This window comes from Lampris incognitus, chromosome 13 (assembly GCF_029633865.1).
Source record: "Lampris incognitus isolate fLamInc1 chromosome 13, fLamInc1.hap2, whole genome shotgun sequence".
NCBI classification, from domain to species: Eukaryota; Metazoa; Chordata; class Actinopteri; order Lampriformes; family Lampridae; genus Lampris; species Lampris incognitus.
The window spans coordinates 42,656,574-42,786,346 of record NC_079223.1 but is presented as its reverse complement, the minus strand read 5'-3'; the positions used below and the strand labels follow the sequence as shown (position 1 = coordinate 42,786,346).

The following is a 129,773-nucleotide window of genomic DNA, read 5'->3' as shown; positions in this document are numbered from 1 at the left end:
CGCCCGTGTCGTACAGGAACCGCCGTCCAGAAATGGAGTCTTTGATGAAAAGCAGCCTGCCAGTTCGGCCGACCCCGGCGTTTCCCGCCGCGCTTGGCCTTCGGTCCAAACTTTGCGTGGTAAAAATACTGGCCGTGGTCCTGCCGCCGTTGAGGGGCTGCTGCCGTTGGGTCTCCAGGCAGTGCTGTTGAGCAGCCAGGGGAAAAAATGATCAGCCTCCTCGGCCAGAGCACGACACAGTCAGTGATGGCGGTGTCGTCTAAAGCAGGCCGTACCTGAGAAGGCAGCTGTCGCAGAAACGGCGGGATGAAGAGGAAGTCGGGCTTGTGCTCTCCCAGGAGATCCAGCATCCTGTCCATAAGTTCCGACGGCAGTTCCTGTGGTTGCGTTGTCCCCCGAATTCGCTACATTGGTGTCAGAAGTGGGATGGAGCGACCGTAAGGCCATGGGAAGCGTATGCTCCCTGAGGCGTGAAGGAGCTGATATGCTTAAGCGCGGGGACGCGCTTCCCGAAGGAGTGGGGTAGTGTAACGTGCATGGATAAGAAGACACGCTGGTCGCTGGCTGGCGGGTCTGAGCCTTTAGTCGAGCGGTTAGCGATGTCTCCTGCGGTGCGGGCGATACGGGTTCGCTTTCCGGCCGCGGCAGTTCCTGTGGTTGCGTTGTCCCCCGAATTCGCTAGAGTATTTTGTGGCGTCCGCGGTGATTTCCCGCAATGCGGCTTCCCGCGCTTCCGTCTGGGCGAACCAAGCCGAGGCCGACGATTCCCAGAACTCCGGCAACTTGAGAGAAACCGCGCCAGTCGTCACGTTCCCGAGGAGTTGTCTCAGGAAACCTCCAGCAGACAAACGCCGTGGTCACCAACGTAGGAACTGCAGGAAAGTAGAGACTGTGGAGTTAGAAAACAACGAGACAGGAGACGTGAGAGTAGACGTAGTCGAGGTAGTTTACTAGCTCCAACTTAGCATGTCATACATCTGACAACGACAATGAACTGACTGTGAACCGGAAGCGGAAGTGCATTATCTGACCCCTCGCCTCTTCCCTTAAAGGTACACCGTCCTCTTAGGTGAATGTCTCTCGATATATAGATGTGGGTCACCACAAGACGGACAATTTCTCTCATTGACTACACGAACACGCGTGTCTTTTCATTTCTTTCTACCAAACCCACCGCCCGAGCAACATGAGCAACATGGCGCAGCTGCAACCAATCTCGTCCTCGCGCCGCCCTCTCAAACCGGAAACCCGTTCTTAGAGGGCCCGTGTCCACCAATTACAGTGAACTGTGCCTATGTAGTCCGCTACACGCTCTGATAGAAAATCGGAATCTTAATGCTTTCTTTCATTAGAGCTTATAATAATAATGTTTTTAATAATAATAACTCCGGAACTTCCATAGAAGGTCTACTGTGACACTTTTGTACTTTTTATTTTTCTTATTTTTATGGATTCATAAAGACCCATTGTGCGTTGCCCTTTACGCGGACTCGCTCGGTCCGACGGGTGGAGAAAAGCGTTCACAAGCTGCACTAGCCACTTTCCTCCAGCAGAGTGCGCTGTCTCCTATCGGAGCACCGGCAGCCCTGCCGTACAGCGTCAGAAAGCGTGGCTGATGGAAGGGGAATTCCGCCCTTATCTAATAGACTCGGTGAACGAAGAGAGAAAGGCTCTTACTAATTGTGTTGACAAGTCACGTTGACTACAGCGAGTCACTTGCCCAGGGTGTGTGTCTGAGGAAAAGTCAATCAACACACCGTCAGCAGAGCTACCTGCAACGTGCCGGCTGTGTGGAAAAGCTGACATTGAGTATTACTGATATGGCGATGAAATCACATTGGGTACTCAAAGAGGGAACGGTTTTTCTCATGAAGGGAACTTGGATTGTTTCATTTTTGCAGCAAAGGGAATCGTTCACATGACACCAACAAGCTTCTGTGGCCCTTTTCAGAGAGCCCACTCACAGGAGCTGAAAACACAGATATGGTCATGTGTACATTCTCTCTCTCTCTCTCTCTCTCTCTCTCTCTCTCTCTCTCTCTCTCTCTCTCTCTCTCTCTCTCTCTCTCTCTCTATCCCACCTCCTCTATATCCTGCTGAAGTATGACAACATTTGCTGCTCAAGGATGTGAGCCGGTCACTCTTTATGTGACTAGTTCACTTTTAAGTGGCAACCTTTTTTTCTCTGCTTCTTTTCCATCCAAACTAGGGCACATACTTGAATGATGTCTGAGTGATTTTGTGGTCACTTTCTTATGGCTCTAAAATGTGACACATGACACATGACACATACTAGGAACTAAACAAAAGCAAAACAAACTAATAATAATAATAATAATAATAATAATAATGCTTTATTCTGCGGCAGCATCAAGGGAAAACTTTGACCTCCCCATGAGTTGGATGTTGACTTTGTGGAAAGCTTGAGCCATAACAGTATAATAAGGTGTATGTCTTTGCAGTGCCAGCGTGGAGCCCTCCTGAGTATTGTCAGTCTTCATCCATCACTCCTTCACTGTGGCATTCGCTGGCATTTGTGACATGTCAAAGTTTAAGTTCAACTGTGACCACGGTATGTGGTAATTGTGTTCAGGCTGTTTTTTTCTCCTTCTCAAAGGTTTCCAGAGCTCTGTCTGTCACAGTTGAGGTGAATGTTGCTCTGTTGATGTCAGTGTACGGGGCGGTGAGTGGGTAGTCTTTAATGCTTGCTTTAGAGGTGGTGAACCACCCACCTGCAACTTGAGGGTTGCTCCGTTTGTGAGCAGCAAAGTGAGTGAATGACAAGGTATCATGGTGTGGTTTTGGAGGGAGCCCTGTGATGACAGTGTTGCACGCGTGGGCGAGTGCTCATAGCCGTCAAGTCGGTCCCCGGTGTGAGCTCCTTCAATATGCTGTCGTGATGTCAAACGGTGGGCGGATGACACCGGCGCCTCTGTGCAAGACGCGACGGCCTCGAGATCCAGAATGATTGGCTGGGGTCCAGAGTGTTCATCAGTGATGTCACTGTGTGCGGGGGAGTACAGTGCGTCTGGGAAGACGGTGGCCCTGATATTTGGGTTCTGCGTTTAGCCCTCTGACCTTCTGAACTGCGCTGCCTTGCTAGCCACACTTATCTCACTTTCTCACGCTTACGCGTGTTGGACTCGTAGCTTTGACGACAGATCATAGGATAAAAAAATGATATAGAGAGCAACGTGTCAGACTACTGAGAAGTCCATCTTGAAAGGCGGGCCCAAATATGGGCGGCACGGTGGCCCAGTGGCTAGCACTGTTGCCTCACAGCAAGAAGGTCCTTGGTTTGAACCTTGGGGGGGTCATCCCAAGTCGTCCTCTGTGTGGAGTTTTCATGTTCTCCCCCGTGTTTGCTGTGGGTTTGCCCTGGGTGCTCCGGTTACCCCCTACCATCAAAAAGAAACATGCATGTTAGGGTTAATACTCCTGTCTGTGCCCCTGAGCAAGGCAATGAACTGGAGTTGGTCCCCGGGTGCAGCATGAAGGCGGCAGCTCACATCTCCGAGCTACACAGATCACAGCTAGGATGGGTTAATTTACAGTAACTGAATTTCCCCAAGGGGATTAAGAAAGGAAACTTAATCTCCTCTGGGTTCGTTGATACCGTTAACAGTAGCATTAGGACGATGGGAACGGTGTAAAATAATCCCATGAGGCCCACAAGACGAGGCCGAGGGAGTCCTCTGGGAACTGGTGACCGTCAGCGTTGCTTCCAAATTAGGCCGGCTGTGTCAGCGAGGGGTCAGATTTGGTCAAAATCATCAGGAGATTGTGTGACGAAGTTTGAACGGACCACACTATTCCCCCTGCTCATCTCATTAAAATATCTGGATATCTTCCTTCCTGTGTGGGGTTCTGAGAAAGAAGAAACTGGTGTGCTGAGACCAGCTACGCTGTAGACGTGAGACTGGACAACATAGTTTTACTTTTCCGCCTCCATGAGAGAAACTCCAGTGTTCCTGGATGGTTCAGTCAGAAACTCCAGTGTTCCTGACTGGGTCTGGTTCAGTCATGTAGTTTTTCTGGGCAGCACGCTGGGTAGGCCTGAAAGTGATGCTTGTGCTTTTTAAAGACATGGTACTTCCTCTTGTTTTGTGTGTGTGTGCTGTATGTGTTCTTTGTGTGTATGTACGTGTGTGGTGTCTGTACGCATGTATGTGTGTGTGCGCGCGCGCGCGTATATGTTGTTGCGAATTTGGGGGGGCAGTCCGAGAACCGCCACAGCCGGGGCGCGAACCCGTGTCTCCCGCTCCGCAACCGACAACGTAAACCAGTCGATTAAAGGGTCCGACCCGTTAGCCAAGGGCTAAGCGAGCCTATTCATCCGTGATCGTTACCTCCCCCCTCCTTCCTTCGGGATTCGGCCACAGCCAGGACGCGAACCTGGGGCTCCCGCACCGCGAGCGACTACGTTAACCAGTCCCCTTAGTCGACTGGTTCTGGTTAACGTTGTCGCATGCGGGAGACACGGGTTCGCGTCCCGGCTGTGGCGGTTCTCGGACTGGCCCCCCCAAATTCGCTACTGTGTGTGTGTGTGTGTGTGTGTGTGTGTGTGTGTGTGTGTGTGTGTGTGTGTGTGTGTGTGTGTGTGTGTGTGTGTGCGCGCGCGCGCGCGCGCGCGCGCGTTTATATTTAGCGTGTTTGTTTGTAGGTGTTGTGAGTGTTTAGGCGTCATGGTTATACATGCCAGCTCGCTGGAAACGGGGAAGTGATACGTGACCGCGTCACCTTGGCAACACAGTAGCTGGCGCTCACGCAGCTCTCTCGCCGGACCCGCTCACGTCGAACAGCTTAACACATTGAGGACACGTGGGCGGAATTAGGCGAGGTGCGCGCGCGGCGTCAGAGCACTTCTCTCCCTCTTATGTAAGCGGCGGCAGAGACGAGCGCGCCCCGCCGCAGGCCCGCCGGTGGCGGCGTGAGGCTCCGCGGGATTTTCCCCGCTCTGAAATATGAGTTACGTCTCGCATGAGGTAACCGGCCCTGTTACGTGCAACGTGACAATAGCTGTAATTAAAATGCGCTCCAGGAAGTTTTGCAAATGGCAGGAACAAGTGAAGTGCGCCCAAAGAATGGAAGTAATAACTGTGTAATAACTGTAATAACTGCCGAGCCAGACCCTCCATGTGGGATTTGGAGAGCCAAATCCCACATGGAGGGTCTGGCTCGGCTCAGACGCGCGCCAGGTCGCACGTCCCCTGGGGAGAGGATGAGTGGATGGGATTCTGATGTTATTCTGGCATAACGGCGCCCACGAAATATCAAGGTATATCTTTACTTGGACATCAGTGATTGTCCGCAGTGGGTCTGTCTTGAAGACACCAACCTGTGCGCCACCCGTGCCAAGCGTGCCACCGTTACGCCCGAGGGCATCCAGCCGGCTCGCTGCACCCGTGGGGAACGTGCTTGAACACCGTCCTCCTCTGCCTCCTTCTCACCTCTTCTTCTCCTTCCTTCACCAGCCCACCTTTTCCCTTCTTTCCACGTGTCGGTAGTATGTAGAGAACAAATATTATATTGGGAATAAAGGGTATAGTTGTGGCCCCGGCCTGTCCAGGGTGTCTCCCCGCCTGCCGCCCAATGGCTGCTGGGAGAGGCTCCAGCAGCCCCGCGACCCTGACAGCAGGATAAGCGGCTTGGATAATGGATGGATGGATAGCTGGATGGATGGATAGCTGGATGGATGGATGGATGGATGGATGGATGGATGATCGTCTATTCAGATGAAAACTAACAGAAGCTAATGTGGATATGCAAGTCCAAGTCTCTTTGTGGTTGTGTTGTGTTGTGTTGTGTTGTGTTTTGTTTGCACGTTTAACTTTTTTTTTTAAACACACAAAGAAACGGAACACAAGACATAAAACGAAAAATCCCCACCAGCAGCACGGAGGTAAAGAGCGAGATGGAATAAACGAGTCGCTTAGGTGGAATAATCACTTTTACAACGTATGTCAGAAAGCTGTGCGTACCTGTCCGGCTGTCTGTTTGGCTTTGGGAGCAGCAGGTGTGCGCGCGTGCACGTGCACGTGCGCGCGCGCTTTGTGTTTCAACACAATATCAAGACGCCGTCATAGACCCAGCCTTATTTAATTAAGCAATATAATTTACTACCTGGTTATTTCCTTCCTGGATCAGTGATTCAGGTAGCATGTTAAATGGTTTATGAGGCTCAAAGCCAGGGCGTGTGTGTGTGTGTGTGTGTGCGTGCGTGCGCGTGCGTGTGCGCGTGCATGTGCAGGCTAGAGGTGGAGACAGAGCAGCAGAGGGTGGGGCATTACTGGAAGTAGGAAGTGGTTAAACAGGCCTAGCCTGCCTCTTTGGGACGCAGTTAGGAAATATTGAAAAGCACACCGATGCACATTAGTGCAGGCACCAACGAGACCATATGCTCATATAAGTTACACTGCATTACTGAAACACACACACACACACACACACACAAGCACGCACACAAGCACGCACACGAGCGTTACTCCTGACGTCCTCTGCCAATCAAAGTGTGAGGCAGGGCAGGAAATTAACTAAATTAACTGTTAACTACCATTCGTCTCCATCTGTCTGGCACAGTAAACAATCTGATGAGTAACAACCAAAACACATCAGCAGCACGTGGCTGCTGATCACTTGGCTTGGCTCTGTGCAAGACGTACTTACAAGCACTGCAGGGTTTTGAACGAGCTCCAAGTCAGAGCCCGGGGTCATCTGACTTCAATTCGTTCAATTCAGCTTGTCGATTAAACCCAAAGTGAACATTAACTGGTGTGAATGAACCCCAGGTGGAAGAAGCTGCCTCTAAACGAGCTGCACTGGTGAACCAAAAAAAATAAAATAATCAAAAACCCAGGAGTGTGCTGTTGTCCGGATCCTGCACGCTGAGGTTAAATCACAGTTTACGGTTCATTTCGATAAGACAGGAAGGAAGTGTGTATTTCACTGCAGTCCCTTGACAGAGAGGAAAACAAACATGTAGCCCGTATTCCTTGGTATTGACACCACGGCGCGTACTTCTTGTAAACACTGAAACAGAAAAAGCACTTCTTGGTCTCCGAATGCAGAATTTATCAAGAATAAAGATTAGAATCAATTTCTGTTCCATAAGATTATAGAAATACGAATGAGCTGAACGTAAGTGACGGCTTTGGACTGAACACTGGCTCGTCACCAGTTACTTTACCAGTTACTTTACCGGTTACTTTATCAGTTACTTCCAGACAGCAAAACTGCTGTGGTCCGGACCCGTCCCACACCGACACTTTCATCCGTCCCACACCGACACTTTCATCCAGACCCGTCCCACACTGACACTTTCATCCAGACCCGTCCCACACTGACACTTTCATCCAGACCCGTCCCACACCGACACTTTCATCCGTCCCACACCGACACTTTCATCCATCCCACACCAACACTTTCATCCAGACCCGTCCCACACCAACACTTTCATCCAGACCCGTCCCACACTGACACTTTCATCCAGACCCGTCCCACACCAACACTTTCATCCAGACCCGTCCCACACTGACACTTTCATCCAGACCCGTCCCACACCGACACTTTCATCCGTCCCACACCTACACTTTCATCAAGTGCCATCATTCCACGTGGAATGATGGCACTTGGGCGGTCCGCTCCAGTTTGCCAGATCTGGGCCAGAACCAAGCCAGAGCAATGCCACATGTGCCACATATTTACCAAAGGTGGCCCATATTTGTGTTGTGATATTTGGGCCATATTCACCATTTACCACACGGGGCACTTCAGGGTCACATCCAGATCACATGTTGCCGAGAGCACCACATCTTTGCCAGAAAAGGCCCACATTTGATTTGGCATATCTGGGCCACATTTGCTATTATACATGTGGGCCACTTCAGGCTCACATCCGTTTTGTCAGGACCAGAAGAAGGCCATCAGCGCTGCATCATTGCCTGAAGTGGCCCACATCCGGACGCCATCTGGGCAAGTTACTTCAACTGTTACCAGTTCTGGGTGACCTTACACACTCTTTACACCCTCGTGAGGGGCAAGCCCAAAAACAATATTGTCACAGGGACCGCTGAGGTAAAGATTAAAAGCGATGTTGGCATGTGAAACGTTGCTCTGGAGGTCCACTGAAGGTGGCCAATGGGAAACCGAGATTGGGATGCTTAGTGAATGTGTGTCTCTTAATAAGTTGGACTACCACAGCCGCTGTCACAAGCCCCGGCCGGCTTGGTTCAGAGAGGACACCAAATCCTTAGTGTTACGTCACTTCTGAAAGTGAAACCAGATATGTTTTGACAAAGAGGGAAAGCAGTCTTCAGATAAGAACGTAGACGTAGAAGGAGGTAAACACTTTCCAGCGAAATCTGCCAAGTACAGCATCGTTATCATGACACCGACGGTGGCACTTTCGCTACTCACATCACAATACATTTTCCTTGACCGATAGTTATCAGCGTCTACACTTAAAGAAATCATGATAGCAGCGAAATAGCTCATTTGCATGTCGCCGCGTCATTTGCACCACATTTTACACAGTCAGAATGACAAGCAATGAGAGCAGCAGCAGCAGGACAAGCCGTGAGTCCAATACCATCAAAATAAAAAGTAACCCAAAACTTAGAGACAGGGTCCCAATGCCCTGCTACACGTGACCGCAGACTCTCCGTGTCAAAGGCCCTTTCTGCAAGCCAGGGCAGTGAGTAGAGTGGATGCGATTGGGTGGAGTTAGGGGACGGGCTGAAGACGGTGCTGGTGTGATGGAAGCTGGAAGAATTGTAAAACAGACCAGCAGCTTGGTCATCTGTTTTCACACCGTCATCAGGGGTTTGAAAGGGGGGAAGGGGGGGGGGAGGATTTGGAGAGGTGGAAGACGAGTTGTATTGTCCGCTGACTGATTCGGGAGGCTTGATCGGAGGGGGGTCGCGGTAGTCCTCGATGCAGTCAGCCTCGGTGTCTTTTTCAAGGTGGAAATATTCCCACCAACCAAGCCTCTCATACACCGGTATGCAGAATGTGGTTTGTGAGTCATAACACCCCTTTCACAACGAAACCACGGGCCGGGAATAACCCGCGTTCGCTGTCAGGGGGTCAACACGAGTCGTCCGAACTGGGCCCGCGGTCCCGGCCACCGTCAGGGGCTTAGCGTGAGTCGGACACCGGCTGACTTTGGGTATGGAAAGAAACCGGGTTTACTCTACGCGAAGTTCCATCGACGGTCGAACCCCATTGGTTAAGATGGGAGACGCACTAGTATGACGTCAGCGTCGCTCAATGAAGAAATTCAGACGAGCTGCACGTGTTTGCGTAGAGCTGCATGTGTTTGTGTGCGCAGTACTATGACGTCAGCGCCGAGCTGCGTGTATTTGTGTACGCAGTGGTATGACGTCAGCGTTGCTTAATGAAGAACTTCAATTTCCCTGTTAATAGAGCTGTGCGTCAAGGTTGTCCAATCCCCCCCCCCACTTGTTTTTAATCTCTGATTGCTACACAGCTCTTCTCATTTAAGGTTTTAAATAGTCCCAACGAGACTCGAATAGCACAACTAGCCGATGATACGGTGTCATTTCTAAAAGACAAAACACCAAACTGAACCAACTGCACAACTAACGACAGAATTTTCAGAAGCTTGAGGATTACGTCTTAACCTAGGAAAATGTGGAATCTTAAGCCTATATAATACAGGTAATAGGAGCGTATGCAATATTCCTGTGGGGAAACTGTCAGATACTTGGGAACTGATGTTACTAAAGATATGACAACTAAGACAACAACTTAACTTCTTTCCTAGACTTAAAAAAACAAAACAAAACACAAAGTAGTGTAACGTGCATGGATAAGAAGACACGCTGGCCGCTGGCTCGTGGGTCTGACCCTTTAGTCTAGCGGTTAGCGATGCCTCCTGCGGTGCGGGCGATACGGGTTCGCGTCCCGGCCGCGGCAGTTGCTGTGGTTGTGTCGTCCCCCGAATTCGCTACAGTATTATGAATACGTGGCTTCAACGTGACCTGCTTATTTTTGGCAGAATCCTTTTACGCAAGGCGGGAGGCCTCTCAAGGCTTGTATATCCTGCTCTGTCATTATTTGTCCAAGAGTCAACATCTAAAGAAATTAACAAAATACCCACCAACTTTACATGGAAAAATAAACAACACCGCCCAAAGAAAGCAAGTCTTTCAGGATCCAGAAAGGAAGGGGGTTTCAAATTACTGAATTTTGTTGATTTAAATAACTCGTTTAAGATCAAATGGATTAAGGTGTGTCTTAAAGCCTCAAACTCTGTTTGGTATTTTATTCCATACAATATTTTTAGAAAACCGGGTGGCCTTCATTTCATACTCAACTGTAACTTCTGTATTACCCAATCGCCTCTAAAATTATCTAAATTTTACCAGCAGGCTTTCCTAGCTTGGAAATTATGTTATTACTCCCATAATCCCCCCCCCCCACATAAAACTATTATATGGAATAATGGAGACATTACGGTTAGGGGAAAAAAACTATATTTAAGCAGGATTGGGTTTGACAAAGGTATCATTTATATAAATGCTCTCTTTGACACTAAGGGCGTATTGTTAAGCTATGAACGTTTCCTTCCTATCAAACCCTTCCCTGTTATGAGCAAAGGGCTTAGCTGTGTAATAAAAGCTATCCCTGATGGCCTATCCCTTCTAATGACGACTCATCTTCAATTTCAAGAAGCACTGAGAGTAGCACCCCTCTTGACGATGAACACTGTTGATATTAGGAACTCTAAATGTGACAACAAACATATACGTAAGACATTTTATGAAAGAAGGACCATATCTCCTAGAGGGAAAGCGTTTTGGGACAACATTTTTATAGACATCGACTGGCAGAAGACCTGGTTATTGCCGTATAAGTTCTGTACCAGAGCCAGCCCAAGGCATAAGCGAACTAAGCAGTCGCTTAGGCGCGGGGGCCCCCCAAGAGCGCTTGAAATGTCAGACACGACAGGTTGATAAATATACATACATATATATATATATATATATATATATATATATATGTGTGTGTGTGTGTGTGTGTGTATATATATATATATATATATATTTATGTGTGTGTATATATATATGTGCATATATATGTGTGTGTGTATATATATATATGTATGTGTGTGTGTGTGTGTGTGTGTGTGTGATATATCATATCAGTAGTAATCACCAAAAAACAAAAACGAAACATTTTGATATCATGTTGTTAACAGACAGACAAATTAACGCTACTGGTTTAATCATTTCCGCTACCTATGTCAGAGCTGGGGTCAGGTTCATGCACATTACTGACATATTGTTAGAAGTTCCTCTGTTCATTGTATGTCATTATTTAAGTTTCTATTTAATTCATTTAATATTGTCTGTTTTTGCATTTTATGTAAGAAAATAATTTATTTCTTTGTTGCTGTTCTGCACTTTTGCACAGTTCAAAAGCAGTTGAAATAGTCAACTTGTTCAGTGAATGCATTGTCTGCTGGTTTATTTTAAGACTTCCCAGCACAGTAATAAGTCATGACAATGGTATTGTCGGTGGTGGGAGGTGGGTTTAGCGTGGGGGTGGGGTGGGCGGGGCCCAAATCAAATTCTGCTTAGGGCCCCATAAAGCCTTGGGCCGGCTCTGTGTATTACTAACAAGATAAAAGAAGTGCACATCAAAATTTTACACAATATATATCCAACGAATTTGTGTTTCTCTAAATTCTTAGATATTGATAACAAATGTAGCTTTTGTAATAATGAACCAGAATCTTTAACGCATTTATTTTACCACTCGATTACTTTTTGGGCCCGAATGGAAAATTATACAATGTGTAAAATTAATGATAATATCAACATTGAATGTAAAAATGTCATTATGTATTTCAAACATGGAAAACAAGACACTGAATTTATCTCGAATTTGTTAATTTTGGATGGTAAATTTCACATACACAAATGGCAGCTTACAAAGGGTTTCCCCGAATTTTACTGGTTTCTTATGCGAATTTAAAGAATATATTAAAACTGACTTTCAGTGACATTAAAGGAAAAAGTAACAAAACCATTAAGTTGTACAAGGATATTCTCAAAGAGGAATGACGTCACTTGTTTCTTTTGTTAGTTTTTTCTCCTTTCTTTCATTCTGTTTGTTTGTGTGGGTTGTTTTCTTACTTTCATAATCCCTGGTAGATTTGTTTTGTATTCGTAGTTTATTCAGGATCCTTTCTTGCTGTACCATTTTGTGGAGTGCATATATATATACTATATATAATTATAAAAAGTTATTCTATCCATCTGGACAATGGAGAAAAAAACCCCCCAAATATTTGCAGGATCTACATGAACAGTGAATAACTGCACTTTCCATTTTTGTGGCCATCGTCATACTGTTCATGCATTCGTTCATTCCCATAATCTCCCTGATCCAGTTAGCTCAGTGTGGTCAGGGGCAGGACATCGTCCAAGTACATGTGGTGTAACTAAACCACTGATACAAAGATTGAGCAATCATATATTCAGACAAGAGGGTATTTATTTTACTTATCTTGTAAAAGCCCCCCCCCCCAGCTAATCTCTATTTTTACTTTGAATTTAGATCATAAAGAGTTATATGAAATACATGAAGGTGGGATAGTTTTGGGGTTTTTTTGCAAATGAAAACCTAAAATTTAGCTAGGGCGTGTTTCTGCCCCACCACAACCCAGACTATACAAATGTGACCCTTGTAAAAGGACCTTTAAAGGGACTTCTCTGAAAGGTTGTCAGCCCCGTGTGTCAGTTCTTGAATTAATGGGGAGTGGGTAAAGAAAGCAGTCTGTGAGATGCTGCTTTATTTTAACATTATCCACAGTGTGGGACCTGCCATGACTGAAACACCATGACGTTTATAACCAAAACAAACAAAAACTTACCATAAAACAAGGCTGCCCTCTCATTTTTAAGTTGGGCTGAGTCGTAAAATAAGTCAAGTTCTTAATCCAATGTAATTGCATTTTTTAGTTAGATCTTAGACAATAAAACAAAAGTAAGAGTATATATATATATATATATATATATATATATATATATATATATATTAGAAATAGAGGTTTTGAAAGTCTTTTAGCCAAACCCTATATCCTCTTACTCAACAGAAGTTGTGCAACTGAAGTGACAGCACTTGTGGTCAATGTTTTTTTTTCTTCCTTTCGTTCCTTTATTTTGCAACAACCACCTCCAGGAGCTAATGTATTCTTTCCAAAAAACCATGACCCTAAATCCCAGATATAACAGCTTTCTAAAAGTTTCAGCCATGTCAGAAAGCTTCCTTTTTGCCCGGTTCATGATCTTACAAGGCAAGTATGGTATGGATTAGAACGACTTGCATTTTCCTCAAATCTCAGTCCTTCCAGCCATTTTAAAAAGTAATGAAATTAATTGAAAAAAAAAAAAGGAAGTAAGGGAACATGAAGTGTCCCCAAAAAACCCTCATTAGTCTCGGTTTGACACCAACATCTATGCCCACTCGTTCCCATTTGGACTGGTTCTGACTTCAAACTACAACTGCTTTGGTGCAAGGCATTCATTCAATCAAACATTCAACTTTTCAAACTCCGTGCAAGCCTACATTTCAAGTGTACGATGTCCTGAACAGGAGAAATGTGAATAAATGAAAAACCTTAGGGCCAAACTCGGTTCATCTGAGGCCACACTCGGCGTACAGCTCGAACTGAAAGTGCAGCGTCATCGCTGGTGTTGGACTGATTGTTGTTGAGACATGCTTTCGGTCAGGTAAGCATTCTTCACAGTCGCTTCATCAACGCTTTTTCAGTATGAGAGGCAGAGAAATTACCACATTATCACAGACAGGCTTATGTACATCTAGATATTACTGCTTTCTACACTCATTGTACTACTGTACTATTTGTACTTGTATTATTTGTAAAGTGGCCGTTGCAGCTAGAAAAGCGCTATATAAACTGCAACTTGATTGACTGATTGATTGACTGTAGTTGGCAATCGAGGAAACTACACTTAAACGGCTAGTCTACTTATCCAAAGTGTTTACCAGTTAACATTAAAGGATTAGCCATCATATTGATGAATTAGGCCTACAGTAAACCCAAGCCAACAGTTAACTGCCAGCTCTACACAAGTCTGTTAAATGAGTCCCTTTAGAGCTCTGAATTCATTTTGAGGTTTTGTGCACTTTTAACTACAACAATAACACAATATTAGCAGTATTTATTTGTACCATGCTTTGTAACAGGTGACATCAAAGTCATCATCGTATAAGTTTATGGGAAAACAGGGCTGATTTTCATCAGACGCTTATGGTTGGAGTTCCTAAAAGGACCTTTGGGATTAGTTTATACTTGAGGTATTTCCTGGCAGGCAAAATCCTGTTTATTGTTAAATGAAAGTACTGTCATGTTGCATTTTAGACTCCAGGTTTTGTATACTGTCATGCTGGAAGACATGCACTACTGATCTGATCATCAAAAGAGAAGAAATACCGAGCAAAGACATTCATTTTTATTAAGAATGGCTTCAAGTAAAAATACAAAGTACCAAAGAATCACTGTCATCTTCCCGAAGCGCAGTCATCAACAGAAACTGTTTAGTTCATAGCTGTAGGAAAATATTCATAATTAATTAATAATTAATATTCCGCTCCTCATTTGTTGAGCACTTTTATCAACACCATAGAGTTTCTGAAAAAAAAAGAAAAAGAAACACTATATATATATATATATATATACGTGTGTGTGTGTGTGTGTGTTTGTGTGTTTGTGTGTGTGTGTGGCACAGTGGTTAGTGCAGTCGCCTCACAGCAAGAAGGTCTTGGGTGTGAGCCCTGGGGTAGTCGTCCTGTGTGGAGTTTACATGTTCTCCCCGTGTCTGCGTGGGTGCTCTGGAAACTGGGGGCTCCGGTTTGTAGGTCAGGTGAATCGGCCTTACTAAACTGTCCCTCGGTGTGAATGTGTGTGTGTGTGTGTGTGTGTGTGTGTGTGTGTGCGGGCCCTGTGATGGTCTGGCGGCCTGTCCAGGGTGTCTCCCCGCCCGCTGCCCAATGGCTGCTGGGAAAGGCTCCAGCATCCCCACGCGCTTTTAGAAATCATACATGGCATGCGGATAAGGGATGGAGGCTAGGTTAAGCTAGGCTAGAATCGAGTACTTAATGACATTCTCCAGTAACCGGGAGGTCACGGTTTTATTTCTTGCAGCAGCCCGTATGTGTCCAGCTAACAGCTTTCTGTCCTTGTCAGAAAGCCCTGGCGCAAGACACCGAAGCTGTAGCGGTTTCCCTCAGCGTGAATTCAAAGGGGGAAACAAAGTAAATTAAGCATTTGTTGATATCAGCTATCTGGTGAGCTCCGCAGCACTCTGAGGACTCTGGATAGCGCGTGTGATTGCTGGTATGACATAGTCATTACTGAGGAAACACACCGCAGTGCTGCCACTGATGGTGCTTCCCCCCGCTTCCTCAACGGAAACTTCAATACCTTGCCATTCTTGAGAGCATCGCACGATCACTCTCAACTACGGCTAACATGTTATGTACAGAGCACACACGGCAGCAGACGCCTCGACGTTTTACCACACCTGCTATCACAGTGTCACAGCTACACTATGTGTTACACAGTTACACTACGTGTAAAATATAGCGGTAAAAAAAGGTAGCCCATTTTAAAAAAAAAAATTGCTTGTTATGCTAATAGGCTGGCAGCCCATGTTAAGCAAATTATTTACCATCGGTATCCACACACACCCTCCCCTTAGAAAATTGACGCTTAAAAAAAAAAAAAAAAAAAGCAAACAAGTCTTTGGTTATTGTATGCAGGGTGAACCTGATCTGACCTGAGAGAGCCCAAACAAGTAGTACATTCAAACACATGAGTGAAAAAGAGCCAACTCTGGCTTGGAAAACACCTTCTGATAAGATCCAAGCGCTGCTTCACACATGGTCCGTTCGTTCCAGAGCCCTAGAAAGAGAGAGTTACGTCAACTCCGTAGACGTCAATGGGCCAATTATCTAACAGCAATGGCGGATCGTGGGAGCCCCGGATAGTTCCAAACAGTGCGCATAGAATATGTGTCACGTTGGAATATATCTATATCTATATATAAATGTAAAAATCTGAAAACATTGGTTGGTAGTTACCAGAAATCGCGGCTAAGCAGTTCATTTAAATGCCCCGCCAAGCTTCGTTTGGAACTCGCGTTCTGACCCCTCATTGACGTGACTCTCTCTTTCTAGGGCTCTGGTCCGTTCATGAGTCCCACTATTTCATAGCATCTCTTGGTACCAAAAAAAACCAGAACCCCCCCCCCCCCCAAAAAAAACTGGCCAGGGGTCTCACAGCCGTTGCAGACGCACAAAACGGAGCCTGAAAGAGGTGTACACCACTTCCCACGCAAGATTTGTAATCTATAAAAACAAACTCGACGGGAGAACGGGAGAATGTGCGCACCTGTACAGTTGGTCAGCTGGTGAATTGAAGCCAGATTGTGTAATGATGCCTCTCACACATTTAAGCCCGATTTTTTTTTTTTTTTGGCACACACCATTTTTCAGCTTTTGTGCGCACGTACACGTTTAGTAAGGATCCTACACACCGTTTTATAAATGAGACCCCGGGTCACTGCTTGAGGTTACTGAACCCGCTTCCCCTGACCCAATCAGCCAGAGTTGGAAAATCGCATTCATGGGGCATGCCATTGTTAGGGAAGGGGTTCTGCACATTTTTATTGCCGTTATGACCAGTAGCAAGCCCCATGGAGTCCATGTTGGTGTTACGCTTCATGGGCCGGGGCAGCAAGTTGGTGTAAGTGCCACCTTGGCTTTCCATTGGGGACTGCATGAGTGGATCGTGACTCATTACTCCTACAGAGATTAAGGGCTCCGGCTTCATCTGAGAGCCCATCTGGGACCCTCCACCCACCAGGTTCTTGAGAAAATCATCTCCTTCAATTCCCTCTAAGAGGGGGAAAGAGCCAAGACCCAAGGTGCCTTCTCTTGCTCCAGGTCCAACCTCGTTCAAGGTGCACTGGGCTGGATTGACAGAACTGAAACCGGGCCACATATTTTGAGTCGGTTGGTTCTGGCCACTTTGGTTTCTCTGGACCTGGTGCTCAGAAGGTGGTTCATCCCTGTGGTGGTGGTGGTGATGAAAGAAGGGTTGGGACTCGGGTCGAGCCTGGCTCATCATGGAGCCCTGGGTCTCCTGATCCAAGAACTGTAAGTCTGTCATAGAGAGCTGGGGTAGGGTGTTACCACCACTGGTGTTACAGCTGCTAGACTCCACCCCATGAAGGTACCCAGACCCAGGGTTTGGCTGCTGTTGCCTACTGCTGCCAGAGTGCCCTAAATTACCAATGGCACTGGAGGGGTTCGTCTTGATGGAAGCCATGGAGGGTGTTGAGTTAGGGTTTGCCCAAGAATGGTTGACTGGCAAATTAACTTGTGAGGACATCATGGAGCGCTGCGGGTTTGGCTGGTACGTGGAGTTGAAGACAGCAGGTTGTTGGTGCACTGTAGACGAGGGGTGTTGTTTCATATACATGTTGCTGGGTTCTGGAGAAACACATAATTATCTGAAATGAGTGACAGCGTGACAGTACACTACTGATGCTAGTTTCTGAGCAACTGGTGCATTACAGAAATGTTACCAACACTGCAAAACCTCCGTCAAGGATATCTAAGCCCGATGTAGAATTTCATCTCAGATTTTTTTGGATTTTCCCCCCTTTTTCTCCCAAATTGTATCCAGCCAATTACCCCACTCTTCCGAGCTGCTCCACCCCCTCTGCCCCCCTGCCGATCCAGGAAGGGCTGCAGACCACCACATGCCTCCTCCGATACATGTGGAGTCACCAGCCGCTTCTTTTCACCTGACAGTGAAGAGTTTTGCCAGGGGGACGTAGCGTGTGGGAGGATCACGCTACCCCCCCCCCAGTCCCCCCTTCACCCCCTTAAACAGGCGCCCCGACCGACCAGAGGAGGCGCTAGTGCAGCGACCAGGACACATACCCACATCCGGCTTCCCACCCGCAGACACGGCCAATTGTGTCTGTAGGGACGCCCGACCAAGCCGGAGGTAACACGGGGATTCGAACCGGTGATCCCTGTGTTGGTAGGCAACGGAATAGACTGCTGTAGATGAAGGCTGTTGTTTCAGATACACGCCACTGGGCTCTGGCAAAACACTACTTTAAATGTGTGGTAGCACAGTGCAGTACTTAAGCTAGTATTTGAGCGACGACTACGTTACGAAAATGTCATCAACACAGCGAAACTTCTGTCAAGTTCCAAGCCCAATTCTACATTTCACCTCCTATTTTAAACTGGGTTTTCTTATTGGGACAACATTTGTATTTGCATTACTATATAAAGATTGTATATAATGACTGTAACAATTCAACTGTGCAATGACTGTTTTTGCGAGGAGAAAAGCATGACTGCAGTGTCTACCGTGTTTCATGTGGTGGGGCATCATGGTATTCTGCAGCATCGCCTTTGGCCTGTTGGTCACCAGACTGGCAAACGGACCAGCTAAAAAACAGCAAAGCCAACAAACCGTTTACTTAGTGAGTGCTCGCACATGCAATCCGTATACACAAATGCAAAGGCGCACACACACACACACAAATACATGCAGAATGTATTTTACTGTGAATTTTACTGGACAAGGCCGATATCTTCATCAAATGCTCCCTTCTCCGCTTTTTCTCATTGTAGCCGTAAGGATCTATAAGAACAAAATAAAAAAAACTCATGTAAACACATCATGTATACAATATAGAATCAGAGTGTGGTAGTCTGTTCAGGTATAAGTGTGGGACAGGGTCACTGATAAGATATGATTATAAGAGATAATGATATATTTATTACTGAGTTTACATTAGCGTTGGTCTTTTCGCATCACTTATCAACTCAGGACAGACACACCGTCTCCTGCACATAAGCATTTTTTTTATTTTCTTCCCAATTGTGTCCGGCCAATTACTCCACTCTTCCGAGCCGTCCACCCCCTCTGCCGATCCGAGGAGGGCTGCAGACTACCACACGCCTCCTCCGATACACGTAGAGTCGCCAGCCGCTTCTTTTCACCTGACAGTGAGGAGTTTCACCAGGGGGACGTAGCGCATGGGAGGATCACACTACCCCCCCCCCCCAAACAGGCGCCACGATCAACCAGAGGAGGCGCTAGTGCAGCGACCAGGACATATACCCACATCCGGCTTCCCACCCGCAGACACGGCCAATTATGTCTGTAGGGACCCCTGACCAAGCCAGAGGTAACGCAGGGATTCGAACCACATAAGCACTTTGACAGACAGGCCACAGCCTGTTTATAGGCCCTGTAGTGCAGAGCCTATATAAAGCAGTTTAGAGCTCATTGCTTTGCTCACAGGCACTTTGGCAGTGCGGGCAGAAACTGTGGCTTTAATAGCAGCCCACCTGCTGCCCACCTTTAGTTTAGCAGACAACTAACCAAACCTTCTTTCTGTACCGGGGATGAGCGGCGACAACATTTGCCCGAGCGCACTGGCTCCTCACCTTTGTCGTTGGGCAGGTAACGGAAGTCCATTGCTTCGCTCACTTCCTGGTCAGTGGGGCGGCGCAGCTGCATGCGCACGACAACAGAAGAGGTTATGGAGCCGTTGCAGTAGGGCGGCGTCTTGAAGACGATGGCCACCTGCCGATGGACGTCAGCCTGGGAGAAGGAGCCCTTGGCCTCCCAACCGTCGGACGAGAAGAAACGCACCTCTATGTCATCTGGGGAAGTGAGGGGTGAAGGAGTGACAGGAACAGATAAATAAACGAACAGGTGAGATGGATGCTAGTGATGAAAGAGAAAATCTATCGATGGATGGACGCACAGACGGATGCAAGAATAGATGGGCAATAGAACAAGGGGGGAAAAAAAACACATCTTCCGCTGAGCTCCATTGGCATTGTTTAGTGTATACTTCCTCCTAATCCTTTTCCAACATGCAGCACATAATCTGATGCATACGGAGATCTGTCTGCTGGGTCTGATGGGTGGATTTGTTCATCACTCAGATTATCGGCAATGGCTTGTCTGTATGTAATATCCTGCATTTACATGTTGGAAATAAATCCTCATTCATTGTCTAAAATGTGCCTCCAATATTATCATTTATCCTCTTTAGTGGTATTGCATTAGGATAAAATTTGGAAGTCTTTGATATCTTCATACACATTTTTGTGGTATAAATTAATGATAACAAGAATCTATTGCTTACAATCTCTCACGAAATGAGCTCTGAAATATGTGAAAACCGGTTCCGGTTTGCTGTTATACCTCACATTACCAGACGGTTGAACGTGAGGAGCCCCGGTTGGAATTGTGAATATGGTAGCTTTGCATAGGTGAGAAGACGCTGCCCGAGATCACTGACCAGCAGCGTGTCGGCACATGTACCTTTCTGTACTTTGTCACACAGCAGGAAGATCTCGTCCCCGCCCTTGACGCTACCACAGTTTCTGTTAACCCGACAGATCCTCAGCTCGGCTGTGTTAGGGGCTCCTGATCATTGAGAAATACATGTCGAACAAACAGACACACACGCACGCACACACACACAAACATACACATATTGGGTGAGGCAACACAGGAAAGTCATATCATGTATACATGGTTGTCCTTATTCATTTTTTTGTGTATCGTCACACTTCCTTGGAACTGAACTGCCGTGAGGATGAGGACGGCTCCTCCATGACGGGATGTTTCACACTTTAACCTGTGGAGACGAGGCTGTGGTTTCTCCATTCCTGATGCCATAGCTCCACCATCTTTCCTAATCTTATCTACAAATGAATAGATTTGTTTTTTTTATTGCAGTTGTCTATCTGGTTGTATCGTCGCCTTCATCGCTTTTCCTACATGTTTTGTGCGGGGGGGGGGTAAAGTTCATCTGATATATCAGATGAAACTTCTGACAAAATAAAGGCGTCAGTCTCTCTTTATGTGATAAGGGCCAAAGGGGATGTCTTTTCTACATTGTTAGTATTTCATAATGACAACCAATTCATAAACAAATCCATAAATCTCGGCCGACTCGGTATTAATGGCTGCCTTGAAGCGAAAGGGAACAATTACAGTTTTCAACAGACCAGGTTGAAACAAAAGTCACATGCTTGCTGTCAGAAGAGGAAGTGCCCTATGGTAACAGTGTGTTTGAGGGTTCGTCTGTGCAAAGAACTTCCCCTTTATCACTTTGTGTGAGGAACACTGAACTACTTCAGCAGGCACAACAGTTGAAACACTAACGAGTACACACTGGCTGTTGAGTGGGTGTGAAACACACCCACCCACCCACACACACACAAATCACACATGGTTGCACGCACACCCACACACTCCCACACCAACACTTATTCTTGTTCAGATCAGTGTGGAGAAACACATCTGCAGGCATGTACATTTATTGTGCTTAAAGCTGAACCGAAATCAGTAATCAGATTTTACTTTTCATATCTGGAAACCTTGAACACGGCATAATAAAAATATTCAGCAACTTTTTTTTTCATTTGTAAATTACTAATATTGTGTTTTCTTTATACCTTTACCCATAACTGTTCTCAATTGTCTCAAGAACAGTGGGGGCGTGGTTTATTCCCCATTAATATTCATGAGGTGGCTTTTGAGTGACAAATACAAGCAAGAACCACTTGTCAAGAAAACGTCTCTCACTGTACATCAAGAAGCCCACAACCTCCACCTCTCCGCCTACAAAGACGCCCTCACCGCCGCCAAGTCGGCCTATTTTGCCACCATTATTAATGATTCCAAAAGTAACCCCCGCACCCTCTTCTCCACTGTGAACAACCTCCTCAAGCCCCGTGCCGATGCCCTCTCCAACTCTACTCCTGAACAGTGCAAGTCATTTCTCTAATTTTTTGCAGACAAAATCACTGCTATCAACAAATCACTGTCCCCTGCATCTGACTTGGCAGCACCTACTCCGGCCCCTCTTCTCCCCATTCCTCTCGACCTTCCTACCCCTCCCCGATTGCCGCCTCTCCTGGTTTGTTCCAGTTGCCCCTACCACTATCTCTGAACTCATCAGCTCATCAAAATCCACAACCTGCTCCCTTGATCCCTTCCCCACCCCCCTACTGAAGAAATGCCTCCATGCCCTATGCCCCTACCTCATCAACCTTTTCAATTCCTCACTGTCCCATGGAATTGTCCCCTCTGCCTACAAAACTGCCAATTCTAAGGAAACCTGGTCTTGATCCATCTTGCCTCAACCACTACTGGCCAATCTCCAACCTTCTCTTCCTCTCAAAAACCCTGGAACGCATTGTTGCCACACAACTCCAAACCTACCTACACTCCCAACAACGTACTCGGACCCCTTCAGAACGGTTTTCACCCACTCCACAGCACTGAAAATGCACTCCTTAAAGTACTCAATAACCTCCTTACCTCTGCTGATACTGGAGCCCTTAACATCCTCATCCTCCTCGACCTGAGTGCAGCCTTCGATACTGTGAGCCACAACATCCTGCTCAACAGATTGAAAGATGTCGGCACTGAAGGCACCGTACTCTGCTGGCTCCAGTCCTACCTCTCCAACAGGTCACACTTCATCTCACTTCACAACCATTCCTCTGTTCCATCCACAGTCACACAAGGTGTTCCCCAAGGTTCTAGACTCGGCCCACTCCTTTTCATCATCTACATCCTCTCTCTTGGTCAGATTCTCTGCCATTTCAACCTGGACTTCCACTGTTATGCTGATGATACCCAGATATACCTCAGCACCAAATCTCCTCACAATCCACCCCTCTCTCACATCGACTCCTGTCTGTCTGCAATTAAAGCCTGGATGCAGCAAAACCTTCTCAAACTCAACAGTGACAAAACTGAACTCCATCTCCCACTGGAACAATTACAAAATCCTGGTTCTTACTTATAAAGCCCTTCACAAACTGGCTCCCCCATACCTCACCGACCTCCTCTCCCCCTACCAACCCCCTCGGTCCCTCAGATCCACCTCAGCTTCCCTTCTCTCTACCCCCAGGTCCAACCTCCACGGCTTTGGTGACCGAGGCTTCTCCAGGGCAGCTCCCAGGCTCTGGAACTCACTCCCCCAAATCACTAGAGACTCAGAATCCCTCCCAGTCTTCCAATCCCATCTCAAGACACACCTCTTCTCCACTGCCTTCTCATGCCCCCCTGTCCTCTCATGCACTCCTAATCTGAGGCAGACTAAGGACCGAGCACTCGATGACCTGGTCCCTCCCTCAACTCCCTTCCCAAGCACATCAGACACTGCTGCGATCTGCACACATTCAAGTCATTAATCAGGACCGACCTCTTCAGACTTCATCTGTGATTTATGATGTTTGTTTTTCTTTCCCTTTTGCATCTGTCCAAGTCGGAGAGTACTGCTGGCATTGTGTGTGGCTGTCGCTTCTCCCTTTCGTAGCCCCCCTTCCCATCCACCCCTGTATGTCTGCGTTATGTTTTTATGTTTATCTGTTGTCTTGTTTCACCTCGTTTATTGTAAAGTGACTTTGAGTGTTAGAAAAGCTTAATTTATTATTATTATTATTATCAAGAATGGGTGGAATTTCTTAGGGCGATGATTTGATCCAATTGGCTGTATGTAAATGAGTGTGTGATGACGTCATGAGTGTCAGAAAAAAAGATCGGCTGAGAGAAGCCGAACCGGGGAGCTCTTAAAAACAAAAATAGAAAAACAAAATTCTATCTTTTACATACTTTTCAGTAGAGATTCAAGTAAGTGATGTTAAAAAAACGGGTCTCAGTTGCAGTCCGACTTTAAGTCTCCGGATCTCCATCTAGACCCAATTAAAATGACTCAGTTAAATTTGTGGAGGAGTTATAAAAACACCCACAACTCGAGCTTGTGATGAATACACTACCACTAGCGACCATCTCGAAAGCACTGGCCTTTTTCTACAGTGTACGGCGCCGCGCCACTCACTGTTGTCGTAGATGGGATTGGTGACGAGGGGCTGGAGGGCGTGGCTGTAGTGGCCATTCTCATCCTGAAGAAACACCTGGATACACAGACGCACCACGTTCAAGTCGTACTCCTCCGTCTGCAACAGCTGCTCCCGGGGAACTACGGTCACACACACACATACACACACAACTGTTTAATATCACATAACAAAAAAAAATATTTTCCACAAGAAAGGATTCTACTGGCTGCAGACCCATTTATGTTTTTTTCCCTCTTTAACAACTTTTATTGATTTTCACAATACATTTTCATGCACATACACATGAATATATATGGAACTAAATAACCATAAGTGCATTATACCTAATCCATATACATAGATAAGTACACAGACTGCACATATACCTTGCCATACATATTATCCATAATACACACATACACATAAAAAAAAGAAAATAAACAGACAAACAACAAAAAAAAAAAAGGGGGGGGGTTCTCTGCCACCTCAATCTAACTCTAATCTTCCTTACTGAGTGGGATTTGTAAGCTCTTGTAATACTCGAAGAAGGGGGCGCAAATCTTCATAAACTCTTGTGTAGAGCCTTGACGAGTGCGTCTGAGTTTTCTCTCGTTTCAAAAAGTGCGTCATGTCTTTAATCCAGCTGGAAAAATGAGGTGGTGCTTGTTGCTTCCATGAGACGTCTAGCGAGCAAGGAGGTAAATGCTATGACTACACGTGCTTTATCTTTAAGGGTACATATGGGGTCAGGAGGAACGGCTTGTTGAAACATCTTGCTACAGGCCATTTATGATTTTAACGTATCAAAAGTCAACAACGAATGACTATCTGAGACCAAACATCGCTGGTCATGACAGGGTCTCTTCATGGTGCCGTGTCCTGCACCCGACTCTGGAAGAGCAATGCTGTGCACGGGGCATCTACATCCAGTGGCGCCGTCAGTGGGTATAATGTTATGAGGATTCTAAGGGCGCCACAACTGTGCTCAATTTTTTTTTTAATAAATTTATTTCTAGTTTTCCCCTTATCCCACCCTATTACCCAATGGCATATGGCCAGATCTTGTCGAAGACCGCTCTGATTCGCGATCCACGGGAAGGAGGGATCCACAGGAAAGAGCCCACAGGTTCAGTCTGGGCTACGGCGGCATCACATTCCTTTTTGTTAAGAGCATTTTATATGTACATTTGTCAAACTAAGAAGACGGGTCCCTTATTGGGGAAGCTGTTGATGAGGGGAGTGTTGGGCAAGCTGGTAGCATGGCATGAAGGTAAAGGAAGGGGTTTGATGTTAAGAGAAGCCAGGAAAATAATAAAATAATTATTTGACTAAATAAATACATAAAGGGCGCTCAGTCATATTCTTTATAGGGGCGCCAAATCCCTGGCGGCACCCCTGTCCACACCTCATGAAATCTGAACATATAGCGAGCCGAGACATACATACGGCAAGAGATTCACTCAATGGAGCATCTGGGGAAAAAAAACAAAACCGTTGCAACGTTTTGCGTGACATAGTGGCATTGTGGAGTAGTTTTGCAGGGAAGGGTGAGGACATGGAATAGGGACAGACGGTCAGAGAGGAAGACATCCTGACAGACAGACATATTTTTTTTTTTTACTTCTATATACTCTATTGATCCCCATTCTAGCTGTGTAGGTAGGAGCAGAGGGCAGCCGGCGTGCAGCGCCCGGGGACCAGCGCCAGCTCGCCTCGCCTCGCCACGCCTCGCTCAGGGGCACAGACAGGAAGGAGTATTAACCCTAACATGCATGTCTTTTTTGATGGTGAGGGAAACCGCAGCACCTGGAGAAACCCACCGCAGACACGGGGAGAACACGCCAACTCCACACAAGAGGACGACCCCCCTGGGGTTCGAACCCGGGACCTTCTTGCTGTGAGGCGACAGCGCTAACCACTGCGCCACCGTGCCGCGGATGGACAGACAGATAGGAATCCTTACTAACAGATGCAAACAGACCGGTAGTTAGATGTGAGAACTGTGAGGACATGGGACAGACACGAACGTGGCACGAGACAAACAGGACGGACAGACTGACAGGCGGTGCAGCAGGGAGAACCTGTGCCGCAAGGTCACAGAGGTTTTTTTTCGTGTCAAATCTGTAGGCGGTTCCCAAACCCCAGCTTTGGATCAGTTCGGTACGTCACAAATGTGCTTCTTTCGAGTGCTCGGCCTACATGCTTTCGTCCACGCAGACACAGACACAGACACACACACACACACACACACGAACCCCCCGGGGTAACACACCCAGGCAGACGGCTCGCAAAAAAAAAAAGGAGCTGTTGTGAGAGACGCCCTCACATGGTTCCAAACCTGCCCCGGTTCTCAGTCTTCCTCTGCTGCTCTGCATCGACGCCATCCCGCCCACGCATGTGGCTTTGTCGCCACAGTGATGCTCAGTGATGTCACTCCAGGTGGAAAGAGGTGGGCGTGTGTACGTGTGTACGACGCAGGGGAGAAGTGAGACGAAGGATGTGAGGGGCAGGGGTGGCGAGGAGGGCGAGAAGACGCAGACGGCGGCTGGGTACGTCAGGGGTACCCGCCACTCGCCATTTGAATCAGCGGCCGGGACCGAGTTTTGTTCGGATTCGCCAGCGATCGGTTTCTTAAACTGCCACCGTATCGACGGGCAAATATCCAATAGATAAACGGCATCGCGGGCAGGGGGGAAAACACACACACACACACACACACACACACACACACACACACACACACACACACACACACACACACAACATGCTGCCATCTAAAAATCAATAAACACACGACGTAAAATGGATTCACTGACCATTCCCTGATTTTCACCCCCAATTGTACTTGGCCAATCACCCCACTCTTCTGAGCCGTCCCGGTCGCTGCTCCACCCCCCTCTGTCGATCCGCGGAGGGCTGCAGACTACCACGCGCCTCCTCCAATACATGTGGAGTCGCCGGCCACCTCTTTTCACCTGACAGTGAGGAGTTTCGCCAGGGGGACGTGGCGCGTGGGAGGATCACGCTATTCCCCCCCCCCCAACCCCGGCCAGGACACACACCCACATCCGGCTTCCCACCCGCAGGCACGGCCAATTGTGTCTGTAGGGATGCCCGACCAAGCCGGAGGTAACACAGAATAGACCGCCCCGCTGCCCGGATGCCCTGCCCCATGTTTTTTTATAGTCAAAATCTAAAAGACACCACGCATAGTGTGGGGCACCAACTTTAAGCCTGCAGGGCGTCGATATCGTGTCTGTGAAGGGGCCTCGTAACGGTGACCTCGTAACGCCGCGGCGGGGCGCTGGAAAACAGAGCCATACGAGGCCATTTATGCAACACGCTACATGAACGCATCGGTGTGCGCTGGTCTGTGTGAGTGCCTGAGCTGTGCAAGTGTGTGTGTGTGTGTGTGTGTTTCTGCAATATCCTTCGAAAATGACTGACAGCTGCCGGAGAGCTGGGCGTGGGTGCCAGAAGGTCAGAAAAGTGGGTTGTGGATAACAGCGTAGGTGGAGGTGTTTGGAACAGAGGTGCGCGTGTGTGCGTGTGTGCGTGTGTGTGTGCGTGTGCATGTGTGCGTTGGTAAGAAACAGCAGCAAGCTGCCAGTTAACTGGGTTAGATGGTCACTGACTGAGCGGCGGTGGGTGGGAGGGGTGTGTGTGTGTGTGTGTGTGAGACTGGTGTGAAAGGCACCAGAGTGGGTGAGAGAGAGAGAGAGAGAGAGAGAGAGAGAGAGAGAGAGAGAGAGAGAGAGAGAGAGAGAGAGAGAGCGGGGGAGTCAGGTGTCGAGTTTTACCACAAAGCACGTCTCCATGCTAGCGTGTGACTCACGGCCTCACTGAGAGTCGTTATACAGCCTGCTCAGGCCTTCAGGAGCGACCCCAGCGGAGGACAACTGTTATTTCATGCCCGCAGCCCCGGCTGCTGCGGACTGGCTCTGTGGCTCGTGTCTTAGGCTGTTCTGGCAGCGCCAGTGAATGAAGCAAAAGTTAGATTTACAGCAAAAAACAAAAAACAAAAAAAAACCCCTGCTGAAATAGCAACTACACAATTCAACATGACTTAAGCGGCCACGCTGGACCGGATCCTCCGACACCGCTGCCCACCAGAACCCACCCGGGAAATTAACCAAGGGGTATAATCGCCTTACTATCGACGACATATTCAATAGAATATAATCATCCAGCCAATACCACAGACAACACGTGCTGAAGCCTGCAAAAGTAACACAACCGAGGCTTCTGCTGACAGTTCTTGGGACATGGTGACCCTGTGACCTCATAAGATAAAACGCAGTGGAAAAGAACAAAACGTAGCCATTACCTTGAATAGAAGCGGACCAAGTTCAAGCGGAAGTGTGTGTGTGTGTGTTTGTGTGTGTGTGTGTGTGCGTGTAAGAGAGAACAAGTGGGCAGAGTACACAAAAAGGTGGAGGTTGTTATCGCCCCGAACACAGGAAGCAGCTGAGTCTCACAGCAGAAGTGAGCTGAAGAGATGGAAGAGTTTTTTTACTTTAATTTATGCTTCGGCGAGGCGGTCTTGATCACGCCGATCCCAAACGATTAACCAGGTGGTGAGAAAAACCCAAAAAAGAACAAACAAATGTGCGTTCAGAGCTTCACCTCCGACCTCTGTCCTGCCCGACACCCCACCTCTTCTCCTCGCCAAGCACATCTCTATGGAGTGTGATCGCCCCACGGCCGCAGGCGTCTTATCCGTCTGTGGCCGGACTGCTCAGCAACTGGCCGGGGCACTGGCGACCCAGGACTTTAAGGTTTTGTACGACGGAGACCAGTATGCAGTAGCCATAAGGCGATTTGTGCGATGTAACCTCAGAAAAGACCGCAACACTTGCACCGTTGTGACTTCTCCCCGCCCCCCCTTGTCTCCCCAATTGCACTTGGCCAATTACCCAGTTTCTGCACCGTCTCGGTCGCTGCTCCACCCCCTCTGCCGATCCGGGGCGGGCTGCAGACTACCACATGCCTCATCCCATACATGTGGAGTCACCAGCTGCTTCTTTTCACCTGACAGTGAGGAGTTTCACCAGGGGGACGTAGCATGTGAGGGGATCACGCTATCCCCCTCCCCCCGGTCCCCCCCCTCCCCAAACAGGCGCCCCGGCTGACCAGAGGAAGTGCTAGTGCAGCGACCAGGACACAAACCCACATACGGCTTCCCGCCCATAGACACGGCCAACTGTGTCTGTAGGGACGCCCGACCAAGCCGGAGGTAACACGGGGATTCGAACCAGTGATCCCCCGTGTTGGTAGGCAACGGAATAGACCGCCACGCCACCTGGACGCCCTCGCTGTGACTTGTCTTACTCGATGAAGACCTTCTCAGACTTAAGATGAAGTCTAAAGCGCTCTGCGGGATGATGAGATACGATGCAGCTTCACTGGCTACGTGAACAACGCCCGGCTAAGGGGTCGCGTACGCGGTGAAGACACCTAGGTACATTGAAAACGCACAATCGATACCGGATTTGGTCTGCGGGATGATAAAAAGCAGTACCCCAAACCACCCGCATCGCTCACGAGCTACTGTACCCGACAACTTCATGAACCAAACTGAGATTTAGATAAACCAAAACGTGCAGTGTCATGGATCAGAGACATGGGACTGGATTGTTCACCCACGAACAGGGACGAGGGGCTGGGTTTGGACCGTCACGAGCCAGGTTAGTTTTACCGTACAGACGATGTGTCATTGCAGAAGTAATTGTATAGTAATCCTGTAAATGAAGTGAATACCAGAGCAGAGAACCAGGGATGTTTTGTGTCTCTGCTTGGATTTCTTGACTCCACACCAGGGGAAGGTTTTCTGGTGTGCCGGCACATTGCAGCATTGCATGACCCCCCAACATATATCCAAGGCTCAGCGTTTTTCGGTTTTCATTTTTCAGAGTCAGCCAGAATGCCGAATGTCGCCACAAGAGGCACTGTTACATAACCTCACATGAACAGGAACAACTTTTGGATCCGTGGAAACGTAAAATCCAGGTGAAAATCAGTTTAAAAATCTGGGCGTTTTTCGGTGAAAATCGGTAAAAACTGAAAACGCTGAGCCTTGTATATATCTTATACAAATTAACACAATCGTGCCAGTGTGCTTCGTCCGTTTCTCTTCCGTTTACCCGGAGGAAAAGTGTCTTGCTCATGATATTGTTTTGCTCATGTCAGGGAAGCCTTTGTTTTAAGATCACCGAATTCTGAATTGTGTCTTCTAAACCCTCCTTCAGCAGAAAAGTGGAGTATAAAAAAACAAAAACAAACAAAAAAACCACAAAAAAAAAAACCCCAGACTGAATTACTGAATTACCTGGGTATTAAAAAAAGGGGTTGTTTCAGCGGATCAGGAGAAGTATGAGGAACTTGTGATATGGTGCTGCCTTCATCGGCTGTTATCTTGTGAACTGAGTTTTCAGATAAACACAAACCACAGGAGTGACGCTAAATCTAGAGCGCCTCGAGCGCTTACGTTTTGATCTCGGTGAGGAAAAAAAAAAAATACAAAAAAATGTAGAAGTCTCTTTATACTCGCGAGCACTTTTCTGAGAATTATGAATTGGTGTTGAACAGGAGGCAGCGGTGTCTGGGAGAAGTAGGCAGAATGGAGACATGGTCTTATATAATATATCAGGGGTCTCAAACTCCAACCTGAAGAGTGCCCTCAGTCGAGAGAGCAGATCTCCACCAGGGGTATCTACTCTTCTCCGGTGCTCGGACTTAGGAGACGAACCAGCTGAGAAGCTACAACTCAAGTAGGGTATAAAACAGGTTTTTCAACGGTTCTGAATCACCCCGACCATGAGAGGTCTTTCATCATACAGTCATAACTCTGCACAAAATTATTAGGGGGTGTCTGGGTAGCGTAGCGGTCTATTCCCTTGCCTACCAACACAGGGATCGCTGGTTCGAATCCCCATGTTACCCCCGGCTTGGTCGTCGCCCCTACAGACACAATTGCCCGTGTCTGCGGGTGGGAAGCCGGATGTGGGTATGTGTCCTGGTCGCTGCACTAACGCCTCCTCTGGTCAGTTGGGGCACCTGTTCAGGGGGGAGGGGGAACTGGGGGGAATAGCGTGATCCTCCCACGCGCTACGTCCCCCTCGCGAAACTCCTCACTGTCAGGTGAATAGAAGTGGCTGGCGACTCCACATGTATCGGAGGAGGCATGTGGTAGTCTGCAGCCCTCCCCGGGTCGGCAGAGGGGGTGGAGCAGCGACCGGGACGGCTCGGAAGAGTGGGGAAATTGGCCGGATACAACTGGGGAGAAAAAGGGACAAAAAAAAAATCCAAAAAAAATAAAAAAATAAAAAATTATTAGGTTGACAGGCACCCATTTATAAAACCTTTGCACAGTGCCCAAGTCGACTGAATGGAAATACAAAGTTTTTAATAAGCAGTGCTCAAGCTAAAAAAAAAATAAAAAAAATCTACCCGCCTGTCAGTCTGTGGATGTGCAGCCTCCTTGGTGGACCCTCACATGAATGCGACCAAGTCTAATATGAACTCGCACTTTCCAAAAAGAAAAGGTTTGCTATGCGACCATTTTGGTTTAACCCTAAGAATTTGCAACACTTCCTGTTTTGACTGCAACCTAGAGGAAGTTGTTCCTTTATAACTTTTGCATTTTTTTGGATTATCAAAATTCTTACAACAACTTTTGATCACGTCGCTGCCCGATCCGAGTCAACCGTAGATGTGAGTCGCGCGTGCACACGGTTGACTTGGATCCGGCAGTGACGGAGAGCAGCATCGGTCGAGCGAGCTAGAGAGTGACTTAGGAGAGAGAGAGTGGCGATAGAGAGAACAAACGTTTTTTTGAAAGCTTTGAATCACTGCAACCACGAGAGTTTCTTCATCATATAGTCACAACCGTGTGAAAAAAAAGTTTAAGGCTGATAAATCCAATAGTTTGCAAGATTAGCCATGGACATACACACACACACACACACACACACACACACACATGACCAAACAGATAATCCCCTCAAGGCCTGGTGGAGATAATTACCCGGGGGCCACTGACCTTCTTATCTTTTGTAAGGGGGACCACTTAATGGGGTGAGAAAGAAAGAAAAAAAATGTCTCGTACTTTTATTGCTTGCTGCCAGAAACCCGGCTTTGCTTCTGCTCAGACAGCCGAGCCACGTTTGACTGGAGGGAGTTGGCCGTGGAAACCCTCAGGATTGCCTGAAGATGGGTGTCAGTCAGTCTGGAGCTGTATTTTGACTTATTCAAGTTTACGGTGAGAGAAAAGCTTTTCACATAGATATGTGCCCCCAAAAAGGTACATGACACGCTTGAACATTTTGGACAGCTCTGGGAAGGGTGGGGCAGTTCATTAAAAAAATATGCCAGTCGTGTCTGTTTTTCCCTGGGTTTCTCTTGAATTTGGCTTTGAGCTCAGTATTGCAACGCAGGTCAATAAGCTCCATTTGCAGCACACTTGGGGCGCTGTCCACAGCAAAGGAAACGGGGTCTGCAAACATGTGGAAGGTTGCACCGTGTGTCTTAAAGTCAGCGAACCGCTGGTCAAATTCCCTCTGTAGCTTCTCAATAGCAGCAACACGTTTGACCACTAAATGCAAAGCCCTGCTCCATAAATAGACTTGAATGCTGCGAAATGGCTGAGATTTCTATCTGTGAGCTGGGTTTTCCATAATTCATAACAGTAACAAGTTGCCCTGGGCCCTGAAGCGTCAGATTAAGACCATTCAACTTCTGCATGATGTCAGATATGAATGCTTGGTCCATAACTCATTTAGGATCATCAAGTTCAGGAACCTAACGTCTGCCTTCCTGCAACTCAAAGAACCGCTTTACGACGCTACCCTTACTGAGCCAGCGCACCTCCGTGAAGTGCAGGACATCGCCATCAGCTGCTTCAATTTCCTCCACAAAGGCACGGAGATGCCGGTGCTGTAAACCCCTGGATCTGATGTATGTTAATGCATTTTACTATGACAGACATTGAATTGTCAAATTTCAAGCACTTGCTGCAAAGTGCTTGCTGGTGAATAATGCGGTGCAGAACGATCGCAGAACCAACACTTTCCTCTTGCAACTTCCTTTGAACTCGTGCTACCAGCCCAGTCTTTCTTCCTGTCACTGGTGGGGCACCATCTGTGGTTACGCCGACCAATTTATTCCACGGCACACCAGCACGCTCAGTGACGTCGTACAGTTGCCAAAACACATCATTGCCTGTATTACCGCCATGCATTGGACTCAAGTTAAGTAACCCCTCTGTCATTTCAAAATTATCGTTAATGCCTTAGACAAATATAGCTAGCTTAGCACTGTCCTTTATGCTCTTGCTCTCATCCAACGCCACAGAGTATGCATTAAATTCTTCAGCTTTCGCATGCAGCTGATATAATGCGTGTCATTCCAGAACTCATCAATTCTCTCTGCTACAGTGTTAGCGTAACACTGGTATTGCCGAATAAAATCTTTTTTTTTTTCTGGACAGACAATACTGGCTACCTATACCATGCATTCTTTGAGAAACTGTCCTTCTGCTATACACTGACTCACAGCGTAACTGGCCTCAACTGCGGCATCGGACTCCTTTTTCCCCCTTTTGGAAGTGATTGTGTTACATCGACATACAGGCCTTTCTGCAGCTGTACGACTCGCCTCTCCCTCTCATCTCCCCGCTACTTTCCATGCTGATGTGCGTGTTCAGCTGAGTAATGGTGCTTAAGGTTGTATTCCTTAAGAAATGCAATTTTTTCCGTGCAGATGAGCAGGTGGCATTTGCAGTAAACGCTACAAAGAAATAATCCAGGGTCCACCGCTCTCGAAACTGTCTGTGCTCAAGGTGAACTTTTCTTTTAAGATTTGGAAAGCGACATTTTAGTTACCAGAACAAGTGTAGTAAGGTAGCTAACGGCTTTAATTAGGTTAGCTTGTTTTTTTTTTAAATTTTTGAATGCACTGAGTGCACTTTCACAGCTGCCCCGGCATAGGCCCGGAGTGCAGCCTATTGCAGTGTAGTGTAGTAATTTGTTTTTAATATTTTCTGTAGACAATTACTTGACTGCTTCCAAGACAAGATGCAGGGAATTTTTTTTAAACTGACAAATCAAAAATAAACTTGGGCATGCATTGCACTATATGTTGAAATCACATGAGGGCCATATGTATGACAGGACGCGGAAGCGGAGCAGGCTAAGCTAATGGCTAGCCCATGCAGACCGGCAGCTCCGACAGTCATCCTGGCTGGCGTTCGTTCCCTTCGACAGTGATTTTTTTGTTGCTTAGTTTAGATATATGTGTTCAGTTTGGTTATGTGTGTTCTTGTAGTTTTTTGGATATGTGTTTTTGTCATTGTGTTGCACTGCTGCGGGCTGGGGGAAATTACATTTCGTTTAATTTCATGTGCGCAAGTGCACGAAATGAAATGACAAATTAAGCGTTTCTGATTCTGATGCAGTTCAGAGGGCCGCATTTGGCCATGGGCCGGGAGTTTGAGAGCCCTGGCATATATTCAGTTCTCTCTTCCTCCGGGTATGTCTACTGTTTTTACAGACTTATAAAAGCGCCATTACCTATTTGCACCATGATCTTTGAGCGTGGGGAAGCCCCTTGCCCCACCCCCCCACCCCACCCTTAAACGCATCCTGCATTCCTAGCTCTCACGTGGCATCCTGCACCGGGCTGAGTTGAGCAACCGTGACAAAGAATGGGGAAGTAGCATAACGCTTGTTTGTACACGAGAACTGCTGTCTGTCTCACTGCTCAAAGAGGACCGTGAACTGAAAGCAGCGTTGAGGAAACAGCTTTACTGTCGACAGTTTGGTGGCAAGCAGGTTTTCCAGTCTTGTTTTGATGAAAAATAAACATGATACTTTGGGGTTTTTTTAACACTTTTTTTTTTTGGAGGGGGGGGATAGGTGCTGCCAACTTCACCTGAGCAACATCGACTCGCTATTTGCTAGCTAAGAGGTTCTTTGAAATGGACTTAAAGCTGCTCAGCAGTAAAAGGTCTGCAGAATTTCAGATAAGTTACTCAGACACAGTCAGTTAAGGAGAAGTGTGAATTGAGTTGGAATATTACCCGTGATTTTCTCCAATTCAATTTCTGCGGTGTAAAACCCTCCGCAGCTCATTACTTTATCCTGGGTGGTAAACCCATTCAAAACGTGACGCAAGTCGAATAAACCACTGACAGCTATTTCTGCACACTACTTAACCAAATCCTGAACTGAATTTCTTTTGAAAGAGACAAAAAACAAGATCTGGAGAAACGACAGAGATAAAGAAATCTAAAAAAAGAAAAGAAGAAGCGGGGGTGCACTCACCATTAAAGGGGTTGATGCCTCTGGTTATCCTCTGCAGGATGGCATCTTTCACCTCCCTTCTCCTCACACACTGGATGCCCAGATTCTGGAAACTGTGTGAATAAGAAAACATGGCGGTGAGAAACCGAGGAGTCTGTCACAACACGATAAAGTTACATGGTCTCTCTTAAGTCACCAGAGACCAGAACTGAGTAGAAACAGAATTAAAAAAAAAATCTCAGTATTTGCTTTAGCTCCTGCTGTAAATCGTGCACCTTTGAAATTTGTTGCACGAGACAAAACGAGAACCAGAGAGTCGACACAACACACATTCAAGTCGTTAAAAGTCCGTTTGGCACATTTATTTTCGGATTACTAACAGCTGACCGTACAATATCGGGGTTGTTCTGATGCAGTGAATGCCACTTATCTGCTACTCCAAGCAGATTAAAACACAACGCGGCATAAAAATTTGCTAATTCCGTGCGACCCACACTGCATGCACCGTCTTTGTCTTTAGATGTTAAAACACCTTTTATTTAATCTACTACACTACGAATGACAAACAAATCACTGATGTTGAAAAGAAAGTGACTCATTCAAACTTGTACACGTGCACAGACATGAATGGGTGTATACATCCATACAAGGCTACACACACAGACACACATGCACACGCGCACGCACACACACACATAGGCTTTTTTTCTCCCTCTATAAGATATGGCATGTCAGGGTGATGTCACTCGGGGAACTCCCATGTAGGCATCCTCAACCCAGAACACGGTTAAATAAACAGGTCTTGAGTATTTGTGACACACTGCCTGTTCACACTTGCGTTTTGTTTTGTTTTTTTGCACGTTTACACTTGATGCTCTTTGAAACCACGAAGCAACACAGGAGCACAGCAGCGAGCTAATGATATTCAGTATGGGACTAGCGGGGGGGGTGGGGTGGGGGTGTTCTCTATGGTTTGCAGCTGGAACAAATGATAATGAATGATAATGACGATGATGATAATGACAAAAAGGAACTTTTACCACCATCGCCTTTGGGACAGAGAGAGGAGGAGGTGAACTCACGCGATGACCCGACGGGCTGGACCGAACTCGGCCTCGTAGTAGCCATCTTTGCAGTCCTTCCCGACCAGGTCGTGCGGGTGCGGTCGGTAGGGCTCGTTTTTGGTCACCAAGGAAACACGCACCCTTCCCTTGCCAACGTAGTTCAGGATCTAGAGAGGGGGAGGAGAGCAGAAATACTCAAACCACCTGTAATTACTGTTCAGAAATATTGACAGTATGTGATAAGAGACACATGCATGTAAAATTAAACAGAGGACAGCAGGAGAACTGATAGAAGGGTGTGTTTGCACTTGTGAAATTAAGAAATAATATAACCAAATCTGGACGAATGATCTGTAAAGATGCTCATTCACTCTAATTTTGATTATGAAATTACAGCAAGTGCCTAATCACTACGTCTTGTTTGTTGCAAGTCACTCATGAAAGGAGGCCATTTATGAGAATGAGAGACTAAAATGTAACTAAAAAGTTGCAGACCTCAATCAAACAACCTTTTCAAACAATTTACACCACTGCTTTTAGGGCTACACACGTTAACATGGAATGCTAAAAAGCTTGCACAAAAATCCTTTATCATCAACAGTTTTACATCAGTCATTTCAGAGGACTGAAGATAAACTGAAGGGTCCGCCACCGTGACCCGCATGGAGACGTCGTCGGGGCCGACCGCAGCGAGGCGACATCTGCTCACCTGAAGACTGGGGTAGCTCCTGTTGTTGTCGGAGCTCTTCTCCCCCGGGATGCTGCCAGCAGAGCGACCCTCACATTTGTACCTGAAGCGCATGCCCCGCTGTCTGGGCTGCTCGAAGATCCTGACCTCCGGTTCAGCCACTGCAGGGCACAAATGAAACGCATGTCAGCCAACGTCAGGCAGGTGGACAAAGAGGGAGGGGCCGGGCGGTGCAGATGGAGGGAGGGAGGGTGGGTCAGAGGGTGTTTCAATGAATGAATGGAGTGGGTCAGTGAGGATGGAGGAGTAACAGGAGAGGAGAAGCAGACCCCACAAGATAATTAGTTTATCTGCTTTTTCAAATTGTCTTCTTCTTCTTGTTTTTTTTTTTTTACCTGTTTGTGAGATTTAGATTTGAGTGAGGGTTATTGCACCAGGACGAGGTGGATCATGTCAGGTACTTTCTAAAGTACGCTGTGCATGTATCGTTCTGTAAAGACCACCCTGGGCCATTGTGTATTGACGTAGACATAAAACGTGCAGGAAAATGTGTTCTTGGTATTCTACCCTTTCCTGATGAGAAGTAACAAAGCCACATCAGATAGGGTAAAACTAACCAACAGCCAAAAAAAAAAAGAGGAACAAACAGCATCACTACCAAGACTTGAAAAATAACGAATCTTTAGCAGGCCTGGCAGCAGTAAAGGATATGTCATTCAGTGTCTACACTATTTTTCTTCAGATAATCCGTGTTTCAAAAGCCACTGACACTAGAATGCATGATTCAGAAACCACAAATGACCCATAAGAGGGGTCAAAATGACTCCGGTTGGATTCAGTGGTGTTTTTTTTTCTTAATTGTGGACATTCTGTCTTCACATCTATCTCGAATACAACGAATCAAACAATGACTTCATCACACCTTTCACCCCCAGAACTCATCATTATCTCGTCCTGCACTCTGTCTATTTGTATGTGAGCCTAAAACTATGACGCTCAATATCACCCAAGACTAATCAAGCCTTTATTCTCTGGCGCACACAACAGGTCTATAAAAAGCAGCATAAGCTGCACGCATATGAGGAAATGAAAAGCAGGCCGAGCCAAAAGACCGGCAGTGTTTCACGACTTCATTTGGCATTTGTGCGTTTCTATTTGTGTAGAGGCAACAAAAAAAACTGAACATATATCAAGAGTTTAGATTTACTTACTTAAATGATGGTCCTCTGGCAAGGAGGGCATAAGGACTGCGGAAGAAAACGTTGGCGTCAGGAACGAATTGCTTGTCAGGTGAAAACCAACATGTAAACCATCTTCCATAATAGTGTAGACTAGTAATAACGCACGTTAGTCCCTGGCTTACAGGTCTGACCCTTTAGCCGAGCGGTTAGTGATGTCGCCTTGTGGTGCAGTACACCCTGTATCGAATCCCGCACCGGGCAAGAAAATAACCGGTTACAATAATTAGCATTGCACTTAGAGACTGCTGTACACTGGGGACACTGTGTGTGTAAGACGAAGGCTGTTCAGTCTGAACCAACCGCTCTTCAAAATAAACTTGTTTTGCCGCCTCTATTTAGGTCATCCAAGTTCCGCTAAACTCGTAAACGTATCGACTGCGACCAAACAACAGCGTCATTTATTCAACTAAAACCGAAGCTGAAGCTGACGACACACACCTGCAATCTATACAGTTTTTCTTCTTCTTCTTCTTAAATCGAAAATCCACATCTAAAGCGCTCGGTTGAACTAATTCAACACACAGCTTTACGACACGCAGCGCAGCCCCCCCCCCCTCCCCGAGTCTCGGCTGGATCTCAAAGAGGCGACGATCCCTCCGACTCCGGCTGCTGTCAACCGATACCTACTGCTGCAAAACCAAAACCGAGCGTCGGACGCTGCCTGCGTCGTCCGACGGCTTACATTGTTGCGAAGAAAGCGGCCGCCACTCACCGTCCATGCTGCGCTGCACACACACACACACACACACCCTCGTCGCGGCTCGTCCGGTTTTACAAGCGCCGAACTGAATGAGTGACAGACAGCGCGCCGTAGAAACCAACTAGCTCGCGCGGGGAAAACGGAATTCCCCTTTGTCCCCGCCCCCCTTCACGCGCACCGACCAGTGAGAGGCGACGGCGACTGTCCAACGAGTTTCGGGCGGAATGGAGTCCCTTTAATTTTCTTAAGGGGAAAAAAAATGAAAATGAAGCAGCCGCTCAGGGAGCGGGTGCCCCCCCTCCCCTTCCCCGCCCCGCCTGCTGGGATAGGCTCCGGCATCCCACCCCCCGACCCTGAGAGCAGGATAAGCGGTTTGGATACTGTGACGTACACATACAGGCTTTTAGACTAACAAGTTGTCTTATTAAAATGATGCTATACTAATAACTATGTTAATACTAAACTATAACGCCAATATGTTGTACTGCTTAATACACTGGCTGGCGAATAATCAAATGAGCCCACACTGGTCTGTTTGAGTGGATTGAAAGCTTTAATGGAGCCTTCTGCTTTCATCTCTGCGTTACCTTGATTGACAGATTGAGCTACCGTGGCTTATGATCATCTACTTGTTTATTTACTTTATCATTTTAACCGTTTCTTACGCTTCACGACTGTTTGGTGCAGTTATTTTCAAGAAATCACATATGATCATAAATGTGTTTTTATATTGCATCTTTTATAGTTTTACATTGTACACACAGAGTGGTTTCCCCATGCATAAATACACATATACTAACATACTATCAAAATAAAATAGCAATATATATATATATATAGTTATATGCATTATGTATAATTAAAAAAACTACACACGCTCCATAAAAAAAGCAGTAAGTTTGAAGAAACATGTCACGCCAGATCTAAATAAAAGTGAGTCATGTACTCAGCAGGGGCAACACTCTGTTGGGTGTCATGGATTTTCATATTGCCTGAAGCCCGGTCAAACTGAGGGTGTAACACCAACATGCAAACCCTGATGACCAATACACTCATGTTGAATTCACCCACACACACACAGTCTGTGTGTCAGATGTGTACGCTCACATCTGCAATGGGGTTCTTCCAGCACAACTGAAAGTGAAGCACAGGGAATGCGGTCTCCAAAACCAGTCAACTATTTGTATGTTTACTAATCAACTCGTTTCTAAACATCAGTCAGTCAAGACGGATGCATCAATTCATGGCTCAGTATGCAGCCATTTGTGCAACGCAAAATAACATGAAGGCAAACGACAAGCACATGTGAGTGTGTGCAGCGGGGGACCCGATCCTCCTGTGCAACAGAAGCAGACAGACAGACTTGGGGGTTTTAAGGATTTAATGGGTGTATGGATTCATTTAAAGCGATATACACATACAAAAATACTTCTTAATACAATTTAGAAAACAAACATCTAAGTGACCTATTTTGTTGAACATTTCTGAACAGCAAAAATGAGATGTCTGAAACAGAAGTGGTGAAGTTTGTTAAAAAGGCCTACCTGCTATGAATACTATAAAAAAGATCATGTGGTACAAATTTGCAAATATAAATAAAGAGATAAGAAAAAGCCAATAATGAATAAGCCTTCTGAAAAAAAACAAAAACAAAAAAAAAACAAAAAAACAAAAACAAAAACAAAACACAAAAAACACAATGCTTTCTGTACATCGAGTTGGGAAAACTGTAAAAAGGAAAACAGGTCGTCCTTGTGTCCCAGTTCTCAAGCTGTTTCAATGAATGAGGGCAATCTCATGGATGCTGCCTTGTATGGATTAAATACTACGCTGATATTCAAATCCTATGTGCTGAAGTCCACACAAAGATGCTCTGGTGGTATGCACATCAAATGAAAAAGTTTGAGAATAGGGGTCCAAGGAAGGGGAAGTGGGGGTTTTCATCTAATCCATCACCTCAACCCCAGGAGATATTCTTTAAGAGCCTCCACAGGAGGCACAGAGTGACAACACCCAAAGTTTAGGGAATCTCTCTCTTTCTCTCCACTTACAACCACATAAGCATGCATACTGTCAACCATATAAGCGTGTGTGCGCGCGCATGCACGCACGCGCACACACGCACCTTTCAACCATTTTCACAAATCACGGAGCACCACAAATCCAGTCCTGGACATGGATGAGCTAACAACCAGTACCTTGCTGCAACATTTAACACCTTGAGCAGTTATCAAAACCAGGCTGAGCTGCTGATCTGAGAGAACCATCACAAGGGAATGTTCAAGATTTTTTGGACCGCCATGCTTTGTCCATGAGACCTGGTGGAAACTTGTGAGCTCCAGGGCTCAAGTAGTCCCTAATGATCATTGCGAGTTGTTCTGGGTTGCTTTTTAAACCTTCATTGAGGATCAGATGGGTGGAGGCTTAACACGAGGACATTTTTGGTCACAACAAGTAATCCGCCAGTCCCAGAAACGCATGCAAAAAAAATTGACTTTCCTGCAATTGACAAAACTCAGCCACCTGGTCCTCATTGTGTTCAAACTACACCCATCTCACATATAAGGTTACTAAAATACATAATCAAAGGTGTTTTTGAAGAGACTACTTGACCCTGGCCTGGTAGCAGCTATGAAGACCGTCACAAAAGCCAGTAATGGGTTGGGGTGATGGTCTCAGCAGCCATCAACATTTTCTGTTGGTGGGTAAAAAACAATGCATAAAAAAAAAAAAAAAAAATCCTCACTTCCCTTTACATGGCAAACTGGTAAATGGATGTGTGGATGTCCCAGTCAGGTGAACAGCACTGAAGCTGCACTGGACAGAGGGATTAAGTGTAACATACAAATACGGTTCTTCTTAAGTGCAGCATGTCACACATAAGGACAAATGTATTGTACAACAACACATTTATCCATCAATGTACTCACATAAGGATAAATGTCTCCTACCACAACATTAACTTTCATGAGCTGGTGGTAGAATGCCATCAGTTGTTGTAAAGGTCATCATTATTCATGCTTTTACTAGCACCTGAGAGAAGCACTGTGGTTCACAGGGTACCAACCAACTCTGGTACTTATCCAGGATCTGGATTATCCAAATATCTGTCCGCTGCAGCTCCAGCATCAACCTGGAACACACATCCGGATTGAACTAGTTGTACCAACAGTCATAGTTGTTATGTCAGGCATATCCAAGTAAATTCCAGTAAGTCCTCACTGGAACTGTATCCAAACCTATACATTGATTACAAAAAATATTCAGGGCAGGAGAATTTTTTTTGTTTGTTTGTTTGTTTTTGGACGAGTAGAGAAATTTTTTTTTTAAACTTTTTTTCTTTTTAGATAAAAGCTACAATAGAATGGTCAAAAGACTTAACAGTAATCTCTATTTTAAGACAAAAAAGTATGTACATCAATGTTTACTGTACAGGTTTCTGTTGGGGGGGGGGGGAACAAAAAACAACAGTGCGCTCCCAGAGTGTGTGTTTAACAAGTGTGACTTATTGTTTTAAGGCTGTTTGATAAAATGTGAACACTGAGGAGGGAACATGAACAGAGGAACAACTCGTAGTCGGTTTGGTGTACGTACTTGAACATTGTGGGATAGGATGAGTTAAAAACGAACCAGCTTTACCGCTCTCGTGTCAGGTACTGCCTCCGCTGAGCCTGGTATTGGGAGGAATACGCCCTGGCTTTGGGAGCGTGACGGAGCGTACCGACAGAGAGGAGCTACCGCGTTGGACCAACAAAAGACTGGTTGGATTGAATCAACGGTCACGTCCCCACAATAAAACCACGTGAGAAGACCAGGGTGTGGCGTTTATCCGCTGCTTGACTCTAGAGATTCTGGCTGAACACAAGCAAGTCCCTCTCTGAAATCTTCTCCCAGGTATCTGGCTCTGTAAATCCACAGACTTATGGTATACATTCTATGGCTGAGTGTTCAGGCGATGTGGATTCTGGCCTTCTCAGTCTCTTTCAACCTCTTGGCCTGCTCCTCCATGGAGGGTGAATGGGATCTCTTGGAGGCCGTGCCATTGATGGGGTCAATGCCTCGGCTTACTAATGTGGGGATGGAGCTGCCGACAGGGGGAGCCACCTGTTTGGATACTATATGTTCTACAGACAGAGGGAGAGAAAGAGAGAGAACACTTTAATTTTGGATGCATCACAAATCAAACAAAAACATCAAACGACTGTCAAGAGATCCGAAGCAGAGACAGATCCTAAACAAATACAGACTTACTGTGTGTGTTTGCATGTTGAAAAAGAAAATCCTGTCTGTACTAGTATGTCATCAGCGAGGTGGAGACAGAGACAAGCCTTCTCTTAAAATGCAACCAATACCATTATATCCAAGTGTTTTCACAAAAAAAAAAAAAAGGAAGAAGAAACAGAATCCCTGACGGCCAACTTCGATGAGGCATTAAATGGTCATTAAAAACATGCAATCTTGTTTAAAGAGGGGTGTGCAAAACACATAGCTTCACTATATGTGACAGTCAGTGACGAAATGTGAGATAACCGTCTTAAAATCAGTTTGCAACAGTAGCTTGTTATGTCACCACACACACAAACTGAAACGAGTGAAACATTTAGTCATCGATTAGGTTAACGTCAAATGTTTCACTGTTAATCATTTTACTTATTCTGTTATTGATCTGAATCTCATTTGCAATTGTTCTTTTAAAGCTTATTGAAACTGAAAGAGATACAGGTATACAGCACAAGGAGGATGGGCTTTGATCATCACCTCATTTACCTAGTAAGTGAAATCTGTTAAAAATGGAGACCTCTGAACTATAAAAGGCTCCCTTCAGCTTGTTTAAACACTTACTTGAGCCGATGACGGGAATGGACATGCCTTTTTCCTCGACAGCTGTGGGGGTATCAGTAGTTAATGAACCCTCGAATGTGGGGGGCTTGGGAGGGGTGATGCTGCAGGAGACAGTAAAAGAAGGGACAAGTGAGGGAGATCAGCACATTGAAATTGTGGCATCAGTCGGAGTCGTTCATGAGGCACATTTCCCCGTTCATCATCTGTCCTCATGGTACTGTAAAGGGGGTGATGTGTTTACTTGTGGCGGTTGAGGGCCAGTTTGATGGAATTCTTCACCACACGACAGCTGCTGCTGGCTGGGAGGGGCGATGAAGCATCTGGAAGCTCCATGCTGGGAAGTCTCTGAGATGAGCAAAAACACAAGACATTAGCAACTGCATAGACACAAATCAGTGAGGTTTCTGTTAAATAACATCAACTGGGGCTGACACTCATTGCTAAGTGCTTTTAACCCAGCGAACTGTAAAAACCAGGAAGACACTTTTTCAGTCAATCCTAATAAGACTTCTGCATTGATGTGCCATTTGAACTATCCGGGGGCAGATAATTTAATTCGCTGCTAAGGTATTTTTGGGCTCAAAATTGATTACAGATAAAAACAAATCACGAAAGCAGAAGCTGTCATGACAGGATGGCCGCTTCATTGCAGTAATATCCTCTTATCAATGACATTCAATTTACTCCTCCATTTTCAGATAATACTTGGCCTTTGAATACGTCAACATTTTATAGTTCCTGGGGCAATAACTCAATGTGTTGAGCGCACGGAAAAATAATAAAGCTCATGTAACATCATGTCTATCAAGCTATTCATTTTAGTTCATCTTGTTAGAAGGAAAAAAATAAATAAAAATAAAACACGTTATCAATTTCGCCAATATTCTATGGATAGTAAGTGGAAAGTGGATTTCATTAATATAGTCATTCAAGCATAATTGTCAACATCTGTTACTACAACATGTCTTCAAGAAATGACGCAGGAGCTTTATCACTCCATGCAAAAGCATATGTAAACTAATTTCCCTGTAAGCATTTCCCACTTTCGCATAGCCTATCTCAAATTATCATTCATGTCACTATGCTGCTATTGGTGTGCTTGGTGACGCTCAGAATCTTGGTCTTCAAATCCATTAAAAAAATTTGTTATAAAAAATTATCCATTTGCAGGCTTTGGAAACACCATTGTCCCCCAGGACCAAATCTAGCAAATACAAACAAATCTTAGGACCTATAAATGATGTCACGCTGAATTTAACAGTGGTCAGTGAGGGGAGTGTCTTTTTGGCTGAACCTTTATTGCCGCCTAGTGGCTGTTTTCATATTGGCACTACATCCCTCTGACAACAATTAACTGCCATATCTATGACATGTCTATGAAATATCTAGAACATGTCTATAAATTGAGGCGAAGCAAAAAAAGAAAACAATATGCATTTCATTGCTATAAAGTGTACAAAGGACAGATTACCTGTGTTCTTGAGGTATCGATTATTGGAATGGGCTTGGTCTTTGTCCCCGAAAGAGCGGTCTGGTGGGGAAAATGGCAAGAAACAGATTAGATTTGAATTACATTACACGGCTTCTCAAGACAACTCAGAGTTCTGAGAGAACACCACTTACAATACTGTGTCCATCTCCCTCAGCGCAGGGGTCAGAAGAGGGTGGATTGGGCTCTTTGAATGCCGAGTCATCAGTGGGCGCCACCTGAGGAGGCCAAAAAAAAACAAAAAAACAACCTACACTCAAGAGCTGAGATCACCAGTGGTGTAGTATAAGTATAGCACTTACAAGTACAGTATATTAATATGATAGTTAAATTTCCACAAAACAAGATAAAAATATGAGCTCATCACAAAATCTACCTGAAGTAATAATTAAAAAGACCAGAAATTGTAAATTTCAGGTTCACTACACATTTTGGTCACCAAACTCCTTGATCAATATTTCTCATGGTCCACATTCATATCCATCTCTGTTGAAAAGCTGACTTTTTAAACTGACCAGTTCTTGTTTTGCCAAACACTGACAGCGCACATCTGCCAAGAGCCAGGATGAAAACGTCAAACATTATTTCCGACGGGTTGAGTGCTCATGAACCAGTTCACTAAACTTTATGGCCATTAATTGTACTCAATATTTTTCCAAGGCTTGACCAACCACCATTCAGCCATTGTGAATATTTTAAGATTGTGTTATCGCAAAATTTGATTTTGCAAATATCTCCCAACCTTGATCAGATCACCTAGATATCCTGGATTACAATTTCTTTTATGGAAAACTGGACAAACTAGTTTTGTACCTCGATGCTTGCTGTAGCCTTATTACTGCCATGTGACTGATTTAAAATTGCAGCCTACAGAGTCTATGGAGGTTTTTATGTCCGGGGTAAACTTTTATTTTGAATATTACACATGAAGTGTTTGCACTCGGACTGGGCAATAATTCAATATGATCATTTATTGTCTTTCAATGACACTATTGGAATTAAATTCAGATATGTGTCTTTCACACATGCAGTCTTTCACTAAACTGTTGTGATACACAATTTTGTTTAGATAAATAACAACAAAAATAATTACCAAAACTTTTTCACAAAATGAGGTATGAAATATTTGAGGACACATTATTTGAAAACTAGTTTTAGTTTTGATATTCAACTTTTCATTAATAAACAGTTCAATGCGACGAAACTCTAAATTAAATCCTATTTTTAGACTTTTTTTATGCTTATGTAAGCAGATATCTTGATATATCTTGGTATTGTGTTAAAGTCCCTATGATTATTGGGATAATATTTTCCATATTACCCAACACCGAAGGGGTGGTTTTGTGCCCATCTGGGAAGGAAGAGCTAGCAGTAGCTCTGGAGGTAACGTGCTGCAGCCCCAATCCCTGTGTAATCTATATCTATCTGCTGCAAGGTAACAAATCTAGTTAACTTTTTTTTTGGCCACAGAATACTGCAGAAATGTATCATTCACAAAGGCAGAATTCTAAAAATCCATCAATGAAACCTGATTTTCTTACCACAGATTCCTGGGAGGATGCCTCGGTGTCTTTGTGCCTCTTGGCCTGGTCTTCTTGTGTGGGCGAGTGCGGTCTCTTCGATGCAGCTCCATTGACGGGACCCTCACAGCCATTGGGCAAGGACTCCTCTCTGGGGCTGCTGGTAGCATCGGGCTTCACGGTCCCAATCATTACTGTGGCAATGGAGCTACTCATTGGTGGGGAGGGGGCCTTTACTTTGATCGCGGGCTCTAAGAATGGGGGTCAGTGAAGAACAAGAGGGAATGATTAATCCACAAGCTTTTGTTGAACTTGAATACTCTGAGTGTTCAGAATGACATAGAAACATGACTGCCAACTCAGAACTACACCCCACAGCCAAAGACGACTGATCACAGCACCATTACAAACGGTGAACTGACAGAACTACATTTAATATTTAAGGACCAGGAAATGGCTAAGTCATTTTCAATTACTTTTCCTGACTTTGCAGATGACCTTAGAAGTCCGACTTGAAATGAACGGATAATTTATTTGGATACGTGTCTAACAGGACCTTGAAGGAGTGAAACTCACTTGAGCCGAGGACGGGGATGGACATGCCCTGGTCATTAGCAGCAGGCGAGGCACTGGATGCCGGGGAGCTGTCCACAAACAGAGGCTTCGGGGGGCTGATACCACACAATACAGGAAAAAAAAAAAGAATCTTTAGACATTCACTCTCTGTGGCATTGTGGATTTAACTGGATTCTGAATATTTATGGTTTTCATACAACCTAAAATATTCTGTCTGCAAATGAAATCACTGCATGCAAGTGATACTAAATTGCATGAGTAAGGCTGTAAGAATATGTGATTGAGAATCTGATGACAAACGAGAAATCACCCATAGCCTTAAATACATCAATAAAAAAGGTCAATTTATGGGGTCTCCGCATACCTGTCATCAGTGTCTGAGACAGTCTTGGAAGGTTTGCTGGTGGGGGAGCTAAAGGGAGTTCCTGAGTCTGTGTCTCTGGAGCTGTCCAGATGACTGCTGTCCAGGGACATCCGTTTGGAGCTCCCGCCATTAGAGTTGCGGTTCATCTCTGCTATGCTCTGTATTGACAGAAAGACATGGGGGGGGGGGGGACAGTGTAGGGAGAGGGAAGAAGTGCAACCATGAGCAGTGTTGAGGAAACAGTTGAGAATTAATTTTGATATTTTCTCAACTGGGTTGAAATCTAATGGATGATTCTTTACACTTTAATAGGCATGTTCATCTTACCCTCTTCTTCTTCTGAACCAGCTCAGGAGGAAGGTATTGGTGCAGTTGTTTCTTCTTCACGTGCGTCGCTTCAATCTTCATTCCGTCCTTCAACATGTTGATGTTGTTGGCTTGTCTGTACACTACAGGGAACCATAATGATGAGAGTCAGTATGAGGTTCTGTAGCTACTGACAATTTTCCCCCCGACAACCGCCAAAGGAATAAATGGAAATAAATTGGGGGAATACAGGCTGCATTTTTTTTTAATATTGACTTTATTTATTAGTAGTTGCCCCATCAGCACTATTTACATAGCGTCAATCCAAGAAGAGTATACCACATAGGCTTTAAAATACTGTGTTGATGTATTGTCACTTGTTGAATTGTCCTTGCTGGCAAAAAAACTTTACAAGTGTTCTGAGCAGCTAAAAACAACTGTCATTAATTATTTGAAAATATTATTTGACCTAGGACTGTTCAGTGCTCATTTAACTTACTAGTTTTTTTGCAGGGATTTTCCCTGATCTGATAGATTTGTGGGGATGTAAACTTAAGAACAGTGACTCCTCAGCCAGGGGCACTTTTGTGCCCAGCCAAGCTGGAGGCAACAATGGGATTCAAGCTGTAAACCTCAGCCTTGGGACACTAGTGTGTTAGTTTTATGTGGCACCTAAGCATCCTATATTCTATATTTTAAGACTGGATATAGAAATTGGAGAACCAAACCACTTTCAAAAATCAATTTTAAGTGAGTTCACCAGTTTTGTTGTTATTCCACTTTCTAAGAGAAGGGAAGACAACAAGACAGGACCTACCTGTGTCTGTAAATGACTGAATGTCATATGTCAGGTCAATATTGACGCTCTCTGCATTCTCCACTTTTTTAAAGATGATGCCGATTAACCACATGGACACAAAGTCGTTCCTATTGGGATGACACAAACACAGCTCAAAGGACACCATTTCATGTCAAACATCCACATTTTTAGCCCTTTGAACAAATGAAGTCCTGCACACTGTCAGCTGCTCTGTCATGATTTACTGAGAGAAAAGTGAAGAGGTAGTATGCTGCGTGTGGGTTTTAACAACCTCCGAATAATTCACTTGGCACTAGTGTTGTCACGATACCAACGTTTTTGTTTTGACACCGACACTGTTACCAAGTCATGAGTTTCGATATTTTTCGATACATGTTTTTAAAAAAAGGGAAAACACTCAAATATCATTATTGCGCTTTATTTCAAACCTGGACAACATTTCCAGCCAAAACACAAACTTTTAGAACACTGAAAACAATAAATAAAATAAATTAAAGCAATGGCATTTGATGTAAAATGACAATAATCCGGGTTAACTAAAATAGCAGCATAATTGCAAACTTTTCAGTTACCTCTAACCTATCCCAAATCTTGGCTTTGTAACCTTTTTTTTTTCTTGGTCAAGAAAAGTATTGTCAACTCGGCCATTGAGCTTTATCTTAATTCTGAACAACTTTCTTTGTCACAATTCGAAACAGATTTGTATACATTAAAACAACAAGTAATGATATTCAACACAATGAGATCTATGAACATTAATAACCCAATTAATAGAGCAGTATAACTGGTTTGAATGGTATTCTGTCACTACTCAGCCTAAACTGTAGTCCTAGAGTGGCTGGCTGTTTTCATTTGTTACTCAAGCCCTTTGCCTTGTTTAGATTTTTGGCCAAGAAAACAAGGGTGTCTACATTTTCCTCACTCAGTCTAGAACGCCTAGGACCGCAAATATTTCCAGATGTGCTAAAGACACATTCGGATGCACAGATTGATGCTGGAATACACAGATACTGTTTTGCAAAGTGAGCCAGGATGGGCAGGTGTGCCTCATGTTGACTCTGTGTCAGGGGGTCCTCTGCAGGGCTGATGTCTCTTAATTGTTTATAGTCAGTGATCTCACCATTTAGTTTATCTACTGGTGTTGTGGGTGTGGAAGAATCATGTCTTGTTCCAGAACTATCTGCCCCCTTCTTTTCTGAGGTGATACTGCAGAGCAAACTTTTTAGATAATTTCTTTTTCTCTTTGCTGCAGCAGCCGCTCCTCTATTGTCCTCCAAGTCTTCTTGTTGCTCCTGACTGTGCTCCCTAGGAAGCTCAACTGTCTCAGCTTTTGGGAGCAGTTTCCTCTTTAACTTCTTCTTCCATAGTAACAAAAGTACTCTTAAATCTTGGATCTAGGAAAATGGAGATGTTTAGCGTCATCTTCAGCTAGTGCTCATCGTATCTCTTTTCAAGGTCTTCTATAATTCTCTGCTTCATTTCCAGCGCTGGTGGACTGTCATCTTCCTCATCTTTCAGGCAGGTTCTTATCTTCCATATGAGTGGCAGGACTGATGACAGAGTTGTTTCTTTCTCTCCACTAAGGGCATCTTTGAAATCATGGAGTGGAGCCAAGACATCCCTCACTGTTTCCAAAGTTGTCATGTCTGTGTCTCTGAGCATCAGGTGCCACTTCTTTCTGTTCTCAGTCAGACCAGCAGAGACTGCTTGCTGCTGCTCACCAAATTGATCCAACATATCATAGGATGAACCCCATGGTTGGACTTATCATGTATGCTGGTGCAGCTTTAAAGATTTCTGTCTTTCAGCAGTCTTGACAGCTTATTAGATCTCAAGAAGTCAGACAGTCTTGCGAAGTAGGGACAGACAGCTTGCCCCATGATCAATGTCTATGGCTTTCTTGACTGGCAAATGCAGATTGTGGAAAAAAAACAGGGTATCCAGGTATAGTCAGCAAAAGCCTTGTGGTTGTTAGAAACATTATCTGTTGTGATACCAGACATTTTGGCCATATCTAGCCCCGGGGAATCTGTCACAATATCATCCATGGCTTCCTTCAGACTGTGGTCAGAGTGCAATGCAGAGCATCCTAAGCACCAGGACTGCATTTCCCAGGATTCTGTGATGAACTGGATTGTTACAGTGTCAATACTCTAAACTTTGTAACTTTCTGAGGCTATGTATAATGAAATTCAGTCGTCGGTTCAAGAGCACATTTTCAGGGAAGATGTGCTTGTTGATGTGTGTTATATGTGTTCACAGTTCTATTGGTCCAGAAGTCCATAGTGCAGGAGCAGAATGGCTTTGGTGTCACCTGTGCACTGATAATAGATCTTGTCTCACCAAACACCTTGGGAATTTCATTATAGATAAAGAAATTCCTTGAGGGGAGGTCATACCTTTTGTCCAGATTGTGTACAAGGTTTCTGAACCCAGCTTTTCTCAACTAAATATGCTGCCATTTGGTCCATACAGATGAACTCTACCACTGTCCTGTTGACCCTTTTAACATCTTTAGACACCTTTGAGTACTTTCTATGCTGTTCAAAAACAGCTTGGATAGTAGGTTGCTTCTCAGTAGGCAGAGTCACTGAGCCAGAGGCACTAGACTCCTGTAGTTGGGGAAAAAAATGGTTTAGAAGATTTATGGTGATGAATTTGTCACAGCAGAGTGCCTAATTAGATGGTGAGATACTATACCTAGAAAACATTTTGATGAGACTGATTAGATCTATCATAATCTATGAGTCATATTGTATTGCTAATGTTTCACAAAAAAAGAAAAGAGTTCTGATGCTGTCTTTATACAGTATATGAAACACTAAATGAGAAATGGCCCAATCTCTCTGTATAAAATCATGTTTGTGACTTCGCTATATAGAGATGCATGTGTGCATTAATTAATTTCTGTTGTGGGTACAGGGGATGTTGCAATGACTTGTTTGCTACCTTGGTGCATATGTAGGCTTGAAATGTCTCTCCGCGGTTAAGTAACAGTGTCTCCGACACCGTTATTCGCATACGACATCATGGACAACTCTTTCAGCACTACATGTAGGCTATGTATGAGTATGTATATTACTACTGCGGAGAGGCTTTTTGATCACTCTATTTCTTTCATGGACATAAAGCAGGAGTGAACTAGTCAACTATCACCTATCGGTCTTTGAATTCCTTGAAAAGGTCGCGATGTTTGTCCAGGTTTGACGTGTTGCCTCATTTTGCGAGACACGAACAGCTTGCAGAGCGGTGCTGCTGTGTGTATGGGCTTGCCTTTTTTGTCCACTTTAAATATCTCCATATTCCACTTCAGGCCCCCTTCTTTGTCAATGAATTCTGCTGCTGCCATCTCTTCAAGTCTAGTCTCAGAACAAAACGAAAAAGTGGTCCGCTCTCTCTACTGTTGCTCTCGACTCACTTCACGTTTGCTGCAGTTTGCATTACAAACTCAGTCAGGGTTGTGTCCCGCAATGTCACACACACCACTAGCGTAATGTCACCGTGTTTAAAGAGACAGATTCCCATTAGCTAGATCAAATAGCTGTTCTCATAATAAAAGCATTGTTTTTTTTTCTTTCAAAATGCTGGTATGGTACTGTTTTCAAAACTATAGTACCGCGGTACTTTTTCAGTACCAGTTTACCGTGCAACACTACTTGGCACAAGCTCCTACAAGTCTCTCCTATTGCCAGCTTTCCTTGAATGATTGCTTATGATTGCTCCAAGTACGGATTGCAGACAAGTTTCATCAAAAATTAACAGACCATTTTTTTAGGAGCCAGTTTTAAATTTCATATTGCGCACCCGTTTTTTCCAGTCATGTCATTTCATGTGTTACGGTAGTTATCGAATAATGTTTTAATTTTCCACTGACCGGTGTTCTTTTTTTGGGACATTCAAAATTAACGTTTCACATCAGTCACGTTTTCTAAGTTGGGCTAAAATAAAATAAAAATCACAAAAGAACACAAAACATTCCGCAGTAAATCATCTAATCCAATTCCTTGGTGATTTGCCCGGGAAGCCTGATTCCCACCCCCAAACCCCCGTGAATGCATTACGGAATTCAGTTGGCTAATGGTACTAATTTAAGAAAATCTTATTTAGTTATTTTCTAATGAAAAGAAAAACAGACGAGATAGGTAAACAGAGCAGGCATTTAGTTAGGGTGGGGGCAACGTTCCATCTCTCTCGCTCCCTCTCTTAGGACCAAGCTGGGTTATCTTAGCTCCTATCCTGGCTCTCTTCCCTCTCTTCCTGGGGTGATCGCTCCGCTTGCGGGGGCGTTTGGTGCGGCTGGTCTGAAGATGCCATGGGCAGTGATTGTCTCAAGGTTTGCTGCACTTAATCCAATCCCTGCGCTTCCTTTTTAGCCTAAATTAAAGTGACTACATGTTACCTTTCCAGATCAGGGGCTCCGAACCATTGACTTTTAACCTGACCTATAGCTGGTTATAGTAATAGTTACAAAGCACAGCCTTTCAGTAACTATTATTCTAACAGCCTGCATGCGGCTGTCTATTAATAGGCCTCCTCTAAGGACTTCCCATATCGAAGGGCCATGGAAGTGTTCTACGAGAAGCACTGAAAAGTAAAATGCACCAAAAAATTCCGCAAGCTTTGTCACTAAACAATAATAAAAACAAACATGTAAAACAATGTCTGCATTTTTTTTTCAGTAGCCCCCTCGTTCACACTGTCCCCACAGAAAACCGCTTCTTCCACAGGAAATACTGAAAAAAAAACTTCTAAAAAGTCTCAATTTTTCCATTAAGCCTGTTCTGTTTATGGATAAAAATGGACCTACTCATTTCGGTTGTCCTTAGATCCAGGAAAAGACTGGGGGTTGACATGGGCCAGGGTAATGTACTCATTTCTCTCTAAGTTGCCAACCAGAACCCGGATCTTTGACTCCACCAGACCAATCCTATAGGAAACATCAGGGTTAATTCAGAGGCGCCAGTCATGCTTTGTTGAACTATGTTTGAATCTACTAACATGGGCACTGAATGGAGTAGACTGCTCTACTGCTGATCCACTTGCGATGTAAACCTGTCTGGGGTATCAAAGCTCCATTTGACTTTATGAAATATTAAATATGCCATTGACATTTATATTATCTCAAGTTTCATTGTCTTTTACTGCTCTTTCAAATTATCCATCTTCTTAGGGTCTCAGTTTTATGGTCCTTGTTAACCCTTTTCCCTCCCCACTTTATCAGGCTTTTCGTCACCTCCCAAGGTTATCACTGTAATCAAGTTTTTTGTAAATATGCAATTTGTAATATTTCTGCTTTACTGAAATATTACATGACCAGTAAATAAAAACAGGGGTTGCTGAGTGCACGTAACTACACAAGTAACACCTAAAGTAACTCAAAACAACAGAACCTGAGCTGGATTAATATCTCTGTTGACAACCAAAGGCATTGAGAAATGGCAAATACTGGAAAACACTATCTGGTGACTTCTACTTGAATTTTCATGTCTTGTCTAATGATAGAAGTCAGCATTAAAGCGAAACAATACATTTTGCACGTATGGTAAAATAAACATCAAAATAAGAGTCCTCAGTGCTCACCATTCTAAGTGGTTTTCTTCTGTGGATGCACTGGCAGTCAGGACAATGTAATGCCTACAAGAAGCAGAAAATCTTGTAAACCCAGGATGTGGGGAGTGAGTCAGTGAAATGACTAGACAAATCTTCAAATTCTTACATTCTGCTAAATTAAATATCATAAAAAATGCCAAGATATAGTTGACTTAGAAAGACACACACGCGCACACACACACACACACACACACACACACACACACCAGAAAGTTACTAACAAAAAGCATCAAACATGTGTGCTTTGGTGAACAAAAGGTAATCGACGAGGACATACTTGTACTTTTGAAAAAAGTTTGGTGGCTCAAAGAGTTTGGACCATTCCGCCTTCCCTTGAAGAATCTCATCTGTGACACTGAGACCTGTTCATGGTAGAGAGAGGGGGAAAAAAAAAATCGATGTTTTCATACAGGAAATGGAAATGCACCAATAATTTTGTGAAAGGTAAACGTACCGGCTTGGACAGCCCAAGTTTTTTTCTGAGACAACTGATATGATCAGCACAACAGAAGTCATATTCTTTGATACCATTACAACTCACAAAGAAGGCAGTTCGGAAAGTGACAATATATGTACTGCCTACATCTCATCTGCATCACAGATCTAGAAACACGCTGGTTGCTTATCAAGTTGTATTCTGTCTCCACAATGGATAGTGGCTTTAAGTTCAGGTCTGTGTGCATCACACCCTGTCTTGCGTACCGTATTTAAACTCCTCACTCATGATGGTGCGTGTTGACGTAGAGACATTGTATGTGGAGTTCTGCTGGGGGTAGGCAGGCGTAATGATGGGCATCAGGTGGTATCTGTCAGATGGATTAACCTAAAGGCAGGACACAGGGAAAATGGACCAAGGTACAACACTGCCTACAGAGCAATCATGAATCCAACCACATCTCATTTATCAACTGACACCATAGGCAGGATTTCACACCACACTCAAAAGGTCATTACCAAACTAATGGCACAGGTCCTATCAACACCATCCTCGCAACTTCCTCCAAAATATCAGTAAACAACTCCACTCCCAAAATAACCACGTGGTCACTCCCCAAATGACGTTACTTACTCTGGGGTCCCACACAGGCAAATTGAGATTACTGTCCTCAGGCTGTTTCAAAAGCACAGGATTCGGCCATTCCCTGCAGAAAGGGAACAGTGAGAACATAGCACATGTAAGTATACATATATTAAGGGTGTAACGGTAAAGGTGTAACGGGTGTATTTTTACTGTACCATTCGGTACAAGACGTTCGGTTTGGTGCGCGTCATGATCCGAGTGAATATAGTCTAGCTTTAACCATGCATGTTACGTGCATAACTTTATGCTCTGATGGTCAGTCAACCAAAACGTTAGCGAATAAAGTGATACATGACAAGATACAGTGTGCCCTCTCTTCTACATTTCTGTGTGGAAATAAAATTAAAAACTCAGTTGCCTCTCCGATTCATTAATGGAGCCGTAACTTGGCAACTGAATTAGCACATGGTCAGTGATGCAGCCTCGTAAGTATGGCGACCACAAAGCCAGAGCTTAAGGACCCTCCTGTATCTGTCAGGTCTCAAATCAAAATCAATTTTATTTGTATAGCCCAATATCACAAATTACAAATTTGCCTCAGTGGGCTTAACAGTCTCCTGTTTTTAAATTTCTTTTTTTTAAAATCTCTACCCCCTTTTCTCCCCAATTGTACTTGGCCAATTACCCCACTCCTTCGAGTCATCCCGGTCGCTGTTCCACCCCCTCTGCTAATCCGCGGAGGGCTGCAGACTACCACATGCCTCCTCCGATACATGTGGAGTCACCAGCCGCTTTTTTTCACCTGACAGTGAGGAGTTTCACAAGGGGGACGTAGCGCGTGGGAGGTTCACGTTATTTGCCCCAATTCCCCCTCCCCCCTGAACAGGCGCCCTAACTGACCAGAGGAGGCGCTAGTGCAGCGACCAGGATTCACACCCACATCCGGCTTCCCAACCACAGACACAGCCAATTATGTCTGTAGGGACGCCTGACCAAGCCAGAGGTAACATGGGGATTCGAACCGACGATCCCCGTGTTGGTAGGCAACGAAATAGACCGGTTATGCTACCCGGATGCCCCAGGTCTCCTGTTTGGGAACACTTCAGTTTTCAAGTGAAGTACAGTAGCAATGGGCAAAGACAAGTAGATTAAGACGAAGGCAGCATGCCGGCATTGTTCATCTGAAATCGGACATGTTGCTGGCAGTAATAAACATGATTACTCATCTGAGACAGCATCATCTAAATGTGAATATCAACAGCAAAAGGAAAACAACAGAGTGGAGGGCAAACACTGCTCTCCATGGTAACTTCTCCCTGCTAATTCTGACCGGACAAAAGCAATAAGAAAATATTTTTATTGCATCAGATCTGTGACCATACTCTGTTGTAGATAATACAGGTTTTAAACACACGTTGAAAGCGATTGATCCCCCCCCCACCCCTCTCTTTTTTTTTTATACCTAGATGTAGGTATGTTTCTTAAGAAAGGTATGTGCCTTAATGTGCATTCCTTATGTGTTCAGGAAATTATGGCCAGTTTGCCACTGATTACAAGTTTGTACAAGTTTATATGTTTACAAGTTAAATTCACAATACATTAAAACATTAAAAGACATTTTTTTCCACTGTACTGAAAATGTGCCGAACCATAATTTCAAAACCGATGTACGTACCTGAACTGTGAATTTTGCATTAACATTAAAACCACTGACAAGTGAACAACATTGATTATCTGGTTACAATGGCACCTGTCAAAGGGTGGGATACATTAGGCAGCAAGTGAACAGTCAGTTCTTGAAGTTGATGTGTTCGAAGCAGACAAAATGGGTAAGCCTAAGTATCTGAGCAACTTTGATATGGGCCAAACTGTGATGGCTAGACAACTGGGTCACAGAACCTCTAAAATGGCAGGTCTTGTGGGGTGTTCCCGGTATTCAGTGCTCAGTACCTACTAAAAGTGGTCCAAGGAAGGACAACCGCTTAATGGGCAACAGGATCCCACATTAGAGATACTGTAGCTCAAATTGCTGAAAAAATTCGTGCTGGCTATGACAGACAGGTGTCAGAACACACAGTGCATCGCAACTTGCTGCGTATGGGGCTTCGTAGCCGCAGACCGCTCAGAGTGCCAATGTTGACCCCTTCATGGCAACAGTATTCTCTGGCAGTGATCTCTTTCAACAGGAGCATGCACCCTGCCACACCGCAAAAATTGTTCAGGAATGGTTTAAGGAACATGACAGAGTTCAAGGTGTTCAAAGCCTTAGCCTCCAAATTCCCCAGATCTCGATCCAATTGAACATCTGTGGGATGTGCTGGAAAAACAAGTCTGATCCATGAAGGCCCCAACTTGCAACTTACAGGACTTATATAATTATCTGCTGCTAATGCCTTGGTGCCAGATACCAGAGGACACTTTCAGGGGTCTTGTGGAGTCCATGCCTTGGTGGCACAAAGGGGATGTACCGCTCAGCCAAAACATGAAAACCACCTGTCTAATATTGTGTAGGTCCCCCTTGTGCCACCAAAACAGCTCTGACTCGTTGAGACATGGAGTCTCCAAAACCTCTAAAGGTGCCCTCTGGTATCTAGCACCTAGATGTTAGCAGCAGATCATTTATGTCCTGTATGTTGTGAGGTGGGGCCTCCATGGATCAGACTGGTTTTTCCAGCACATCCCACAGATGCTCGATTGGCTTGAGATCTGGGGGTTTGAAGGCCAAGGCAACACGTTGAACTCCTTGTCATGTTGCTCAAACCATTCCTGAACAGTTTTTGCAGTGTCACATGGTGCATTATCCTGCTGAAAGAGGCCATCACTATCAGGGAATACATTATCATGAAGGGGTGTACTGGTCTGCAACTATGTTTAGGTAGGTGGTACGTGTCACAGTAACATCCACATGAATGCCAAGAGCCAAGATTTTCCAGCAGAACATTGCCCAAAGCATCACACTGCCTCCACCGGCTTGCCTTCTTCCATAATCCAACCTAGTGCCATCTCTTCCCCAGGTTAACGACGCACATGCACCCGGCCATCCACATGATGTAAAAGAAAATGTTATCATCAGACCAGGCCACCTTCTTCAATTGCTCCATGGTCTAGTTCTGACGCTCACGTGCCCACTGTAGTTGCTTTTGGCGGTGGAGAGGGGTCAGCATGGGCACTCTGACTGGTTTGTAGCTATGTTAGCAAGCTGCGATGCACTGTGCGCTCCGACACCTGTCTATCATAGCCAGCATTAACTCTTTCAGCAATGTTAGCTTCAGTAACTCTTCTGTGGGACTGGACCAGAAGGGCTAGCCCAGGGGTGGCTAACCATGTGTAATGGGGAGCCATGTGTATGCAGGTTTTCATTCCAGCCGGACTGCATACCAGGTGATTTCACTGATTAGCAACCCTTCAACCAATAAGGAAGAATGTATCAGTGAAATCACCTGGTGTGGAGTTGGGTTGGAATGAAAACCCGCATACACACGGCTCTCCATGGCACATGGTTAGCCACTGCTGGGCTAGCCTTTGCACCCCATGTGCATCAATGAGCCTTGGGTGCCCATGACCCTGTCACCGGTTTACCGGTTGTTCTTCCTTGAACTACTTTTGGTAGGTACTGACCACTGCATACCAGGAACACCCCACAAGACCTGCAGTTTTTGAGATATTCTTACCCAGTTGTCAAGCAATCACAGTTTGGCCCTTGTCAAAGTCGTTCAGATCCTTATGCTTGCCCATTTTTCCTGCTACCAACACATCAACTTCAAGAACTGACTGTTCGCTTGCTGCCTAATTTATTCCACCCCTTGACAGGTACCATTGTAATGGGATAATCAATGTTATTCACTTATCTGTCAGCGATTCCAATATTTTGGCCGATCGGTATAGGCTTTATAAAACTATCCAGGTAGAAATGAACAAATTAAAGTGTATATTGATGGAAAAAGATGGCTGCAGGTATTGACTCCTCACCATTTGGAGAAAACCAGGAAGAACTTGTGGACCAATGTAGCAGCTACAGCATTGGGGTAGAGCTGGCAAGTCCTGGCCACCAGCATGGCCCACGACACTCCTCCCAGAAAACCCAGCATATTGGAGTAGATCCCTCGGCCTGTGAGGACAGGGCATATTACAAAACATGGTGTTCTCATTTAAAAACATGTGTTATGTGTAAAACAGGGCATCTGCACACTTTTAGAGTACAAATTTAATGACTTTTAAGACCTTTTTATTACCTCTAAATGGAAAAAATAACATTTCCACAGGAAAAAAAACCCTACATACTAGACAGCATACACTGCTTTTGAGTTTTATTGAATATGAATATAAAAGCAATTTTATGTGCAAATTAGCTGAAAACAGCTTCTTGTTAATTAACAAAAATAAAACTATGGCGGCAGACCCAGTCAAATGGAAAACAATAGTATCAAATACACATAAGAGGGCACTATAGAGACAGGTCAAAATTGACAACCTAATCCAAACGTAAATATGTATTTCCTTTTCAGACCCTCTTCTGCATAAACAATCTGAAGTTTCTTTGACCGTTTGTCAATCGAGGCTACGTCTCTCATGACATTTGTTGCAGCTCAACAGCTGTCTTATCAAATTCACCATCTAGCACATTAACTGCTCTCTCATTTCCCCTGCTCGTCTCAGTGTGTTGGATTTTGTTATCAGCGTTGCCATTTTTGTGCCTGCAGTATTCTCTGCTAGTTCTGTGAAGTTGTCTGCTTTCTCTTGGAGACTCAGTACTCACAGTATTTCTGCCTTCAACGTGGCTGTCGGAGAAAACTGCTGAATGCTGTCTGTTATGGGGCCTGTAGCTTGGGAGGATGCATTCGCAGCAGACAAATTAGCTCCAACGTTACCACAAGCAGCCAAGCTAGCAACAGGCTCAACATGATTGTCACAGTACTTTCTCGAGTGCTAGCATAGCATAGCGCTTCTGCTTTTTGGATTTCATGAGAATCTAGTGCGTTATAACCCATTGTCACCAGTTTGAATGTTTTGCGACAAAGTTCACATCGTTCCTTGTAAGAATTGCTGGATTGTTTAAGCCACCCACGACATTTGTTGTCTTCCAACCATTTCAGACTGAATTTACATTTACCCATTTTCTTTTTTGCTTGGCACCTCATCTGTCACCTGCTATCTACTGCCTCCCAGTCCCACTGCCTCTGGTGGTCTAGCGTATGCTATTTAGCACAAATGCATTGTACATTGTTTGCAACAATTGTCGGGCTGTTGTGGAATATAAAATAAAAACAAAACATAAAAATTGAACAAAAAAAATATACACTCATTTGTTCTGCCCCAGAATAAATTTAATGCCTCCCTTCCTAAAAGTCCAGATATTTTAAAACATTTTTAGACTTTGAATTAAAAAAAAGAAAAAGAAATTCAAGACATTTTAAGACTTTTTAAGGATCAGCAGGGACCCTGTAAAAGAAGAGCATGATATCACCATCTTTTTTTCATCTAAACAGAAGCAAGATACAGTCACTGCATCTTTAACAGTCAATAAGCTATATTATATAAGCGAGCTCTAACAATTACTTGCTGAAAAACAAGACATTTGGTTCTCTTAAGTTCAATAGGAGTAACATTTCTCCAACTCTCCACCTTCTCATTACACGAAGAAGCAAATGTGGGGAATGATGATTTCTTTTTATTGTGACGTTTTGCGCAACATAATGCCACGCATGTCTTTAGTTATAACAAGTGTTAAGAAATGTGTAAGACACACACTGACCTTCACTGCATAGTTTTAACTAAAACACATGAACACAATTTAGTTGAGCAGGTCTTTGACATAACAAAAAAAGACAAAGCATCTACTCACGTTTGGCCCACAGTTTGATGGCTCTCAGTGTCAGCCTGAAGTTCTCCTTATTTGGCACTAAGTACAAGATCTCATCAGTTACTCGACAGCCTGTTTTGCAAGAGAAAAAAAAAAATGTATTTGTCACAAGGGTGTCTCTCTTATCTAAACCCATTATGAACTGCATATCAGTCTATTTCTTGCTCAACTGCTCAGTGAGACAAAATTTCAAATAAATATAAACTGGCACTGTTTCAAGCTATAATCAAGTTCATAATTTTTTAAAATCAACATTTATGCTTTATGGTGACAAGTAATTGTACTGGTGTTCTGAGCACTCCAAATACAAATATAATTCCGTTTATCCTCTTTCAATGTCGTACTGTCTAAATTGTGTAAACACAACATCAATTGCACGTTATCCGTCTTGGGAGAGAGATCCCTCCTCTGTTGCTCTCCCTGAGGTTTCTTCTTATTTTTTCTCCCTGTTAAAGTTTTTTTTTTTAGGGAGTTGTTCCTTATCCGATGAGAGGGTCTAAGGACAGGCTGTTGTGTGGCTGTTAAGCCCAGTGAGGCAAATTTGTATTTGTGATATTGGGCTATACAAATAAATGGACAATTGAGAACATCTCTTCAAAGTTTAACAGAGATGCCAGTATTAGCACCTCCCCTACCAGAAAACTAACATAAGAAAATGGCTGAACCCGGGCTTTAGCTACTGATGTTTTTGTTGATAAAGGTCCAATTCAAGTTCTAATGCCGTTATCTCTCAGTCCAATAACATTTTCCGGATTCTTAAAAAAATCGATATGTCCATCCATTATCCAAACCACTTATCCAACTCAGGGTTGCGGGATGCTGGAGCCTATTCCAGTAGTCACTGGGCGGCAGGTGGGGGGACACCCTGGACAGGCCACCAGTCCATAAGAAGGCCGACACATTCATACCTAGAGACAATTTAGCATGGTCGGTTCACCTCACCTACATGTCTTTGGACTGGGAGGAAACCGGAGCACCCGGAGGAAACCCATGCATACACGGGGAGAACATGCAAACTCCACACAGAGGACGACCCGGGACGACGCTCAAGGTTGAACCACCCTGGGGCTCGAACCCAGGACCCTCTTGCTGTGAGGCAACCACGCTAACCACTGCGCCGCTACAGTCGATATGCATCTGTTTTTTTAACATGCATTTAACATAAAGTTCAACAGAAGCTTTGTAATTTACCATTGAGGCTGCGGATGCAGCGGATATCCAGATTTCTTAGGAGCGAGTCCCCCCTTAGGTCCAGGTTGTCTGGTATGGACTGCAGGGCCAGTCTGGCAAACAGCAAGTCAATCTGTTCACATAGAGAAAAGTTGGCAGAAGACAACAACAGACATTAGCTCCATTAGGCCAAGACATGTCACAGAAACCAAAACATTAAGGAGGGGAATAAGACACTAAGGAAAATACTGGATGCTACTAGGGATGCACAATATTGGATTTTTGCCGATATCCGATATTTTCCAACTTATTTTGGCTGATTGCAGATACCGATATATGCACATATTTTTTTTTCACCTAATTGCAGATAACGTCAAGTCTCTCCTGTAGTGGACTGAACTGAAGCTGCTACACTGACCATGGACGCCGCGCACACCTGTGCGGGCATCACACTGTTGATCTCTATTTTTATGTGGCTGGTCTATTTTTTTTTTTTTTATTTCTGTGCGTGGCTACATGACCCTCCAACAGGTAAAAACCACAACGATTAAAACAAATTCCTAATTGTACCAGTGGCAATGCAATGCAACATTGTGGGTTTTTTTTATTGCACGTTAAAATAAATTAAATCAATATGTATCCGTGCTCTTGTAGTTAAAAGGATCTCATTAATAAATTCAGTACCAGTTAAAAGCATTTAACACTTAACTTCTCCTCAGAAAACACAGCTGGCATGCATTCACATACAACACAGACGCAATTGGTGTAGCAGGTAAAAAAAACCCCTGCTTCGCCCCACTATAGGTGCCCATCCTGTGGGTGCTCGAATGCTTGAGCACCCACCAAAAAGGTTGAGTACCCATGGAGAAGGCTGATAAAAAATAAAAATAAAAAAAATGAATGAACAAATAAATAAATAATAAAGACTGTGTGCTGGTATGGTGTAGCCTGTTATAAGTTGTAGCAGAGTAGTGTCGCATTTCACTGCGGTTTGTGTTTAAGTCCAACAGACAACAGCAGCCTAGTAAGCCTACATCACAGTGGTTACTAAAGCAAGCACAGTAAAGTGATTTTGTGACAATCCGCTTGGTGGTATTCACTTAATTTGGTCACCCACGGGCAAAACCATAAATCGGCACCTATGTGCCCCACCTACATGACATGCCTGGTCAACAGTTCGTGTCGCATGCGCAAAATTAAAGCGTCATCTTATCAGCCTGTCATATTGGGATTTCGGGCCGACGCTGATGTTTCATTTTAAAGCCTTTATTGGCCAATGCCAACGTTGCGCCAATATCATCACGCATCCCTACGTGCTACCAAGATATTCTGTAAAATAGAAACAACCAATTACAGTATTTGGAACTTAAAAAGTAAAGAAAGACAATACCATCAGCAAACATTGCCTTGGCCTCAGGTTAACTTACCTCTATTCCATCAAATTTGAATTTGATCACAGGTACAAACGCATCCTCCACAGCCTGGAAACAAAAAAAATGCAGCATTGCAAATGGGCCCAAGCAAAGTCTTGCGGTTTACAAGCACTATTTGAATGGATAATTAAAATATCAATTGCTGAGTAAAGGTAAATGGTGGATATGGCTGTGATTTTTTTTGTTTGCCAGTCAATTTGGTAGGTAACCAACCATCGACAGCACTATACCATCCTAAAAGTCCAAGTTGTTGGTAAAGTATTAAATGGCAGACGAATTTGTAGATTTTGGCTACTGTAGCCTGTACAAGAACAGGTAAGGTTTCTGTCCAATGCTTGATGATAATACACAATTGGGCATTAAGCAACACGTTTATATACACATATCCACTCGTAAAGTGTGCATATGAACTATTTAAGAACTTTTGCAGCAATCACTAATAGGTTTTTCTAGTTTTAGGTCAGTTCTGATAACATCGATCTCTGAACTTATAACGTTCTTTTTTGTTGATCCTGTTTACAGCAGCATGTCTTCCCCCCCCCCCCCAATTGTACTTGGCCAATTAACCTACTCTTCCCACCCGCAGACACGGCCAATTGTGTCTGTAGAGACGCGCGACCAAGCCGGAGGTAACACGGGGATTTGAACTGCCGACTCCCGTGTTGGTAGCCAATGGAATAGACCGCTATGCTACCCGGGCGCCTACAGCAGCATGTCTTGATGTAAACGCAGACCTTGATCAGCTATTCAGCTTTCTCCTGGTCATTTTTTTCCCTTCATTTTTGCTCATGACATTCAAAACCAAATTATGCTAATTGATGGTTCCATGGCAATTACATTCAATTCACAAATAAGTGGCATTCAACATTCAATGCAGATGCAAAAGAACAAATTTAAGGGGTTAGGAAGGTTTCATAAATTCGCCATCAAATTCTCTTATGCAATCGTCATTAGAACAAATTTGAATAAAGTTAGGAGAATGTTCTTGAATGAGGCCTATTGTCTTTATAGATTTACCCTCAAGTCTTTAATTTCTTCATGCTGTTTTAGCTTCTCAAAGAAAGACAGGAAAAAGTCAGCTCTCTCAACATGGCGTGGAGCTACACACAAAGCATCAATATCAGCACCTGCAATAAAATGAATACTCATTTAATTTAATTTTATATATACAAAATCACTGTTTTTTTTGGTTAGGGATCTATACTGCGATAATGAGTTGTGCACTGATAGGTTTTTAAGAAAGAAAAAATGGTCACAAAAAATGGTTACACATACCCTTTGTGTGCACTCCCAGTCGGTATGAGCCAAATGTGAATATCTTGCCCCCCACGCTACATATTGCTGATGGTGGAAGGTTCTATGGGTAGAATGAGGGCAAAACACCTTTGTAATTAATGTAACATAGCTTTTAATTCTTTTGGTGCTTTCAAAGTCACCTTTTTATGACTCCATATTGTATCAAAACAAATTGCTTTTAGTTTGCTTAGAAGGCAGCCATCCAGTGCACATTCCAAAACCACCTACCTTTGATTCACTGATCTCAGCTATCCATTCTTTTACAAAGTTATTCAACTTCCCAAGAACTGCAAGTCTGAAAGGGTAACCAATTATCATCATGAGATAATTATCATCATCCCACACAATATATAACCTTCAATATATAACTGTATACGAAAAGCCAGAACCACTTTTTCTGTATTATCCATATTTGTCATCTTCTGCTGTAGGAGACGGGAATGTGTCATCTTCTGCCGTAGAAGACAGATGTGTATTACAGAAAAAATAGTTCAAAGATATAAATTTTTTTTACGATTTTGAATGTACTTATAAAAACGTTGGCTAAGAAATTTTTTTAATACCAGACTAACAAGTATTAACTGCCAGCTTCAGAAAAGGAGTATTTCCCTTCTTTTGAGAGGAGCTGCTAATGGCCCCAATGGACATCCAGCTACTGAGCTAAGCTAGGCTAAATTCGCCATTCGATATACCTTCAAACTGCATGCAGACATAAAAAAACTTATCCACGAGTTTTGATGATATGCAAGTAGAATGCACAGCAAAATCCCAGAAACTGAACTTCCCCTATGTGTCCTCTTGTCTCACCTGTGGTTCAGTTCATCCTCATCTTCAAACACACCAAATGGTTTCATAGCATCACTAAGCTTCTTGGTGTATTGGTGGTCTATATCTCGTGGGGGTGCATGGCTTATGGCAGAAGTGATGCCATAATGTTTCTGAGGCTGTTGCCCGCTTGGCATTGTGCTATGAAGGAAAATAACAGTGACGGTAGGACGGAATTAACAGCAGGGCCAACTTAAGGAAAAGCAAAAAATACAGCAAGCTTTTTATACATGTCATATGGGTTTCTATATTTTTCCCAGCTAAAATTGTAAAAAGACGTAAAGATGAAAAAGACGTAAAACAAGAAGTAAAGACGCAAGCTTAGTTTTTGAGAGAGTATTTAAAAATGCTGGTCAAATTCAGCAATGGGCTGACTGACGTCAGTCAATTTATGTGACAAGGTACAGGTAACAAGCTAATATCATCGAAATTGTCAAGATAGCATACAATATGCTGCATGAATATATTCCTGGAAGGGCTTTTAGATTCAGCCACTCTTCTCCTAACTCTTCCACGGGATTCAACTGAAGCAGTGTTCCGTGAATATGGTCCCAAACTGTAGTATAGTTACCCAATGGAAGTAATGGCAGCCACTTCATTGGAAAGTGAAGTGTTTACTCAACACATTTTTTAATCAAGCTTTCACCGAGGATAACCTACTCTGCTTTTATTTATTAAGATAGCTGTTGATCTGCGGTGGCTTTGTCACAGGTTTTGCCTTTTTTAAATTCAAAGCAATTTTACTTTCATTAGTAACGTCCTTCTAATTTATTATTACGATCTCTTCACTTGAGGTCCAATTGTTTTTTTTGTTTTTAAAAAAAATCTATTCAACAATATATCCGCTTACTTAATTTATTGTTCCCTTCATTTAATCTGTGCACCTTCACTTAATGTAACGCATTGCATTTTCCTTTTAATATACGACTGATCGTCAACGTTGGTGGCAAGACACAGGTGACAAGCTGTTAGCCAATTATTAAACTAGCAGACGTTGAGAGGCTGGCTATAGTAAAGGCAGTCATTTAATCGCCGTTTTCGAGACGCGTGTATTATAACGATTCGTCATATTTCCTTAAAGTCAATAACAGACGTCCTTACGATGTACTATGCCGGTTAACGTATGAAATTGGGCAGTATTTTCACACGCTATGCTCGTCGCTAACAAGCTAGCTTAGCGAACGAAGAGCAACGGCCTGGCGACGGTTGTTATGCTAGTTAGCCAACGTTAGCCTTTAGCCTATTATTATGGAGCCTATGTAATGCAGACAAAACGTTGACTAACGGACGGATAAGATACGTGCGTCACTCACCTCGACATTTCTTTCATGGCACTCCGAAGAGCTTCTCCTCGTTTTCCCTCTAGCAGACCTGTATAAAACTTGTAAACTCAGCCAGCGGCAACAGCCTCGACCTCATTTATAACAATAGTCACTTTCCAGAAAGCGGCTCCCTGACCGACTCTTTGATCCGACTGAACCGGAAACACTTTTTAAAAACGCCAAGTTAAATATTCGGATAAACTCAATTTTCAAATACACTCGTCTGATTTTTGACACACGTTCTCGACACACATTTAGCTATTCCAGTGTTCTAGCCCACCAACAAATGCGCGGGGGACATTATCTCGGAAGCGCCACACAACGAACAACGATTCGGGGGAACCGAGTCGGTTCAGTGGGCCGTCGGTTACGTTCGGTTGTACAGATTTATCCCGTCATGCATTTCGCAGGACAGCTAGCGTTGATATTCTTTACTACCTCCTAGTGGCAAGGTGGCGGTATAACATTCGCAGTCGGAACAAAAACCCCCAAGAGTCCAAGAGTCTGACACGCAAGATGTTCATGCTTATAAGAGATTTATCTCCAGCGTTTTTAAAAAATAAAAATAAAAATCACCATCCAAACCCTGTATGTCAGGCTATATGACCAACCCAAGAAAGCTCTGCGTATTTCCCTAACTGTTATGGCCTTACTTGCTGATTATGGAAACATCCGAAAAAAATCTTACTTTTAAGGTACAAAATTAAACTTGAGCACCAAAAACCAGATTTAAAAGAGATTTATTTCACTGTAGCACTTTCAAAGAAAATTATGACCCTCTGAACATGGCATTTCAGACAATGGTGAACGCATGATCTATGGACTAGGCTGTGTCATTACATTATTTCCCAAATATTTGCATTTTACTTTCAGTCAGCTGCACCTGGCGCTACACTGCATGGTTGCATAGTTTCTGATGATCCTTTTGTCAGTTTGTTTAAACTCCTTGTTCCAAGAGAGCCACGGTGAACGAAGGGGAGGCTGCTTGGGTTAGTGTTTATAGTTACATCAGGCACGTTTCATCACTCATCTAAGTGAACTCTTCAGTCTAAATTGATTGCAGGTATCCCCACCCTTATAAACAATCCAGTGGCATAACGACAGAAACCAACGATCAGTTTCATATGCAAATTATATTACATTGCATTGCATTACAGTCATTTAGCCGACGCTATTATCCAAGACGACTTACAATAAATGCATCTAACGTAGGCAATCAGGAGAACTGCTAGTCATCAGAGGTCATAAGTGCATCTTCTCTCTAAACAAGCATCTAAGAGCAAAACCAGTGCTAAAGTAAAAGCGCGAGAAAGAGATTTTTTGTTTTTAAATGAGTGAATACAATAAGTGCTAAGAGCAAGTAACAGGGTAGTGGTTCTTGAAGCGGTGAGTTTTCAACCTGCGCCGAAAGATGGGCAGCGACTCCGCTGTCCTGACATCAGTGGGCAGTTCATCCACCACTGGGGGGCCAGGACAGAGAAGAGCCGTGACCGGGTCGATCGGCAGCAGGGGCTTCTGAGCGACGGGGCAACCAGACGTCCCGAGGCAGCAGCAGTGGCGCCCCCAAGGGGTGGCCAGGGGTGGCCACGGCCACCCTGATACTATCCCTGGCCCCCCCGCTGGCCCCCCCAGCCACGAGTCGCATATGCAGAATATGCTTCTGATTATGCATAATATGCTTCTATCTGATATTTTACATTAGGTGCTGTTCATTTAAATCAATAATGTAGATTTTTCTTAAAGAGCAGGGTAACCAAATTGACAGATTTGCTTCAAAATACTTTATAAATGTGGGAGATGTATTGCTGTTGACATGTTAAAATGTGTTGAACCATGTATAGAACTGATTTGCAGAGTTGGACCGTTTTAGGGTATTTTTCCCGTTTTCCTTTCTTGATTTTTTGGCCGGCTTCCTTGGTGACGTCGCCGTCTTCCTTTCGGCGCCACGCCCCCAGAGTCTGAAACCAGTGGACGCTGCAGATTTTTACATGTTTTTGAAGCTTTGTTTTATATACTTCGCAACATTTTTAATCATACAGAATTGGCTCGATGGTTACTGATATGTTTTCCTGGGGTGTGGGTATCCCAAAACACAGATTTGAGCTCAGTTACCCGCCACTTTAACTCTCATATTGACACTTTTCAACTAGCCTATACAGTATACTACAACAGCATCATAGAATTCCCGAAATTCAGTCATGGCTTTTGGTTTTGGTGTGCCACCCCAAGATTTTCAGTGGCCCCATTTGGCCACCCCTATGAAAGATTTCTGGGGGCGCCACTGGGCAGCAGAGCGACGTGGTCGGGTGGGGGTGTAGGGCTTGACCATGGCCTGGAGATAGGAAGGAGCTGTTCCTTTCACTGCCCTGTAGGCTAGCACCAGAGTCTTAAACTGGATGCGAGCAGCTACTGGGAGCCAGTGTAGGCACATGAGAAGGGGGGTTGTGTGGGAGAATTTAGGGCGGTTGAACGCCAGACGAGCTGCAGCTTTCTGAACAAGCTCCAGAGGTCTGATGGCCGTCTAGTCATTTTAGACTGAAGAGGTCACCTAGACGAGCGACGAATAAATGAGTTCATGAATGAATGATGATTTATTTCGAATATGTAAACAAGCCGGATATAGCATACTGTAACCGATTATTTTCTTGCTCAGTGCGGGATTCGATACGGGGTGTACTGCAGCACAAGGCGACATCACTAACCGCTCGACTAAAGGGCCAGACCCGTTAGCTAGGGGCTAACGTATGTTATTAGTAGTTTACAATACAAATAATCCACTTTGTTTGAGTTTCATGTTAAAACTGTTCCACAATGTCACACCACAGATTGAAATGCCCATGCTCTTCGAAGTTGCTCGAACAGATAATTTCTTGAAGTTTAATTGCCCTCTCAGATTATGTTCCCCTTCTCTATCTGAGAATATTTTTGTATATTACGCGGTAGTAGTTGTTTCTTGCTTTGAACATTATTTGTGCCGTGTCAATTCTAATAAATCCCCGAACTTCAAGGCACTTGACTTTAAAAATAGCTTGTTGGCGTGTTCACTATATCCTACATTATTAAATATCCTTATTCTTGGGTTCCAGTCACGTGGGTTTTGTTGCCCTGACCGCCATCTTGAGGACCGCGGTCCCCGGGAAGTTTGAAAGACTGTCCAGAATCGCTCACTTAACCACGGAGGAGAAGCAGCTTTATCTGCAAAAAAATCGAGTTTTTAGAATTGGATCCCTATCTTCTATCCAAAGACCAATTAACCCCCACTTCAGTCTGCTATAGATCTTCCTAATTTTACGTTTCACGACGTTTACGTGTACCTCGTCCACAATCCCTCGCCATACTCAGGTGAAGCCCTGAAAGCCTTTAAAAGCACTGAAGCCCACCGCTACGTCACCGCAGGATGGGTAAAGGACGTCAAAATGAATCATGTAAAAACGAAAAGACTGTTCGTCTGTACAGGGAGGGTAAGTGACAGTCTGTTGATAAATGTCATATTAGCATCAGTGCACAGGACACATCTATGAAGCTAGCTAGCCTTGCGACAAGACTGTCTTGTTACAAGGCTGTGAAGCTAACGCGGTAGCCAGCTAGCTAACGTCAGCTACTTACCCGAAACAAAGTGCTCACTGCATAGCCTGGAGTGTTCTGTGGGAATCCAGTGGTCCCTTTTGATCGCTGCGATCCACTTATTTCGACGATCCTGGTTTTTAGGGATTCTGTAAAATTGTAATCCATTTGTTTGTGACTTTTTGTGGTCACAACCCACCGTACAACAGATCGAAGGCATCTTGGCATCCTTTTGTCCTCAAGATGGCGGTGTGACGCGCCACTCAAATGACGTGAAACCCACGAATAGCTCTTTTTTGTAGTATACATAATGGCTGTAGGTTGGTTTTGTAGGTGTTACCCCATACCTTCACACATTAGTTCATCCATGCATCCATCAACCCATCCATCCATTATCTGAACTGCTTATCCTGCTCTCAGGGTCACGGGGATGCTGGAGCCTATCCCAGCAGTTATTGGGCGGCAGGCAGGGAGACACCCTGGACAGGCTGTCAGGCCATCACAGGGCCAACACACACACACACACACACACACACACACACACACACACACACACACACACACACACACACACACACTTGCTTGCTGGTTGCCCATTGTGCCCGATGATGACCATCTTCTTCTATTTGTGGGTCCTTTGAGGACTCAGATAGCAGAAGATACCTGCGCAGAGATGGTTTTTAAAGTGGCATGGGGGGTGTGCTTCTCCCAACGCCACATGACTTGATTGTAGAGGAGATGGTTCCGATGGCAAGGGGGATCCCTAGACGACTGGCACCTCCACACAACTGCAGGGGGCTGCCGGAAATCCAGTTTTTCGGAAACCGCCTCAAAGCGTACCGCCACAGCTTGCTTTTCTGTTGGGGTGAGCTCCCTTAGCCTTATGTCTTCCCAGACTCACCCACAAGGCAGCGGGGCAGTGGTTGATAGATGCCAGGGCGTGTCCGCCAGGGTGGGCCTGCACACCATATCTCTGGGGCCCACTGCTGCTCCGAGATCCCCTGCCAAGTTAGCCTGGGGCCGCAAGACCCCAGTTACCACGTGTGGCCACGGGGATGCCTGGCAGGAGTCTTGGTGAAGGAGAGGCTATGTACTGGCAAGGGAAGGCTTACATGCTAGGATACTTCCCTATTCGCCACAAAGGCTAGCCAGCGGCAGCAAGCTAAGGGCAGGAAGGACACAAGCGGGTTGGAAGAACACATGCACCTTCCCTCCAACTACACACTGCTGCACTAGACGCATCACAACACCCTGTGTGTATGTATATACACACACACACACACACACACACACACACACACACACACACACACACACACACACACACACACACACACACATTCACACCTAGGGACAATTTAGTATGGCTGATTCACCTGACCTACATGTCTTTGGACTGTGGGAGGAAACCAGAGCACCCGGAGGAAACCCACACAGACATGGGGTGAACATGCAAACTCCACACAGAGGACGACCTGGGACGACCCACCAAGGTTGGACAACCCCGGGGGTCGATCCCAGGACCTTCTTGCTGTGAGGCTGCCACGCTAACCATTGCACCACCGTGCCGCCCCATGGTAGTTCAGATATGGTAAAATAAATGAACAATACAGAGTGTGCAATGATTTATGATCCAGAATGTGTCTTGCTTTTCTCATGACAGCAATGCTGCTTGCCGGATTTGCTTGCACATATGTTACGTGAGCTTTCCAGCAGTTTGGGGTCTAGTATCACACCAAGAAATATATTTTCATATACTTGTTCTAGTTGGACATTGTCTATCACTACGTTTACTTTGGTATTTCTTAAGTGATTTCCAAACAACGTAAACTTTGTTTTGTCCAGATTTAAGGATAATTTGTTTTTGTCAAACCACTGTTTTAATTTTTCCATTTCTATTGTGGTCACCTTCAAAAGCTGCTGTAAATTCTCACCAGAGCAAAATATATTCGTATCATCAGCAAATTAAACAAATTTCAACATTTTTTATAACTTGCATATATCATTTCAGTTCAGAATGAACAGTTTTGGACCTAAACCCGACCCCTGGGGTACGCCACAAGTAATATCCATGCATAATGATTTATGTTCACCATCATTACAAACTGCTGCCTGTTACTTAAATAGCTTCTTAGCCAATTCTGTACCATCCCTCTAATACCATCCCTTTCAAATGTATCTATTAATTTATTGTGGTCAATAGTGTCAGAGGTTCTTTTTTTTAGGTCTACAAATATTCCCACAGCAAACTTTTTTTTTTGGGTCTATGCAATTAGTTATTTCTTCAGTTAATTCAATGAGCACCAGAGATGTCGAGCTATTTTGTCGAAACCCGTACTGGCTATCGGTCAGCAGATTGTGCTTCTCAATGAATTTGTCTTAGCCTAGCAGCAACTAGTTTTTCTAGTATTTTGTAGAATTGTGACAATAATAAAATTGGTCTGCAGTTTGGAAATTGGAAATTTATCTCAGGTTTTATAACATTTGCTATTCTCATTTTGCTTGGAACTTTACCAGATTGAAAGGACATGTTAAAGATGTTGGTTTGTGGTTTAGAATGTAACTATTGTCATATCAATATCATTCTAGTCAGTAGATTTTTTGTTTTGTTTTGTTCCTGCGTTTGTTTACAATGTCCACGATTTTCTTCTCTTCTACCGCTCTAAGAAAACTGGAAATTGGATTTTTGTCCCCATAATCACTATATTACCCCTTTCACACTGGCCAAAAAACCCGCTAACAGCCGCCTTTGGTGGTCAATGTTACATTGACCAAAGGCGGATGTGAAAGGGGTAATAATACTGTACCCGGGTCTCCCGAACCACTGGCGACTACGTTAACCAGTCGACTAAAGGGACCGACCCGTTGAATGAGTAGCCTCACAGTGAGGCTACTCCTGCATCATGTCCTGTGCTACTCCTTTGCCTAGTCTAATCACTTACTACACTTGCAGCTGACACAGCATGGTGATAGTGAGAGGGACATTGGGGGTTCATCTTTTTCTTTGTATACTATATTCCAGTTATGCGCTATATAAATGTAATGACGACGATGATGATTATTATTACTATTATTATTATAATTGTGTTAGTAATTCATCTTTAAAAGCATTCATGGTTTCCTCTGTTCTTACTCTTATATATTTAATGTTGTTGGGAACTTCGTTCTTCCTGAAATTGCAGTCATAGACAGTAAAATCTGGTAGATGGTCACTGATGTCATATATTGAAAGCTCGCTCTCTGTGTTGCCCTCTATAATGTTTGTGAATATATTGTCTATTAAGGTGGCACAGTGTGGTGTGATTCTGCTAGGTGTAATGATTTTAGGATATAAACCCAGACTATACGTTGTATTAATTAATTAACTCTTCAGTCTTTTTGTGCTTATTTGGATTTAACAGGTCTATATTGAAATCCTGACATATGAACACATCCTTTTGTGTTGCTTTTGGATGAGTATTTTCTATCCAGTCCTTGAATACTCTTCTGTGAATTGCATTTTTATCTGAAGAGTGATCATTTCATCCTCGATACTTTCTTGTTAGATGGCAAATGAAAACGTCTTGCAGCATTGAGTTTCAGTGTTTGAGTTTCGAGGAAAAATGTCTGCTTACTAATAAAGATTAATTCATCCAACTCAAAATGTACCTTTTCAGACTGGCATATTCAGTCTGAGCAATGCTTCGCTGAATTTTGTGCGGATGATGATTTTATACTTATCTGTTGTATTTACTTTTGGTTGTCTACCCCGCTTTGTTTTGATTTTATGTTGTCTGATACACTGCTACTTGTTTTTTTTTTAACTGTTCTGTAAGGTGTCCTTGAGTGCTCTGAAAGGCGCCCACAAATAATAAAATGTATTATTATTATCATTATTATTACTATTATTAATTCTTTTGACTAAATTGTCAAACCAACTGGTACAGTTGTTCTCAGTAGTATAGCTACGTGATAGATAATTTGGCAAGATGTGTATTCCACCCCCCTTTTTTTCTTTCCAATTGCAATTACCCCACTCTTCCGAGCCGTCCCGGTCGCTGCTCCACCCCCTTTGCTGATCCGGGGAGGGCTGCAAACTACCACATGCCTCCTCCAATACATGTGGAGTCTCCAGCCGCTTCTTTTCACCTGACAGTGAGGAGTTTCACCAGGGGGACGTAGCGCGTGGGAGGATCACGCTATTCCCCCCCAGCTCCCCTCCCCCCTGAACAGGTGCCCCGACTGACCGGAGGAGGCACTAGTGCAGCGACCAGGACACATACCCACATCCGGCTTCCCACCCGCAGACACAGCCAAGTGTGTCTGTAGGGACACCCGACCAAGCCGGAGGTAACACGGGGACTCGACCCGGCAATTCCCGTGTTGGTAGGCAACGGAATAGACCGCCACACTACCCAGACACCCCAGGCAAAATGTGTATTTTATGGAAGTTTTTATTGGACTAAATAGTTGTAATCCACAGAAGACAACCCACAAATGTGTAGCTATGCTCCACAAATATTTCACTAACCGACCCACAAACAGACAGGAAGTGATCCACAAATGTGCACAACCCATTCTACATGTACAAATGCGCAAATATCGCTTTACATCAGAAGTGTTGTAAGTGCTGAAAGAGATCAAGCAGGTCATTAAGTCGGCCACAAAATCTTCAGCCCCAGGCCCGAGTGGAGTGCCGTACAAGGTCTTCAAAAGGTGTCCCAGGCTTCTGCAATGCCTTTGGAAGATCTACAGGGTGATCTGGAGGAGCAGAAAGGTGCCGCCGCAGTGGAGATATGCAGAAGGTGTGTGGATTCCTAAGGAGGAGAACGCAAGCAACATCGAGCAATTTAGGATGATCTCGCTCCTCAGTGTGGAATGTAAGATCTTCAAGATTGTAGCCAGTCACCTCACGGAAGTTCTCCTGAAGAACTCCTACATAGACATCTTGGTGCAGAAGGGGGAGGGGGTGTCCCTGGTGTTTCAGGATGCATAGAGCACACAGGTGTGGTAACCCAACTGGTCAGAGAGGCGCGAGGAAAGCAGGGGCGACCTGGCAGTGCTGAGGCCGGACCTTGCTAATGCCCACGGATTGATCCCACATGTTTACATGTTGTATTATGTAAATTGCGTGAACACAACATCCATTGCACGCTGTCCGTCTTGGGAGAGAGATCCCTCCTCTGTTGCTCTCCCTGAGGTTTCTTCCTATTTTTTCTCCCTGTTAAAGGGGTTTTTTAGGGAGTTTTTCCTTATCCGATGAGAGGATCTAAGGACAGGATGTTGTTTTGCTGTTAAGCCCACTGAGGCAAATTTGTAATTTGTGATATTGGGCTATACAAATAAAATTGATTTGATTTGATTTGATCTCACACAAGCTGGTAGAATTGGCTCTGATCAGACACCATGTCCCAGAGATGATCCAAAACCGGCATCATCACTGGCTGCATAATTTCTGTGTCCCTGTCTGCACTGGCCATGAATATGCTTGTGAAGTCTGGGGAAGTGGAGTATAGAGGTCCCCGATCCAAATCTGGTACCCAACAGCCACCGATCAGTGTGTTCATTGATGACTTAACGATAACTACCTCAGTTATATCACTTTCACACAAGGTAATATGATCGCCCTTTTTGTTTACCCTTTTCTGTTGGCTAGGACTGCGTTTCATTTTCCTTTCCATTCTCATGGCCAAGATAAATGTTCATCTTTATTGACGTGGACAGTGGGCTTAATATGGATTGGAAAAAGGCAAAACAATGACATTTATGCACCCAAGCAATGGACAGTTGAAATGGCATTTGCTTACAAAAGATGTTCAATCTGTCACGGACTTTACTAGGCCAACAGCTGTATTATTTGATTCCTTTGGTATTTTCTCCATCCGTCAGCTTGGGTTCCAGGCTTGTGAATATTTGTTGTGCGCCCCTTTGACTGCTGCGTACAGGTTGCAAATATTACATAGTTCATTTTTTACAAACTTTAAGAGGTTAGTTAGCATTCGGTTAAAGCAGTTAGAGCTAAAGAGAAGGGAATAACTGAAAGTGAGATAGACGGTTTCTCGTAGTGCGTGGGCCCGTTTTGCCCATAAGCGATAGTTATAGAGTGGGAGAGGAGGGGGGTGTTCAGTGGACAGGGCTCCACTGGGGATTCGGGGTGGTTTTATTTTATTTTTGTCTGTGGACTTGTTTTCGTCGATGTATTTTACCAAAATGATTTTGAGGACATATTATATAACTAATGTCTAATAGTTGGAAGGTAAACTTTACCTCATGGAAGTGTAGGGGTTTGAGAAAAATTACAAAGGTGAAACAAATGATGAGCAGGAGAAAAGTGTTGTGTTCAGAAATAGTTTTCTTGCAAGAAACCCACCTGCTGGGTGGGGATATCTCCAAAATAAGAAGATGTCAGGGCCAGGTGTTGTCTGCTCCCTATACCACCTAAGCTAGAGGGGTTATGATACAAATTCATAACTGTGTCCCACTACAGATCCAAAATGTAGTTAAGAACCCTGCTGGTAGATATATCATAGTCCAGGGTACAATGTTATTTGAAAATATAAATCTGATAAATGTGTATGGCCCAAATGAAGATGATTTTCTGACTGTTTCAAATCTCCCTGAGCAACACATAATAGCTGGCAACTTTAACTGCACGTTAGATTCATTGAGAGACAAATCATCTGGCTTAGATAATACTCACACCAGATTGAGGAAGATAATCCACAATTTTATGAAAGAATGTAATTTGTTGGCTGTTTGAAGACATGGTAAACCAAATGTAGTAGAACAATCCTATTATTCTAGCACTTATAAAACTTACTCACGTATAGACTACTTTTTAGTCTCAGCATTACTTGTTTCCGAAATAGATGAACGTCATTATAGCAGCATGCTTCTATCCGACCATGCAGCTGTATCTTTGAATTATAAAGATACTAAACTTGCGAGTCATCCCTCGAAAGGGTGCTTTCAACCAGGGGGGCTAGTGGACTCCACATTCATAGATTTTTTTTAGATTAACAAATTGACTTGTATTTTGAATGCAACACTTCCCAAACATCTGCAAGCACAAGATAGAGGTTAGATGACTTGTTTTAAAAGCTCAAAAAAGAAGAAAAAAGAGTGCCCAACTTGAAATGAAGACATTAGATGAGAAAATAAAAGAACTAGAAACGTATATCTACCAAAACAGGCCTAGCTCTATAGATGCTTATGCAAAACTACTCCTACTTTGATCACAGTATAATGAATTGTCAGCTAACAAAGCAGCTGTCATTTGAATGAGACCCAAACAGTCGTATTATGACCAGGGGGAAAAGCCTGGGAAACTTTTCGCATTAAGCATTAAACAACAACAAACAGAAAGGTCTATTAACTGCATTGAAACTTCACAAGGTAGAAATGTAATGGACCCAACAGAGATTAATGAGGCCTTCAGGGTCTTCTATGGGAAATTGTATAGTTCTGAGTGCTCTTCCAGCCTGAATATGCAGACACAATTCCTAAACAACCTTAATAATCCAATCTTCATCCTTCAAAAAAGAGCCATAAGAATTGTAAACAAAACCACTTACAGAGAGCATACAAACCCACTCTTTATCAAACTGAAAGCACTAAAATTTAGTGATTTGGTTGACTTCAAAACAATTAAAATCATGTACAGAGTAAAAAAATCAGCAGTTACCAAACGGTGTCCAAAAGTTATTCCAAATGAGGGAAAGTAAACACGATCTCAGAGGAATATGTATATTCAAAAAACAATTAGTGATTATTTACATATCTGGGTATCCTTGAGGTGAATAAGATCGCTCAGATAAATTATGACCCAATTCTGGAAGCTACTACCTCATCAGTAGAATACTGGACATCTTTCCCTATCTCAATGATTGGCTAAATATTCCAAATGTGAACATACTCCCTAAATTTCTCTATTTGTTCCAGAACATCCCCCTGCTACCCCCTCGTCTTTGTTTACTAGAATTAAGAAATTGTTTACCAACTTTCTTTGGCCAGATAAATGCCACAGACTACATCTATCTTTATTATAGCTACCATATGACTGAGGTGGCTTTAAATGCCCAAACATCCAATGGTATTACTGGGCAGCTTAACTGTGGTCCATCATGTTTAATTTTTCATCTGAAAACCCTCCTGCTTGGATGGGTGTTAGAAGTGTTAGAAGTTATATTTACCTTTTCCCCTCTTCCTTTTCTTACATACTTGGACTGGTTTTCATTGATATATGATTGGATGCGTGGTTAAGCAGCGTTTATAAGAGGACATCACTGTCCTCTTATTCGCCATTAATCCCGAAGAAGGAGGAGGAGGTGGAGGTGGTGGTGCCGGTGCAGCCCTGCAGTTAGTTATTGGCGGCAGTTTGCACACATACGCCTCAGGATAGGCCATTTTGAACACGCTGTTCAGGACTCTACAAGTTCACACCTTTCCAGCTCAAGACCATCAAGCTAAACTGAACTAAACTACAAAGACAGAGTCGGCTAGTTACGGGAGCTGAGAGCGATATGGCCGAGGCTTTGTCGGAGGGACGTGCTAACTGCTAGCCTGCTAACTCGGTAAGCTAGCCCACGGTCACCTCACAGCTACTTCTCTAGTCTCGGAAATCAGTCCTTCTTCACGTGTCTTGATGTTCTACACACTCCAGGTTAGGACTAGTATTGCGTGCTTAACCCGTAACCCCTAGATCCGGCTAGTCCGTAACATAATTTGGAGCGCTCCGCGATTTATCCAAGAGTAGCTGGCTGCAGACAAAATGGCGGACCTCCGCAAGAGGCACCTCCGCAGTTGACAGGAAATCACGTGACCTCCGCAGTTGACAGAAAACCGGACGTTCTTCGTTTCGTTCTATTTTTCGTGAGCATGCACAAGAGGCATAACAATAGCGATACGTTAGCTAGCTAGCTAACAACAATAGCGATTGCCAGCTAACGTTCGCTATGGATGGTTAGAATGTGGGCTATTTTTCTAACGACTCGACCCTCATTAATCAGTTATTATCGGATACAGAAAGTCACTGCCTGAATGTGTAACAATTATGGTAAGATTTACAGAAGCCCATCGAGGGCAAAATAACCTAGACTCAATGGCAAACAGATGCCCCTTTGAGCAAACACTGTGAGCACAATACACAGGCTCTGATAACATGGTGCCTAATCTAACCACAGTTTAAACACACCCATAGAACCTTCCATTATCTACTACTGGGACAAATGAGACGGAAGGGGCTATCTACCGAAATTTACAAACGCACATAAACCCACTTTGTAGTATAGGGCCCAGGTGAAATAACATAGGCTTTTAGTATTCAATGTCTAAAAGTAAAATATCTTCAAAACCTATCAAGCCGATCCCTAATGTGATGTGTACTCAATTGAGAAATTTGGCATTTCCTCTCATACAGTCAAATCTTACAATTACTAGTGCAGTTGTGCACACAGTCTAAGATACATATGACAATGAGACTATTTGTTTTAGCCATAATAACAGTGGGATATCCCACTCTATTAAGGGTTAATATGCATGTACAAACAGAATAAATTGGGTTAAATATAACTAATCTTTATTAATGTGACATTGTACGCAACATTTGACATCTTCACATAGTAAACATCTGTGACCAGGGGCTTGGTGGGGTTCCCCGAGGTGGAGGGCCCCAAAGGCAGACACACATTTCTTTTTTTTTTTTAAAAGTAATTTATTTTATTATTTTTCAGTGTTATCATCGGGTTCAGCATTTTACAGAATGTGATTGAGGTTTTTCCATAATAATAATAATAATAATAATAATAAACAAAAACATCAAACCAAATACAAAATAAATAAAATAAAGTAAAAATAAAATAAAATAGAAATAAAAATATTAATGCTCAGCCTTGATCTACTGCCTCTTCTGCATCTTGACAATATCATTAAATTCTTGCACTTCACTAAAGAATACATTGGGAAAAGAAAAGAGACAGAGAAAAGGAGAGATAAGAAATACAATCGATCGGACATGAGAACTCATGGTATATAATGAATATTAACACAGCTAGGGGATGTTAGGCACAAAGTGGTAGACTGATTTCAGACATTTGTACCTTTCATCATACAATGGTCCTGCGGTAAATCATCTCTTTGCCTCAGCTAGAGAGGTTGTCCACTGCCAAAAGAGCGTGGACAATGGCCTGGTAGAGATAGATAACCTCCAGTTAAAAGGGGTCCCATATTTACAACACAATACAAATTAGTGGTGGGGCGAGCATAACCCATTCACTAAATCGCGGAATGCCCTTCTAACAGTTATAATACAGGCTTTGATGACTGGATAAACAAGACAGTTATTGAAATCAATGTAACTAAGATTAGATGGTTGAGTTAAACCTCACCTCAGGCATCAGCACATCCAACACGAAGCTGACTCTCTGGAACCCTGTCGTTGGGACATAAGGTGCACATTTTGTGGCTCCTTTGAGGACCAAGTTGATGTGCTTAAAAACTTCATCAATTTGGTTGTCTTCTTCCAGGTAGGTGAAGACCCTGTCTGGTTTCGCAGACCCTGAAATTCACCAGCCACTTGGAGCTGCCTTCACCTGTGATTATTTCCTATAGAAACAAAGACCATGTCAAATAAATGCACTGCAGAAGATCAGGCTTTGATCATCTTTTTTGCTATTAGAAATGTTTTTTAAGCATTATTATTATTGGTATCATACCAGTAGCCGATTGTCCGACCCCTTCAGCTTCGTGATGAAGTCCACCAATCTTTCATGGGCAGACCTGTGGGCTTCTCTTGTACGTTTTGCCATCTTTGCTGTAGTGGGTGTAGTGGTCATCAAGTAATGTAGAGGAACCTCTAGGGATGTGTGGCAAAGGACAACTTGTGAATTCTAAACCAACCCAGAGTAATTCATCAAATATCGTAAAAACACAACACACAATGACAATGTGTGGTTATTTTTTGTTGTGGCTGTCCTGTAAAGTTTGTCAAATGTCACTTACCCCCCTCTGGTTCTAAGCCCTCGTTATGTTCCTATAATGTAAGAGAGCAACAAGACAGATGATGACTGAAAAATATATTTATTTACAATGCACTTTTCAACATTAGTTAATAAAGTGTTTGAAGCACCTGAATGTATTAGTTATTAATGGTTCTAATTATACTGGTAGTAAAATTGAATTTCAATCTGACCTGGACGACTTCTGAAAACGTCCGTTTCTGGAGTCTTGGGAGCCTGAAGACAGCAGGCAGGTCACCTCTCAGTAGAGCTTTGGACTGCTCTGTCTAGTGGGCAAAAACCTTGCCATGCCTTGAAAAGGTGAAAACATGAAATCTGAAAAGCCAATTAGACCCTATTCTAGTTCAGTGTCTAGTTTGATGTCTGCAATGGGACCTTTTCATACTCCGTGTTGAGTACTTTGCTGCTTTTCCTCGTCTCCCTCCCAATCCATGGTGCCCAATTGTCATATGCCGGTTGGACAACAAATGGATTCTGTGAAGAGTCTGCATCAAAAACATAATTTCAAAAATATTGAAATATCTAATACAGTTCATTCCGGGGAGACGCAGTCACATCCGATGGGACCTGGTGTATTTTACTCTTTTGACAAACTATATACACTGTGGCGTCCCGATCTCCCATCGGCGCTCCACTGGACTGCTGACCCACCTTCGGCACGATGGAGAGCGACCTGACCTGGCCTCACAACGCTCACCATCAAAAAATCCTCTGCTTATCATGTGTAGATGGACGGATTCCCAAAATGCCTCTATGTTGTGTTCACCTTGGAAGTCATCACTCAGTTGGTTCAGCTCACTAACTGCAATCACCAAATACAACATAAGACACAAAATATCCTTTGAGGATGAGTAGTAAGTACATTGTAGTTTATCTGGCACCTACAAAACGGTAGTTAAAAAGCGATTTACCTAAATAGCACTTTTAGGAAAAACTTACCCTCAAAGTTGAACACTGCTTTTCTGTGGAGGTCCATAACCACTACAGGGGGGTAGAACCCACAGTTTACACGAGTATGTGTATTCTCTGTTGCAAAGTACCTCAAAGTGGCAGTAGGCTTGAAAAATTAAGTTGGTGGCTGGAAACCGTTCTTCACACAAAGCCTCCAGAGAGCTGATGACTCTAGACACTGACACATGATTCTATGGTAAAAAATAAGACAGGAAAAGGTTTGAAATGGAAGGTATGAATATGCTGAAAACACAGTACTACTGTAACTAGTAGTATCATTCCCTGCAATCACTGTACCTGGTAATGTATTTATTTTAAAAATGGGCAGATTAGTGCCGCAGAAACCACAGTACTAGCAGAAAAGGGGCTACAGAGAATGTGGAAAATCTTGCGACAATAGTTAGTTGAACAATTTTCAACTGATGGAATCTTTTTGGGTCAATATGGAATAAATGAAGGTCATAACACCTTGTGTTGTCTGTCATTAACACTGTTTTACACACCTGAAGATTGTGCCTTAGGTAAAGGCAAAGCTGCAGTGTCAGAATGACAGGGTCATTGAAATTAAGCAGACCATCTGTCCATTCCTGGTAACGGTAGATCATGTGGCATTCAGTACACCTATAGTAAGTAGAGATGTCTGTAATGGACATAAGGATATGAATTAGGACATTAAGTCAGCTGTATATGGTTAATCAAACGATTAATGTACATGCACACTGTCCTTTTATAAACTAAATAAACTAAACTAAAGGATGCATTTAACTTACTTTGGATTACACCATTCATGCCAACTATTCTGGCTTTGTCTGTGATGTGCGAGATTTCCTCCAATTTGGGATTGCCTGAACAGAGCTTGCATGTCGTTTCAGTTGGAATCAACTTTGAAGGGTAATCCGTCGAACCTCAAACAGTATCCATTTTAAACTCAATTAAACTAATTCATTTACACAAATATTTTAATAAGTGCTTAGCTAGCTACGTGGCCTGCAACCACTACGCAACGAAACGTCGCTAGCTGACGTTAGCTAAATGCTTACAGCCACTTGACATTTCGAATGTATTTTCCCCATATCGGTAACAGTTATACCCACGCTCGCTGGATTCTTCGATACATTAGGTTTGATAGACAACATTGAATAAAACCTTAGAATAGACAACTAGCCTTTTAAAGTATCTTCTTACCGCTGTCGCAGTATCTCCTACTTCTTCTTTCCGTTTTATGGCGGATTGCAATCTTAAAAACAACTAACGTCCGGCTTCATGTCTACCGCGGAGGTCACGTGATTTCCTGTCAAATGCGGAGGTGCCGCTTGCGGAGGTCCGCCATTTTGTCTGCAGCCAAATGCGTCTCAAATTTTTTGCTACACCCCTGTATCCAATGCAGGGAAAGACTACAGCCAAAGGTCTATTTCAGGTGCTGTGGAATGCAATTGAGGGTGCTGGTCTACCCTGGAATAAATTGGCTGGAATCATCACTGACGGGGCACCGTCAGTGATGAGAAGGAAAAAATGGGCTTGTAGCACTGATTCAAAGAAAGCTGGAGGAAGAGACTGAAGCTCCTGCAATTGCATTGTACTGCATCATTCACCAGCAGACACGTTGCAGCAAAAGCTTAAAATTTGACAGTGTTGTGACTGTTGTGGTGAAATGCATTAATTAAATCAGATCAAGGTTTACAACACCGTCAGTCCTGTGTGTTTCTGGAGGAAATAGATACAACATATGGAGATGTGGTGTACTTCACATAAGCACACTGGTTGAGCAGGGGCCGTGTCCTGAAAAGGTTTTTTGAATTGAGGGAGGTGATCAGAGAATTCATGGAAGAAGACAGGCTACATGTTCCTGAGCTTGATGATCCCAAACGGCTCATAGGTTTAGCTTTCTTAGTTGATATCACATGTTTAATTATTTACATTCTGACTACCTTTCGGAAACTATGCTTGATGTTATATATGACTATGTATACTTAGTGTAGGTACATAGATTTTTATTATGTGTATTATTTTCCTTTTTTCCCCTTGTCTCCAGATGTGCATTGTAGTTATAATTTACAATGTTTATGTTATAAGGGAAAAATTAATAAAAAAATCAGTGTGAACTGAACTTTGAGCTAGCGCTACAAAAGTATAAACTTGTACAACACTGCACACACACACACACACACACACACACACACACACACACACACACACACACACACACACACACACACACACACACAGCAACATCAGCATAAAATCCAATTGTACACCCAACAAAAACTATACCAAATAAACAATAATATTGAAATAGGCAATAGGCTACTACAGTCTGAAATAGTAAATTAGCTTATTTTTGATGATAACAGCAGGAGATGACGGGGCTCGGTGTGGGTGGTGAGTTGAGAATGATGCTGAACTTGAGCGGAATTCTTGTCCTACTGCTCCTTCGGAGGTCTTTTTGTGACAAACTTAAGCAAACTGCTTTGTTCAGCCATTATTTTTTATCTTAACCTACATTACAAGTGGCTAGCTAGCAGAAAGTAGGCCTCTGTTCCTCTGAACAGTGGGTGGGCTGTACACTGAGTGAAAGACGAGGGGCTGCTCACTATCTAGCATTTATGAAATGCACTGCCACTCAAAACATCTGACCTATCACCATCATATGGTGAACAAGAAGCAGGGAACAAGAGTTGTTTTATTGGTCGTGTAGTCAGACAATTGAATCAGTATTCACTGACTGCTCTTCACTGGATGATCCAGCAAAAAAAAAAAAAAAAAATCAAGGGTGCGGAGCTTCACATCTGGTGACAGGGTTCTCGCCTAGAACTATGCCAAGAGGGAAAGGTGGACACCAGCGACAGTTTTATCAAAAACAGGTCCAGTGTCTTACACAGTAGAAACCAGTAGTCATCTAATCTGGAGAAGACACATTGATCAACTACTCCACACTTCTGGTTCCTGTGTTGACTCACCTCAGCCATTATCCTTGGATCCAGAGCTGGAGGCCTACCAGGAACCACCTCCATCACCAGAAGATTCCCAGACACTACCGTCTGGAATGGATACAGTTCCAGACACCCCTACGCTTGCTGAGGTGCCTACGCCAGGTATCACTTCACCCAGACCAGGACCCATACAGGCCCCACCCAGAGACACAGTGACTGACTTACCAACAGGTCGTTCTTACCCCAGAAGAGACAGATGACCTCCGGATAGACTGACACTGTAGTCTAGAGACTAACCCACAGCGTTGGGGCATAATAATCCCCAGGGTTCAGTCCAGGAAATGAGGTAGTCTACCCCCTTTCTGTAGTTCAGGCAAAAGTTCTATGTGTATAGAGTTTTGATACACCGTATGAAATTCATAGAAAAACCAAATTTCTCCATGACTTGATTTACCTCCTCCATCTTTTTAGACAATATAGATGCATATAATTTATAATCTTGATTCAAAACACTGACTGGGCTGAATCCATTGCATTTCTTTCTTGCCTTCTTTAGGGATTATAGATACTATAATGGCTTCCCTCTAAGATGGGTCCAGAACTCCCTCTTTTAGAATGTGATTGAAATGTTCACAGAGTAATGGTAATACTTGCTCTCTCACTGACTTGTACCACTCGGCCGGGACCCCAGGAAGCATCAGGAAGCAGGCAATTTGCCTGCTTTCATACTGGAGATTGCTTTATCAATTTCCTCAGTAGATATGTCTTTTGGTGAGCTAATCATTATGTAATTTCCCAATAGAGGGGTAGATCTAATTGGTTTAGAAATTGTTCTGTTGTTTCTACCTCTGCTTTATCCAGCTGGATGTAAAAAGACTTGTAATATGTTTCAAATGCTTTTTGAATGCCATCCAGTTTACATGTTATTTTGTTAGGTTCGGGGTCTCTTATTTCATGAATAATTTTTTCTGCTTGTTGTTTGCGCAGTCTCCAAGCTAACAGCTTTGTTGCTTTTGAACCTGTCACATATTTTTTTTCTCCGACTCTTCACTATAAATTTTGACTATTTCCTGTTTGATTGGTCTCATCTCTTGCAATAGAAGAGGGATGTTCTGTCTACCCTGTAACTGTTCTAATTCGGAAAGTTTATTTTGTAAGTCTGAGTCTTTGGGCTTTTGTTCTCTTTATAAAGGAAATCGTTGATATAATTTTAGCTCTGAGAACTGTTTTTAAAGCATCCCATAATGTCACTGGGTTAACCTGTGCATTATCATTGTTCTCCAAGTATGTTTGCATTTCTTTTTTTATCATTTCTTCGAATCCAGGGTTATTCAATATATTTGTAGTTAGTCTCCATAGTGTATTTTTTGTGTGTATGCTTTAAGTACAGACCACAATGATCTGAAAGGTCCCTTGTACCAATTTTACATTCTTTTAATCTATGTTTTTCTGGGTTTTATGTAAAAAAAATAATCAATTCTTCAATGTACATTATGGCGGGCAGGGTAAAAGATGTACTCTCTATCTTGGGTATGGACATTTCATCATATATCTATCAACCCTAAATCCTGTAATCGTTTCTTTACCCAGATTTCCAATTGAGTTCTTTTCCTTTTTTTGGCTGGTTGTATCTAATTTGTCCTGGGTCAAACGTTAAACTGCAACCGTCGGGTCGTCGGCGACTAAACTCCCACTTCAACCCTTGGGTTGTTGTGAGGAGGGTGTGTGGACACCCAGCAGGACTAAAAACCTGTCAAAGAACGGATGAGTTCCTCTGTGAACCACCAGCCATCCACACCTGGAGAGGAGATAGGGACCACCAGGTACTCCCCCTACTGAAACACAATGATGACTCAACCTGTTGAGGCATCAGCTGTGCTCCTACAACCTCCATAGGTTACAGAGCTGATGATGATGATGATGATCTAATTTGGGGTTAAGGATCATATTTAAATCCCCTGCACAAATGAGAACACAAAGTTTCACAGGCAATTGGGTCAAATATTTTTCTAAAAAATACCTTATTGCTCCCAGAAGAGCTATATTTATTGACTAAGGTCCCCTCTTTGTGGTCCAGTTTACCCTTGACAATTATAAACCTACACTCCTTATCCTTAATCTCTGATATAAATGTAAAATTAGTTGAGTTTGAAATCGAAATTGAAACCCCACATTTGCGGCGTCTTTCGTAAGAGGAATAGTACGTATTGCTGAATCCCATTTTCTCATACGTTTCGTATTCAGAGGATGTTAGGTGTGTTTCTTGCCAAAATACAATTTGAGATTTCTGCTTTTTCCGTCTTGGCTATCACCTTTCCCCTTTTACATTGAGTGTGACAAATGGAAATTCCCTGTTACACGTTGTCTATACTTATGAAACATTTCAAATCCTGTGACAGTCCATTCTTAGACCTCAAAACACAATACCAACATAACACAGCAAAAACATTAAGACATATAACTCTGATGCAAGTTAGAAAATTGGGCTTCCAACATGGAGGTTCAATTGGTACCTCTGAAATGGGGGTGTATTCCGACCGCTAGGTGGGGCCCTAAACTAGTAACAAATTTAGTGGTTAACTGGGGACTTGCTCCACGTTAACTTGTATTTTATGAAGATCAGAATCGGAATCCAGTTTATTGGCCTTGTAGGTTTGCATCCACGTGGAATTTGACTCCGGTATCATGGCTCTTATAGTGTACTTAACATAGAATAACAACACAACAATCTTCCTACATATATAATCTGGATTATTTTGCTCCTTATTTGTTGAGCCCGTTCCCTATCATTGAGGGGACTACTGTGGAGAGGGTGAGCAGGTATAAATAGTATCTGAGAGTCCACATTACAGAGGATCTCACAAGGCATTTACACACAGACACTCTGGTGAGCAAGGCAAGGCAGCGCCTCTATCATGTCAGGCGGCTGAGGAAATTCAAAGTCTCCCAGAAGATCCTCCAGTCCTTCTACTCTGGGGCAGTGGAGAGCATCCTGACAGGATGCATCTCTGCCTGGTTTGGCAACAGCTCCGCCCAGGATAGGAAGGCTCTGCATAGGGTAGTGCGTTCGGCTGAGCGGACTATTGGTAACTCACTCCCCACCCTGCAGGACTTGTACACCAAGAGGTGCCGAACCAGAGCCTACAGGATTATGAAGGACCTTCACCACCCCAACAACGGACTGTTCCAGCTGCTGCGGTCAGGCAAGCGCCTCTGCAGTCATGCTGCAAATACAGAGACTGAGACGGAGTTTCTTTCCTCAGGTCATCAGGACTGTGAACTCTGACCTTACTGGGGCCCCCTTGCTGACCCATACTGCCCCCCCATGCTCAAGCGCACACACACACACGCACACAGTAAGGTAACTGACAACACATAACTCATATTATGTACATACATACCTCATATTTCAGTACATATACTTCAGATTTCTATTTTTAAGTGCTTTTACTGTATATATTGTGCTGTCTGTTTCTTTTTACAGAGAGTTCTTAACTGTTGATTGTAAATTGTATATTGCAAATTGGAATGCATGGGTACCTGTTGTACTTTGTTGTTTGCACATCTCGGAGCGTGTACCTTTTTTCCATTTCATTGCACTCGGGATTTGTACTTGCGTGTACGTGATAAATAACTCTTGAATCTTGAGTGTTTCTTTAACAAAGCTTTATCTATGCACCCCCCCCCCCCAAGGATTGACGGGTCCAGTGAACGGGTCCAGTGAACTACAAAGTAAGACAACCAAGGCAGTGCAAGGCTCACCAAATATATCATATGAACCTCATGAAGAAGTGCAACAACCTGGAACCAGCCCCCGCAGCAGTCCTGATGTCCCAAGATCTGAACCTGACACTGGAGCCTATTCCCATGGGACACCAACTCTCGGCAAATCAAAACCAAGACCTGGGGGGGTTGACAGGGCAATTCTGAGATGTGTTCTTCAACTAGCCAGGTAGAACCACAGTAATACAGTGTGACATTGTCACAGAACCAAGAAGAATAACGCACCAATGACCATATCATATACCAAAGGCCAGGAGGCAGATGGTAAGAGAGAGGTTCTGAAGATGCTCAAGATGGGGGTCATTGAGGAGTCGCACAGTGCCTGGTCCAGCCCACCATAAGAGGCAAGATGAATTTGTTCAAATAGGATCTACTATTACTGTTCTGGAGATTTAAAAAAATACACTATATGGACAAAAGTATTTGGACACCTGGCCATTACACTTACAGGAGCTTTTATGACATCCCATTCTAAATCCATAGGCATTAATATGGAGTTGGTCCCCCCTTTGCAGCTAAAACAGCTTCCACTCTTCTGGGAAGGCTTTCCACAAGATTTTGGAGTGTGTCTGTGGGAATTTTTGCCCATTCATCCAGAAGAGCATTTGTGAGGTCAGGCAATGATGTTGGACGAGAAGACTTGGCTCGCAATTTCCGTCCTAGTTCATCCCAAAGGCGTTCAATTGGATTGAGGTTAGGGCTTTGTACGGGCTAGTCAAGTTCCTCCACACCAAACTCACCCAACCATGTCTTGATGGACCTTGCTTTGTACTGGCGCACAGTCATGCTGGAACAGAAAAGAGCCCTCCCCAAACTGTTCCCACAAAGCTGGAAGCATAGAATTGTCCAAAATATCTTGGTATGCTGAAGCATTAAGATGTCCCTTCACTGGAACTAAGGGGCCTAGCCCAACCCTTGAAAAACAACCCCATACCATTAGCCCTCCTCCACCAAACTTTACAGTTGGCACAATGCAGTCAGGCAGGTAACGTTCTTCTGGCATCTGTTAAACCCAGACTAGTCCATCAGACTGCCAGACAGAAGCGTAATTCGTCACTCCACAGAACACGTTTCCACTGCTCCGGAGTCCAGTGGCAGCATGCTTTACAACACTCCATCCAATGCTTGGCATTGTACTTAATGATATAAAGCTTGCATGCAGCTGCTCGGCCATAGAAACCCATTCCATGAAGCTCCCGGCGCACAGTTTTTGTGCTGATGTTAATGCCAGAGGAAGTTTGGAACTCTGCAGCTATTGAGTTGGAGACTTTTACGCACTATGCACCTCAGCACTCATTGACCCCGCTGTGTGACTTTACGTGGTCTGCCACTTGGTGGCTGAGTTGCTGTTGTTCCTAAACGCTTCCACTTTTCAATAATACCACTTACAGTTGACCGTGGAATATCTAGCAGGGAAGAAATTTCACGAACTGATTTATTGCAAAGGTGGCATCCTATGACAGGACCACACTTGAATTCAATGAGCTCTTCAGAACGACCCATTCTTTCACAAATGTGTGTAAATGCAGACCGCATGGCTAGCTGCTTGATTTTATACACCTGTGGCAATGGGTCTGAATGAAACACCTGAATTCAATGATTAAGAGGTGTATCCCAATACTTTTGTACATATAGTGTATCTCAGACCATCCCAGGTTTAAAGAACTACACGGAAAATTCCAACTGTACAAGGTTAGTGTTGTGATTTAAGTTAAACTATTCGGACCCTATTAACATTAAGTTTTTTTTAACTGTTATTTAAATGTATTTAGCAACAACTTTTTTTTTTAAATTTCTAAACCAATATTTTAAATATAATATTCAGTTCAACAACTGAATACAACTAAGCCGAAAAAGTTTGATTACATGCACTAGTCCATGGCCATGACTAATATTTTTTTAAACATATGCAGGCAAATTAACTGACTGAAAATAAATTAAAAGGGTTTAATGTCTTTAATGATTACAGCAATAACAACAACAACATCTTAGTTTTGTATAGCAAAAACAACGCTGCTGTAGAAATGAAAAGAGAAATAAATTTTTGCATTTTAGAACTGTTCTCTGCCTTCAAATCAAATCTTGAGAAGATCATGAGGAACCCTTCCTTATCTGTTCTTAATAACCGTCAGTGTTGCTTTCATTCCATTGTAGCAGATTTCCTGTGGCTCAAGTTCTGGTCTGGTCTTGAATTGAGTTCTGTTCAGATTGCATTATGAAGTCTTTGAAACAAAGTAAGCCTATGCCATATGAACAAATAGGCAGAACGATGAGGCACAAATGCATTTTTCAGACGACAAACTTGTTCTTGGTGGTTGAGCAACTCTTTGTGGCTGTATCATCATGAGATTGGTAGCCAATGGTCATCTTCAAGAGGATCCCTAAACACTCTTTGTAAACTCTTCCTATGTGCGTTACAGCTTCCCGGTACTTATAATCTGATGTCCAGACAACCATTATATCTCCTTTTGTGCAGATGTTGACCACAGCTCTGCAGAGTTCATTGCTGTAGTCGTCGAAGACCTCTCCAATGAGGCAGAGAAGCGTTTTCAGCCAAAAGCGGTCAAGGTATAATTTTGCTTGTTCCTTGTTGAGGGTGATCAACCAGTCTTTACGCTTGTTCCTCTCATCCTCCCACATAGGTTCAATGCCATCCTTAAAAAGGGAGTAATCACAATCTGACATGAGGTTGCTTGACAACTGTATGTGGTTGTAGAGAGCCCAGAAATCTTCCACAGTGTCAAATTTACATCAGTCGCAGATTGGCCTGCCATATTTTGCTCTTGTCATTCTTGAAGAACCATAGGGACCATCTGTTCTGAAGGGGATACTTGATATAGGCCTCAGGGCTCACAATCTCTTGTGCAGTCTCTAAAGCATCTTCGTCTCGTCTCGATGAACTTGAATCGATATCCAACTCGGCTGTCGCCATCTTAGAATTGTATCTTTGGAAGGCTGGAGACCATTGGATTGATGTGTCCAACGTGACTTTTCTACTTTTGGACATCGACACGGGCCTTTAATAATAAGCGACGTCTTTCACCGCGTTGGGTACTACTATTTAGCAACAACTCCTATTAACGTTAAGGTCTGTAAGGCCTAGCCTTATGCATTACACAATCAAACGCTTATAGTAAGACATATTAACTTACGACTCTCGCGATTTACGACACTGACTCGTATGAATTTCTGGTTCCCGTTGCCAGCTGCAGTTTGTTTGTTTGTTTGTAGCTCTGCCTACTTTTGAAATTTTAACGACTCTGTGAGACCTTTGGATTATTTTAACTGATTTAATAGTTTGCCTTTTTATGGATTTTTACCTGATCATCGATTACTGCACTGACTGTGCACTCCTGGTGAGAATTGTGAGGACTCAACCCGCAGCTGTCAGAGCTAACGGTAATCAGAGCTAGCTTTCTTTTCTGTGATCATCTATAAACCGGTTTAACATTATTATGCCTTGCAAGGAAAGCCTAAAAACAACAGATTGACAATACTAACCTCAAGGCTGATGTCCGAGGGTTCTCAGATGAACTGTGAATAAAGGACTTTCTTTTATCTGATTTTTTTGACACTGCAGCCCCAGAATGATCTCAGTCATGAACTCACCATTCTCCGACACCATCCCCTGGGACCCATCATCTTGTTGCAGGCCCTCCTCTTGCTCCACTCCCAGCTCACCGGCTACCTTATCGGAGGTGGTAGTCAGACATGGCAAGACGGAAAAGACCCCGAGCTGCCTCGCCTCCACCCATAAACCTCTCATGTCATTTTACCATGCTGATGCCATGGCTCACCCTGTTGATGCCTCCATGACCGATGCTGTTCCCGTGGCTGATGTTGCCCCTTCCCATGTGGAACTGGTTGAAACACCACACACAGAAAGAGGAGAAGATGCAGACACCCCATGGCTTAAATGTGCACTGTAGTACCACCTACCAACCACCAGGAAAGCTCCAACCAGTCTAAAAGGGGGTCAGACCACAACCCTCCTTTGGGAGACACCACGGACTCAGCTGAGGAGGGGGTTGAGCATAGACTAGCCGAAGGAGATCAGACCAGAGGAGGTCTTCTCAGAATTTCCCCTTGCTGAACCAGGAAACGCCCAAATGCCAGGTCGTTTTGCCACAGCCCAGATGATAGATGGGGTCCTCCAACGTGGGGTGAGTGAACTCCGATATCCTCATTTTGCATGACGAAATGGTTTGCTGTATAAGATACAAAAAGTTCAAATGACTGTATTGAACCAGTTACTTGTACCCAGTCCCTATATTTCTATGGTACTGTATTGTGCTCATACTTACCTATTTGGGGCCCCAGAAAACCTATGAGTGGATCATGACAAGGTTCTACTGGCCAGGAGTCAATTGGGCAGTCGAGAATTACTGTCGATACTGTGCCAAATGCCAGCTAACTGCCCCCATGACACCAGCAACTACACTGCTGGTACCCCTATCTATTATCAAAATCCCATTCAACCGGTTAGCCATGGACAGGGTTTGTTTTTATGGGAGTGGGTGTTACGGCCCTAGTGCCATGTGTGTAATGTCCTTCTCCAGGTAATGCCCCGCCTCCTGTGGAGCTGCTGGTTGAGCCCAGGTGATTCCAGTCCCTCATCAGCTGGGTATATAACTTGGAGAGCAGAGCCAGAGGAAGAGAAAGATAGACAGAGAGTAAAGGTATACATTGTAACAGTTTATTATTTTTGTGTCTCCATAATTGACCTATTATTGTCTTGTGTTTAATCCTCTCACTTTAGTAACACGAGAGAGAAGGCAGAAGACCATAAACAACTTCTCCAATTTGTGCAGCAACAAGCAGGTCCAGTAAGGGGATTCTGTCAGAGCCCCTGCTGGAAAATCGAGGTAAATTGTAACAACCAATGACAGACTGTCCATGTGAATGGGCAATAAAGTACAATATTATCATACAGAGATCATATTGTTTATGAAAATAAGATTTTACAGTGGGTGCATTTGTTAAACTGAATATATGTTGTGTTTTTTTTTACAGATGTAATTCCAGATGTCTAGACATCATTGCCATGTGAAGACTGGTGAAGAGAAGAAGTTACAAGTAGGTCTTTCTTAGATGAATAAGGATTGAAAAAGGGGGGAACAAAGGACATGGAGAGCCCCATGCCTGTGTTTGCCTTGAGCCTGAAAATGACTAAATCTGCCCCTGCTTCTGTGTGTTTGCTAGATTCATTGGACTCTGATCAGAGGGTCAGTCTGCAAAAGCGGAGTTCTTTCATTTACAATGAAACTTCATTCTGCCTAAAAGCCCATTCTATACCTTATTATTGTAAGTGTTCTCCTCCTTGACCTGTCATCTGGTCAAGGAGACCCCCTTTATGTATATCTCTTAACTGTTATTGCATTTGTTTAAGCAAAAAATCATGTATATCTACCAAAGAGAGGAGTCAGTTGTTTGTCTATGAAGGAGAGGGCTCCAGTTGTTTGCCTTTTCCTTCCGCTGTGTTATCCCTTGTTTTTTATGAAGCCGAGTCTGCCCATTCTTCATAGGAGCCACTCATGGCATTACATTACAGTAATTTATCCAAAGCGACTTACAATAAGTGCATTTAACGTAGGAAATCAGGAGAACTGCTAGTCGTCAGAGGTCATAAGTGCATCTTCTCTCTAAACAAGCGTCTAAGAGCAAAACCAGTGCTAAAATAAAAGCGCAAGACAGAGATTTTTGTTTTTAAATGAGTGAATACAATAAGTGCTAAGAGCAAGTAACAGGGTAGTAGTACTTGAAGCGGTGAGTTTTCAACCTGCGCCGAAAGATGGGCAGCAACTCTGCTGTCCTGACATCAGTGGGGAGTTCATCCACCACTGGGGGGCCAGGACAGAGAAGAGCCGTGACCGGGTCGATCGGCAGCAGGGGCTTCTGAGCGACGGGGCAACCAGGCGTCCGGAGGCAGCAGAGCGAAGTGGTCGGGTGGGGGTGTAGGGCTTGACCATGGCCTGGAGATGGGAAGAAGCTGTTCCTTTCACTGCCCTGTAGGCTAGCACCAGGGTCTTAAACTGGATGCGAGCAGCTACTGGGAGCCAGTGTAGGGACAAGACAAGGGGGGTTGTGTGGGAGAACTTAGGGCGGTTGAACGCCAGACGAGCTGCAGCTTTCTAAAAAAAGGTCCAGAGGTCTGATGGGATCTTTTCACTCATGAAGAGATCCCTCTCTGCATGAACCTCTCTTGCAAGTGGTCAGATCGTTCTTGATTTTTATTCTACTGGTGCTGTTACAGTGGGTTTTTTTTCTTGGTCTCAGAATTTCTTCCAGGTCATTCATCTCACCACTTTATTACAGTAAGCAAACAGAAATTTTCTAATTGTTAGGCCTGACATCTATCTATAAAGAGAGACTTTATGTCCTATGTGAAAACACTATTTTTATGCATATGAGAAACCGTATTTCGTGTATGTGTGAAACTCGTGCTGGTGGAATTTGGTATGTATTTTTTTGTGGTAGCATTTTTTTTTGTACATTTAATGTGAAATATTTTTGATTTTAATTGACATCACCATTGTTGATACCCAAATTTTATTTTTTTATATTTGTAATTACTAAATCTGTTACAGAGTTGAAAGATGTTCTATGCAATGACAGAAAGTTGAATCAGTTCATCTGGACACAATGTTTGACAGAAACGTTTCATCACTCATCTAAGTGACCTCTTCAGTCTCAACTGACTGCAGGTATCTCCACCCTTATATAGTTGCATAACGACTTAACCAACAATTAGTTTCATATGCAAATTGCTGTGGACATTAACTAGGGTTACAAATGGCCACGTGTACTAGAGGATTGGGGAATAGCTGCAATCACAGCATTGTGAGATGGTGACAGATATACTCTTAGTCCACCTCCTTGATTCAGGGCTGGTCGTTCCCTCTTCACATACTAGGAGGCCTCTTTGACTCTCTGTTCAAACCAGCATTCCTCCTTATCAAGTATGTGTACATCCTCAACCTTGAAAGCGTGTCCATTGGCCTGTAGATGGGTGTAGACTGGAGTCTTGGCCTGACATGTTGGCTCTCCTGTGTTGTGCCATCCTCTTGGCCACCGTCTGTTTGGTTTTCCCAATGTACAAGTCACAGCAATCCTCCTGGCACTTAACAGCGTACACTATATTGCTCTGTTTGTGCTGGGGGACCTGATCCTTGGGGTGGACCAATTTCTGTTTTGGGGTTTGAAAGCAACTGAGACACAGTGCTTGGAAAATACGCGTCTCAACTGTTCCGACTCTCCCGCCACATATGGAATCACCACTGGTTTACGCTTGGGCAGCTTTTGTCCTTCTCCTCTCTTTGATTGACTGGTGCAAAGTTTGGGCGTCTTCCTGGCTTTGACAAACACCCAGTTAGGATAACCACACTTGACCAGCGCCTGTTTAATGTGGGATTTCTCCCCTTCCCCTGCTGCTGTGTCGGTGGGGATGTTGTCAACTCGGTGGTACAGCGTCCTGATGACTCCTAGTTTGTGCTCCAGTGGATGATGGGAGTCAAACTGTACTGATCAGTATGTGTTGGTTTACGGTAAACATCAGCAATCAAATGTCCCCGTCACCAATTGCAATTTCACAGTCTAAGAAGGCTGACCTGTCATTTTTCACGTCCTCACTGGGGAACTTGATGTGTTTTGTCAATAGAGTTAAAGTAGTTTGTGAAATGTAGTAAATCCTGAGATTTAATTTTAACCCAGGTGTTGTCTACAAATCTGAATTAATGGCTAGGTGGTGTCCCTGGATAGGACATCAGAGCCCTCTTTTCCACTTCCTCCATATACAAGTTGGCCACTGAGACTGGGGAACCCATAACACACCATGCTTCTGCCTATAATACTGCCCCCTGTATGTGAGGTACGTTGACTGAAGACACAGCTTCAGGAGCAGACACACTTGGTCAGTGTTAAGGGTGGTCCTATTCCTGAGGTTGGGGTCGTTTTGTAATTTCATACAGACTACTTCATCAACGGGAACACACATCAAGAGTGATGTAACATAAGAGATCATTGTTTCGTCCCCCTCCATAATGATGTCCCTCACCTTATCCACAAAATCCATAGTGGTCTGAATATGATGTTCATTACTGCCTACCAACGGGTCAGAAACTTAGATGTAATAGGTCACTGAGTTAATCATACAGACAATAGGCTATAATGGAACATTCCATTTCTATATCTTGGGTAATTACAGACTAGATGTAACTTCCCCTGAGTATAATTTGTGGTATAAAATTCTGTCAATAGCATTGTCCTGTTCTAACGGCTTCAGACAATCTTCACTTTTCTTGTAACCACTGCCTGGATCTCGTTTCAGGGTCTCATAAGTATTTATGTCACTAAGTAACATAACTTTCTCATGATAGTCTGTCTGCTTTAATAAAACAGTGCATCTGCCTTTTTAGCTTTTGGTCTTCATGTGTGTATATCTTATATTGTGTTTGTCTGTCTTGCACTGTTTGGTGAAGCCACAGCCCTCATTTCATTTTTAACATGTGCCTGCACATTGTTTTTAATGACATTGAATTACTTAGGTTGTCTCACCTGTCTGTTCAACAGCTGGCTCTGTGCCTTCTGGAGCATCTGGTTAGCTCGGTGGCCCTTGACTGAAGATTCCTTTGCAGGCTCTTAGGTGTAATCATGCTCGCTCTGCATCTGAGGCTGAATATCAGGAGATTCCTGTAGTCTGCCATTTTACACACCATTTGCTTGTACTCGTGTACAACTTTAAAGCAATCCTTGCCAAAATGAGTCAAAATGTCTTGATGGATGCTCAGTAATCCAGGTAAGGAAATCACAGAAAGTTGAATCAGTTTATCTGGACACAACATTTATTTCGCCCAAAAGATGTTGAGGGAGAAATAAACTAAGGGTTCAGCGGTGGTGATTCCATACATGACGGGAGCGTCAGAACAGTTGAGACACGTACTTTCCAAACGCCACATCTCAGCTGCTTTCAAACCCCCAAAATATGCTGTGCCAGAAATTGGTCCACTCCAAGGATCAGGTCCCCTGGCACAAACCGAGCAATGTAGTGTACGCTGTTAAGTGCCAGGAGGATTGCCGTGACTTGTACATCAGGGAAACCAAACAGATGCTGGCCAAGAGATGACACCACACGGAAGAGCTAACGCGTCAGGCCAGGACTCTGCAGTCTACACCCATCTACAGGCCAGTGGCCACTCTTTCAAAGATGAGGATGTGCACATCCTTGATCGGGAGAAATGCTGGTTTGAATGGGGAGTCAACAGGCCATCTATGTGAGGAGGGAACGGCCGTCCCTGAATCGAGGAGGGGGGCCAATAGTACATCTGTCACCATCTTACAATGCTGTGATTGCAGCTATTCCCCAACCCTTTGTGAGTAGTACACGTGTAACTCTAGTTAATGGTCACATCCATATTTGCATATGAAACTGGAAGTTGGTTTTGGTCGTTATGCCACTGTATTGTTTATAAGGGTGGGGACACCTGCAGTCAAGTTTAGACTGAAGAGTTCACTTAGATGAGTGATGAAACATTTCTCTCAATGTGTCCAGATGAACTGATTTCAACTTTCTGTGATTTGCTTACCTGGACTGAGCATGCCTCAAGACATTTCTATGCAATGGCCAACACAGCATTTATACGCTTGTTCCTTATTTCAAACTTGCTGACAAATCTTTTTTCCCATTAAAACAAAAGAATTGATTCAATTAAAATGCCCAAACAGCTTCTTTATAGGGCATAAAGACACACCTTTCGAGGTATCCCAGGCATCCACATCAGTAACTAACATAAACATGCATTGAATTCAAAAATTCTGGAGACGGGTCTAATTACACTTGCAAATAATATCAAGAGGCAAAAGCTCCATAATGCTTACTGTGAATAATAGTTGATGATAAAATACTCATCATCCCATAGCATATATCTTAACAAACCTATATTAAACTGTTAGCTGAATACATAAATCAATAATGTTTATTCTGTTAAAAGGGCAAATTACAACTATAAAGAAATGTATCGTTTTAGACCAGGCAGAAGAACCGTAGGTCTTCTGGTCATATTTCCGGTGTGGGAAGATGGGGGCGCGAACTCACATTTGCAGCGGCTTCGCCCAGTACTATGTGTACATCTGCATCTACGTTTGTGTCATCGTGTGAAGTTTTTATTTTGAGCTGCAATGCCCCCCCCCCCCTCCTCCCATTTAATGGCTGGGAGAGCTGGTGTTGGATCAGCTGAGAGAGCTTGGTCTGCTGCATCCTGTGGGCCCAGGGACCACGGCCTTGCTCGGAGCTGTGCCTGAGAGGAAACACCGAGGGCGGTCTGGCGGCGGCCTCGCCTAGCGTCGACTGTGCTGTGCTTGTGTCTGCATTTGAGTCATCGTCTGGAGTGCGGGGAGGTGTGTCGAAGGTGTCTGCCTGGGAGAGCTGGCGTTGGATCAGCGGAGGGAGCCTAGTCTGCTGCGTCCGGTGGGCACAAGGACCACGGCCCTGCCTGGAGCTGCGACCGAAGAGGACGCACCGAGGGCGGTCTGACAGGACGTGGAAGCGGGGCAGGCTAAGCTAACTGCTAGCCCATGCAGACCGGCAGTTCCGACAGACATCCTGGCTGGCGTTCCTTCTCTGGACGGAAGAATTTGTGGACTGTGTTGCACTGAATGGACTGTGTTAACTGTCCCCCCCCCCTTTGTTCTCTGTTTTTGTATGTTTTTGGTGGTGGTGTTTTTGGGCATTTTGGATGTGTGTTTTTATCTTTTGTGTTGCACTGCTGTGGGCTGGGTGAAACGAGATTTCGCCGCTTTTGTGTGTGCAAGTACACGATAGAAATGACAATAAATTGTTGCTGATTTTTCTCGGGAGTGTCAGGGTTCCTCCTTTCCTCTGCTAGTAATTATTCACGTAGGAGCGGCGCTATCGCCACACCCTTCTACTGTTCTCCCCTGATAACTGCCCCCCCCCCCCCCCGGCTGCTCTGCCATATAACTAAATACAGCAAGCTTTTGCATGATACAAATTCTGTTAACTCTGTGATACACAAACTCATGCACATATTAGCGAATGCAAACACGCATGCGGAAACACAGACCCAGAGACACACCCACAAAAAATACTTATTCCTAATACGAGATCATTAAAACAACACTACTTCTGTTAATGGCACACATAAGGCACATTACACACACATACAGAAACCTTTTTTTTGTGTGTGTCAGCCAGTCGAGGTGTACTTTTCTTGTCTCCTCTGTGGTTAGCCCTGACCCGGCGTGTGACAGAGACATCGCTGTCTCACTCTGATAACACAGAGCAGCTTAATGTTTAGCCCAGGACCGAAGCAATTGCACACACACACACACACACACACATGCAATCCCACACACGCAATCCCGCACAAACAAACACACACAAACAGGGAAGAAGGATTAACTCCAGAGCCATAGAGATCCACACACTGGCCAGGGATGGATGGGAGAACACTACATATAAGGAGTAAAGCCCAAGGTGAGAACGATGGCCGTTAACTCTTAAATCCCGTTTATCACTGCTGGAGACCCCAGGCAGTGTGGCACAACCTGGTATTTACTGCCGTTACATTTGAACAACATTGGTAGAGAGTGTGGTGATTAAATTGGCTACTGTGAGACCATATATTGGAGAATCATTTAGAAATGAAAAATCAAAATGGTGGTGGTTTGATTTTTTATTTGTTATACATAGTTTATTGAAACAAACCCGGGGTCGTGTATATTCAAACACGGAGCGAGGACGTGTGTCCTAAGCCTTTGAGTTTCCAAGCAGGGCTATTTATTAGTCGGTTAATCTACTTTGCAGCGTACGCTGAGTTACCTTGGAAGGAAGGACAAAAGGGACTCGTGTTGGACAGAAGCTCTAGAAAAACGGAAACATTATTATTATTGTTGTTGTTTTATATTAGGACCCTCTCTTTATACAGGCTTGAGGAGAATAAGGCCCCCAAAACTTGACAGAATGGGAAATGTCTGACACAGTTTATATTATTAGTACAAAGAAATGGTTTGTAATCTGCTGTGCTGTGTCTCCTGTTCTTTCCCCAAGATCTGCAAGTGCCGAGAAATGTTAATTCATGTGAGACTATCCAAAAAAACAATCAGCTTGATAATAATCAAGTATGCACTAAATATGATATGGCATGTTTAAGAAGGCAGATGAGAAGAATGACAGAGTGACAAGCAAATGGCCAGAGACATAGATGTCCCCGTTCAATTTCGATGTCATCATGCGAGAAATACTTTGATAATATCGATCACATTTCTGCTGGAGTTATTGTTATATCTCTTAATACCATTGGTAGAGCAGCTGGAATAACCGTTTCCTTCCCATGCCAAAAGGAGGAAGTTAGAGATGCCATGTGTGATTTACACAGCTATGATCTCCATCTGCCAACATCCAGTGGCTTTTCTCTTGATTCTTCGTTCCATAATTTTATTTCTTGGAGAGAAATCTAGCAGGTGGTTTCTGGCTTGTGGTACCGTTCAACCCTTACTGGAATTCTTGTATCATAGAAATGGGAGTGGGTAACTGGAATTAGCAGAGGCTTCAAACACTAAGTGACGTCAGTGCTGTTGTTTGTGAAAAATAACTTGGTTATGAAAACACCCCCCCAAAAAAAGTTGTTTTTTTTGAAAAACATTTGCAGCTCTGTTTCTGTTTTAAGCTACCTATGAATCCAAAATGGCTGTAGTCATTGACAAGTACCTTCCACCACAAAAATCTATTCACCTCACACTTGTAAATGTGACATTAGAGGGGTGAAAACATGTAATGAACAAATAATGAACGAGGTATTGACACAAGTCAAATATGGACTTGGACTTTAAATCTTAAGAAGTTTTCCATGATTGCCCGTTTCATATGGACAAGCACGCAAATTAGCCCTGTATGATATCTATAGAACATTTACTCAGGAGTTGCATTTTGAAAACATATGCATGTGGGGGGGGGGGGGACAGATGTTTATCTTTCCACAGCCCGACTAAGAGTTAAAGCGGGAGGTAAGCGACCCTGGGCAAAAGTTAGCAAGAGCTAGCTTTATTTTGAGAAAAACCCTGCAAAAGAATCCTCCCCTTCCTTCACGTCTGCCTAAGAGTCTCGTGAACGCCTAAACTGATTGACAGCAAGTAGGGACCACTGGAGATGCTGACTTGGAAAGAACGCTCCTGATTGGCTGGTCAGGAGCAAGCACAAAGAAAATGTTCTGTCTGATTACAGTGCCTAGAGTGGGTCAGTGCATCCACTTACTTGATAGCTGTTGGGATGTAGAAAGAAGTTTGACCAAATATAAAATGTGTTCTTAATTAAAATGACAATGGTTTTGAAAACCTTTGAAAACCTGGTAAGGTCAGAAATCTTAAGGAAAACTGAGCATGCGCTTGATCCTATGCAGTTTGCGTGTAGGCCACACAGAGGTGTAGAGGATGCCGCAGTCACTTTGTTTAACTTAATGTCTAAACACTTTGAGAGAAATGGGTCTCGTGCTAGACTTCTATTTGTTGATTTTTCTTCTGCTTTTTGCACAATTCAACCCCATATTTTAACCAGCAGGCTTTTCGAACACTTTGACTTAAACGATCTTGTGGGCTGGATTCTTGACTTTTTAACTAATGGGACACAAAGAGTGAGGGTGAACGGAAATCTGTTTGACCAATTTTGCTCCTCCACTGGCTCCCGACAAGGATGTGTGCTTCCGCCCCTATTATTTATCCTCTACACAGATGTGTGCCAGAGCAGGTGTGAAAATAAGAACCATTTTAAAGTATGCAGATGACTCTGTTATTGTGAGTCGGCTCCAGGACAATGAGACCAGCCACGGCCCCGTCATCGACCACTATGCCATGTGCTGTGAGAGTCTTCTGTTTAAGATATCTAATACCAAACACATGGTAATTGATTTTAGAAGACATACCCACACACATGAAGTCATTTCCCTTAAGGGTCAGACAGTGGAATGTGTGCAATCTCATAAATATCTTGAGACAATTAGTCATCGACTTGAAACTGAACTTTGAGGTAAATTATGAAGCCGAAGCGAAAAAAGGGCACCAGCGTTTGTGTTTGAAGAAACCCTTATTTCCCCATTGACAAACCTGTCTTTAAAGAACAGGAACTCTCTGAATCAGGTCGTTAAATGGTCTACTAGTGATTGACTGAATGGTGAGTCACAGCTTAACCCAGCGTCCCTGTATACCACACAGTTACAGTGGATTACCAGCTCGATTTTAAATGATGACGGAGGCTTATAGTGTGTAGTGCAAAGCGGTATGAAAATAGCTTTGTTCCAGCAGCTGCCACTCTGATGAACAAGTCGTAGCAACATTGCACTTTTATCACGTTCGTCTATTGTCTGTGTTGTTTGTAAAACGTGTGTTAAGATGGCCGCCTTGTCGCACAGGTGCAATAAAGTAACCCGAACCTGACTGACTGCAACTTTAATCTACTAGCTTGTGGAATGAATGGAGCTCTATCAATCGTTTTATTTGAATGGGTGTCAGATTAGGCACAGATTTTATTAATGACAAAAACATGTTTTCGCTTTACTGCCATCTTGTCGCAGGGACCGACGACGATGACGACGACGAAGAGGAGAAAACCCAGGCAGTGACTTGGAACGAGCCCCTCAGTTCTCTCTCCCCTCTGGTCCGACTCTACGTCTACGCCCTGCATGGCTGCCTCTGTGAGGTGGCCTTCACCGCCGTCTACGACTGGTTGGACACTCGGGACAGAAGGATGATGGGATACAGCAGCCTTTGGGCCCTGCCCATGTATGCCATTGCCATCTATCTCATCGAGCGGCTGGGGAAAAGGCTGCTGGCACAGCGCCACCCACTACCAACGAGGCTATTTGCCTACACCCTGTTCATCTACCTGTGGGAGCTGAGTTGGGGGATAGGGTTGAGTCTAATGGGCGCCTGTCCCTGGGACTACTCGGGTTACAGGTACAACCTGGGAGGACTGGTGACTCTGGAGTATGTTTTGCTCTGGGCTGTGGCATCGCTTATAGCCGAGAAGTACGTGATCCGAAACACTCTACGGATAAGACTGAAGAACTGATCTAGAATCAGTCTAATATTAAATATTGTGCTTCCCAGTACAGGGATGACTGTGTGTACAATACCTGTATGATTGTTCATTACAATACAAGTAAAAGTGAAGCTAGTTTTCTACTTTTTACATTATACTTTGAATTCGCAGTTGTCACAAATAGGAAATATGAAATGGGATCCGTTTGGATATTAGAAAATTGGCCAGGGCATTATGCCTAACTCAGCTGTACGTGACTGATCTGAAAACTTTTTGGGCAATGTGACAAGGCGTCGTGTCCTGCAGGCCAAGCTGACGTTAGCAAGAGGGAAAAATACACACCATCTCTCAACGCACCGATGTGTGTGCAGTTAATGGAGGAGTTTTGACACAACTGCTTAGTTTATGAAGCTCAAAAGTCTTCCCATAACAGCTTCTGTCCATCCATTATCCAAACCGCGTATCCTGCTCCCGGGGTCAGGGGGATGCTGGAGCCTATCCCAGCAGTCATTGGGCGGCAGGCGGGGAGACACCCTGGACTTTAGTACGGCCGATTCACCTGACCTACATGTCTTTGCACTGTGGACATTTCATTCATATGTAAGACCCGGCTGGAACATCCAGCTGCATGGATCTTCACATACGTCACAGATGTGTCTGCATGTGAGCTAAAATCATGCCAAATTGTGCGTCACTGCGTTATAAATCAGCAACAAAGCAACATTATGTTGTCCCAATATTTGTGAGCAGACTAGTCATGAAAAACAAGTTAGTCCCTAAATGTCTTTATGCATGCTCAATAATACAGGTAAGAAAATCAAAGAAGGTTGAAGTGATTCACCCGTCTTTGAATATTTCCCAAATCTTACGGGATCCATAAGGCAAGTCTGTCACTTCACGAAAGCGACCTAATCAAAGCTGCCATGTTAAGTATGGGGTGCACATTTAGGTGTGAAGACAAACTGGAGGGCGTCCACACCAGCAGACTTTACACTACCAATGATATTTGAGCGTTTCCATTCCTTACAAAGGTAACCAGTATTGTCCAGGATCATTGAGTTGGGTGATGACGTAACAGCAGAATTTACCTTTACGCCTTCACAAAAAAATGTGTAATCCATGCCTCCCGGATATCTACAAGAATCTCTAGGAAACTGGTCACTGGAAAAAAAAGACCACAGCGGTGACTCGGGGGCCAACTTTTCCGCTAAGTCATGCCAAGTCAGTTTTGAAGTTCACAGGAAAAGCCTTCATTGGATTTACAAGTGGGAATGCCAAGCAAGCGGAGACGGGATGAGTGCCTTCAGGAAATATTTATCCCCCTTGAGCTTTTTCACTTAAAATTCCCTTTAAGGATGGTTTTTCATTTTAATAGGGCCTTACAACGTAGCAGCGCTATGGTGTGTGTGTGTGTGTGTGTGTGTGTGTGTGTGTGTGTGTGTGTGTGTGTGTGTGTGTGTGTGTGTGTGTGTGTGTGTGTGTGTGTGTGTGTGTGAATACTTCCTGAAGCCACAGTCAGTGACTTGTCTTCCCAATAGGAAAAGGGCTGTGATGAAAGGTGATATTCGTTGCCACGTATTTGATTTCACACGGAAGAAGATCTTTTTCAGAAACTCTCATTAGACGTATTTACGTGGTAGATCCATCCATCCATTATCCAAGCTGCTTATCCCAATTGAGGTCACGGGATGCTGGAGCCTATCCCAGCAGTCAGTGGGCGGCAGGTGGGGAGACACCCTGGACAGGCCGCCAGGCCATCACAGGGCCCACACACACATTCACATCTAGGGACAATGTAGTACGGCCGATTCACCTGACCTACATGTCTTTGGACTGTGGGAGGAAACCCACATGGACACGGGGAGAACATGCAAACTCCACACAGAGGACGACCCCCAAGGTTGGACTACCCCGGGGCTCGAACCCAGGACCCTTCTTGCTGTGAGGCGACCGCTCTAACCACTGTGCCGCCCTAGCTGGTAGATGTGAACGGAAATGTGCCACACACTGGCAGTTTAGTGTAACACTTGCTGCTCTGAGCGACTAAATGATTATTGATCCGGATATAAGACACGTGTTTGGGTTAATATGATGAGTGTAACTACCAGAACAAGAACCAAACGTTCATCAAAGTGAAGCAGCTCGAATGTCATTGGTTCACTTTTAAAAAGGCAGACACATTTATCAGAAACAAAAAAAACCAAACGGTTATTTCTTGTTTATTATGCACGTGGCCGGTGTAAAATGTCAAGATTTTAACCAACATACATTCGAAACGTTTTTGATTGTTCACATCGAGCGCCGCGGAAAATATAATTCGATGAATCGCGACAGCTTGGTTGTGACGTCATGACGTCACAGAACAACTGGTAACTGAAAATGAAACGAGTATTGTTGCAAGGGTAGGGTCCACGTCACAGGGATGTCGTTTCATCTCCCCCCTGCTCTCTCTCTTTCCTTCGTCCTGCTCCTTCCCTCCAACACACCAGTCATGATGGTGGTGGTGGTAGGAGGGCCACAGTGGTAGGGAATCCGTCCATCCGTCCATTATCCGAACCGCTTCTCCTGCTCTCAGGGTGGCGGGGATGCTGCTATCCCAGCAGTCACTGGGCGGCAGGTGGGGAGACACCCTGGACAGGCCGCCAGGCCATCACACAGGACACACACACACCTACCTAGGGACAATTTAGTACAGCCAATTCACCTGGCCTACATGTCTTTGGACTGGGAGGAAACCCACGCAGACAAACATGCCAACTCCACACGGAGGACGAGCCCCAAGGTTGGACTACCCCGGGGCTCGAACCCAGGACCTCCTTGCTGTGAGGCGCCCACGCTTAACCACTGCGCCACCATGCTGCCGCGGTAGTAAAGGAACTCGCTGAATATAAGTGGCCTCGCAGGTGGAGAAAGCGCACCGGCTCTGACTAGGGAAAGAGGAAGTGGAGTGGTGCAGAAGAGGAAGTAGAATGAGTGATTGGCCCATAATAGTGCACGGCTTTTCAGATAAGCGATCAAGTCACACAAGGGACCCTTTAAACACTGTTAGTATATATATATATATATATATATATATATATATATATATATATATATATATATATATATATATATATATATATATATAGGTTCCCTCAACGGCAAAGACGGGTTAAACATAAAACGTCATCGGCGATCCCATTTCTCTTCCTCGACTCTGAGCTTAAATCCAACGACTACAAACAAGTTCGACTCAGCAGTTTATTTTCCAGTACATTTTGGCGTCAATACTGCAACAGTTTGGAAGTTCAAATTCATTTTGCACATCACTGAATCTTATAACTTGGCGATGATTTACACCACCTGTAAGTGATGCTACTCATGTGACATAACATGTGACATAACATGTGACATAACATGTACGTTACTGTGGAATATCATCACTTACTCAGGCTGTAGGAGCAAGCTGAGAGACGGCCGGACCCGTGTTCAGTGTTACGTGGAGAGGTAGGAGTCCTCCTGCTTGTGTAGTTCGTTATGTGTGTGTGTGTGTGTGTGTGTGTGTGTGTGTGTGTGTGTGTGTGTGTGTGTGTGTGTGTGTGTGTGGTAACACAAAGGTGACAGATCAGGGTCTTTTCCGCTCGGGGTTCTGAACAATAAACAGAGCAACAGTATTTTCATCCCTGTGCCACTTGTACCTGTTGGAGAAAACACACAAGACAAATGTCTGACACCCCATCATTCTCTCTACAAATGATCTGTCTGTCTATCCCTCCATCTTTCTTTCTTTCTTTCTTTCTTTCTTTCTTTCTTTCTTTCTTTCTTTCTTTCTTTCTTTCTTTCTTTCTTTCTTCCTTTCTTTCTTTCTTTCATTTCATAATCTCATTCTTTCTCTCTTTTTCTTTCTGTCATTCTTTCTTTCTTTTTTCTTTCTTTCATTATTTCGCTTTATCTTTCATTCATTCATTCATTCATTCATTCATTCATTCGTTCATTCATTCATTCATTCATTCATTCATTTCATTCATTCATTCATTCATTCTTTTTCTTTCTTTCTTTCTTTCTTTCTTTCTTTCTTTCTTTCTTTCTTTCTTTCTGTCTTTCTCTTTCATTTCGTTCTCTCATTCTTTCTCTCTCTTTTTATCATTCTTCCTTTCATTATTTCACTTTCTCTTTCTTTCATTCATTCATTCATTCATTCATTCATTCATTCATTCATTCATTTCTTTCATTCATTATTTTTCTTTTTTTCTCTTTCTTTCTTTCTTTCTTTCTTTCATTCTTTTTCTTTCTTTCTCTTTAATGTCGTTCTCTCATTCTTTCTCTCTTTTTCTTTTTATCATTCTTTTTTCTTTCTTTCATTATTTCACTTTCTCTTTCATTCATTCATTCATTCATTCATTAATTTCTTTCATTCATTATTTTTCTTTTTTTCTCTTTCTTTCTTTCTTTCTTTCTTTCTTTCTTTCTTTCTTTCTTTCTTTCATTCATTCTTTTTCTTTCTTTCTTTCTTTCTTTCTTTCTTTCTCTTTCATTTCAATCTCTCATTCTTTCTCTCTCTTTTTCTTTTTACCATTCTTTCTTTTTTCTTTCTTTCATTATTTAACTTTCTCTTTCTTTCATTCATTCGTTCATTCATTCATTCATTCATTCATTCATTCATTTCTTTCATTCATTATTTTTCTTTTTTCTCTCTTTCTTTCATTCATTCATTCATTCTTTTTCTTTCTTTTTCTTCTTTCTTTCCTTCTCTCATTCTTTTTCATTACTTTCTTTCTTTCTCTCATTGTTTCTTTCTTTTGTCTCCCCACTAATTAAACACTTTGATATACTTTGCTGCGTAATGATATAATCAGTGACGTTGCCAGTTGATCAGTCTATTAATTGATTAGTGTGACTGTTGTTCTCTGTGAATGTGATATTTTATTTCATTCACATTCTTGCTTGGTTTCTGACGTTCTTTATCATCTCCATATGTATCCAAGTAATTTTAGGGAGGTAATACCAATAACAAGAATGACTGACAATAATCAGATGAGATCATTTAAATAAATGAGGTAATCCGTCAACTTAACGAGACTTTTCCTTTCAAAAGGCCATTTTTTCAGGCGCATACTCTAAACAGATAAAGCTTTGTCCACCCTGACTGACATTCACCCTGCCACGACGACACCAGGGGACAAGAATCACAACGTGATGTTTCCCTCGGCACTGCACAGCGCGGCTGGACTCGAGTCTGTGAGTCCACCTGGACACGTTGATCTGGCTTTAACCGCTTACATGCTACTCACCGGCTCTGCTCAGGGATGAGCAGGCTTTCTCCAGGAGAGACCGAGATGTCCTGGTCATCCATGGTCACTCTCGAACAGCCTTCCTGAGGGGGGGGGGTGGTGAGATGGAGAGGTATTAATAGGTATTGGTCGGGAAGAAAGTTGTCCACATTGCATCTTGTGAGACAGAGTTCTGCATTTTGCCGCCTGTCAAGCCACAGAAATCACTTTACGTACCAGCTGCCAGACCCACACATCGCTTTGCCGCACACACGTCTCTGTCTGCCCGGGTCCAAACAGCATTGTCTGTCATGGTCACAGGAAGCAGCATAATGATTGGTTAAGAATGGGTAATTATTTTACACCCCTTATACATATCATCATCATCATCATCATCATCATCGTCATCATAGACTACCTGCCAAATTCATAGGCCAGTATAGAAATCTACACAATCAGGACAGTATCGTGAAACATGGGAGATGACATCGGGTCTAACAGTGCATTATAAAGTTGACCGACCAGAGGAGGCGCTAGTCCAGCGACCAGGACACATTACCCACACCCGGCTTCCCACCTGCAGACACGGCCAATTGTGTCTGTAGGGACGCCCGACCAAGCCGGAGGTAACACGGGGATTCGAACCGGCGACCCCCTATGTTGATAGGCAACGGAACAGACCGCTACACAACCCGGACGCCCGACAACACTCCACAATCTTTACGTCATCAGCGATGTTGAATTTCAACAAGGTCAAGAGAGACGTTGTAAAAATACAACTGCGATCCACTTTTTTAAGCATTGCCACGGCGCCTAAACAGAAATTGATCTACACGTCGCCTAGCCACTTCCGGTTTCTGAGAACAAGGCCTCTTTCTATGACGACTTACAAGGGATGTGCAGTAAAAAAAAAAAAAAAAGTAGGCATACAGCTGCAATTCAAACAGCTGGAAATGAACAGAGAGAGAAATAAGAGACGTACTACACCCCCTCCTACCTCTGTCTCAAACTGGACTCCAAACATGCTGATGGGCCGGCCGCTGGCCAGGGAGGGCCTCTGTTTGTCCACCCAGTCTTTGAAGCAGAAGGGGGACATGACGTTCATGGTGTTGAGCTGGAACGGAGGCTGTCTGAAGACCTCGTCTGCTCCACCACGCAGTTACATAAACAGGGTTGGAAACACAAAGCGTGTCTCAGACACTGGGCCGACTGACGCTCCAAAGCAGCTCGCGTAAGTAAAAGATCACGTGGATCAAGCTTGGCTGAGTTGAGCTCAAGTCGCTCTTTTGAAACATTTGCAGAGGCCGAATCCGTGCTAACGGAAAACACAAGGTATTGTCATGAAGGGCACGAGTCATTTCATGAGAACTCACTTGGGTCGGGTTTCCCTGTTTTGCACTGCTTTGATGCGAAGAACCTGTACAAGCCAAGTACGTTTACTCATTTAGCAGATGCTTTTCTCCAAATCGAACTGACATATCAGCCAACAGCTGTAGTATCTAAGCAAGTAATCTGTCATGGAAACTGTTTTCAACGGTGTGCTTGGAAATAATGCCAAGGATATGAAAGGAGAAAACAGGTCTTACTCTTTGATTATAGGCACGAGTTGGGTCCCCAGACTCTCACAGTAGAACCACTTCTCGAACAAGACATCCGTAGAGTTTCCCACATAATACCTGAAAGCACAAGCACACTCAAAAATGAGTTGGTTTTGACCGGGCGCGGTTGTAAAGCTGTGTCTAGTGGTGGCCCCGTGTCCAAGATCTCCAGAATGAACCTAGGGAGTAAAATATCATCACCAATGCACATAAAATAAGACTTAAGTTGTAAAAAAAAAAAACGGAATTAAGAATGTGAGAGAGGAGCACGCTAAAGGGACGGAAAGAGGAAAGTGGGGGTAGTTTACCTCAGGCAGTCAGTCTCGGAAGGCAGCCTTCTTCTCTCCACCACCAGCCCCTTGGTGTTGGCCTGTCTTTGGGGAGAGTGAGGGATCCGTGCTGGCAGCAGGAACATCTGGAATTTTTATTTTTTTGGGGGATTTTGATATATTTTAATGATCCCTGTAGGGAAATTACGCTCTGCATTTAACCCATCCTAGCTGTGTAGCTAGCAGCGGTGGGCTGCCGCCATGCAGCGCCCGGGACCAACTCGAGTTGATCTTGCCATGCCTTGGTCAGGGGGCACGGACAGGGGTATTAACCCTAACATGCATGTCTTTTTGATGGTGGGGGAAACCGGAGCACCTGGAGGAAACCCAAGCAGGCACGGGGAGAACATGCAAACTCCACACAAAGGACGAACTGGGATGACCTCCAAGGTTGGACAACCCCAGGGTTCGAACCCAGGACCTTCTTGTTGTGAGGCGACAGCGCTAACCACTGGGCCACCGTGCCACCTAAGGGCCCAAATGGAGAAGCAAAATGGAGAAGGAATGAGCAACATCTTTAAAGATAGACTCTGTAATGGTGTGAAACAGAGACAAATGAACCCCACTTGGTTACCAGGTTTTGCTGACATTTTTTTTGGTTGGTTTGACTTCTGTGCATGTGTGCAGGTATGCAAGCATGTGTGTGAGTTGAATGGGAATAGGAGATGGGTTGTAAAGTGTGGGAGGACATTTTTCACAATGGCAGAGGAAAACATACTCATTTGGAAAGCATACAAGCCTGCGACTGCTCCTGCCATTACAAAAATATTTGATATTCTTTCGGGAAATGGAACATGTTAAAACCAAAAGTGGATTCAACCATGATGTTGCATTGGCAGCCTTTTTATGCAAATTGGTGACAATTTGATTTTTTCCTCCTGGTAGCTAACAGTCAGTTAGTCAGTCAGTCAGTTAGCTTGGCAAACTGGTATGCGCAATATTAGCAAACTAGCTTGCTGTCATGTCCGCCCTTAGCATTCATGCTAGTCGGCAATGGTCAGAGAGCTTGGCCTGAACACCTTCTCCCGTATCTGGGTCCTTGACTTTCGGACCTGCAGACCCCAGGTGGTTAGGGTGGGTAAAAAAACACCTCCACCTCTCTCACCGTCAACACAGGAGTCCCCCAAGGTTGTGTTCTTTTTGACCTTCCCTAGCAACTAAAAATCTTAGCTGGCAACTAGCGACAAATTTATCGACTCCTCGCAAATTTGGCAACCACCATTATCGTTGTCTATCGACAGCAAAAATCACCTTTCACCAATTTGTGAATGACGTCACATCTGCTATTTGTAGCTAGTGTTCAAGCGTTGCCCACGTTTACAAAAGCAATGATTGGCCTATGCAGAATCCGCTGCTGTGATGACACAGAAGCAGATGTTCTACAGATCCAACAGATACTACACAGCTCGGTCAACGTCATTGGAGGGCAGGCAGACATAAAACCTATGCTATGCCAATCAATCTTAGCACACAGGATACTGCGTATTCTCCGCACGACTACATGTACCAAACCGTAACATCTGCACCGTGACGGTTCGGTATGACTACACGTACCGTTACAGCCCTACTAGTACAGCATACAGCGAGGTTGAGTAGTCTTGTCTAACTCAAAGCTCTTCCCTCAGAAATACAGGGATGAGCGGGAGTCTGTCCCGGGGTTTAAGGGACATCTAAAGCCCTTCTTAGGACTCAAGAACACGCAGGGGTGGGCAATCTTATCCAGAAAGGGCCAGTGTGGGTGAAGGTCTTTGTTCCACCAAGCAGTTACACACCTGATCCCGCTAATCAACCAGTAGAGTCTTTGCTGAGGAACTTGATTAGGGGACACAGGTGTATAACTGCTTGGCTGGGACAAAAACCTTCACCCACACCGGCCCTTTCTGGATAAGATTGCCCACCCCAGAGGCTGTTTACACCTGGCATTAACATGCATCTCGGGTGATCCGATCACAAGTGGACAGCTGTAAGTACAGATGTGAATGCATCAAATGCGTCCTCAATACATCTTGAGGCAGAGGACGTCAGTTCACCAGGTGATCACCAATGGGTCCTCTGAGTTTAGTTTTTATTTATTTATTTTTACCTAGTTTGTAATTTCTGACACACATCAAACCGCAAACTGTCCAAGAGGCAGCGTCTTTATCGCCCAAGACAACTGAAGAAGTTCAGTGTCTCCCCACAGATCCAGAAAAGCCTTTATTCTGGTGCCATTGAGAGCATCCTAGCAGGGTGCGTCACCGCCTGTTATGGGAACTGTACCTCTCAAGAAAAAAAAAGCCCTGCAGAGAGCGGCTGAGCGGACCACCGGGTCCACACTCCCCCCCCCACAGGACTTATACACCAGGAGGCGCAGGACCAGGGTTAGAAAGATTATTATGGACCCCCATCAACTGAATAATGGACTGTTTCAGCCACTGTGGTCAGGCAGACAGACGCCTGAGAGCCACAAGGCCAACACAGAGATTCAGGAGTTTCTTCCCCCAGGCCATAAGGACACTAAACATAACATAACAATATCAATTACGTTTGTAAAACTACTGCCACTTTTATTACTCTTACCACTTTACCACCATGCCTTAGACACTTTCCACTGACACTTTGGTCATTCAGTCTATTTCCACACTTGTACTTGCACTTACTGTACTTGTATTGTGTATAGCAACTGTACATGTATGTATGTATTTATTGAGATATACCGTCTATATACTCCCTGGATTTTTTTCACTTCTTTTTTAGATTGTATTGTATTTTTAATGCATTTGAATTATATTTTCATTTTATTATCATTGTTGTCCATTTCTTTTGTTGCACAGTTTTGGAGTTGCCAAAAAAATCATTTCGCTGCTTATTGTACTTGTATGTGACAAATAAACCTCTGAATCTTGAATCAGAAGTAGCTTGGGAGGGATATGGCGAACTGTGCACTTCATATTATGAACTGTGTATAACGGCTGATGGAGTCAGCGTAGATTACACGGACCCGTGCAGCACTGTGGTGATGGAGCTCCACTGGCTGGTTCCACCCAACAACTCCATTTGTTTTTGCTTCGTCACATCGGAGGCTTGGAGGCCGCTGTTTCACACCACCACACGTTCTACCCTTATCAGACACGGATCGATGGAGGGGAGTAGAATAAAAGTTCAAAATCTGGAGTGCATGTTGATTCAAAAGACGTGGATTTTGTTGAGTGTTAAAATGGCAACAAAATAAAAATTCAAATAACAATCGATACTGCTAAAGACATCTGTCCAAGCCTTGGCATTTTTGATGCTGTCAAAAGAATGGTAAGGTTTAAATTGAAGCTGTTCGACCGACTTTCTTGGTCGAAACGTTGTTATCAGGAAGTCCTCAGCTGTTGTGAAGGACGAGGTGATCGTATTGGCACTCGGTATGTATACAAGCAAAATGTAAATTTAAGCATGAATCAATTAAGCAATGTAAAAAAAAGCTCACCTGTCCTTCTTTGATGTGCACGTCCTTGTGTTTGCCGTTTTCTATCACTTTCAGACACATGTCCCCTTTCAGCTGGTAGAACAGCTACACAAACAGAGAAGAAGAGGACAACTAATACTGGACCGAGGTGCAGAGAGCAGACGTGATGAGGCAACGCCACAAAGAACATTGTGCTCTAAACGTCTATGTAGACGTTCTTCCTCCACATACCGCCTTAGTATATACATATACATATATAGATAGATAGATGGATCTCTCTCTCTCTCTCTCTCTCTCTCTCTCTCTCTCTCTCTCTCTCTCTCTCTCTCTCTCTCTCTCTCTCTCTCTCTCTCTCTCTCTCTCTCTCTCTCGCTATATATCTATATATGTATCTCTCTCTCTCTCTCTCTCTCTCTCTCTCTCTCTCTCTCTCTCTCTCTCTCTCTCTCCCTCTCTCTCTCTCTCTCTCCCTCTCTCTCTCTCTCTATATATATATAGATGGATCTCTCTCTCTTTTGCTATATATCTATCTATATATATTTTTTTCAATGTATATATAGATAGATATATAAGTGAGGTCCATACGGCTGATGTCAGACATGTCGAGGAGACTTATTGCATAGCTGGTGGAAAATCATCTCTGTCAAAAGAATAAATCACATAATTTGGACAACCCGAAGCTGTTTTTCAACAAACTGTGTTTGAAATGTGACACATAAACCCTGAAACAGAGAAGAACAAAACTAGAGGAAAAGGCAAAAAAAAAGTCCAATATTCACTTAAAAATATTGAAAAACTTTTTTTTTTATTTTAAAAATTCTGACGTTGTGGATGCTTAGAAGTCAGTGTCCCCAACATAAAACAGGTACTTTCAAGACAACAAAAAGACTATTTTCAGGTAGGCTGCAGACAGAGCACCTTGCTCCAGATTGCCCTAAACATTTTCGTCTTGTCACAGAAAGTTTCACTTTCGGCTGTTATGCCACTGTTTTGTTTATAAGGGTGGGGATACCTGCAGTCAGTTTAGACTGAAGTGGTCACTTCAATTCAATTCAATTCAATTCATTGTCATTAAAAACAGCGTGCAGGCACATGTGTAAAAACCAAATGAGGGCTGCGGCTTCGACAACAGTGCAAGACAGACAGACAAACACAGTATAAGATATATACAGATGAAGACTTAAAGCTAAAGATAAAATAAAAAAGTGCACAAGTATAAACATATTTACAGACATTCAGTGAGTAGCCAGGTTCGGGTGGGCAACAGGTTGGGGAAAGAAGCTGTTTTTGAGCCTGGTATTGCGGGCTCTGAGGCTCCTGTAGTGCCTCCCAGAGTGCAGGGGTGAGAACAGTCCATGGTTGGGGTGGGTGGGATCTCTGCTGATGCTGAGACCCCTTCGAAGGCAGCGTTTGTGATAAATGCCTTTTATGGCTGGCAGCCGGGTACCGGTGATATGCTGGGCTGCCTTGGCGACCCGTTGCAGAGCTTTCTGGTCTACTGATGTGCAGTTGCCGTACCACACTGAGATGCAGCTGGTCAGGATGCTCTCTATGGTGCAGCGGTAGAAGTTGGTGAGAATTTTGGGGGATAGACGGGTGCTCCTCAGTCTCATTATGAAATACAGGCGTTGTTGGGTCTTTTTCACAAGGGCCTGGATGTTTGATGTGCAGGAGAGGTCCTTGCTGATGTGGACTCCAAGGAATTTAAAGCTAGAGACACACTCCACTTCCACCCTACTGATTTGTATGGGGGAGTTGCTGCAGCTTCTAGACCCCCTGAATTCCACAGTCAGCTCCATTATCTTCTGCACATGAAGGGCATGATTGTTGGTGGTGCACCATGATGTGAGGTGCTGAATCTCGTCCCTGTAAGCCATCTCATCATTTTTGGATATGGCCTACAACTGTGGTGTCATCCACAAACTTAACTGTTACATTTGAAGGGTGAGTTGGCCAGCAGTCGTGGATAGAGGGAGAAAAAGAGGGGGCTCAGAACACAGCCTTGAGGGGCACCTGTGCTGATGTTCAGGGTGCAGTTGGTGTGGTCATCTAACCTAACAGACTAAGGTCTTTTGGTCATGAAGTCCCGTTACAGAGGGAGGGGTTGTGGCCAAGGGAGAGGAGTTTGGTGGCTAGTTTGGCAGGGATAATAGTGTTGAAAGCATAGCAGTAATCTATGAACGGCATCCAGATATATGTGTTGTTGAATTCAAGGTGGTTCAGAGCAAAGTGCAGGGCAGTGGCAATGGCGTCCCCCGTAGACCTTTTGGGAAGACGAACTGATGTGGGCCAAATGTGGGGGGATAGTGTTTTTGACCCACTTAGATGAGTGATGAAACGTATCTGTCAATAAACATTGTGTCCAGATGAAGTGATTCAACTTTCTGTGATTTCCTTACCTGGCTTATTGAGCATGCATAAAGATATTTTCATCAAGCGTTAGTCCCGGCCTTTCTCTGTACTTTGAAACTGTCATCTTGAAAAAGGACAGACTAGAGAGGACTCCACATAACAAAAAAAAGGAAAAAAAGCCGTAGCTAAGTAGAGAGCCAGTATTAAAGAGTCAACCAACAGATGGCGTTACAACACTTTGGTGGAGTTTGGCCAGTGGGCTGGGCAGTCGTGAATTCAGGGGTTATGAAATATATAGGTAAAGATGCAGAGAGGTCACTGTTAACATTACAAATACTAATGGTGTTTATAATGATAGGTGCAACTATTTTGAACAGCCAAAACAAGCACCATCTTTTTGGGTTACAGTGAACCTCAGCATGGAAAGGAATTAACTATATATGTGATTATTTTAATTCTTTATTACTTGTATTGATTTGATTATTTGCATTTGATTTTGTTCCAGTGGTTAATGTCTTGATATATACTCAATGATCCATGTAAGAAAACCAAAGAAGGTTGAATCAGTTCATCTGGATACAGCGTTTATTGACAGACGCCAATAAACGGTGGCAATAAACGTTGTACCCAGATGAACTGATTCAACCTTCTTTGAGTTCCAGTGATTGAATATGAAAGCAGGTTTTATTTGTAGGCTCATTTGCGTTTGCCTGCCCCATCTTTACAATTTCCCTGCATTTTAACTGCATTTTTTTTCTCCATATTTCATTAGAGACAAACCTACTACTACTACTAGTACTACTTTCGGCTGCTACCGCTAGGGGTCGCCACAGCGGATCATCCGTTTCCATTTTCATTAGAGATAAACCAATTACATAAAATCTCAACTAGACAGCAAAACATTAAGACGAGAAACTCCGGTTGGAAGTTAAGATGAAAACGCGAGTGGGTCCTTAGAAACATTTCTCGTAACAGTAAAGGACGATATCTGTAGTCACAACGCGTGGATCTAGTTTGGGAGAGAAGTATAGTTGAAAATAAAAACACATATGAGCACCACACAGTTTTCTAGCTGTTTGGGGTTGTAAATAGCATAAATATGCACTGTGCAGCCACAAATGTTTTTAAAGACCCATCTGACCTCTTGCAAACCTTTGTAACGTTTTCTTATCACTTGCTTGCCTATGTAAACATACGTGCATTGCTGACTGCCAGGTTAAGGCTGGTCATGTGATCGTCCTCCCTGTGACGACGCGCCAGTGATGGGCTTGACGATACAGTCACAGAAAGTTGAATCAGTTCATCTGGATACAACCACCGCCATCTTACAATGCTGCAATTGCAGACATTCCCCAATCCCCTGTGAATGGTACACGTGGCCACTGAAACTCTAGTTATTGGTCACGCCCATTTGAAATGAAACCGATCGTTGGTTTCGGTTGTTATGCCACTGTATTGTTTGTAAGGGTGGGGATACGATGAGTGATGGAACGTGTCTCCCACTAAACGTCGTGTCCGGACGAACTGATTTAACTTTCTTTCTCCCGAGTTTCTGTGATTTTCTTACCTGGATTATTGAGCGCGTGTAACGATCACGCATGAGTCGGATCCTTTAGGTCAGTGGTTCTCAACCTTTTTGGGGTCCTGGACCCCCTGCGTATTTTTGATCTACCCTGAGGACCCCTCCACCTGATCTTGGGGGAGGGGGGTTGCAATTTGATAGAAACAGTAGAAACTGCATTTTAAATTGCATTATAGCATTTATTCACTCTTTGGGGCAAAAACAAGAGCTTTCAGTTGTAACTTAGATATAGTTAACAAAACAGGATTCTTATGCAGTAACTTTCAGATATATGTAACAACACAGAATATGTATTCAGTAACTTTCAGATATATGTAACAAAACAGAATATGTATTCAGTAACTTTCAGATATATGTAACAACAGAATTTTTATGCAGTAACTTTTAACAATGCAAACGGGAGCGAGATCTCTTATTAAAATACAATAAATTACACTTGTGAAACAGATGTAATTAGAGAAAAAAGTCCTGTTACCCTTTATAGTTTAGGTAGATAAAGGTCTCAGTCACATTTGAGTAAAATAATCCTATTTCTATAAATGTCATAGGATCTTTTTTTTAAAGATATTTATTTTCACGGACCCCTTGCAATTACACCACTGCCCCATAGGGTTCCGCGGACCCCCGGTTGAGAAACACTGCTAGGGACTGGGTTAGACCCTTTAGTTGACTGGTTAGCACAGTTGCCCGTGTTGCGGGCGACTCGGGTTCGCGTCCCGGCTTCGGCGGTTCCCGGCTACCCCCGGCTACCCCCCCCCCCAACTCGAATTCGCTACATTGGTGTCAGAAGTGGGGTGGTGAGACCGTGAGGCCATCGGAAGCGCGTGCGCCCAGAGGCGCGAGGGAGCTGGTACGGATGACCAGACTCGCTAGCCCTTGGCTAACGGGTCGGGCTCTTTAGTCGACTTGTCAGCGCGGGCGACCCGGGTTCGCTTCCCGGCTGCCCCACGAATTCGCTACGCATGTATCAAAGACACTCTATGGTAAAGTGACACCCAACTTCCTTTCAGTCTCCCCTGTTTTAGATTCAGTCAAGTTAACCTAAAGCTAGTCTCATCAGCTGAACTGAGCGCAACTTTGAAGATGAGGGTGGGGTGGGACGGGGTCACGGCAGGAGACACATGAGGTCAAGCAACCAAACATGTACCAGTGTTCTGTCACTCACCTCCTCTCCCTCCTCTATATGGTAGTCCTGCCTGGTATTAGGACCCCCGACGAACATGATATTCAGCTGGCGAAAGTGCCTGAGGAGGAATAACATAGAATTAAAACAAACAAACAAACAAACAAACAAACAAACAAACAAACAAACAACCAAACAGGGGCGATTCTAGGATCAGAGCTTTTGGGGTGCTGAGCACCCAGAGTGCTGGCCCGCCAGGCAAGATAAATTTGGGGGGGGGGGTGTGGATCAAACCATTTTCGAAGCATGGGGGGTGTGCTGTATTTTTGTTGTTAAAAAATTACGTTTAAACCATATACTGGATATGGTTTTGACATTTCTTCAGCTTATTAAACACGGACATACAGTAAGAAAATAAAAAATCTCTTCAATTTTAGGGGTGCTGGGGTTCAATTTAGGGGTGCTGCAGCACCCCCCAAAAATGGGCTAGAAACGCCTATGCGAACAAACAAACAAATAAAGCTCGTTACATTTGCATGAACACATGTTTGCTTGCATTATGACTTTCTCAGACAGTGTGTACTGTCAGTTTTTATTGTTTTGTATCTGCACCAGCGTCATAGAGACAAATACTTGCAATAACGGTTGCACAATATTTTTGTAGTCAATTTCTGAGCCCAGCTGTTGATTTCTGGTGGTGATGCACTATGTAATTCTGCCACCTCACGGTCAGGCATCAAGAAATAACTCGGCCACGATTGAAATCGAGAACAACTGGGCAATGACAACTGATATACTGAAAGTAAAACAATGGAAGTGCCACTTATTACTCACATTAGCTTATTGCAAACCGGTGGAAGAAATTCATTCTCGTTCTCTGCTATCCACTCGTCCACATTCACAAGGAGAGGACTCGTGCTCATTGTGACGGGCCTTCACAGCACGTCGCCGGCCTGCGCTCTGCCGGACCGCCACTCGGTAGATTTATTTCTCTCAAGTGTCACCAAAAGTAAAAAGTCCAAAAAAGAGAAGTGGATGTTAGATAACTAACGGGGGAGGGGTTTTGCCCAATGGGAGGCGGGTAGGTGAAAGGTTGCTTACACAGGCACAATAAGTAATCCAGTGGTGGTGGTGTGGGATCAGAATCAGTTTTATCCGCCGCATGGATTCGTCTTGGTGGTTTTCACACATGAATTACCTCAAACATAATGCTCAAATTATAAAGCCACACGTCCACATATGTAAGTATGTGTAGACAAACTAAATCAGAATCAGAATCATGTTTATTGGCCGTGTAGGTTTGCACACACGTGGAGTTCGGCTCCGGTTTCGTGGCTCTCTCAGTGTACTTAACATAGAATAGCAACACTGCAACACAACAATCTTCAGATATATACACAAGGATTGACTTATACAGGTGAAATAAGAGGTGATAAAATGCAGTGGTGCAGAGAATATATCAGAGATGCTGAAATAGATGTGAGCAGGTTACTTACATACATGCCTGAGGTAGATGGACATGGCAGAGCGCACCAGTATATGTACAGTGTACAGTACAGTATATACAACGTGGCTGGATTTATTGACAGTGTTAAGCGTTCATTTGAATGACAGCCTGAGGAAAGAAACTGTTTTTATATCTGGTTGTTTTGGGGTACAGTGCCCTGTAGCATCTACCAGAGGGGAGGAGTTGGAACAGGTTGTGACCAGGGTGTGATGGGTCTGCGGTGATGTTGTCAGCCCATTTCCTGACTCTGGAGGTGTTTAAGTCCTGAATGGAGGGCAGGTTGGCACCAATGATTTTCTCTACAGACCTAACTGTGTTGTAGTCTGTCCCTGTCCTGTTTGGTGGCCGATCCAAACCGGACAGTGATGGATGTGCAGAGGACAGACTGGATTACTGCAATGTAGAACTGCATCAGCAGTTCCTGAGGCAGGTTGAACTTCCTGAGCTGGCAGAGAAAGTACATCCTCTGCTGGGCCTTTTTGATGGTTGTGTCTATGCTGGTTGCCCACCTTAGGTCCTGGGAGATTGTGGAACCCAGAAATCTGTAGGTTTTCACTGCAGACACCACACTGTTGAGTATGGTGTGTGTGGGGGGGGGGGGTGTTAGGGGGCTCCTCCTGAAGTCCATTGTCATTGCCACAGTTTTGAGCGTGTTCAGCTTCAGGTTGTTATGGCCGCACCAGAGGGCCAGCTGATGAACCTCCCGTCTATATGCAGACTCATCACCATCCCAAATAAAGCCAATGATGGTTGTGTCATCTGCAAACTTTAGGAGTTTAACAGGCGGGTCACCTGAGGTGCAGTCATTTGTGTTGAGGGAGAAGAGTAGAGGGGAGAGCACACATCCCTGGGGGGCGCCAGTGCTGATTGTCCAGGTGCTGGATGTGATTTCTCCAGCCTCACCAGCTGCCTCCTGTCGGTCTGATCATTTGCTGCAGCCACTTTTCAAGCCGAGTCGAGTCGAGTCAAGTCAAGTCAATTTTATTTGTGTAGCCCAATATCACAAATTACACATCTGCCTCAGGGGGCTTTACTGCAACACAACACCCTGTCCTTAGACCCTCACATCGGATAAGGAACAACTCCCTAAAAAAAAAAAAACCTTTAACAGGGAGAAAAATTAGGAAGAAACCTCAGGGAGAGCAACAGAGGAGGGATCTCTCTCCCAAGATGGACAGAGGTGCATTAGAGTTACACAATACAACATTGAAAGAGGATAACAGAATTATAAGGGGAATATAAAATATATCAAGAATATGGTGAGGAGGATGCCAAGCAGTGTCCAGACACCACTGGAACAGCCTAGGACCTGAGCCATGTGACCACCATCACCATGTAGACAAAAAACAAAAAACAAAAAAACAACAACGGCAAATTAGTCACACAACTCAGTGATATAAGGCTATAACAATGAACCAGGATAACAAAATTATATGGATTTATAAAATATACAAAAAGAAAATGTGATGAGGAGGATGCCAAGCAGTGTCCAGGTGGCAACTACCATCACCATGGAGACCTGGGAGGAGGACAGATTGCACGTGCACACAAGGGAGACTCACATCACAGCATTTACATACATAGAAGAAGAGAAAGGAGAAGACACCATTCAGAGAGAGAAAAGACATGTGAGAGAAGAGAACAGTTTGCAACAGTCAATAATCTATACTCTATAATCTCGTTGGCAGAACAGTGCTTGGCTGATGGACACACACACACACACACACACACACACACACACACACACACACACACACACACACACACACACACACACACACACACACACACACACACACACACACACACACAGAGGTGAGCATACAGTACCAAAACAGTACACCTCAGGGAGGGGTAATAAATTATTGAAATACATACAGAACTATATAATTTAGCAACAGGCATGGGTACAAGTCCATGAATACTGGGGTGGCATCCAGCGCTTTACCTGTGCCCCGTCCATAGGGTCGGTAGTTGTGTCAGGTAGGGCATCTGACATAACATTTTGCCAAATCAGTATGCGGATTGACAAGACCATACCGGATCGGTTGAGGCCCGGGTTAACAACGACCGCCATTGGTGCTGTGCCCTCACATGGTTCTGCTGGAAACTGTAAAATCCGCTGTGGTGACACCTGAGAAACAGGGCACAAGCTGAAAGAAGATGCAGAACTAGATAATATTGCACTTAGTGCTGTAGCCTATAGGGCAATGTATGAAAGAGGTAGTATCTAGAAATTATGAGAGGCCAAGGAAACTAACATGTTCTCTGAATTCAGGCAAGAGAAGCGATTTAACAGATGGTCCCTCTTTCTTCATTTTCAACTCGTTTGTGTATAGTTTTCATGTTCTCCTCATTTTGACACGAGCTTCCTTGAAGAGCATCATCCCCTCCACCATTATCCATATATGTACATGAAGTGATCATAAACGCCTACCAAATAGTGCATCTGTGCTGAAACGGGACAGCTGGTGTTTTTCAGGAGTGTGTCCTACGTGTACTTGTCAACAGTGGTTTACGCAGAGAGATAATGATCTGTTCTGAAAACTGTGGTCTTCCAGTAAATTTAAACCAACCCTTAACACTGGGCAGTGGCCTGATGACAAAGAGATATTGATTTTATTTGCCCTCACGGTGTGATTATAAGTTGCATTTACTAAACATGAACTGGATGTTACTGGTCTTATGTAGAAATAGATCAAAACATGCACGTGCCCCTTTACTCAGCAGTGATTCATGAAAAATAAAAATAAAAAGATCCTGGAGAAATAGTGACATCTGCTGGCGATTGTGTCTCATTGTATGTATTTGTATCTGTAATTTTAAGAGCATATTTTGAAATGCATTTCTTCTCAACAAATTTCTACTTATATGATACAAGGCAGAAAAAAACTGCAACATCTTTAACAAAATACAGATATATATATATATATATATATATATATATATATATATATATATATATATATATATATATATTTCGAGCCACAACTTGCAGATAACAGTAAAAGGGATAACACACAAACAAATATACAGTGCCAGGGGTTACAAACAAAGTTTGACATAATTATAAAAATGAAGGGGTGCAGTAAAAAAAATATAAAAACAATGTATATATATTAAAATTACATCAATATGTTAAATTTGAAGCATACATGTAAGGTTTTCATAGCTTTTCTAGTGCATGACGTGGATAATGTTCTAACGTGGGACTCTACTTCCTTTTTTTAAAGGTACGAAAGAGGGTTTAATTTTTAACATACTTTTATGGATACAAAACTTGGCCAGCAATATGACGAGGTCACACAGAAAATATTCATTGTCTAATTCTCTTCAATAATTTGTAAAACCAAAGAGGACACCCTTTGAGCAAAGTACAGACGCATCACAGATATATAGTCCAACATAAAACCACAGGTGCCTGGCCAGAGCGTGTTCACAAGTCCAAAACAAATGGAAGTCCCGAATCAGCTTATTCCGGGTTGCAATTACATATGGGACAGAGACACAGTCAGTTTGGAATAAGGTGCGTTTTTTTCCCCTATTATTTTTACCGGAAGCTGGTAGAAAACATAATTTCCCTACTATAGGTGTATCAGCTGGCTCGAGCGAAGGTGTCACAGCAAGAGGTGTTATAGAGCATTATAACGCCGGACGGAATGGCGTCAGAAACAGCAAGAGTGTTTACAGGGAACTTGAAATGACAGAGATTCACTGATATGGCGGGTCAAGTCAGACGTGCTGACTCGTATCTGCTGAACCACCAGAAGGAGTCGAACCGTCCGCCGGCGGTGCTCACAGAGGGGATGTCCCCAACCCCAACAGCCCGTTGCGGGAGGGAGATACAGGTTGGTCAACGCTACGACGTGACGCATCAGTTGTCGTATTTGAAATCGTCATATTGGAGGCACGTCGCGCGACCGGTTTAAAAGTATCTCACGTCGGCGAACAGCCAAGCGGAAGGGGCCCGCGGCCCTGCGCTCTTCTTCCACCTCCACCATTGCGCTTCATTAAAAAAAAAAAAAAAAATTCATAGAAAAGGTTGCAGGCCGTGCGGCAGCAATGACCACTCCTAACACGGAAAATCACCGTAACAGCGGCACAAATAGAACATTTTATATGACTGGTTAATGGTGATATTACATAATGCGTTACATCAGTGTGGAACCAGCGTCTGGCAGCGGGCATCCCTGCTTGGGGTAATGCAAAGCACTGTCGGATGTGAAGAGCGCATCTAGAAGCCTTTACATCACAGGTCTCTTCGGCCATCTGATGACGTTATCCATCGCTCATCCAAACCCGCGTGCCAATATCTGAGCTTTGACCGCAGCCCGTAACACAACCCGCGAGCACCATCTGACGAGGTACCGTTTATAAAAGCAACTACCGCCGATGCTGCCGAAGCTCCAGTGGCGCAATCGGTTAGCGCGCGGTACTTATAAGTCAGTACACTGTAGAGCAATGCCGAGGTTGTGAGTTCGAGCCTCACCTGGAGCACTCCTTTTACTCCCCGCGCGCGCGTCTCTCCGGCCTTGTCGCGAGGACGTCGCAAACCGCGTCCGACGCCGAGACGAATGCGTTTTGCGAACCCGTAAAACGGATTTAATATGCGCGGTAGTTAAGCCCGTTTTGACCCATTCGCAAGCGCGTTGCGAAAGCACAGCCGACCGGCGTTGTCGGGATAAGTGGGTCACGCTGATTTTGCTACTTCTTCCCTCAAAAAATAAATAAATAAATAGATAAATAAATAGATAAGCAAAAATTAATAAATGTTATGCGACCAAATCTCATGATTGGATATTTTGTCACTCTTTGCCTCTGAATGTGTCCATCTCACCGTCACTCAGTTCACTTTCTCTGGCCTAAACAGCGAGCAGCCCGTTAACCCTTCAACGTGCTTCACTTTAATGGTTATTGTTTACAAGTTTTGGTTTGTTTGTATCCGTTTGGCGTGTGCGTCCGCAGGAGGGCTTGTGTGCCCGTTGCACTTCACCGTTACGAACGGTAGGGGTCAGTATGTTACCGTCTCTTTAGACGTGCACGGTATAAACCTGGGTTGAAAAAATAGGTTCCGTTTAATGAACGTTATATTTTTTGAGAACAGCGATTTTACTGTTGCAGTGATCATAACAAATGCTTCAAATATATTCACAAGATGAAAAAAAAATCAAAATAAATCGAGGTTAAAGCTTTGCACTCATTCAAAACTAAGTGTTTTTAGATAAGAGAAACAGCAGGAAGACAGCGTTTCTTTGGAAACAGGTTGCAGCGCTTGTCTGTATTGTAAATACTGGGAGAGTGTTTACTGCCTGGTAGCACAACTGTTTCTTTCAAGCAAGAAATAGATTTCACTGCTGGAACAATTACGAAAGTAAAGCCATATCATGCATTTTACCTTCGTAAAATGTCAGTTTTAGTGTATGCTACCAAGCCGTGAGGATTGAAGTCAGATTAGTGCTTTGCGTTGAACGTTAAACTGGACGGAAAGGTTAAATTGCTGGTTTATATAGCGTATTCCAGCAGTTTAAACCAAAAGTTTGAGTTGCTGTACCACGTTTAGCCACTTGAGGTCGCTGTTGTCCATAGGTTGACTGCCGCGTGCTGTTGATATGACTTCTTGGAGACGACTGGCTGCGTCTGGTGTTCGAATGAAAACACCAAGTCGGGGGTTTGATCTCGTGTCTGTCTGCAGGGCCGCATGCAAAGCCCTCGCTTTTTTTTGGGGGGGTTTTCACTCGGCGCGTCTGTTGTATTTTGCATCCGTGTGCACAAATTCACGTGTTGAGTTCAGGGAACAGACGTTCAGGTCATTTCGCCCTCTGCTTAATAGGTACACTGAAATTCAACAGGTGTAAAACTATTACGTCATTGTCCCTTAAAACACCCAAATGAATAGATTAATAAACTTGGAGAGGAAATTAGGAGTTCTGATACCTGCTTTTAGAGTTGTGTCTGTCAGTCTGTGTGTATGCGCTGAATGTATGTATGCATGCATGTGTGTATGTGTGTATGCATGCATATGTGTATGTATGTATGTATGTATGTATGTATGTATGTATGTATGTATGTATGTATGTATGTATGTATGTATGTATGTATGTACTATATCTGTACTGCATTTGCCAGATACATGGAAACCATATATTGTGTCCTGCAGGTTCATCATTAAGTTCAGATGATTGTTATTATTGTTGTTGTTGTTGTTGTTGTTGTTATCAGATTATTTCAGAGTACGCATTGTGGGTGTCCAAAAGAAACTTAGGCAAACTCTGTCTTGTCTTGTGTTTTATGCTCTTGCAACATTTTCAGACAGAGTGGGTATGAATGACGAGATCTGTAATAATGACTGAGAATCGAGGGAGACCAAGCGAAGAGCCTGACACACACACACACACACACACACGCACGCATACATTTCGGCATAATCCCCAAAGTGTATGGCCAGGATTTATGCAACTGACTGTTACAAAGGAAGGGACAGGACTGATTTTAAAAACATGGTGCGTGGGTGGACTTAACTCTCCTGTATTTAGAATCCTCGCAGGAGCGCTTGAGGCCAGATACAATTAGCATGAGATCACTAGAATGCAACAGAGGTCAACTGAGCACTGAATGATTTTACTCTGGTTGGAGTGCTGTCACTTCAGCTGTATTTCACCCCTGAGGTGAAATACAAGCAAGGGGAAAAAGTAAAGGGGGGGAAAAAGCCTTTTGTACATTTACCAAGTACTCAGTTACTTTCTGCTGCTGTGGGTCAGCTGTGTCTGTTTCTGGTCTGGAACGTCTCTCTCTCTCTCTCTCTCTCTCTCTCTCTCTCTCTCTCTCTCTCTCTCTCTCTCTCTCTCTCTCTCTCTCTCTCTCTCTCTCTCTCTCTCTCACACACACACACACACACACACAAAATATAATCATCAGTCTTCATCCTTTTTATCACTGCTGCTCCACACTTGTCTGTCCAACTTACTGGAATGCTGTTTGATTTTGCCAAGGTTATCTCCGTCTTCTCTTTTCACACAACATTTTTCTTCTCCCGCTGTTCAGATGTGTGTCAGGTTGATATTCATATTTCTTCTCGGCGCTGGTTGCCACCCAGCTGGAGTTTGTTCTGGTGAGTGCGACTTTACTTTGCGGAGGAGGAAATTCCCAGTTGTTGTTTTGTGGGTATGAACCTGAAGCCATTCTAAAGTATTCTGTCTTCTCGGAGGACAGGTTTCTGGAGAAGAGGCCGCGTTCAGGCTCTGCTCGGGCTGACTACGGTTGTCGCTCCCTATTTTGCTGCTTAGCCCGGCCTAGTTCACGTTAATTCCGGCTTTTAACAGGAACGGCAACTGGTAGTGACGAGTCCTGCTGGGAACAGGTAGAAACGACCGAAGTCGACTCCAGTTCCTCTTACAACTGAGCTCGGCCGCGTGTATGGACGAGAACGGGAGTTGACAACTGGTGGCTGATGGGAAGTAACCAACTGTGCAACAGTCCCTGAACATATCATCATAGGCCTTCGAAACAATGATGGCAGGGGTGGCCGACTGGGGTTCAGCCTGGACACTGAAACAAAAGTCTTTTTAAGTTTATGGGCAGATTACATTTTGGTGCATTCGCTTCAGAAGAGGCGAACTCACTGCTCCTCTTGGCATTAATCACATTTACTCCCGTGCAATATTTGTAATGAGGTTTTTGCTCAGAGCACCTACTACAAGCTCACTGACAGTGCTGTAAATTCGGGAGCGAGTCCTCTTACGTGTAAACATTCTCAGTTCTCTAAATAAAACATCTGTGAACAAAGAGCAAGAGCCACTGCAGTTAATTGTTTCGGTTGCCAAGCCCAAAGATGTAAAATTGACAGGGCCTCAGTGACTCCCAAGTTCTACTGGGAAATTTCAGTGCTCATCTGGGCAACAGAGGGGAAACTTGGAAGGGGTAGATT

General features: G+C 43.9%; 4 protein-coding genes, 1 non-coding gene and 1 pseudogene across 8 annotated transcripts; 2 read left to right on the top strand and 4 right to left on the bottom strand.

Annotated features, from left to right (window-relative positions):
• Positions 1 to 14,490: 14,490 nt before the first annotated feature.
• rel (v-rel avian reticuloendotheliosis viral oncogene homolog) lies at positions 14,491 to 39,021 on the bottom strand. 4 transcript variants are annotated; one of them, XM_056291698.1, is made up of 11 exons: positions 38,967 to 39,021; positions 38,225 to 38,260; positions 37,035 to 37,174; positions 36,344 to 36,492; positions 35,283 to 35,374; positions 23,961 to 24,101; positions 20,423 to 20,527; positions 19,534 to 19,752; positions 18,644 to 18,721; positions 18,445 to 18,525; positions 14,491 to 17,547 (listed from the first exon to the last, which is right to left on the bottom strand). In XM_056291698.1, exons 1-11 carry the CDS (start codon positions 38,971 to 38,973, stop codon positions 16,613 to 16,615), a joined length of 1,983 nt encoding a protein of 660 aa, XP_056147673.1. In that variant the 5' UTR covers positions 38,974 to 39,021; the 3' UTR covers positions 14,491 to 16,612. The 4 variants fall into 4 exon arrangements, with proteins under 4 accessions (XP_056147673.1, XP_056147674.1, XP_056147671.1 ...); XM_056291699.1 differs by lacking the exon at positions 38,225 to 38,260 and having other exon boundaries at positions 38,967 to 39,019; XM_056291696.1 differs by lacking the exon at positions 38,967 to 39,021 and having other exon boundaries at positions 38,225 to 38,645.
• A 3,562-nt stretch (positions 39,022 to 42,583) lies between these two features.
• On the bottom strand, positions 42,584 to 67,437 carry papolg (poly(A) polymerase gamma). Its single transcript, XM_056291887.1, has 24 exons — positions 67,400 to 67,437; positions 66,069 to 66,227; positions 65,490 to 65,556; positions 65,241 to 65,322; positions 64,983 to 65,092; positions 63,960 to 64,013; positions 62,554 to 62,665; positions 61,345 to 61,434; positions 59,472 to 59,610; positions 55,551 to 55,623; positions 55,184 to 55,304; positions 54,759 to 54,843; positions 54,452 to 54,505; positions 53,679 to 53,798; positions 48,869 to 48,978; positions 48,073 to 48,194; positions 47,746 to 47,903; positions 47,382 to 47,476; positions 46,848 to 47,056; positions 45,420 to 45,503; positions 45,268 to 45,327; positions 44,038 to 44,141; positions 43,797 to 43,897; positions 42,584 to 43,078 (listed from the first exon to the last, which is right to left on the bottom strand). Exons 1-24 carry the CDS (start codon positions 67,414 to 67,416, stop codon positions 42,903 to 42,905), a joined length of 2,502 nt encoding a protein of 833 aa, XP_056147862.1. The 5' UTR covers positions 67,417 to 67,437; the 3' UTR covers positions 42,584 to 42,902.
• A 24,482-nt stretch (positions 67,438 to 91,919) lies between these two features.
• Positions 91,920 to 92,562, bottom strand: LOC130123058 (eukaryotic translation initiation factor 4E-1A-like; annotated as a pseudogene).
• Positions 92,563 to 100,993: 8,431 nt separating this feature from the next.
• On the top strand, positions 100,994 to 105,232 carry LOC130123218 (transmembrane protein 229B-like). The gene is made up of 2 exons (XM_056292352.1): positions 100,994 to 101,121; positions 104,210 to 105,232. The coding sequence occupies exons 1-2, from the start codon at positions 101,082 to 101,084 to the stop codon at positions 104,704 to 104,706; spliced, it is 537 nt and encodes a 178-aa protein (XP_056148327.1). The 5' UTR covers positions 100,994 to 101,081; the 3' UTR covers positions 104,707 to 105,232.
• A 2,624-nt stretch (positions 105,233 to 107,856) lies between these two features.
• On the bottom strand, positions 107,857 to 121,360 carry haao (3-hydroxyanthranilate 3,4-dioxygenase). The gene is made up of 10 exons (XM_056292051.1): positions 121,177 to 121,360; positions 120,385 to 120,463; positions 115,307 to 115,390; positions 111,832 to 111,938; positions 111,512 to 111,601; positions 111,299 to 111,342; positions 110,923 to 111,068; positions 110,163 to 110,231; positions 109,947 to 110,029; positions 107,857 to 108,353 (listed from the first exon to the last, which is right to left on the bottom strand). Exons 1-10 carry the CDS (start codon positions 121,263 to 121,265, stop codon positions 108,281 to 108,283), a joined length of 864 nt encoding a protein of 287 aa, XP_056148026.1. The 5' UTR covers positions 121,266 to 121,360; the 3' UTR covers positions 107,857 to 108,280.
• A 4,892-nt stretch (positions 121,361 to 126,252) lies between these two features.
• trnai-uau (transfer RNA isoleucine (anticodon UAU)) lies at positions 126,253 to 126,346 on the top strand. The gene is made up of 2 exons: positions 126,253 to 126,290; positions 126,311 to 126,346. It is a non-coding gene; the product is annotated as a tRNA-Ile (tRNA).
• The last annotated feature ends 3,427 nt before the right edge of the window (positions 126,347 to 129,773 follow it).

Excerpts from the sequence above, each read along its gene's own strand:
- rel (XM_056291696.1), bottom strand. The coding sequence starts at position 38,333 with ATGGAAGATGGTTTACATGTTGGTTTTCACCTGACAAGCAATTCGTTC. Across the intron at positions 37,175-38,224 it reads GCCAGAGGACCATCATTTAA|TGGCTGAACCGGAGGTCAGG; the intron begins GTAAGTAAATCT and ends TGTGCCCTGCAG. Across the intron at positions 20,528-23,960 it reads CAATCCCATCTACGACAACA|GAGCCCCTAACACAGCCGAG; the intron begins GTGAGTGGCGCG and ends CTCAATGATCAG.
- papolg (XM_056291887.1), bottom strand. Across the intron at positions 64,014-64,982 it reads AAGAAATTAAAGACTTGAGG|GCTGTGGAGGATGCGTTTGT; the intron begins GTAAATCTATAA and ends TTTTGTTTCCAG. Across the intron at positions 47,057-47,381 it reads CATCCCCGTCCTCGGCTCAA|AGCCCGCGATCAAAGTAAAG; the intron begins GTGAGTTTCACT and ends CCCCATTCTTAG.
- LOC130123218 (XM_056292352.1), top strand. The coding sequence starts at position 101,082 with ATGGATGGGAGAACACTACATATAAGGAGTAAAGCCCAAG. Across the intron at positions 101,122-104,209 it reads TATAAGGAGTAAAGCCCAAG|GGACCGACGACGATGACGAC; the intron begins GTGAGAACGATG and ends ATCTTGTCGCAG.
- haao (XM_056292051.1), bottom strand. The coding sequence starts at position 121,265 with ATGAGCACGAGTCCTCTCCTTGTGAATGTGGACGAGTGGATAGCAGAG. Across the intron at positions 120,464-121,176 it reads CCGGTTTGCAATAAGCTAAT|GCACTTTCGCCAGCTGAATA; the intron begins GTGAGTAATAAG and ends ATTCCTCCTCAG. Across the intron at positions 111,602-111,831 it reads TCCGAGACTGACTGCCTGAG|GTATTATGTGGGAAACTCTA; the intron begins GTAAACTACCCC and ends TTGTGCTTTCAG.